At 42.1% G+C, this 144,179-nt stretch overlaps 1 protein-coding gene across 4 annotated transcripts; it reads right to left on the bottom strand.

The window, feature by feature from the left end:
• Positions 1 to 38,588: 38,588 nt before the first annotated feature.
• SEMA6A (semaphorin 6A) lies at positions 38,589 to 131,778 on the bottom strand. Of its 4 annotated transcripts, XM_056847953.1 has the most exons (19): positions 131,642 to 131,778; positions 125,668 to 125,785; positions 118,319 to 118,376; positions 115,211 to 115,273; positions 114,283 to 114,384; positions 109,932 to 110,022; positions 105,547 to 105,666; positions 95,257 to 95,345; positions 94,150 to 94,367; positions 88,943 to 89,074; positions 86,878 to 87,033; positions 85,356 to 85,532; positions 84,282 to 84,422; positions 84,089 to 84,169; positions 81,534 to 81,592; positions 77,121 to 77,141; positions 76,932 to 76,982; positions 68,955 to 69,119; positions 38,589 to 39,858 (listed from the first exon to the last, which is right to left on the bottom strand). In XM_056847953.1, the coding sequence occupies exons 1-19, from the start codon at positions 131,739 to 131,741 to the stop codon at positions 38,669 to 38,671; spliced, it is 3,132 nt and encodes a 1,043-aa protein (XP_056703931.1). In that variant the 5' UTR covers positions 131,742 to 131,778; the 3' UTR covers positions 38,589 to 38,668. The 4 variants fall into 4 exon arrangements, with proteins under 4 accessions (XP_056703931.1, XP_056703932.1, XP_056703933.1 ...); XM_056847954.1 differs by lacking the exon at positions 76,932 to 76,982; XM_056847955.1 differs by lacking the exons at positions 68,955 to 69,119; positions 76,932 to 76,982.
• Between the last annotated feature and the right edge of the window lie 12,401 nt (positions 131,779 to 144,179).

Raw genomic sequence — 144,179 nt, 5'->3', positions numbered from 1 at the left:
TTCTCAAAACTCTATTCATGGAGGCTTTTTGCCCCAAAGAAATTCCAGGAGTACCTTGTGATCAATTATGCACCCCCAACAAAAATGTGGCGCTTCTGAGTCCCTCCCCCATGAAAATGCTGCTTTGTAGTTTGCTGTAGTGAATTTTTTGAAATATGTCATCACCCCTGCCAGCCCTGTAGCAGGATTCTTTCATTTGAAATGGCCCCAGGGGCCATTTTACAGCTAAAGCAAAGAAAGGTCTGGAACCACCCCACCCCCAACCAATTTGTTTCTGCCTATCTCAGTGCAAGGGGCATTAGAACATAAAAACACTTGCATGGGCATTTCCATTTCATCGTTCCATCAGTAATCACCCATAAACAAAAAAAGGCTTTCATGTCTGTAAGAGGATATGTTGTTGGGGTGGGGGGTGGGGGGAAGGATCAGCCTGGCTCTGTTCATTCCCCGAAGTCTGAAAACCCTCACTGTGAAAGTGACAGGGGGGGGGGGATTCTTTTTTAATTGAGCTGAGTAGCCATTTAACAACCAAAGCATAGAATCACATCCAAACACAGGACACAAGCTTGCTTTTTTGTTTGCGAGTTCCATTTTAGCAATAAAATGCTATATATAAAAATAGAAATTAAGACAAGAGCAGCTGAGGGAAAGACCCAGTGCTCCCTTGCCCCCTCCCTTGCATTTGGGTAACTTGGTGGTAAATGAGGTGAGGAAGCGCTTTCCCTCGCCTGCTCTTGTCTTCATTTCTACTGACATATTTAGCATTTTATCACTAAAATGGAACTTGTAAACAAAAAAACAACAACAGGATAGGAGGGCGGCTGGAGAATGGTAATCATCAAGCTGTTGGAGAATTAAGCAGCTGCATGGCTACTTGTATCGCCAATCTCCACTGAGATGGCTTCTGGAAGCTTCAGGGGGCAGGGTTGGCTGAAGGCTGGCTGGAGGAGGAGTGGGAGAGGAAAGTAGAATAGGGGTGTGGGGAGAGAAACCTGAAGCCTGTGCAGGGAAATGGCACCGATTTGTCTCAATTTTGGCTTGATGCAAATTTAAGGATCGCAGCCAAACAGCATCCTGAAACTACAAGGAAAGCATGAGGTGGGAGCAAAATGACTTATGAAGGTTGGAAAAATCATGCACAATTCCAATGAAGCCCTGAAGCACTCCAGCAACGATTGGAGCACTAACTAACCCTGCATAAATGGCCACAGCTTCCTTCTGCTTCTCCCCTCACGTCATCCAGATTCTACTCAAATATTGCACGAAAAGGTATATGACTCGCTGTTAGCTTGAAAAGACTAATAGTTGGTTATGCCCTCCTTTCATTCCTCATACGTATATCCCATCCTTCCTCAGTGCTGCGTGCACATGGCTATCTCCATTTCATTGTCATATCAGCCCTGTCATATAAGCTAGGTGATTGGCTCAAGGTGATGCTTTCCCCTTCTTTTTCCCTCAGGCTGTGGAATTCAAAGCCATGTAGTGGCACCTTGCCCAGCACTCTGGACCACCATGACACCTGGAAATTTCCCCCCCTTGTTCCACCTGCTCACAATAATCCTGCTTCATGCTTGACTTAAGCCAACAAGTCTCTTGTTATCATGCCTACTTGGGATCTTGGTTGCAAAAGCAATTTGCTGTACATCACAGGGGAAGGAGGTAAGAGGAAAAAATAATTTAAAGTACCCCTGGAGTCACTGAACTTGTTTTATGGTTTTTTGGCCTTGGCCTGATAAAAAAGGAGGGTCAGCCTATGTGGTCTTATTAGTTTCATTTATATCCTACCTTTATTCATATTCTTCCTAGAGAGCCAGCGTGGTGTAGTGGTTAACAGCAGTGGTTTGGAGCAGTGGACCCTGATCTGGAGAACAGGGTTTGATTCCCCACTCCTCCACATGAGTGGCGGAAGCTAATCTGGTGAACTGGATTTGTTTCCCCAATCCTACACACGAAGCCAGCTGGGTTTCCTTGAGCAAGTTACAGCTCTGTTAGAGCTCTCTCAGCCCCACCTACTTCACAGGGTGTCTGTTGTGGGGAGGGGAAGAGAAGGTGATTGTAAACCGGTTTGAGTCTCCCATAAGTGGTAGAGAAAGTCAGCATATAAAAACCAACTCTTCTTCTTCTTCTTTTCCCTTGGAGCTCAGGGCAATGTACATTTCCTAACTGTGCCGGCATGCTTTAATCACTAAGACAAACTCCAATGATGAGTTTCACCTTGGGACAAATGAAATATAACATGAACAACAAGAGACAGGTTAATCCCAGCTCTGGAGGACCAGGTTGTTTTTGTCCCATGTAGCTATGTGAGGCACTGGCTTGGGGCAGAGTCTGAACAAAATACCCAGGAAAATAGGTTAAGACAGACTGTAAGGCTGATAAATGGGGAGATATAAGCAGAAAGTAAAAAAGAGTTTTGTTGATCTCTGGGGATGGAGAATCATTTATTTTCTTCTGTGTCGTGGTCTAGAAGGTTATCTACAAATCATATTTGTTTTGTCAGTGACTTTTCATCCTCATATTATTTTCTTCTTATTCAGTAATACCTGCACTGCTTATAATCAAGAGAGAGAGAGCTTGAGAGATGGAGATAACTTTTATGTCATAAAGAATTAGATCAGGGTTGCCAGCATCCATGTGGGGTCTGGAGATCTTCTGGAATTATAACTGATCTCCAGATGAAAGAGTTCAGTTCCCCTAGAGGAAATGGCAGCTTTGGAGGGTGATCTCTATGGCATTATATCATAATGAGGTCCCTTCCCTCCTCAAACCCTGCCCTCCTCAGGCTGCACCCTGCAAATCACAAGGAGCTTCCCAACCCAGAATTGGCAACCCTGAATTGATACAGAAAAATCCCCCCACGGTGGTACATGCCCTAGTTACATCTAAATTAGATTACTGCAATGTACTCTATGTGGGGCTCCCCTTAAAAAATGTTTGGAAACTTAAATTGATGCAGAATGCTGCTGGCCAGGATGTTGACTGGAGTGGGTCATAAGGGCCATTTCACTACACTGGCTCCCAGTTTGTTTCTGGGCACAATTCAAGGAGCTGGTGCTGACAATTAATACCTATATGGTTTGGAACCAACATACCTGAAGGGCTGTCTACTCCTTTATGAAACTACCCACCCACTGCAGTCATTGTTACAGTGCCTCCTTTGGGTGTCCCCACCTTCTGAGATTAGCCAGCTGGAAACCCAAGATAGGTCCTTCTCAGAATTTTTAAAATTTTGTTTAAAAATTATTTAATTTGTTCATACCCATGCTGGGAGCCAGAGTGGTGTAGTGGTTAAGAGCGATGGTTTGGAGCGGTGGACTCTGATCAGGAGAACCAGTTTTGATTCCCCACTCCTTCACATGAGTGGCTGAGGCTAATCTGGTGAACTGGATTTGTTTCCCCACTCCTCCACATGAAGCCAGCTGGGTGACCTTGAGCTAGTCACAGCTCTGTTAGAGCTCTCTCAGCCCCAACTACCTCACAGGGTATCTGTTGTGGGGAGGGGAAGGGAAGGTGATTGTAAGCTGGTTTGATTCTTCCTTAAGTGGTAGAGAAAGTCGGCATATAAAAACCAACTCTCCTTCTCCTTCTCCTTCTCCTCCTCTTCCTTGATGAGGACCCAAAGCAGCTCACATCATTCTCTCCTCCATTTTCCCCCACACAAAAACCCTGTGAGGTAGGTTAGGCCGAGAGAGTGTGACTGGCCCAGGTTACCCAGCAACCTTCCATGGCACAAATAGGTATTCAAATCTGGGTCTTCCAGATACTAGTCCAACACTGTTACAGTGCATTCCTAAGGAGAGTTACTCCAGTCTAAGCCCATTGAATTGATTGGGCTCAGACTGGAGTAACTCTCCTTAGGAATGCACTGTTAACCACTATACTACCAAAACTCTGGAAATCTCACTCCAGGGAAATTTGCCCATCCCCTTCGGCTGCTGTCATCCTTAAGCAGGTGAAGAATTGTTTGTTCCGCTTGGCATTCCCTCAGAAATCCCTCCTTCCTCCCCAATGTTTTAACTGTTATTTTTATCTTTTGTACTTATTTTAAGCTTTGATTTTAACTTGTTTTAATGATGTATTTGTGTGTTGGTTTTAATTACTTTTAAGATATTTTAATTTGTATGTTTTAATTTGTTAGTTGCCTTGGCGGCCCTATGGAGTCAGAAAGACGGGGTAAAAATCTTGTTAATAAATAGTAATAAATGCGGTACTTCTGGGCTTGGGCCAGTTTGGGCAACTCACCAGTAGCTATAGCGTTCCCTTTAATGTCATATAGTTGCAAACACTGCAATGACAGAGTGCTCTGATGCAGTGAGGGAGACAAAAGGGTGCACCTAAACAACTGTATGACACACACTGATAACCAGTATCTTCTGTTTATGAGGCTTTCATTGCTGGAGCATCTAACTACCTGTAGTGATTAATAGTCTAGTCAGGTTGGGGATATTAGTTGCCATTTTGCTTTTGAGAACTAAGATAATAGATAAGTTGGCTGACGGCTTCATGGCTTCTGCAGCTTAGTTGAGAACAGATGGGGGTCCTGCTGAAGAGATCCATTTTCCCATGATTATTTCTCTCCTTTTGTCCTGTGTCTCATTCAGTGAAATCTGTTGTTTAACATGGTCTCTTTGGAAGATCAAACTTGTTTGAGAAATGAACAAAGCCTCAGGAAAAAATGAGTAAAAATACCAGCTTAGGATGAGTTGTAAAAAAAAAAAAATCGTGGTGGAGAGATTGCCTATCTTATTTCTTAACTCTGCCTTAAACCTGATGTTTTCTTTTCTAGTCTGAATGACATGCCAGAAAAGAATTTGGAGGAAATGGGATCTCATCCTATCCATCACTTCTATCAGATGAGGTTAAAGTACGTTGTGCTCATGCTCACATCTTTTTCCTAACACAGTACTAACCAGGGTTAGCTGAAGTGTCACTGCCATTGTCTATGATAGATCCTCTGCCAGTGCCATCTTGCATTACTGCTGCTGCTGCCCAGCAGCTACCCTTTAAGGATTCTTACACCCCTATCACCACTGGAACTGTCTCTTCTGCTGATACTGCCATTGATTCCTGAAGGGGGTGGACGGATCTTAGGCTGATGTCTCAGCTGTGACCATTCTTGTGGCCTTGAATTACTCTGCTAGGAGTTTAGCCTCGTGACAGAGTCTAAACTCCTCACAGTATTGCTCTCAGCTTCGCTGACACACACAAACCCCCTCACCACATTAAAGTGTGTGTCCAAGAGGGGGAATCTGGTATCATTTCATTAACATAGCTATTACACAGTGAAGTTTGTAAAGTTTAGAGATACTTACAATTGGAATACAATCTTCCCTGCAATTAAACCATAGCCTTGACATCAAATTTGGCTGAAGATGCATTTGAAACTTTGGACCTCTGTGACACAGTGCCTTTTTCTGGATGGCTATTTGAAACCTGATTACAACTTGTAACCGAGGAACTAGAGAAGAACTAGAATATGCAACTCAATATCCAAATTCTGAAAACAATATGCCAAGAAATTCTGTACAAGCAACCCTCTTTATAACTTAGATTACAATTAATACAAAAAATATTATTCTCCTCAATTATTGGGCACCTATAATAAATTCCTTAAATTGGGATTATCAAGGCACAACTGATTTATGCCAAGTCTGTAGAGTTTTCAAGGCAACAGTCGTTTAGAGGGGGTTTGCCATTGCCTGCCTCCACGTCATGACCCTGGTAATCCATAGCGGTCTCCCATCCAAATACTAGCCTAGGCCAGGGCTGAGAGTGTATGACTGACCCAAGGTCACCCAAAAAGTTTCCATGGCACTATTGGGGATTTGAACTAGACCTTAACCACTACACCATGCTGACTCTCACACTCAAATAGGTATTGGAAATGTAAACAGTCAAGAGAAAATTTGACACATATGTTATAGGTATGTCCAATTATCTGATTATGGGTATGTCCGATGAGACAAATTAATTTCACACTAGAATTTTCACTGCATCTTAATGCACTTACCACAGTGTTGTGGTGTATTTCCTCTTCCTGAAACCTCTTGAAAGGACAAAGGCTATGGAACTTACAAGCCTTGGTAATAGCTACATGAGTACTTCTTCAAAAATAGCAAGCAGTTATTGAAATATGGACTGAAGCAATGTTAGACTTTGCAGTCAAAGAAAGAGTTGCCTTTAATAGTCAAGAAACAAATGTGAAATATCATACCCATTTACCTCACAAGTAGGGTTGCCAACTGCCAGGTAGTAGCAGGAGATCTCCTGCTAATTCAACTGATCTCCAGCCGATAGAGATCAGATCACCTGGAAAAAAATGGCCGCTTTGGCAATTGAACTCTATGGCATTGAAGTCCCTCCCCTCCCCAAACCCCGCCCTCTTCAGGCTCCGCCCCTGAAATCTTTCGCCGGTTGGGAAGAGGGACCTGGCAACCCTACTCACAAGGTGTCTGTTGTGGGGAGAGGCAGGGAAGGAGATTGTAAACTGGTTTCATTCTTTTTAAAAGGTAGAGAAAATCGGCATATAAAACCAACTCTTCTTATTCTTCATCCTGAATATCTTTCAAGCTGCTTGGAGAATTAAGCAGAAAAATGGGGGGGGGGACACAAAATCCCCAATATGTATATCAGGATTTCGGAATTTCCAGATTATTTCTTAAGTTTCTATCCCCTTTCATTCTGGACATATTAAGGGGGAAAGTTAGGGTTGCCAACTGCCAGGTAGTAGCAGGAGATCTCCTGCTAATTCAACTGATCTCCTGCTAATTCAACTGATAGAGATCAGATCACCTGGAGAAAAATGGCCGCTTTGGCAATTGAACTCTATGGCATTGAAGCTCCTCCCCAAATTCCGCCCTCCTCAGGCTCCGCCCCAAAAATCTCCCGCTGGTGGCGAAGAGGAACCTGGCAACCCTAGGAAAAGTATATCTCTGCAACTAAAGAGGCTACTAGACACTTACTCTAGGACAGATACATTGTTAGAATGTTAGAATGCTATAACAATATTCAGTAGCTGATTAAAAAACCCTTCTAGTGTTGGTGGGGAAAATGGTTACAACGGGGGTGTTGGGACAGGAAAAATGGCTGCCATGGGGGCAGGACCAGGAAAATCTGAACTTTCTGCCCACATGGCAGCCATCCAGACTTTGCTTCAATTTCTCCCGAAACTTCGCAGCAAAGCCACTTTGGGAAAGATCAGAGAAAAGCTGGGGAGAACTCTGGAAAGTGCATGAATGTCCCACAATAATATGGGGAAGTGAGAAAAAACCCACTTCCTAATAACACTGAACCTGGGTGTATATAACGGGTATGGAATGGTTTTTGTGAGACTGAGTTTGAAAAATGCTGAGACTCCTGTTACGGAACCAGATGATCTGTCCTTTTGCGAACCTTATTTTCAGCTTCTCACACAAGCAAACTTGAGAGGTCAATAATGCTTCCCTTGCTATGTTTGAAAGGTATTCCCTTGGTAGAGTTCTTTTAATCATCTGAAGTAGTTGTTCTGCCACGGGTCTGACAGTCAATCTTGGTTCTACCATGGAGACTGTGAGACTTTTTCCCATTTGAGAGCCATGTAATAATGTTCTATGGATAGAGGTATGACAGATGTACCAGAGGAGAGTGTTTGCCTAGGAGCATAATTTATTGTCCTGGGTTTATGTGAAATAGGGAACCCCGGATTTCAGTGAAGTGTATGGAATCAAAGGTTATCAGGATTGTGTAGATTTTAGTTCTTATACTGTTATTTTATAAGACAACATGAATGCTTTTGCTCCCTTGAGTAGGCGAGATATTTTCATACACTTGGCCCTTTTAGCCCAGATGCTCTGATTTCTATTTTGTCACTCTAGTACAGCCTGCCAAGCACCATGTTGAAGATGGATGGGCATGATGGAACTTAAATGAGAATATCATAGGGGTGTCTTACACACGAACATGCTAAATTAAGTCAGAACTAGCACTCTGCCACTTCATTCACAGTTGTGTGGGTGTAGGTGTCTACAGTAAAATGCTCACAAATATTTAAATAACATTATTAACACGCTAGCAGGCTGTCTTGACTTTTGAGTTGTGACAGTCATGGAGGTTTTTCTGTTTAACTAAATATATGTTGCTTAGGTTATTTCTTAGCTGCCTGTTCAGAAACCTCGCCTTTTCCGCTGTGTCTTTCCTTTATCTGTTACAGAAGGCTATAAGCACAGTGTGATCACAGTCTGAAGCAGGATTATTATTCCATCAAGTTCAGAGTCCAAACATGCTCATGGAATCCTGTGAAAAACTGCAAACAGATGTAGAGGAAGGCAAACTGATAATGAGGGAGTTAGAAATTGAGGGGGTTTGGTTGTGGTCCCAAGTATGATCAGGAACCGAAGTAGTTAGGTGGGCAGGGCAGGAAGGGTTCTTTCCACGTAGGCCTTCGTTCCATTTCTCTGCTGTCTATTTTCAAACATTCTACATAGTCTCAGCGGTTTTTAAAATGACGTAACTGGATGCTAGTTTTCTTGAGATGCATTACATCTTCAACAGACCTGGGTTTCTTGGCTATGGCTCTTGTAGTGCAGAAATCCAGACCGCCTTCCCACCCCTTGGATGTTAAAATACTGGCAATTGTGGTAGATAAATATAGCAGATATTCCCTAGATCTTACTTTCCCCGCCCCCACCATACCCACATCAGTGCTGCTACTTCAAAGCTCTGTTGAAGCCATAATCAGGGTACAGTGAGCTTATGGGGGCGGAGGGAATGAGATAGCAGTGACACTGCCAATCTCCATACATTCATTTGAAGGTCACAGTACGGACTATGCGCATACAACCGTACATTCATAAAGCTCTCACTGAGTAAAAAACAAAACAAAAACAGAATTCTGGATCGTATGGCGTGTGCCCTGTGTGTATACAGTTGTACTTGTGTGGGCTGTCCTGCCTTTCACCTCAAGATGTCAGGAGTGAGGAATGCATGCGTAATCCCCTCTCTCTTCCCCCACACATTCAAAGGCGCTCCATCTGCCCATGTGTATGCTTCCATTGCACACTTTAAGGGTTAACATACTTCCCAAAGTATTCGAAGCTTTTCTTAGCTAGAAGGCAGAATTTGGAATTTACTCAGTGTGACACACTCAACCCCAGCGAAAGATTGCTGTGTTTGTTTCAGCCTTGTTTGTGCATGTGTGTGTGTGTGTGTGTGTGTGTGGTCTCTCCATTTATATGAATTGCTTGGATTTAATATTGTGCTGGCCTCACATTTTGAATTTATTAATAAAATGTACAGGCAAGTATAGAGATAAAACAAATGATTGCCGTGGTTAATTGATGCTGCACTTCGGAAGGAAATCACCCACCTTGAATGTCAACATTCTGTAATGCACCCTTATTTATTTAATTAGAGCATGTATATGGCTCTTCTCCAGAGAACCCGCACGAAGCAGCTGACAAAGTATAACACAATGAAATCATAAAATGGCATAAAAGTGTTAAAATTAACAAACCATTAAAATCCAGTAATTAAAAACTATTCCTTTCAACACTGAGAATATTAATAACCATCCTACTATCGCAGCAGATCAGGAAATGGCTGGGTGGAAGAGGATTGTGCAGGTATAAGGAATTAATCTTGAAAGTACACATTCAAATTCCTTCAATCTCATTCAAACAGAGCAAGAGTTTTATGACAATGTAGGCTTACCACATGGATATGTGTCATTGTTGTCATGGTTACAGGAGTGTCAGTCAAAGTAATATAATAACAATGTAGCCATTCAGTGCTGGATAATCCAGGTATTTTATACTCTTGATTTGAATCCAAGGCACAGAAATTATGTACACCTGAGAAGTTAATCCTTGTAAAATAGTGAACAGAATTATTTTCTCTCTGAGGATTGTGAAGCTGTTTCGTTCATTAATTTTTTAATTTTAAGATGGAAACAGGATATTGTTAGTAAATTACAGCTTTTATTCTGTGTGGATCCAACCAGTACCATTTCGGAGTGCCCTTTATTTTTGAAAAGTGGAATAGGGAGTTGTAATAAGGAGCACAGAGACTGCGTCTTCAGTAGCCTTCGGGAAAAAAGTAGTAAAAATTTCATGGTATCTGTTGTCTGCTCTAAAATATATACTTGGAAGTTTGTTTGTTTTTTGAAAAAGAAAAAAATTTGAACGTAAAGGTTGCCAACCTTTCCCCTAGTGTTGGGGCCAGGGATTTACTCTTTAATAAAGCATAAAGCAGTGCAGAAGGAACAAGGTCGAAGGCTGATGCTTGTCACTGGTTAGCAGCCAAGAAGCACAGGAGCTGTCAAACGTGCTCTTTCGGTGGTTTTGGATCCTATAGGAACGTCCTTGAACAGATGGTGGCTCCAGCAACCGTTCATCATGGTCTGCCTCTGCTATGCATGAGGACTCAGGGACTGTTTTAAAAAGCTATCCAAATGACCTTCAGGACTCAAGTGAGGAAGAAGCTCTTCACTGAAGCCTGATATGAGAACATATGTGGCTCCCTTCATAGGCCCAGCTGTCTTGGTACTGACTGCTTGCACTGGCTGCACAAGAAACCCACCTGTTAACATTTGTGCTCGGAGCCTAATAACTGGAATCTCAGAAAGCTGTATTGTATTGACACAGTACAATTGGGGAAAACTCAAGAGTGATAACATAAAACAAACAGCTGTCAGTGTTCTTGCTGGGGAGGCCTCGGGGTTCAGATTCCATGCAGGTTTTTGGTCTTCCTCTCACTGCCAGATTTGCCTCAGGATGAGTGTGGAGGAGGTGCCGATACTGCACCCCGTCCCTTCTCCTCCCCCTGCTCCATTTTCCATCTTTAAAGGATGGGACAACTTCTCCTCAGCCTGACTTGGTTCTCTTGATAAGCAGCTGTGCTTGCCTCCCGCTCTAGCCCTTTCTGGCTTCCTCTTGGTGAACTTCAAGGGACTGCCTGAAAAGGCGTCCTCCTGTGGGCGAGTCACTGCTGGCAAGGATGCACGACAGTTTTCTCCCGTGGTGATCTCTCCAGCCCCGCCTTCTAAAATGTGCAGGCTGTATTTCTCCTGGCTGTCCCAGATGGCTGGTGTTGTATTTCACTAACCTTAATGACTTCTCAAAATCAGGGTCCACCACCACCACCCGCCACACACAAATACTCAAAAATACATGCAGGAGCTACCTAGAAATATAATCCAACATGGGTATAAAATTGCAAACATTTGCTCTATTTGTTATGTTGATCAATATGTAGTTTATTGTCACCACAAAGCTGCTTGGTTACATTCACACACACACACACATATTCAACAGTGAGCCTATTGTGGAAGTTGTATTCACTCTTTTAGTCTGTTGTCTAGTACTTGGATGGGAGACCACCAAAGAAGTCCAGGGTTGCTACGCAGCGGCAGGCAACAGCAAACCACCTTTGAACGTCTCTTGCCTTGAAAACCCCATGGGATTGCCCTAAATCAGCTGCAATTTGACACCAGAAAACAAAACAAACCCCCCAGATGAGATACAGATACTATTTCATTTGGACCTTGGGCCAAAAAAGGTTGCCTACCTGAGCTGCAGGGATTGAGTGAGAGAAGATCATGGAGAGTGACTGCCTTCTGAGTGATGGATCAGGAGAAGGGAGAAGGGAAGCAGGCAGAGGAAGTGGGGAGAGGGGGCAGTAGGCACACAAAGGCTGAGGGAAAGTGAAGAAGGGAAGATGAACTGAAAGAGAGGAAGTAGGTAAAGTAGTAGATATTTTAGGGTAAAGCTATCAGAAAGTGTAGTCGCAAATAGTGCAGGGCATGACTGCATCCTTTCAGGCTTCAAGGGGTGCTGTGGAGAAGGTCAAGTTCTGATGGCAAGTGTTAGTTAGCAGGCAGATAGAGAGGGGAAAGGGCAAAAGACAACGAGAACCAACAGCAGACTCTGCTTGGGTTGTGTGTGTGTGTGCTTGAGTGTGTGGTTAGTAGAAAAAGAAAAAAAAACACAAAGAAAAAGGCCAGCTGCAGAAGCAAGGAATGGAGCAAGTTCTGCAGGGGGCAATGGTGGGGGGGATTTGGAGGGGAAATAGAGTTGCTTAGTTTTCCCACCATGGGCTTAAGGATACAGAGCTTGCTCTCTCAGGTCAGGCCTAGGGGATACCAGGGGTGATCAAAATGATGGAGGAAGGTTAGCAGCAAGCCATAAGCAGTCAGCAGGAGAACCTGCAGGGGAGAGGAGAGGTAGCTACAACAGAAAAAAAAACAGGGGGGAGGGGAGAGAGAAATAGAAATTAAAAAGACCAGCTGCTCAGGCCAGGCCAGGCAGAGATACCTGTGAGTGTGTGTGTGTGTTAAGTGCCGTCAAGTCACTTCCGACTCATGGCAACCCTATGAATGAAAGTCCTCCAAAATGTCCTATCTTTGACAGCCTTGCTCAGATACTGCAAATTGAAGGCTGTGGCTTCCTTTATTGAGTCAATCCATCTCTTGTTGGGTCTTCCTCTTTTCCTGCTGCCCTCAACTTTTCCTAGCATGACTGTCTTTTCCAGTGACTCTTGTCTTATGATGTGACCAAAATACGATAGCCTCAGTTTAGTCATTTTAGGGTCAGTTCAGGCTTGATTTGATCTATAACCCCTGATTTGTTTTTTTGGCAGTCCACGGAATCCGCAACACTCTCCTCCAACACCACATTTCAAAGGAATCTATTTTCTTCCTATCAGCTTTTTTCACTGTCCAGCTTTCACACCCATACATAGTAATAGGGAATATGATGGCATGAATTAATCTAGTCTTGGTGGCCAGTGACACATCCTTACACTTCAAAATCTTTTCTAGCTCCTTCATGGCTGCCCTTCCCAATCTCAATCTCCTTCTGATTTTTTGGCTGCAGTCTCCCTTTTGGTTGATGGTGGAGCCAAGGAATAGAAAGTCTTGAGCACTTTCAATTTCCTCATTGCCAACCTTAAAGTTGTGTAATTCTCCTGTAGTCATTACTTTTGTTTTCTTGATGTTCAGCTGTAGTCCTGCTTTGACACTTTCTCTTTTAACTTTTAGCAGTAGTCGTTTCAAATCTTGACTATTTTCTGCCAATAATGTAACGTCATCGGCATATCTCAAATTATTAATGTTCCTCCCTCCAATTTTCACTCCACCTTTACCTAAATCTAATCCAGCTTTCCTAATTATATGTTCTGCATATAGATTGAAGAGATAGGGAGATAAAACCATTCCGTTTCTCCATATTCTGTTCTAACTGTGGCCTCTTGTCCAGAGTACAGGTTGCCCATCAAAACGATCAGATGTAGTGGCACACCCATTTCCTTTAAAACCAGCCATAGCTTTTCATGATCCACACAGTCTAAAGCTTTGCTGTAATCTATGAAACACAAGCTGATTTTCTTTTGAAATTCTCTCGTATGCTCCAGTAACCAGCGTATATTTGCAATATGATCTCTAGTGCCTCTTCCTTTTCTGAAACCAGCTTGAACATCAGGCATTTCTCGTTCCTTAAATGGTAACAGCCTTTGCTGTAAGATTCTGAGCATCACTTTACTTGCATGAGAAATTAATGTGATGGTCTGATAGTTGCTGCAATCTTTGATGTCTTCTTTCTTGGGAATTTGAATGTAAATGAATCGTCTCCAGTCTGTGGGCCATTGTTTTGTTTTCCATATCTGTTGGCATATTCTTGTCAAGATTTTGATGGACTCTGTTTCTGTGGCTTGGAATAGCTCTATTGATATCCCATCTGCTCCTGGTGATCTGTTTCTCCCGATTGCTCTCAATGCAGCTTTCACTTCACTTTCTAAAACTGTAGGTTCTTCTTCAAAGATTCTTCTTGGAAAGAATCTTTTTTTATAATTTTTTTATTTTTATAACATAAAACAAAACAAACAAATACAATACTAAAAAGAAAATAAGAAGAAAATACAAAAGAGTATCAATTATATGCTCTAATTGTTACATTCAGGATTACAAAGTAATAAAATTGAAAAAAAGAAAATACCCTTTTGACCCAAAAGTCAAAAGTTTTACCTTTCTATTTTTATTGTTAATAATGTAATTTTTAAAACTGTTCAGACACTTCTTCGGAAGTCTGGTGATGGGTCACTTTTTATGGTGGGTGGTGGGTCAAATTGGAAACAATCATTTATCCTTTCATCTCTTCTGTATAGTTCTTCAGTGTATTGTTCCCACCTTTTCTTTATTTTGTCCTGTTCAGTTAATGTATTTCCATGCTGATCTTTCAGCATGCCTAACCGTGCTTTAAATTTCCCTTTGATTTCTTGGATCTTCTGGAACAGATCTCTTGTTCTTCCTTTTTTGTTGTTCTCTTCTATTTCTTTACACTGGTTATTATTATAGGTCTCTTTGTCTCTGCATACGAGTCGCTGGAACGTTGCACTTAGACATTTGATTCTATTTCTGTCACCTTCTACTTTGTCTTCTCGTCTATCTCTGGCAATTTTAAGAGTTTCCTCAGACATCCATTGAGGTTTTTCTTTTCTTTTGGCTACAGGAATAGTCTTTGCACATTCTTCCTTGATAATATCTCTAGTTTCCACCCATAGTTCTTCAGGTTTACATTCACTTGAACTCAGTAATGCAAATCTGTTCCTTACATGGTCTTTAAACTCTTCCGGAATATTGCTTAGATTGTATTTTGGTGCTATGAATGTTTTGGTGTTTTTGTTAAGCTTTATCTTGATTTTTGATATTAACAATTCATGATCTGTACCGCAGTCGGCTCCTGGTCTTGTTTTGGCCAAGAGAATAGAGCTTCTCCATCTTCTGCTTCCAATTATATAATCTATTTGATTTCTATACTGGCCGTCTGGTGATGTCCATGTATACAATCGTCTATTTCAGGGGTCGGCAAACTCATTAGTCAAAAGAGCCAAAAGAGCCAAACAGTACAAAGATTGAGATTTCTTTTGAGAGCCAAATTTCTTAAACTTAAACTATATAGGTAGGTACACTGTTTATTAACTTAATAAACTTTAATTAAAGTTTTAAGTCTTAATTAAACTATAGGTACACTGAATAAAACTTGATATCATACTTAATAGTGATCTTATTTATTGATAAAATTAAATTGTAAGTCCCTGCCATTTCTCCCTCCCCCTCATGGAGGCCTGTTCTACCACCATAAAAGCCTATTGGTAGACCTGGCCTCCGGCTGAGTCCCATTGGGAGGCCAGGTCTACCCATTGGCTTTCTTGGCAGTAGACCTGGCCTCCGGAGGCCCATAGAAGCCAATTGGTAGATCTGGCCTCTGAAGGGGGACTTTTCCCTCTCCTCAGAGCTCAGGTCTACCGCCAAGAAAGCCAGTGGGTAGACATGGCCTTCCAATGGGACTCAGCCGGAGGCCAGGTCTACCAAAGGAAGCCCGCCCCACCCAACAGCTGATAGGCGGGCGGGGGAGGCAGGAACTGCCAAGCCGCCTGCCCAGCAATCGCTCGGCTAGAGGGGAGGGGAGACTTTATCCTCCCAACCATTGAGGGCAAGGGAAAGGGGGACCTGGCCATTCTCCACGGCGGGGGGGGGGGGGCTGCTCGCCTGCTCTCTCTCTCTCTCTCTCTCTCAGGTGCGCCGGCTCCGCAGCCCGGCTGCCAGCGTGACCGGGCGCGAGAGCAGGGGCTCCGAACCAAGTTCGGAGAGCCGCACTCAACGGGCTAAAGTGCCGCATGTGGCTCGGGAGCCGCAGTTTGCAGACCCCCTGTCTATTTGGTTGCCTGAAACATGTGTTTGCAATGAACAGATTGTTGTCTTCACAGAATTCTACGAGGCGTTCTCCTGCTTCATTCCGTGCTCCTAACCCAAATCTGCCAACAACATTTGAGATACAACATTTGAGATACCTACTCTGAAGATAAATGGAGCTCTTTAGTTGGCTGCCTGTGTGCTGCACTGATGTATGTAATCTTCCTCACTGCTTGACGGGATGATACGAGACAAACTCAGTTATGCTGGGTGAATGAGAAGGCCCCCTCACTATACTGGTCATCTGCAAAAGCTCTAGATCATCATTTACCAAGTGGCAAATTCCTGCAGTAACTTTCCTGGTAAGATGTGTATGATACAACGTGTTGTTAAATTGTGGAACTCTCTGCCCAAGGATGTGGTGATGGCTGCCACCTTGGAAGGCTTTAAGAGGGGAGTGGACATGCTCATGGAGGAGAGGGCTATTCATGGCTACTAGTAAAAATGGATACTCATCATGATGCATACATATTCTCTCCAGGATCAGAGGAGCATGTCTATTATATAAGGTGCTTTGGAACACAGGCAGGATAATGCTGCTGCAGTTGTCTTATTTGTGGGCTTCCTTGAGGCATCTGGTTGGCCACTGTGTGAACAGATTGCTGGACTTGATGGGCCAGCGTGGTGTAGAAACAGCATGGTGTAGTGGTTAAGAGTGGTGGTTTGGAGCAGTGGACTCTAATCCGAAGAACTGGGTTTGATTCCCCACTCTTCCACATGAGCTGTGGACACTAATCTGGTGAACCGGGTTGGTTTCCCCATCAACATGAAGGCAGCTGGGTGACCTTGGGCTTGTCTCAGCTCTCTGAGAGCTCTCTCAGCCCCACCTGCCTCACAGGGTTTCTGTTGTGGGGAGAGGAAGGGAAGGTGATTGTAAGCCAGTTTGATTCTTCCTTAAGTGGTAAAGAAAGTCAGCATATAAAAACCAACTCTTCTTCTTCTTCTTCTTCTTCTTCTTCTTCTTCTTCTTCTTCTTCTTCTTCTTCTTCTTCTTCTTCTTCTTCTTCTTCTCTTCCTCCTCCTCATCCTCCTTCGCTGCCACCTCCTCCTCCAGCATGGCTTTTCTTATGTTCTAGACACTAAATGCTAGGTAACCTTACTATTTAACCAGTTTCCACATGCAGATTTCCCCCTTTGAATTATCCAAGGGTAAACAAACAATGTAGAGGTCACTGGGAATAAGGATGAAGTAATTTCAGATGTTCTTATTAGGCTGCCCTCATCCCCATGTACATTGGGTTGCAACTGTCAGACATAACACAAAAAGAAGCATCATTAAGTATATCAACCATCAACGGTAGGCCTGCATGAGCCCGAGTTTTTGAAAGACCAGTTCTAATTTAGCACAGAGTGACCTATGCCAAGCTGCCAATTTGGCAGCTGTAAAGAGAGGGAAAGCTGCTGTTTCTTGGCCCCCTGCTTACTGGCTGACCCTGAGAGTTGCCAACTCTATAAGCTGGGAGAAACAAGCCTAAATTAAAACTGCAGGTTTCTCTCTCCTTGGCACAAGGTGAAGTGAAGTCTATCAGTGCATTTATTTGGAGTGCTATAAATGTTATTGTTTCTTTGGGGAAAGAACATTAATAAGCTCAAGTGCAGGATGAAAAACCAGAAAATGATGTAACTGTTTCAATTTCTTTTGGCTTTCATTTAGATAACAATGCAGGGGAAAAAATCATGTTTACTCAGGTGATTTTATTCTTCTCTTTCCCCCTCAAATCGTGAAAGATTACAGTAATGCACTTTACATGGCATTGCCTTTGAAAACTGTTTGGAAACATCGGTTAGTCCAAAATGTAGAATCCCAAAAAGCTATGGTGGTGGTGGTGGTGGTGGGACTGGGTATAGGGATTCTGTCAAAGATCTGCACTGGCTGCCTGTCTGTTTCTGGGCACAATTCCAATGGCTTGGACCCAGAGAACTTGAAGCACCCATAGTCTCCAGCCCCTGTCCTGGATCAGGTCCTCTTCTGAAGCCCTGCTCTGTGTGCACCCACCTAAGGAAGAGAGGGGGGCTGCAACAAGAGATGAGTCTTTCTCCGTGGTGGCCGTTGCCTTTGGAATTTTCTTCTACTGAGATTTGTCTGGCACCTACTTTAGGCATGAGGCCAACATATTTCTCTTTATGTAGGCTTTTAACTGAAGGGTTCCATCTTTTAATGGTGTTTTTATGGTCTGCTTATAGGCTAATGGCTGTTTGTAGACTGCTTAATGTTTTTTTTTAATGTCCCTGGCTTGTTTTTATGGCTTGTTTTAATATTAATAAGGTGTAACGGACAGGTTAGGTTCGGCCTCTCCCTAAGAGTAACCAATGGGAGCTCAGCTGATGAAAAGTTACTGAGAGGGAGACAGTTGAAAACAGCTGTTAAGAAAGCTGAAGACAGCAGTTTGGGAGTTGGGAGAGAGTCTGGCTGTGTGTGAAGAGTTGCTTAAAGCTGACTGAGAAAGTGTCAGTTTGTAACAAAAGATACCAAATGCTGAAATCAGGAAACAGTTCCAAAGAAACTTCGTAACCTCTTCCTGACTTTCTTCAGAGTTATGTTCAAACCAGAAATAAAAGTTAACTCCTTGTTGTTTAACCCCTTCCCCCTCCCACAAGCTAAGATCTCAGTCTATATATATTTTGTGTGTGTGTGTGTAAAGTGTCGTCAAGTTGCAGCCGACTTATGGCAACCCAGTAAGTTTTTCAAGGCAAGAGACTAACAGAGATGATTTGCCATTGCCTTCCTCTGCATAGCAACCCTGGTATTCCTTGGAGGTCTCCCATCCAAGTACTAGTCAGGACTGACCCTGCTTGGCTTCCGAGATCTGACGAGTTCAGGCTAACCTGGGCCACCCAGGTCAGGGCATATATATCTATATATCAGTATTTGAATAAATGGTGGCAGCGTGTCAATGAAATAGTGTTTGCGTCCGCAGTCCCAATAGCTCTGTGTAGTGTCTGAGTGAGGATAAATTATTAAAGAGGGCTGGGTAGATATGTGACTGGCTGACCTACCTGTAACCCTGAACCTGTGGGAGAGAGGTTATGGAGAGTGGTAGGCACTCTGGATGAGTGAAAAAGGCTGTCATACGATGCTATATTGGTTGCATTGTTTTTATTGTCTGGAGAGGTAGCGTATCCATTTTCTACACAAATGCCTACCTATTGGTTGTTGTGGTTGTTGACTTCATTGCCCTTTTATGACTACTTTACATTTATTTAATGTCTCAATGCCAAATCAACTTTTCAGTGACAAATGAGGTGGGTTGTGCCCCATTGTCTGCTATACATCTTATTACTTTTATTGTTGTTCAGACTTCTGAGTCATCTGTTACTTGGCTATTAGAAGATTTGTTATTACTTTGAAAGTATGTTTTGCCTTTGGGGCTCTTAAGTCATGGGTGTATGAGGTACAGCCCATGAGCTGCCTGTGGCCCAAAGAGGCATCCCATATGGTGTAAAGCCCCATGCCTGCAACCATAATCTGCCTCCTGCCATGAGTCTGGGGGTAGAATGTTGTTTTGGCTTGGTGGAAGTTGGCAATGGGGCTAAAAATACATCCTGGTGTGATTCACAGTTGATTGGTTACATGTGCACTTCGTACTCTGGTATATAGTACACATCTTGTTCCCTCCAGAAGCAATTAAATGGCCCTTGCTCTACAACAACATCAAGGGTGTTCTAAGTCCTGTAGTAGTCAAACTAACAAACTTACTTCTGAGTTGCTTCCCTGAGGTTATACCTTCATTTGAATGGAGTTGGGGGTTGGGAAGGAAAGTGATCATTTAAAAGCAAATTCATTTTGATGTTCACTCCTCAGGAAGGAAGCTGAACTTTTCAAATAAGGGGCCTACCCATGTTCATTCTGTGCTGCTAATGAGAAGACTGTACCATATCAATGGTGCATGTTTGAATTGGCTCTGAGGGAAGTACTAAAATGAGGAAAAAATATTAGTACATGTTTATCCTACTATTCTCTTGAAGCATGCAGGGAGGTGCACACCATTTCCTCCATTTTATTTTAACTTCACAGCAACCCTGTGAGGTTGGTTAGCATGGGAGTGAGTGACTGGCTCAAGGTCACTCACCAAGAGTCAAGGTGTGGAAATTTGAGAGTGGCTCTCAGATACTAGTCTGACTGCTAAATTTCACTAGACTTCTCTTTAAAGAGGAGCGATACCTCAATCTTGTACCGGTGTTTACCCATGTGAAGGTTGCTAGAACAAACCCTTCCCAAATTGCCTTTGACCAATATGTACTTAAGATTGATATCCTTCTCCTCTACTACAGAAGCACTCAATATTGTTTTCAATAAATAAAATAAAGTAGTAGTGTTGCAGTAACAGAATAAGACGGATTAAACCATAAAATTGAGAACAAAAAACAAAAAACAAAATCTAAACTGGAAAACACACTAGAGTCTAGCACACCTGAACAAAACCTTAAAAGAAACAATTGTGGTTACTTGTAGAAATCTCTGGGAGACAGTTCAGTGAATGTGGTACTCTGGAAGGGAAAAAGCAGCTTGCCTCACTCTTTTTTTATCTATGTATTAAGAACAGGAATCAGGATTGCCTTTCTGAATAACCCCTACAAAAGTACCGAAGTTAGCTGAACAGTTAGATTTGATTCCAGTAACACCTTAGAGAGTTGATCTCTAAGGTGCTACAGGACTCGAATCTAACTGTTCTACTGCAGACCGACATGGCTACCCTCTGAAACGATCTTAGTGAAAGTCAGCTGAGCCAGTGTGATAGGCTTACCATGTCTCCTGCTATGCAGGAGATGCCCCATCATCTGTCTGCTACCACCCTGTTGCCACTCAGCAGGGTGGCAAGGGAAGAAAGGGGGGAGAGAAGAGTCACACAAATGGCACAATATCACTTCTGGCAAAAACCTGGATGTGATACCACTGCATCTGTGTGTTGCCCTAGGATCTCCCTCAACTCTATGGTAACCATTCCCCTCATCTCTACCCCTCCTCTCCTACTGGTTTCTAGTGTGGTGCAGTGCTTAGAATGATTGACTAGGATCTGGGAGACCCAGGCTCAAATCCCAGCTGTGCCATGGGAACTCGCTGGGTGAGCTTGGGCCAATCACTCTCTTCTCAGCCTAACGTACCTCACAGGATAAAATGAGGAGGGGAGAATGATCATGTAAGCTAGTTTGGGTTCCACTGGGGAGAAAAGTAGGGTGTGAGCATCTACACAAACAAAGATGAATGCAGCTGATGTTGCCACTCCCAGTCTTGGTTTCATTTGGCAGATGCTTTCGCAATCAGTGCTTGCGATTCATTAACACAGAGGAGGAATGGGGAATGTGTGAGCCAACTGTGGCATAATGACATAGCAATGCAACTTAAATCTTGTTTGTCTACTTATTTTTCATGATTTCCTTTTTAGAAATAATTAGTAAGCCTTATACTTTTGGAAGGAGTTAATTGGGGCTCTGTCATTTGGGCACCCAAGTTCTGTAAGAGATAAACTGGGTGTAGAATCTGCTATATGTGCCTAAGGGTGGGGGGAGCATAGCATGTTGTGGTTTATAGTGCTGTCTTTTTACAGAGAATGGGGAAAGTTAGGAGAAAGCTGGTGCTGCTGTCCCAAATTACTATGTGGTGTTATAACAGTAGGGTTGCCAGGTCCCTCTTTGCCACTGGCAGGAGGTTTTGGGGGCGGAGCCTAAGGAGGGCGGGGTTTGGGGAGGGACTTCAATGCCATAGAATCTAATTGCCAAAGTGGCCATTTTCTCCAGGCAAACTGATCACTATCGGCTGGAGATCAGTTGTAATAGCAGGAGATCTCCAGCCTCCACCTGGAGCTTGGCAACCTTATATAACAGGCACTTGGCAAGTTCATCCCGAGCCCGTTATTAATCTCCTTGCTTTGATTTCTAGCAGCGCAATCCTAAGGGGGGTAGTAGAGGTGGACCCAGGGATGGGACAGCTAGGCAGCCTCCTGAGCAGCTTGCTGCCTCAGCACAGCATGCCGAAAATGTAATTTTATAGAAAACCCTGTGAAACAGCTTCATTGAGTTTCAGGGGCTATGCCTTCCTTTTTGTAGGTGCAAGTTCACACAACAAAAGGGGGTGTTCTCAGGGCGAAAGACTGGGAGCTGACTCAAGTTAGCCCCACCCCTGGGAATGCCCCTTTGGCATAGGCGCGAGCCCTTGCGCCAGGAAAATGCTGCTGTGGTGGCTGCGCCAGCGCCCATGTGTGGCACTGCCATGCGGCTCCCCATCACCAGCGTAAGTGGCCCTGTGTTGGTGTTAATGCTAATTTAGCCAGTGCAAGTGGCACTAAAGCTGGCGCAGGGGTCACACTGATTCCAAAGACCATGAGCTGCCCCCCCTCAGGATTGTTTTGTTAGTTTAAATCTCAGTGCTACTCACAATAGTCTTAAATATTTTGCGTTCTCCAAAGATACTTCTTTCTTTTTTTTGCTGAGACTTGTGAGACTTGAAGTTGTTTTGCTTTATCGAATTGTAAGATATGTTTTTATGCAAACTTTGTGAGTGTTTGACTGGTGCAGTTTCTCCCATCACAGCACAGTAAGGAACAGTGGTACTATTTAGACATTTCTTGTAATATGAGTGTTGGCAATAGATATACAGTGTGCCACTTTTTCTAATTGGTGTGAAATTGCTATAATCATTTTGAGGTATACTTCATATCCCTTATTTCAAGGAATAAACACACAAATGTCCTTTTTTCACTCTTCTGGTACTTAGGCTATATATGTGCCAAATTTCTGTTTTCTGGCTGGCATGAAAGTAATTTAACCATTTGGGTGATCAGTCCCCTTCCCCCATTTGTAAGCAGGGCTTTATAAATATATTTCTTTCATACTTCTCCAGTAATTGGACTGTCTTGCCCAATGAATATGCCAAATTTTAATTTTCTCTATGGCCTAGAACAGCAGTAACCATTTAAAGGTATATGTTGAGTCATCTGTTTTGAAGGAAATGTCCTCTGCCCTTTAGGTTTTTCTATTCTTCAGGGATCTTGGTCATGCATAATTTTCTCAGTGTCTTGGAAATATTTTCACCACTTGGAGGTACACACTTAATCCCCAATTTTAAGGGAAAGAAGTGTGTGTGTGTAATACACATAATCCCGTCCTCACCCCAATTGTGGTGTCTTGAACTACGTGCACACCAAAGTTAAGAGCACTAGGTAATCTGTAAATATCATAACAATTCTGATATCCCCATCAATGAGCGAGGCCCAAACATTTTCATATTTGTATTATATAGCTTTTCTGGAAAGAAGAATATCCTGCTGATAATGCTTCTATCATTTATACATTTGAAAAAATGCTCTCATTTGAAGAAGGGACTATGCTTGTTTTCAAATTCTATGTTAATTTAAATGTAAATCTCTTATATCTACTTTTCTGCTTTTATAAGGGAAACAATTCATCTATGTTAATTTAAATGTAAATCTCTTATATCTACTTTTCTGCTTTTATAAGAGAAACAATTCATCTCTACTTAGCATTAAGATTTTAGAGGCCTCTCCCACAATTTTTAACATCTGGTGTTTTAATTCTCAGATGGGATTTTATTGTTGATTTTATTGAAAGGCAAAAAAATAAAGATGAATGAAGAAACTACCACGTCATATTAGTTATGTACAATGGTGTGTTTGTTATAACAAAAAATACCCAGGAGACCACTTACCACTGCACTGTCACTTAGCTTAATGCATTTTGTGCACAAGCGGTGAACGTTAGAGAAGATCCTGAATTATTTTTGTTTGTGGTTGGGATGTCTACAAAGGAATATGGACACAGAGTCATACTTTAATTTTTTAAATGCAGAAATGAAGTTCTGTAGTTTGTATTCCTGTTCTCTCTTCTGTTTTTAGAGGAGAAATCCAAGGACATTTCCTTAATTTACATAGTCATTTAATTAAGTCGATTCGTTTTGATTACAGTGGGTTAATTAGATCAGAACTCTATTTCTAAACAGACACTTTAAAATTCAAGTTCAAATGGAATACTTAAGAAATATTTGCAATACGTTTAGTTATATATTATTCCTCCCACTTGATTAATCACTACAAATACTCTTTGGGGGGGGGCTATTAAAAATGGACATCTGATCTTTGCTTACTAAACATTAGTGACCTGAAGCTCTGCTCGCTAATTACTATAATGTAGGGCTGTCTGCATGTTTAAGCAACAGCAGCACAGGAACCACTGAAGCAGGTGGGGATGTCGGTGGTGATTTGAGAGCTGTCCTCTGCCACTTTGCAAGGGCTCCTGGGAACTGCCTTTCAGCTTGTGAGGAGCACTAAACGTTCTTATCTGGCACAGCTACTGCTTAATCTTTCTTGGAGTTCCCACAGTGAGCTAGTCGTTTTATGGCCTTGCCCAGAGGGATTCTAACTGACGTTAACTCTTTAATTTGACAAAACAACTCAAGGACTAACTAAGAAGTGCGCAACGAGAATGGAGGAGGGCACTTTTAGGTGGCGCTGGTGAGGTCGGGCACAGAGCAAAAAGCTCTGAATAGAAATTATTTTGGAGCAGGGACTTGATGCCAAGGAAAGAAGTGTTCTGATGAATGAGAGAAAAGGAGGATGTCCCAAGCATCAGCCATGATCCAAAGAAGTCATTTATATGCAAGTAAGTCAGCCACTCAAGCAGTAGAAATTTCCTTTGAAGAGGAGGCAAACTATTTGAAAATGCTCGGTGCCAGGCCTTTTGGTACACAGGGGGCCACTGCCAAGGAAACTTGAAAGAACTCTCATGGTGCACAGGGGGTTCCCTTGCTCACACGTCAATTGCAGCTCTAGGGCACAGCATAGCAGCAGTCTTTGGCGGGGGGGGGATACCTCACCTGACTTTTCTATACTCAGTTACTATACCTGACTGATAGAAGAATATGTGAAGGGACTCCAGTGAAAAGCATTTGGGTTTACAGAGATATGAGGCCAAATGAGAGTTGACTTTGTGATGTCATTTCTCTTGCAGCCATCAAGTAATGGATACCCACATGGGAACCAGCCCTGGATGCCTTCCTGCTTTGTATACGCATGAGAGAAGACACATTTAGGAGATACAAAGTTGTGATAACCTATCATTTATCACAAGTTATCACGTGATACTGCAGTTATCAAGTGATCACACATGAGTGAAATACCCCACAGAAACGAAGTTGAAAGAAGAGATGAGGAAGACAACCAATAGAATGGAAAAGGAGTCTAAGACTAACCTAAAATACATTTTTGCTTATACACATCTTCTGAAAGGGAACTGGACATACATAGAAGAATGGCTTTCTATGTATTGTTAAGACTGAAATCTGCAGCATTCTATACGCGTGGCGTCAAACTGGTACACGAGACCAGAGTGCATGTAACTTTCAATTACAGAGTTGGAAAGAAGCCAGGTCTCTATTTGGAATGAAGCAGAGCTCCTTGCCAGTGATTTCAAGCAGCCAGTATGACAGCTTCACACACCATGAGCCTCACACATAGAATATTTCTTGCTCTGCGTGGCCTGCAGTTACTGCTAGAAAGTTCTTTGAAGTGGAAATAAGATTGCCCCGTCCCATTAGCCCTGTTGCATACTAGCTGGAGAAGTCTGAAGGTACACAACAGGCATCAAAGTCCTGCCTTCCTTCATAGCCTAATGCTAGGCAATTGACCTGGTAGTTTGGTGGACAGATGCTGTCTGCCTATGCTGTCTGCAACCCTGCTGGCCAACAATGTTACAAAGGGATAGGTGTGTGAGAGGAAGCAGAGACCCTGAACAATCTTTCTGAATCTACAATGTTTATATTTATTTTAGTTTTATTTTATTTTATCTATATCCTGCCTTTCTCCCTGACGGGGACCCAAAATGCCTTACAGATGCTCTCCTCTCCTCCATTTTATCCTCACAACATCCCTGTGAGGTAAGTTAGGCTGAGAGTTTGACTGACAAGTCTCAAACCACAGCAAGATTTTCTGGGTGGACTTATTAATTATATTTTTTAAAGCACTGGGCCAGATGACAGGTCAGGTGTCGTGCCATCTCCACTCAAAATGCAGGACAGTTTTTTTTAATAGATTGAAAATTCAAATGGTTGCAGAAAAGATTAATAATTTGCTTCAGTTATTGTGTGCTTTTTTTAAAAAAAAAGCACAATATGCAATGGCTGTGCTGCTTTAGTACAAAATGTGTCCTGTCCTTGTTTGATCTAAAGAGAGAGTTAGCCAGAAATGTGCTGTATCACAAGACAGCAAGAGAGGTCCTTGAGCTACCTCTGAGAGACATCATGTTGCATTTTTTTCTGGTTTCCAAGGAAACCATTTTAGTGTAAAATGAATTCTTTGTCTCCTGCTCTTTACAAAATTGTTTGAACCAACCTATCTCATAAAATGATGCTTCCCAGGTGATTTAAGCAGCATTAAAGGGGGGGGGGTAATCTTCAATTTGATGCACCAATGAAGGTGATTCCTTTATCAGAAGCTTCAACATTTTAGATTATATTTTCTGAAAAATGATAAGATTATGTTCATATTTCTAAAGCATGAATGAAATAAAACCTGTTACCTTTCTATCATTCGTCCCCCCCACCCAATCTAACTACTCTTTTTTGTTCGCAAACCACCGCAGTACTGAGGAAAATAATTTAAATTGTTTCTGAAGGATTTCATCAGCAGGACATAGGCTGAGAAAGAAACACAGTCATTTTTCTCCACTCATCAAAAAGAGATTGAGCAAGAGAATGGAGACATGGTATCTCTCTCATTGTCTTATATGTGTGGAGGTCATGGGTCATGGCTTCTCATCTGCACCAATAAGATTAGTAGGAAGAAATAAGGATTGACCTCTCCTCATTGGAGATATGTATGACCTTACTCTAGCTTCTGCCTGCCTGGTATGGAAAACTTGCCCAGGTCTTTCACAATTTAAAGACTATGAAATCTATTGTGGCATAAATCTTCATTTCCACTTTGTCAGGTGGAACCCTCAGCTGGTCAAGATAAGTATCATGTCACTGCAATTCTGTGTACCTGATATGTGATCGCAAATCTCCTTATAAAAGGGTTCAAAAGAGCAAGCAGAATGACAAGACAGACTCAACCTTCTTGTGAAGCATGGGATATAAATGTAGGATATGGAGTTTTGGGTCCACAGATATATTGTGGATGGATGCAGATTGTCCTCAGAAACCAGCAGTGTTACGAACCCAGATTTATCCCTGGTAGGTCCATTCACAATGGACTGTAGAAGTATCCTGAGATATAGCTCTCAAGATATTCAAAAGTTACATTAAGGAAGAGTGAATGCATATAGATGGGGATGCAATATCCCCCCTCTCCTATGGCCTGTCTCGTGTGAGTGTTGCATAAGTTACAAACAGGCACATGCAACAAAACAGTATGCATGATGAAGGCCCCTGTATTTGATAGGGTTCTCAACCATGTAGATATGCATTTGGGCTCTATTCACATTTTATACCAACTCGTAAATGGGTAAGAGTGGAGCATGATCCTATGGACATGATCCTACTCCTGCATATGTATTTCCTCTACCTTAATGTAACTTCTGGACATTCCTTCAGTGTACATTTCTGCTGCAGCAAATTGCCTCTAGATATAACAGGTTATTTATACTTGTTAGAATTTCCCAGCATGGTTGTCTTGATTATAGGTTCCATCTATTCCAGGGCTGTTTTATTTCTGATGGCCTTTAGCTAAAGAGTGTTATTGATTTTTGTTCCTTTTTAATATTTATGCTTCAGTGGTTCTGGTCAAAAAGCTGACAGATATGTCCTGATGTTGGGGCTTCTAAATGCATCTTGGCCAGCAAAAGAACTTAGTCATCTAATTGAATTAACAGTGTCTTTGTTCTGCTTAATAGAGTTTGTCATGAAACACTAAGCGGATGTGACAATGATCACAGTAAATCATACTTGGTCTCTGCTCTCTGGATAATATTAACTATTAGTTGGCTGTTGAGAGTTTATCCCCTTTTAATAATTAGGATGTACAAGCAGGATAATTGTCTGATGGATAGAATATATCAAAGAGGTAGCTAACCTGAAGTTTTAATATTGGCAATAAACTTACCTAATTAAAAGAGATGCAGATGGCTGTGCTACCTAGCAATTTTCACCTCGCTTACTTCAACTCCAATTATAGTCCTTCCCTACTGACTTACACTGTATAAATTACAAAGTCAGAAGGGCAGATGACTGTTCACCTGTTTCTATTCATAAAGGGAAGTCTAACACTTTCTTCGTTTTCTGCATGAGGCAAGCAAGCAGGGTATTAATGTTTGCATTGGAAATACGATAGAACTTCACTTCTAAAACAAAATCGAAGTCAGGAAGTTGGTGAGCGATATTAAGGAACACATTCATCAGCATAACAATCCCACAGGGAGTGTCCCCTGGCGAAGTCCCATTGAAATGAGAGGGAGTTGTGCAAAAATCCATCGTTCCTGCATGAGTCCAATCCTGTGGTAACTGAGCTGTACAAGTTCCTGTGCCCACTGTGATAGGGGCCGCCACCAGTGCTGGGGGGGGGGGAGAGTGTGGGGGCCAGTCAAAGTAGGCCGGGCAGAGGTCTCTTTTCCATCTCACCCTCTTTCATAGAGTGCAGGGCAGTCAGGCATGCGAACAATCTTCTGCAGTAGCAACATTAACATGTGCAGTGGATCCTCCTTCAGGGCTCTCTCTAGGGAAGTTACCCACTTTCCCTTGAACCCAGGCTAGGGTTGCCAACTTCCAGTATCCAATCAGGATACTGATTGTATCCTGTTTGGGAACGTTGTAACTGGTTGAAATTGTCTGTGCAACCATGTATCAGTGAATTATTATCCTGTTGGAAGAATTACTATATGAAAAAGAATACATGGGTTGCTTCTGCTAATCCCTATGGGAAACAGAAATCTACAGCTCTCGAAGCCTTTGTTTAAAGACAAGTGCGCATATTGCTGTTTTGATTGAACAGGACTGTGGAAGATTTGAGACTTGAAATGATCGTATCCCTTTTCACCCCTTCTTTTTCAAGACCTCAACCTTGGATTGAAAGTTACTGTATATGTTTTTATACACTTATATAACATATATATGAATTACACTTTTGTCACTTTGTTATAGCATTGCCTGTGTTCTGTACTTTCTTCCTAATCATAGATATTAGTACAGAGGTGTTAACTTTTGGTTGCTCAACTTCCAGGTAATAGCTGGAGATCTCCTGCAATTACAACTGATGTCTAGCTGATAGAGATCAGTTCACCTGGAGAAAATGGCTACTTTGACAATTGGACTCTATGGCATTGAAGTCCCTCCCTTCCCCAAGCCCCCCCTCTTCAGGCTCTGCCCCAAAAATCTCCCGCCGGTGGCAAAGAGGGACCTGGCAACCCTAACCCAGGCCCAGAGGAAGCGGTGTCACTCCTTCCTGTCTGGCTCCAGTCCCAGCTCCCAGTGGGCTGCTTATTTCAGATTTTGCCCATCCCCCCATTCTACTGCTCCAACATGGTACCCCCCCCAGGCCAAATGGGCATCTTAGCATCCCTGGAGTTACTCCCCAGGCTAGCTGGAGTTACTCCCCAGGCTAGATGCCTGGTGCATACCCAGACTACAGCTACAGCGATGCCCCTCATCTTTCCCTGCCTTCTGTCAATCTGGACCTCTGCCAGGGTGGCCTCCACCTGCCCTCGTCCTCTGGGCCCCCGGGGTTTCTGGCTGGGTGTGGGTAGGGGAAGTAAATTTTTCCCTCCAAGGGAAACTGAAAAATCTCTCCAGACAGAACTGCCATAGACAGCAAAGGGAGATAGGCAGGATCCCATGGTTTCCTACTCCTAAACAGTTGGACAGATAAATAAACCAATCTGCAATGTTTCTGCATCTGTTTTCTTAATGTGAATCAGTTCCATTGTACAGACAACTGGAGACCTCCGTTCCAAGAGTGTCATGTATGCTATTAGAGCAATAGACATATCTGTGCACACTGAACCCTGGTACTTGCCATATTAACGTCCCTGTTTAGCCTCTCATTTCAATAGCATTTTTCTAGCACCAGAAGGCCCTGGAAAGAAGACTGAATTGATCCACCTTTTACTGACATCTTCCAGTTTTCTGGGTCACTGCCTGTCCCTAAGCTAACTAAAACAAGAAAGGCAGGTTTGTTGCATCATCAGCATTCATGGACCTCAGTCCACTTTGTCAGATGCATGAAATGCCATCCTTAACCTGCAGATGTATACATGGACACAGGAGAAAACAGTAAACAGGGAGGTCAAATGCCCTGAGGTGGAAGAGGTCCAATAGGTCTCTGATATCTCCATGCCAAGTTCAAAGGAGTATTAGAGGAGAACACTGACCATTCATGCCAGCAGTCCTTAGTGATCTTCCTAGCTTTTTAATGCTGATTTTAATTTCTTTCATGGGACAGAAATTCAGGTTCCTGATCATGTCCTAAATAAACAGAATCATTTTTTGAGCAGGTGTAATGCTCTGGAGCTAAATCTTTGAAGGGTTTTGTGTTGCTTTATTGTTGGAATGCTGTAATGAACCTTTTTTGTGTAATGGAGATTTGGCCTTGTTATTTACAAACCGGTTCCTCTGTGCTCACGTGTGGAGAGTAGATCTCTCATGGCTGAACATAATGCTTCATGCATTTGATGATGTGGGCTCTAGTCCACAAAAGCATATCTCATAATAAACCTGTTTGCTTTTAAGGTGACACAATACTAGCTGTTTTTGTTGCAATAGATTCATCTGTCAAGTCCTCTGGAGTCAAGTGAACCAAACTACTTTTTCTGTTGTAGCACTTTACTGCTGTCCAATTCTGTTCTCTCATGCTGAAATGTACTGCACTACAAATCTACTATAGACTAAAACAAATACCCTATCCTGCAACACATTGAAATGTTTGTTCATTATTCTGGTAAATGCTTATAACTGCAAGGATTTCAGAAAAGAACCCAATAGATTCCTGTTACATAAAAGAGGTTTGGTCTGCTAATAGCTCAGTGGATTATGCAAACGAATGCTGGTTTGCAATGAACTTTCATATTTCATAGTAGCATACTAAATGAGGATATCATGATGTACATTAATACAATGTATCTTATGTCATTACATTGATTAAAAAGCTCAGAACTCTGATGCTTTCCTCCTGTCAGCTTCTTTCCCCACCAACCTTGAAGAATTAATCCTACACAGTCCTGAATAATTCATTTCTTGCAGTGACATCTTTCTGGCTTTTAACAAGAGCAAATATGCTTCATATTCCATCATACTTCCTCATTTATCCTTCCACTAACTGGATACTCCTATGGACCATTGGCAGGATTAATGAAAGCCTCTGTAGGCAATGTCTCTCTATAGAGAATGTTTTCAGAGCAGAATCAGGAAAGGCAGGCTGGCTCTGACAATAAAGTTGGCATCTTCTCTCCAAAAGCAGTGCAGTGGATTAGACAGGCATTTGTAATGAGTAGCTGCAGCGGATTTCTTAATTTCCACTCTGTTTTGCTTGACGTGCTGTATTGGGACCCAGTGAAATCTGCTGGGAGCATTTGCCAGGTTGCGTCATATGCTACAAATTTAGGACGCTCAAGCAGATGTGTGAGAGGAGAGGTTGGTGCACTTTGGGCTGCAGACTGCAGAACCTTTTGACTGGGATCCTTTCCTCACGCCTTCTAGCTCCACAAACACCTGCTACAGCTCTTTCTTGCCAAGAAGTCAGAAAGTGTTCCTGCCTTCCTGGGGTTCTAGACTTCTCCCTTCCTTCTGGCACTGGCAGGAAAGAAGCTGGCTCCTGGCTGCCTAGCCTCCAGCTGCCCGGCAGCAGGGACAGTTCATGTAAAACAGGTGCTCATATTTATTTCCCCATCAGTGCACTGCAGTTGCATGTGATAGCACAAGGTACAGCTGCACTTCTCTGCAATATGTACATGTAGTGAAATAATCATGGCATATTATGAGGCGATGTATTTGTGAAGTAGGTCCGAAAGTTTCTACTCAGACTCCTACTCTGGCCTATTCAACAGTGCTTACTCCCAGGCAAGTGTTTTAGGGTGGCACTGTTAAAGTCATGACTAAGCTGGTCCCTCTGGGGCTTTCAGTGATGCCCCCTCTTTATTATACACTGAAACTGTTACAGCTATTTGTTTGGAAATCAAGGTCTTTCCAGTTCTAAAACCGAAGGCATCATTCCCACTTCTGAAAAAGCTCAGAAATGGTCTGCATCAACAAAATATGTAACTTTCCTCTCCATCTATTACAAAGGGGACAATATGTTCAGTACAGTCATACTAGCTGAGAAAGTAATCTAAAACTTAGATGAACAGTATACTTGCATGCCACTGGATTGTGAAATAAAAGACACACAGATGATACCGTTCAGTATTTGTCTAAACAGGATCACAATATGCCTCTAGCAAAAACAGGTCTCTGCCAGAAATTCTCACCTTGAGGAGGGTCACTTGAAGATCTCAGGCCTGCTTTTCCTGCCAAAGCTGTTGTGTGGCCTCTGCCAAGGACCTTGCAGGAGGAGGTATTATTTGGAAGTCTTTCACAAGTCAGCATCTGAGTTCTACCAGTAGTTTTTCCTTAATACCTATACGTTACAACAGGCAATATCTGGACAACATTCACTGAATACTGAACATAGTATTACATATAAAGGAGGCTGAAATAAAATAATTGTTTTGTATAAATCAGGAAACCTTAAATGCAACACGCACCATACAGAATATAATACAATGCAATTATGCAGTTATGCCTTTCGCTAGCCACTTAAAGCAATCCTCTGGAAACAGTTGTGCAGCATTTGGATATCATATCATACTTTTTTTTTTTTTTTAGTGATAGGCTCTGATTTTGGGAAACTGCATGCAATTTGGAATTCTGGGAAACAGAAATACTAGCTAAAACTAGACTGCACCTACCATTGTAAAAAACAACACACAACTAGATTACACTTGCTATTTTTGGCATCTATGGTTCTCCTAAACATACAGGCCTAGAATCACCATTAAGTCCCATTGTAGAGCATAATCAATGAGCTATCTTGGTATATGTCTTCACAGGCAAATTTCACATGTCATAAACTAGCCCAAGATTGGGCCAGCACAAAGGTTCTTGTCAGTATCATTGGCATGACAAGCCAATTCATTCATTTTTGAGGCAAAATAGTGCTTGTGTGGTGGACAACCAATGCAATGAAATACCTTCTTTATATTTATTACATTAATGCACTTTATGCCAGCCTAAGCCTGCGCAATACCAAATTTCAGCAGGAGAACTTGTATGTACAGAGCATTATGCTTTTGTGAACATTTCCATATCGCTTTGTGTGTATATCAGTGCTTTCAGGGATCTTTGAATCAGGCCAATACCATGAGATGATGAAAATAGTAAAAGTGTTGTTTTGTTTAAGAGGTCTTATTTAAATCATGGTTCATGTGTAAGGAACATTTTTAGTGTACTTAAAAGTGTTCATTGGAAAAATGATCAATTCTATTTATTCACCTATTCAATCTTTTTTCTCAGTTGTTTACTAACATTTTTGTGTGCAAAATCATAGTTTCCGGTTGGATTACACAGCCATCTATTAAGTCTGAGCAGTTTGATAGGCTTATACCAGGCACATGAAAATCTTACAGGCTCTCCGAATTTAAAATAAAATCCTTCCCAATTACATTTATATCATGATCCATTTTGAGTCCCATAAATTGGTACAAACAAACCAGAGCCTTGTCCCCCTATCCTTAAATAACCTATTGAGAGGATGAAATCCATAAAAAGGGCATGCAGGGTATAACTAGAGTGAGTGGACAAGCAAATGTATAATAAAAGTTTGTAATAACTAGTACTGGGTGAAGGCTGGGTTCTTGTTATGCATCATTTCTGTATCATGTCTCAAATGCACTGCACTTTGCAATCATATCAGATCTTCAGCTCTCTCTTTCAAAGCAGAAGACTCCATTCCCATTTTACAGGATCTTCTTCAACCTGTGGGCAAGCATGAATTTGAACCAAGGTCTCCTGGGTCAACAAGCTATCATAAGGGTGGACCATTGCAGTGAGCTTGCTAACTGGCCAACATTGGAAGCTGGAACCAATGAATCTTTGAGGAAGACATCTGCGGGACCTCTACGTGCCCTGATGCAAGCTAATTGGCAATGTATTTTTTCATCAGCTTGTGGGCTGGCATTGACTATATAAGCCTTTCTTTGTTCACTCACCTTTGTGCTTCATGGCATGCAGTCAAGGTTCTGTGATGGTTTACAGTTCTGTCAATGTCATGTATGGTCCCTACGTAAGGATTATCACTCTGGGCTCATGTTCTGTATTTAAAGGAGCTGCTGAAGATCCCTGTTCCTGTCTACGCAATTGGGAAGAAAATAAGGCTGCACCAGTAGGGAGGAGAAAAAAAGAACAAGCAGAAACCTCTGTGGCTACCACTTTGGACAATTTTTTTTAAATTCTTTTTTTTATTGCATTGGAGGTCATTTTACATCTCCATACCTTTATAATTACAATTTACTTTCCTTCTTCCAATACAAATTTTCCCCCTTTCCCTCCCCCCACAGATCAATCCATAATATCATATTTTCAGCCATGAGCATAGCCTTTTTAGTTTTACTAAAGTCTCTTCGTTGGCTTCTCCACTTTTCACCCAATTAATGTATGGGTTCCACTTAGTCTTCAACTCAATTTCTTGTTTCTCCCATCGTCTGTTGTTTTAAGTATCCCAGCAAATCTGTTTGCACATATTCGAACACAGTTATTCCACCTGTCCATAGTCCACTTTGTTTTATCTTTCTATCCAAAAGCTATAACTGCGTGAGCCGCTAATATCATTGCTTTAAACATCTCGTTTATTCTTTTCTACCTTCTCACACCCCATAATTCCCATAAACATCAGGTCTACAGTTACTTGAAGTCTAATCTTAAACAATTCTCTAATTTTACTAAGTATTTTATTCCAAAATTCTATTACCCTTGGGCACTCCCACCACAAGTGTGAGAGCCACCCCTCTTTTGCGTTACAATGCCAACAATTCAGTCTCATTCCTTTGATCATATGTGCTATTTGGGATGGTGTCCCATACCACTTCAGCATTATTTTCCTTTCCAACTCTTTATATCTATCCATCTTCAACATTTTAATACCCTTCATTTGTGTCGGTATTGTAGTCTCCTTTGCCCATTTTGCCTGTATTATTCTAATCATGAATTCTTTATCTCTTATCATCATTCTGTATATTTTCCCTGCTAATCCCTTTCTAGTATTTGCTTCGCTCTTTATTAACTCTTCCAATTCATTGTCCTTTCTTTTCATGCATTCTCCCCATTTTCCTTGTTTTACTGCTTCATATAGTCCCCTCAGACCCAGCCAATGTCTTTGGCCCACTTCATCTAATACTCTCTGAAAAGGTTTCAAATTTCCTTGGTGATCAAATATGTCCTTCACTCTATAATAACTCTTGTTTTTCATCTTTATCCCTAAGTTACTATCTATGGCCCTTTCTTTCACGCAAGCTATTGGGGTCCATCTTGATTGTTTGTTCATCCACTTCATTTTCCATTTTTTCCAAACACTCAATATTGCCCATCTCGGGCACCACTTTGGACAAATGAGTCAAGCAGAAACTTCTCTGGCTCCCACACTGTCTAAGGTGGGAGCCAGAGAAGTTTCTACTAGAGATCCCCTGGTGAGGATGATCACGAAACATGTTGGAATCTGAAAGGTCAAATAAACTTCTTTCCCTTGCACTTTGTTCTTTTTTCCTTCTGTCGGTGCAGGCAGGATTTTACTTAGGGACTTTATTACCTGTGCTTCCCACTCTGGCTGTGCCTCTCACATCTGGTCTTTGCACAGTATGGTTGCCCTACCCCAGGGTAATGTCACTACTTGTGAAACTGCACTTGTGACACAGTCCTTGCATCAGCAAACCCTCCCTGCCTTTCTGTGGTCCACAGGATCTTACCATAAGCTGTGCTTTTGCAACTCAAACCCAACAATTATATTAATTACTGCTACCTACTATTAAAATGTTCTACATCCTCTTCACCAGTAATAAAGAAAGAAGAACCCGGAGACAAAATATAAGGTAGAACAGTCTGGTTTTATTACTTTATGTCATCAAGAGACTTTTTTTCTTCCCTTGCCATTTTTTTTTCTTTTTCTAATATTTAAATCTTTTTTTCTTTCTTTTTTTAAAAAACAACATACATTAAGTTGTGAATCAGATGTTAGGGGGACGTGGAGATGAAGGGAAATTTGGTGACATCACAATATTTTACAACTTTACAACAAATGAGAGATTGAATTTGTTTTGTCTACCAGTGTATAGCAAGGGTGGAAAGCAAAGGCACACGTAGGTCTAAGAACCTCTTCACATAAAGGGGTGAAAAGAGGTGGGTGGGAGGAGAAAGGGAAGAATTTGAACAGAAAACACACTGAGTACAAAATGGGTATCTCAAGGTCAACCCGGTTGTTGGCGTGATGTATATTACAAAGGCAGATCTCTGTACAAAGCTGCAGTGATTATTCATTTCCACATTATGACAGAATGCTTTGCTATGATGTAGCAAGGGGCGCTGTGCCCTTTGGAACTCCAGGGGGTTGAGCTAGGGAAGAAAAAGCTGGGTTGCTCTTTTATTTTTCCCCCTGATGAATTCCCTGCTACCTGCAGCTTAGGAAGAAATTAGAACAACAAAACAAAACACCTCAGCAGAAGCACAACTTTGATTTCAGGATGCCTCATTCATGGAAGATGAACAAACCAGCTCAGTTAAAGGGCAGAGAGGAGAGGCAAGAATCTGCCAAACACCCTTGTTAACAAACTTTGATTTTGACTCTCCCAGTTTTCAAAACAGCCACCTATGTCTACCCAATTTAAAAACTTTCTTTCTCTTGAACATTCAAAAACAAAACACCCCTCCTCCCTCGGTCCAGCAAACAAAATCCAAAGGAAGTATAAAAATTATTTTCTTAAAAATGAATTCAAACTGAAACACTACCCTCCCTCTCACACGTTCTGTCCACATGATATAAAAACACGCACACCTTTTTCTTTCTTTTTTTTTTTTTGCTACGGCATGTTGACACAGTTAAAGTAACGTTAAAAACAAAATCTATGCTTGTGCACAAGTGACTGGGAAAGTATCAAAACATACACACACACACACACACACACTCCATGCACCCACACGCTCCCCCATCCCAATAAATGAACCCAATGAAATGAAAACTGGATTTCCCCTGCATTTGTGTCGCTGTAGCTGTTACTGAGAAACAGCAGGAAGCCCTCTGCTTTATACGGTTTTCCCATTTCCTACGTGGTATCTGTGCTACAATTTTGTGCCTGAGTTTTTTTTCTTGCCGGATGACAGTCAGTTGCGCACGGTGCTCATCTCCAACGGACACCCCAGAATACTCTGCTGATTAGCAATAATTATATGAAAATATTCAGGCAGAGAGAAACGCTTCCCACAATATAGCATCTATATTGCCAACATCGCCCAAGGGTGGTTTGAAAACCAAATTGGCACAACTAGAAAGTCAAAACGGAGCCATGCCTATTGCTACTGCCCTGTCTCCACACGAGCCAGCATGTTATTACAGTAACCACAACATTCTTCTTTGAGCTGTAGTCCTAAATCTCTAGGGGAGCAAGTGAGGATGGAGATAAATAAATATTGGATTTATTCTAAAGGGGGAGGGGACGAGGTTGTACATACTAGAGCTCACAAGATACACAACTGAGGGTATAAGGCACAAATTTACATGTGGAAGAAAACAGGCTATTCACAGATATATTTCCACCAAAGATAAAAACAAAACAAAACAAAATAAAAACTCGTGCAGTAAGACCATCAACTTTGCATGGCTCATGCCAGCATATGAATGAGTTCGCGCTGTTTGTGGATTTCTGTATGCCATCTCACATGCAAGGGTGAAATGAGATGGCGGACAACAAGCTGGTGCCTTTACAGAAAATATTAGATACTGACAAGACCATGTTCACAGCAATGGGGCATAGATTGCAGCTTTTAAGAGCTTCTACTGCAGTTAACTCTAGAAAGATAGGAAGTGGGGAGGGGATTTTGGTTTCTCTGTTTGCTGCCTGACATGGAGGCAGGAAAGCCAGCCAGCAAAATAAGCCTACGTTTAAATAAATAGTCCCCTTTTCATTTCCAGAGAAGAGATCAAACAGTCCAAACACAAAAGTTCAGAATTCCAGCTCCAACTTATTTAACTCAGTGAATTTATTGGAAAAATAAAAAGAGTTTTAATTACTCCAGTTAATGGGTTTCACGTTAAATAGGCATAATTTCCAATGTATTTCCCCCCCTTTCTGGAGAGCTGCTCATACGATGATATGTAGAAGTAATTTCCTTAGGAATTAAAAAAAGACAAAAGGATGAACAATAAATAATAGGAGTTACTTGCGTTAACAGTCACATGTTACTCATTAAAAGAGAGGAGTAGCAGAAACCTATGACATAGCTGTTGCCCAACATGGCAATCTGCTTTAACCAAATGGCTGTAACACTGATGGGCGTTTCACAGTACCTGCACATAGTAAACGTCTGCCATAGTCCTGTTAGAGTTAGCTTAATCAATTAATTTCTTGTTTGTTGCTTACTCCCCCCACCCCCAACTTTTTTTTCGCTTTCAAAGCAGTCATTTCCCAGTTCCAGATGCTCCGTGCAGTTGGAAGTGAAGAATCACAGTCATCGTTCATGTGTGTGCTTTTGGCTCAATGTTTGTGGTTAGTCTTTTGAGTAAAAGAACGGTTGTATCGTGGGGTGGGTCCTACAGTTGCAAACTGTGGATGGCATGACCCGATTGTTAAAAAATATTCCACTTTCCCCAGAGAGCAAGACATCCCCTCAGCTTAGCAACAGCACTTGTGTCAGTTGAAACGAGCAATGTGGTTGCTGCACACTGGCTTTTTAAGGGCAAACTCTGGTCACCTGTTGTCCCTCCCCCACGGTGATTATGTACATGCATCGTTAGGCTTCATGGACGTGGAAAGAGGGGAAAAGGAGGGTTTGGGGGGTACATCTGGTTTTAATGATGGTGTGCGTTTCAACCCTGATCTTGTCAGCGAGTTGTATGTGGTGAGACTGGGCTGCCTAGATACAGTCACAGTCTGACCCTGAGCAGCATGGACTTGTATAGAGTCCACTCTTTGTGGGGCAGGAGGGGGGTTGTCTCCCCTGCCAAAGCTCTGATTTCTGGAAAGATGGGAGGAATTAGAAGAATTAGTATTATTTCTTTTGAGAGTCGATGTCTGATGATTTCTCGTAAGTGAGTTCGTAGGGTAGTTTCTCTTGTAGTCCACATTGTAAGCAGAAGAATGCATTTCCAATCGCTTGCCCAGGCCACTCTGAGATAGAGAGGAGCCAGGAGGACCCAGGGAGGCTTCCCTCTGGGGTACCTTTGGTGGCATGCTATCCAGGTTTTCTACCAGGTTCACCCCATGGTTGGGGCTCTTTCCGCTGAGATGCTCCTTTATGGTTTTGTACTCAAGCGTGGCATTTTGGTCCTCCATAGCCATCTGTGCTACATCGCTCATTTTGGGCTGATCAACATATTCATGCTGATAGCCTTGCTGAGAAATGGGCAGGACAACAACACTTGGGATGTGGCTGGGTGAAGCCCTTAGTGGAAGGTCAGTGGGGATCACAGGCGATGCCATAGGGGGGATATCTTTTGTACAGGCATTGATGAGGTTCTGGTTTCTTTCCCAATCTCTGCTACCTCGGCTGGGCTTCCTCTTCTGCTGAAGGGTTGGGGTGGACTCTGGGGTTGGTAGAGCAGCCAGGTCCAGGTGGTGTTGGTCAGCTTTGATGAGCATCTTGGTAGTGCTACCTGGGGTAGCGAGTTTGCCATTGTGCATCAGGGGTGTGAGAACAGCTTCAGGCTTTGGCTCTTTGGACTGAGTGTCCCCAAAGAGGCTGCTAAGCTTGGTGACACTGCTCATGGAGCCTCGTCGTGAATGGGCCAATTCTTTCTCCTTTCTCTGCACAATGGTCACATCTCTGCGTCGATGGTCACAGATGCAGTATACTATGATTCCTGAGAAGACAGCTCCCATGACAAAGGCAAGAATGACTGCAATGGCCAGGAGGGTGACAGGCACCAGCTGATCATGACCTTTGAGATAACTCTCACGAATCACTCCTGAAACAAATATCACAAAGTGGTAAGCAAACCAGTACAGAGAAAATTGTCATGCTCAGAGATAATGAATTTACAAAATTAACTCCATGTACTTGAACTCCTCCATTTTGAAAACAATTCAGTTCGATTGTGAACATTTCAAAGGTATTTTCACATAGTCAGATGACCTTGGATTGGCCCAATATGGAATGATAATTTAAGTCTGCAACCTGGCTGCGATCCAAAGAACTACTAGGACATGCTTAGAGGGAATGCTGACTCTCCTTTGAACAGGAGACCTTCCTGGAGCCATACCACAAGAATTTTAGACATTCTTCTCAGTTTCAAAAGCCTGAAGCTCCTGATGCCTACAGAACAAGTAGTGTGCCTCCTTGGATTCTGGCTGTAATTTATGCCCCTTATTGTAAGTCTTATTCTCTACTGCAAACAGGAACAGCTCCCTGCCTTTCAATATAATTCACTGTATTGGTGACTTTAGACCTCAGTTTGAGCACAATTTGCAAGTATATAAGTTCCTGTGCTACCAAGAAAACTGTTATCTAACCTCTTCATTTATAGAAGAGAGCATGATTTCAATACCAGTTCCTGAATGTTTGGTTTTGATTTAGGCTTGCTCTTACTTTTTTTTTTTAGCACATGCCTTCTTTTATCCCTCCCTTAAATTTCTCCTATACGCAAACATGCTGTTTGTGGAAAGGATGAACTGGCAAAGAGATGTGATGAATGCTACACATATATAGTCTCCAGTCCTCTTTCAGGAATAAGCAAGGCTTGCACGTGTGTGGAGTGCTTTCTATCTCAACTTTCTTTCCGAACAGCAGCTCCCCGTGCTGCATCACAAATGGCTTTTGAAGCATGCCTGAGTTTAAACACAGTTTGTCATGCAGTATAGGTGGCTGCTGTTTGGGAAGAAAATGGAGACAAAAACTTTCTCCGTGCATGGAAGCCTTGTGTGCTCCTCAAAGAGTATTGGGGGCCACATCAGCGGCACTCACTGCCTCTCTTTGCCAGTTCATCATTTCCTGCCAAATATTTATCTTCATGGCTCCCATCTCCTTTTAAAGTTTCCTACCCTAGTTTTTCTACCACTTCCTGCATCTGGATTTAAAAGTAGGTGCCATGTGCACAATGAACGCACAATGAATATTCTGTGCTCAATGAGACAGAAGCATGACACCTTAACCTGCACCGAGGTTTTGCTTCTTTTAAAGGACAAAAAACTCTTGCCCCAATTTCAAGTGTTTTTTGCAGACAAATCATTTAAAATGAAAAGAGGGAAAAACCTATTCCTTTTAGACTAGCAAGGGATAACTTCATTGTTGAGATTTTTAATACTTCAGCAAAAAACCTCACTAAGTAAGACCCAGCAAATCCATGGTATTGTTCTGTTCTGTTCTTAGAACTGGTGTTGAGTGTTGCTTGTGTTTTTAGGAAATCTCCCTGCTTCAGCTGGACTTTTCTACTACAGTTATGGTGTCATCCTACGTAGAGCTATACCCTTCTAAATCCACTGATTTGGGACTGTCCATCTCCATCCAGAAGATTATTCAAATGTGCTCATTAACATCATTAAGAACATTTGCGAAGAGGCTACATTTCTAATTTTTCTTTAACCATTTTTTCAAAAATTCTGCATGCCATATTCTGAATGGATAATACTTAATACTCAACAAGACAATACTCAACAAGATCAAGAGACAAAGAAGGATGTTAACAAAGAAAAACACGTATAAATATATATGTTTGAATCTTATCTACCCTCAGCCATTCCTTCTCTCTCTTATAACAGAGAGTTCTGAACAATCTCACCCGAATTTCAGCCCTCCGTACCTCAGGGTACAATTTATAGCCCTGTACACACAGGGCCTTTTTAGTATAAAGAAAAAAAAATCTGAAGACAGGATGCCTTCTTGCAAGAATGGAAGGTTTTCTTACTTATAGAAAAGGATGTAGAAGCTCCTGTTTGCATGGGTTGCCATATGTGCATCAGAATCACAATTAGCAGCCCAGGTCAATAGATTATGCATGACGCATGGAAGCTCTAAAAGGTTTTCCAGGTTCCTTCAGCTGGCCTCTGGCTAGAAGTTATTAACCAATAAGGAAGTTTCTTGCTGTCTCCATCTCAAAGTCTCTTTCAATCAAGGGGTGACATTGATTAGAATATGGGTCAGGTCTTCTGAGTGGCCTTTTTGAGTTGTGGCCCTATAGAATCAACTACACTCTGAGAGCTGACCTTGTAGGACATGTACAGGCAATAGAAATGTTTTACTTTTATTTGTCTTTAAAGTACAGTTGATGTGATTATCTCTGAATTGTTCTGAGACCACTATAGGATGAATTTCTCAGTGGGGTAAGTGGGGCTGTCTGGTATAAGGTGGATGAAGGCTTGAAGTGTCTGAAAAACATGGGGCTCATGGGTTACTAAAGTTTGAGAACTGGTCTTTTTGCACAACCAGACAGAAAAAGATAAAAACATGTCTGTCCGTCCATCCAGCCTCCTTCACATCAACTGTTGTTCTTTATGTGCCTAAAAACAGATTTTGAATGACTTTTGAAGAAATGGTTTAGTTTTAAAACAATTCATGAGCCAATTCATTTTGTATATCTTTTTAACGGCTGGCTTCTAGTAGTTGCACTGAAGTAAGGTGACTTGTTTGTAATCAGGCTTCTGTGAATGGATCCTTCTGGATCACAGCCTGCATGATCAGCATAAATCAGATGATGGGAACTGTCCCCTTTGACAGAACCAGTCATCTGTGTTTATTTTTTGGGTGATAGTGGTGGATATTTCTAAAAAGGTATTGGAATTGCCATACTGGATACTGGCACAGTCAGAGCTGATTGGTCTGTATGTGGCAGTACATGTACAGCCCAATCCTAGATGATGACCCAAATGCATATCTGAGGATTTCTCTTATACCATACCTTCCCCTTTCCTAGTTAAACACAATGCTCCATTTCATACTTTAGTGTAATGGTGAAATTACATGGTGGGAAGGGTGGTATGAGCCTCTACTCAATGCAGATTGCCTCCAGCATGAACGTCCGGGCCTCTACATGAATGCCCAATAATGCAGCAGTAATGCCCCCTAGTCTAGTGGGGATAGGGTTTATACAACTTGAGCTTTGCAAAACCAAGTACTCACACAGAAGGTCTAATTCACAGTGAAGGCCATCTGTGTGGTTGTGGGCCTGATGGCACACCTCTAGAATGCTATGTCTGTGCTTTAAGCACACCTTCAATTTCTATCGTTTTAAAAAACTTATATGAACGCAAGCATATAAAAAACTGCACATATGCCACAATCAGATGTGACATCATTATTGCAGCAGTGATACAATAAGGCTAGTTATGGTATATATGAAAATTTATGAATATATGGCTTATTCATAGAATAATTTGGAATAATATTTTGCACATCAACTACCTCCCAGTGTTACTGAAACACAGCTTCAGCTTCATGGAATGCTTAGATAAGCTGATCTCTAAAAACACTGTTTTAATGTGATAGATATACTGTTCTTTTATAAAAAATAGTATGAATGTATACATGGTATACTTGCTTACAAAGTAGGCACTTTAGAATTTCTAAAAGCTTGAAATCATAATACTTCATTTTGAAATTACAGTTGGCTTTCTATGGAAATTATTGTACTGTGATGAGTGGCTTATAATTTCATACAAGGAATGAAAGGCAAGATTTTCTCTTTGGGGCATAAAAAATTGTCCATTTCCTCAGTCAATGGAAACAAAAATGGTTTCAAAAATGCTGTTTTTGACACAGTACAGCCATCTAATAGGTCTCTCTATCACTCCAAATACACATGAAGGATTGCTGGTCTGAAGATGCTTCCATGTAGGGTTGGCAGCTCTGGCTTGGGAAATTCCTGGATATTTGGGAGTGCAGCCTGGGGAGAGGGCGGTTTTGGTATAATGCATAATGCCGTAGTGTCCACCCTCCAATGCAGCCATCTTCTGCAAAGGATCTGATCTCTCCCGTTTGGAGACCAGTGGTAATGCCAGAGATCTCCTGGCCCCACCTGGAGGTTGGCCACTTACTTCCGTGCAAAAAAAAAAAGTCTTCATATGTGAAATGTTTACAGGTCAGGATTAAATCTCCTCTGTGATGTGGCGACTTTCACCATGCAGGGAGGTTCTGACATGGAGGCACTCCCATATAAACAATTATCCCATGTATGAAGTGAGCTGGTATAGGCCCTGTGACTGTGCCACATGTCTGTCTAAATGTTTGAATTTCCTCAGAGAGGGAAAAACAAGTTCCTGACAAACTCTTCTATAATCAAGTCAGTTCAGATACTAGGGGGCATATCAAGGAAGTGGACTACATTACACATTTATACCCTGCCTTTCTCCACAATGGGGACCCAAAGCTGCTCACATTATTCCCTTGGATTTTATTTCACAGCAACCCTGTAAAGTAGATTAGGCTGAGTCTGTGTGACTGGTACAAAGTCAGCCATCAAGCTTCCCTGGCAAAGTGAGGATTCAAACCTGAGTATCCTGGATCCTGGGTCAACACTCTGACCACTACACAACACTTTGTCTCATCCTTGTCTGGGAAGCAGGATTAAGAACTGTACACGTCTGCTCCAGTATGTAAGGAAATTACAGGTAAGCCAGTTGCCAGCATGTACACCTGTACGTAAGATCTGCATGATTTGCAGAATTCCAAATTCTATTCCATCGCTCAAGTCTGAACTGGCCTTATGTAGCCTGATTCTAAGTAGTGAGTATTTAACAATCCCAAGGATACAACTGGTGCCAGAAACCAATCTCAGACAGTGAAGGAAGAAGGCCCAAGATGTGTTCTATGACATGACAGCTCTTCTAATTGCCACAATCTTGTACACATTTACTTGACAGTCAAATCCACAGGGTTGTTCCACTTGCCAAGTTTCTCCATCCCCCCCCCCTCAAAAAGCCAGGACACCTGTGTCTCTTATATGACACATTGAGAATACATTTATTCAGAAATCTTGGATTCTCTGATAGATCAAATGTGCCTTTATTAAGATCTTTCACTGGGGGATCAATGTCATAGGTTTGTGCGTTTAAAATGGAAACTGTTTGGGTGAAATTTTGATTCAAGTCTTAGTGGCTTAGTGAGTGGCAGCACTGATGCTATTGTGCAGTTTTAATATTGCACACATTTTATGGTGATTGCTAGTACCATAATGCTTTATGTATATAAGGCCATGAGATACTATGAAACTGTCTCCCTGGTACAGTTATTCACATGTGTCTGCAGAAGAGATCCAAGGACTTACAGTAGCTTCTGTTCTTTTTCTTGTGTTCAATCTGTGAGCCCCAAATAGTTGAAACTTGTTAGAAGCCTGAGTTTGTCTTATTTGTATTCTCAGACAGAGATGGCAAAAAATGAACAGAAGCCCTAGAGTATGAGTTCTCTAATATCTATATATCTATACATATAGAGTGTATGAGCTCTCTAAAAATGTATTCTCTCTAAAAATATATTCTATAGATAGACAGATAGACAGAGTAGGTAAGTATGTAACCCTAGTGAAATCACTGCTATGGCTGTGGTGAAGGAAAACAACAACAAGCTGGTATTTATGGTATACTTCTGTCCCCTCCAGCATTTCATCCACATTTCCACATCAAAGGTCATTGCTTGAGCACCTTCTACCTAATACACTGGAGTGCTTTTCTCTTCCTGCTGTATTGTGAATTCATTTTATTAAAGTGATGTGTAGCTTGTTTTTCCAAGAGGTTTATTTAAAGCATCCAATTTATCAGAAGCAGCATTCCAGTAACTGGATAACTGCAACTCAAACCATTTTGAAATATTTACTATCTAGCCAGTAGATACGGATGTTGAAAGCTACTAGCAAAAGTTTTAAAGAGACACCTCCAAAAGCTCCAGTGCAGGCAAAATGATGATTTGTAGGGATGAGCGCCAAAAAATAACAGAGGCTGTTCCTGACAAATAACAGTGGAGCCTCTGTAACTCTAGTCAATAAAATTTGGACCACTGTGGACACTGAATTTGATTCTCCATGTTTCAATCTCAGCAGAATATTGTAATTGTAATACTTAGTAAAAGTTTGATAACTGCCACCATGTTAGCAATAAGTTTGATAACTGCCACCAAATTTCCACTTAAGAGTGCCTGTTCCCCCCATAAAAGCACTCTTTCCCTAAAAGTTAACTTTTTAAATTGTCTTCAGAGCAACAGCAATCCAGTGGCCACAGCCAATGGGAAAACTGAGAGCACAATGTGGTTTCCTCAATGGGAATCTGTCGTCTTCTTGTTTTCTAATGTAATGTGGACCAGATGGCAGTGCAATAAACCCACAAACACTGACATACATGGAGATGGGAGAGAGGCTTGGTAAATGAAATATGATGTGATTTTGGAAGGGATGAAGAGGAAACTGCTAATTGGGATATAAAATTTCAATGACTAAATGTGCTGTGGTGAGGAGACAGGCCATAAGTTGTAAATGCTGTGAGCATGGCAACTATTTTGAGCCTTGCATATTGAAACGATGCCCGTTGTGGTCGGATGGGAAGCTGCCCACTTCCATTTTCACAGCTTTGGAATCAGCAGCGCTGGGCTCAGGATACCAGTCTTTTTTCTCCCCAGAAGGGTGACTTTAATCTAGTTTTACAGCCATGATTTATTTTTAAGGGGAAAACATTGGAGTTCATATGTGTTAAGAACCAGTGATAGGAAGTGAACAGGGCAATCCTACAAGTTAAAAAGGTAAAGGTCCCCTGTGCAAGCACTGGGTCATTTCTGACCCATGGGGGTGACGTCACATCCCGACGTTTACGAGGTAGACTTTTGTTTTGCGGGGTGGTTTGCCAGTGCCTTCCCCAGTCATCTTCCCTTTACCCCCAACAAGCCGGATACTCATTTTACCGACCTCAGAAGGATGGAAGGCTGAGTCGACATTGAGCAGGCTACCTGAAACTGACTTCCGTTGGGATCAAACTCAGGTCGTGAGCAGAGCTTGGACTGCAGTACTGCAGCTTACCACTCTGCGCCACGAGGCTCCCTAATCCTACAAGTTACTTCAGTTTAACCCAACAGTTTAGAATGGAGCAACTCTACGTAGGATTGTACGTAGCCCCTGTGCTATGTGCTTATTGCTAACATTCAGCACTGTAGATATCGTAACTTCATTTCTCATTGAGTACATTCAACAAATAAGAACAGTGTTTCTACCACCATGAGCTTCTATCGTAATTTCAGATCATGAAAACTGCACATAATTTTAAGTTTCTCTGCCCCTGTCCTCCTTCCAAGGTTATTCTTCACTTCAGAGGCTTTCTAAATGTGTGTATTTAAAGTGGTGTTGAACCTTATTGTGGAAAGAAGGGAAGTGGAGTTGGACATTGTATGCTGCTGCATAATAAAAGGTAAGCACAAAATGCTTAAATAACGTAGTCTCAAAACATATTTATCAAAATATAAGCATTAAAATCTGAACCAATAGAGAATATTTAAGACAAATTATAACCTGTACCTGATGAAGTGAGCTTCGACTGATGAAAATGTATACTTTGGAAAATGTGGTTGGTTTCTGAGGTGTTAGCAGCTGAATAGCCCCACTTAGCCCAAGCTTGTCAGGGCTTGAGAGCTAAGCACGGTCAGCCACGATCAGATGAAGCTTTTTACAGTATAGTGATAAATGTTATAATCTGCTAAATTAGGCACTGTTAAAGGCACAGGTATATGCCACAGTATATTAAAGATCCAGGATTTACACTACTGAATATGAAAATCCAGCATTTAAATTAGTTGTTCACTTCCAGCTTTTGCATCAAAGTTTAGGGGTACATTAGTAAAAAGATTTGGTTACCAGAAAGGTCAGTGAGCAGAATTTTCCCTTACAATCTGTTCTCTTGGAATCCTGAATTTTCTTTAAACTTTCCCCACACGTGGAAAGGTGCAACTAACTCTGTGCATCCCACAAGTTTTGGACCACAACTCCAGCCCCTATAGCAAAGTACTTCTGAAATGTAAAGGGATTTCAAAAACAATTGAGGCACGGTGCACTCTGTTCCAATGGGGAAGGGGACTTCCACCAGATGCATGAAAGCCCTTGGCGGGGTATCTAACTGGATGAAAGCCCTGGGATTCCCATCTGAACTAGATGTCACAGGCAAATGTGTGCAACATAGTCTTTCCCTGGAAAAAAATGTGTTGGGAAGGAACAACCTAAAGCAGAGGAACAGTGGGAAGAATAAGTAATATTTTTGCTTTTAAACCTCATATTATACATATTAATTTTTTAGCACACACCCCAAAAAGGTAAGAGAAATGGAAGAGAGGGGGTATTCATGGCTGTTAGTTAGAATGGATACTAGTCATGCTGCATACCAATTCTCTCTAGTATCAGAGGAGCAGGCCTATTATTTTGGGTGCGGTGGAACACAGGCAGGATGGTGCTGCTGCACTCGTCTTGTTAGTGTCTTCCTAGAGGCACCTGGTTGGCCACTGTGTGAACAGACTGCTGGACTTGATGGGCCTTGGTCTGATCCAGCAGGGCCTTTCTTATGTTCTTAGAATACTTACTTCTGATAATCAACAAAAATATAGAGGACCTTCTCAGAGCACTTTGGCTTCTGAAGGGAGGTGGGTGACTTCCAGGGGTGGGTCCGTGTCTGTTGTGGTTCCTCCCTATTTATTTATTTAATTTATTTTCATATTTGTAGCCCTCCCTCCCCAGCAAGCTGGCTCAGGGCGGGTAACATCAGTTTAAAATCCAACAATCACATAAATACTACTACTACTACTACTACTACTACTACTACTAATAAAATCAGCATTAAAATTTTAACTTAAAACCAATAATCAAAGATGGCACCTGAACTCCCCTTTGCTGTAAGAGCCCCAGCAGGCGGCTGCCCCTCCACTATTCCATTTCATACATATGAGTTGGAGGGGTGGGGGAGGCCAGCAAAGATAGTATTCATGGCTGCCTTCAATTGTAGGCTTGGTGGGAAAGCTCTGTCTTGCAGGCCCTGTGGGACTTTTTAAGGCCCGCAGGGCCTTGATGTTCCTTGGCAGAGCATTCCACCAGGCCAGAGCCAGGGCCGAAAAAGCCCTGGCTCTTGTTGAGGACAGACACACATTCTTAGGGCTAGGGACCACCAGTAAATTATCATCAGGTGATCTCAGTGTCCTAGAGTCTCTTGTGCCCAGCCTGCTTACTTAGGAGTCCAGTCAAAATGTTTTTCTTTTCTCAGGCTTTTTGTTGAGTATTTTTTTGTCTTCCTACTCCCATCTTTGAGTCATGCTCTACTGTTTTACTGTCCCTTTTATTATTTGGGCATTAATTTCTGATTGTTACTGCTGCTTTAAATCGCTGTTTTTATTCCAATTGGCTTTACTGCTGGGTTATCTTTTGATTGTTTTTAACAGTAACAGTTTTATATTATTTTATGTCTTTCTGGAAGCTGCATCAGTAGCAGGATACCAACTGATTTAAATTAAACAAATAAAGAGTTAAAGCAGCATGAATGTAATTTGATAAATGCCAAGGAAAATGAATTCCTTTATAGCTTCCTCTTTGTAGAACCACATTTGAGGATGTTTTGCTTTTTTAAGATATAGATCTTTCAACTCTTAATCCTGTGCTGTAGTTCTGTTCAAGCACTGTACATGTTTTAGGGCCTTTCTACTATGCCTCAGATGAGCTAAAACACATCCATCTGTTTGCAGCTGGAAGAAGCTCAAATTATATATGCTTACATGAATATGGCTTACTGCAGGGATGCAGATTAACCGTGCGATCCTAAAGGGGGGGGGCAGAGTCGCACAGGAACTAGTGTGACCCCTATGCCGGTGTCTGTGCTACTTGCTCCGTGCAAACTGGCATGCATGCTGGCATAGCAGTGACTTGTGCCAGCCAAGGGGGAGCGGCATAGCAGCTTGGGTGCCAGTGCTGTCTCCTGGCAGAGTTCCAATGGCGCAACTCCCCACGCCCGTGCCCAGGGTGGTGTTCCCGGGGGCAGAACCACCTCTATGTCACTGCTTAAGCCATTTTGGGCCAGGAATGCCCCCTCTGCCCTTACTTGTTCAAGCCACCGAAAAAAGTGGTGTAGCACCGTGGAACGCTATGCAGAGGTTCCATGGGGCTTGCAGGTAAGGGCAGCATTTTTGCTTCAGCGGTGGTGGGGGCTAGAATCTGCTCTGAAGGTGGTGCAGCTGTGCTTCCTCTGGGCGCCACCTAACCCCCCCTCAGGAATAGGCTGTAATTGTTCTGCATACTCATCATCATGAGCCCAATTGCATTGCATGTGATCTCTCTCATGGCAGAAAAGAAGCAAGACGATGCATTTCTCCACGCCTCACTTTCCTGGGTATTGCCATTATGAATTCTAGGGAAATCTTACTTTTTTCCTAATCAGGCCTCTGTGTTCCTTCACAATGTTATGAAAAGGGAACCCAAATTCTCTGGTGCTGCTTTGTTCTCATCCTACCCTGTCTATGACTCACCTGCTCAGGGTGGGGATGTCACAGAAACTGAATGTCAAAAAGATCAGCTTTGTTAGCTGCAGGTTGCTGGAATCATCTCAGACCAACAAACCAGGGTAAAAAACAAAACAAAACAAAACAGGAGTCCCAGAATACATTTCTATAACACTAATAGCCTTATAAAGTCAGAAATGTATTTTAGCAGATATTGTGATTAATTACAAGATAATGTCTTTTTCCTTAAAGCAGGCCCCAGCTTGTAAAAGGATGGAAGGAAGGTGAGAACTGGGTGGAAAACGGATGTGCAGCACTACGAGATCAGAGGCAGATTTCCTGGCCAGGTTAATTCCTGCCTATTTCTATTGCCTGTTCACCAGGTTGCACGTACAGGATTATTTTATTTTATTTTACAAAATGTATACTCCATCTTTCTGCCCTCATAAGGGCCACCAAGGTGGCTAAAAATTTAAAAACATACATAATAAAATCACGCTTTAAAAACTATTAAAACCATTAAAAACACATAATTAAAACCAGAGCTAAAATACTCATGAGTACCCAGCTTGCTGGGGGTAAAGGGAAGATGACTGGGGAAGGCACTGGCAAACCACCCCGCAAAACAAAGTCTGCCTAGAAAACGTCGGGATGTGACGTCGCCCCATGGGTCAGGAATGACCCGGTGCTTGCACAGGGGACCTTTACCTTTACCTTTTTTAAAACACACATACAAAAACATTTTATAAAACCCAATTAAAACATTGGCAGGAAGAAGGCATCACTGAGAGAACATCAAATGAAATAAAAAAAGTTTTCACATGCTGGTGGAGCTGGCAACAGATGAGTCTCCCTGGGGAGAAATTTCCTGAGTTTTGGTGCCGTGGCCGAGAAAACTCTCTCCTCGGTTGCCACCTGCCTAATCTCAGAGGGTGGGGGCACCTGAAGATGACCATGATTTTTTGCTTAGGTTCATTCAGGAATGCTGACCCCATAGGACTTTAACTGTCAACACCAGTACCTTGAACAGTGCCTGGCTCGGGGGAAAAGGAGCAGAAAGAGGGGTAGCTCTGACTGGTTGTGTGGCAGAGTGGTTCACCTCTATCTCTGGGAAGGAATAGACTACCCCATTTATTAGGCCTGTCTCTGAGGATAAGCAGACCTTGTACCATTAGTCTAAATCTTTACCTTCTTTTTCATTTCACCAGAAGTACAGTGAGAACAAGCTGAACTGCTTAAGCAGCCCTTGATTAAATCGTCCAGATAATTAACAGTCATATGCCTTCTATAGTATATCCTCTGAGATTCTTGAAAAGCTCTAATAAGCTGTCAGAAAGCAAACCAAACCAAACAGACCAAGAAGGGTAGCTCCTGGCTCCCAGAATTAATCCTCTCATTTTAGAATTTGTGATTGATAAGGGTTAATGCTGAGAACTTGATGAAGTCTAGCTTGCTGGAAAATCAAACACACAGAATATGGCACTTAAGGTATGTATTGTCTTGTGTACCTGGAGACCGACAGCAACAGGGCTGTTGAGAAGCTAACTTGCTTTTCAGACAGATGTATGATAAAAAGAGCCACTGTCTTGTTGTATTAATGTATCTTTGAGAAAGAATCAGAAGACTAAAGAAACTCCAAGGGAAGATGGCGGGGAGGTATAGAGTTTATGCTGAAAGGATGTGGTGCCCCCCCCACCTCCACTCATCTGGTTTCTTTAATACACTCCAGGTCCTTGAATAAATTTAGTGAACATGAAATAATTTCAACTGGAGGCGATGCCTCTCACAGCAACCTGAAGTACAGAGTAAGCAGTGATATCTACTCTTCCTTTTCATGTTGTCTTGACATGAGCGTTTATCTAGAGATAACAAGCCTCTTCAGTTTCTAATGTGTTTATAGGCTCAGAAGGTTTTAACCAAAGGCAGAGGCGAGGGGGTGGGGAGCCCTGGGATAACCAGGGAGACTAACCTGCCTGGGCAAGAAAGCTGCTCTTGGATGAAAATCCAAGGGTTACCACTGACACTGCTAAATTTTGTATTCCATGTTCAAAATTAGGTGCAAATTGCTGGGATGACATCTCTTACTACCTATGTACACAGTAACGCCCTCTTAGGATTTTATGTATTTTATACTTTTATTTATGTATTTTATACTTTTATATTTGGAATTTCTGGTTTTAATATTGATGGGACTTTAGTCAACTGCTGACGATTGTATTTCTTCTATATATGACTAGCTATGTGCCGTATTAATAAATGACTGAGTGACTAACCTGCCTCTATATATGTAACTATGTAAACAAGATAAGAGAAAATGAGCAAGGCAGGGGTGTGCATATCAATATGTCAAATTAAAAAATTCCCCCCAAAATACCTTTTTGGTGTTTTTTGGTTATTTTTTTAAACTGGCAAAAAAATGGCAACAATAAATGGGGGCTGAAAAAGAGGACCCCGAAAAATACTGATTTTATTTGGCATTATTTTGGGCTGCTATGGCACCACCGCCATTTTTTGGCCTCCCCACTCCATTACTTACCTGCACTTAGCTTTGGCGTGGCAGCAGAGCTGTTACCAGGCTATAAGACTAAAGGCTGGGCTGGCTAAGAGCTCTGCCAAAGGAGACAGAAGAAAAGTGGGGGCGGGGCTGGCTGGAAGCTTCCAGCCAGCTCCACCCCGTTTCCTTTGGTGCAGCAGCACAGCTGCTCCGAAGCTAAGTGCAGTTAAGTAAGGGAGGGGCGAGGGAGGAGCCCCGTGGGGGGAGGAGGGAAAAATCCACTCTGCGCCACTTCTCTGAAGTACAGAGAAGCAGTGTAGTGAGGATTGCTTTCAGATCCCACCCCCAGCCTTCTCTGGACCACGGAGAAGGCCTGCTGGGCACATCTGAAAAATCTGGGGGGTTTGGGGAATTTTTTGAGTTTAGGTTTATTAAACCAAACTTTTTTTTTGGAAAAATCCAGGTTTTCCAGATTTTTGCAAGTTTGATTAACGCGAACCTGAAAAATACCAGGAAAATTTTTTTGCACACCCCTAGAGATTGTTTCTGAAACACATGGAGCTGTATTCCTTTGCATACCTACCTAGAGCTAAGCACTGTTACACAGTGGGACTTTTGAATAAATATGGTTAAAAAGGCACTGTTGGACACCTTGCCCTGTGTCTACAAAGGCTGTTGATTCTAGATAAATCTCGCAGTTAAGATCTTTACAAAAGATCCAAGTGCAAGCATCTGCTTAGTCAACTTGAACATGGGAAAGTGGAAAGACAAGTTTAATTAAGCCAAAATCTATGCAGCGTGCTTTGAGGTGGGGCGGCAATGAACGGAAAATAGATTATAAACGTTTATACCATAACTTTATTTCATCATTTATATATCTTCACTATGTGCCCAACTGATGAACAGATTGCCTGAAAGGGCTGTTGAGGCTTCTGATCCTTTTACTAATTCATGTTGCACATAACAGTTCATGCCTATAACAGCCATGGCACGTGGGGATAGTTTGGCTTTTATTTTCCTTGAGCTTAAATTGGCTTAACCACAGCACATATGTTGACCCTTTTAACCGTTGACAAACTATGTTGAATGCCTTATACATTCTCTGTTTCATGCATATGATGCACTGCGCCCTAGTGGGGATAAATCCCTTAAACTTTGCGATGGGTGAAACACTGGGGAGGGTCTGCATACTCTCTCCTCCCAGTGCAGGGTATCTTGCCTTAGGGCAGGGAAGTGAACTAGTCTTCTTTGATTCTGAACAGGCTGTTAAGTCATTTTTGCAAGTCAATCAAAGCCAAACACAATAACAGGTAGTAAAAAATGATCATGTCACTCTTTGAAGATGTCAGCATAAGTTACTTGAAAGCATTTTCCGATCCAGTGTTGTAGGCTTTTATTAAACTGGGTAAAATCTCTACTCGGGGCTGTGTGACTCTAAGAGGACCACTAGCATGAAAAATTAATCATAGAGTCCCGCTGAGAAACTGCCTAAGGCATCACTTCTGACTTGTCCATATTTAAGCAAACCCAGAGAACATCCTCTGAGAGTTTTGCAATATGGACATGAATGTTTTATGGAGGAAAAGCTGGATGTCATCTCAGTAGCGTGCCTTTTGGTATGAATTTAATTTGAGCAGTGATCCCCTAAATCTCAGAAGACTTTTTCGAACAATTGAGTGGACAGGCCATATTAACAGGCTGGCAAAGAATACAATTGCTTTGTGCCACTCAGAGAAAGTCCGCATGCGTAGAACAACAGTGCAATGGCAGCTAGACAATACAGCCAGAAATTAAATGGGTACAGTTTTGCTAGCAAATTGCTCAAATGTCTTTCCTGCATTTGAGCAATTTGTCAATAACGCTGCTGCTGGCTTGCTTAATGAGATGTTTGTGTTTGGCAAACTCTTTGCAATGATTGGTTGGTATACATGAGTTGGAATAGGGCTAGAGGGGGAAAAACTAGTCAGTGCTTTTATTAGTACTGTGCTAGTGGAGCAGCTAATGACACTAATATGCACAAACTTCTTTATTTTAGATATTTGTCTTGCTGTCCTTTTGGTTTGAAGTAGTTAAGAATGCTTGCAAACAGTAACATTCTCATAGCAGTTTTACAGCTTGGTTCTGAAGTAGCCCCCAGAGTACAAGCAGGAGAATCATGCGTTCATTTTTTTTGGTTCATTGTTTTGCTGAGCAGCATTGCATCTTTAAATGCCCTTGACTTGGGATCTGAGCATTATGTTTAACGAGTAAAAGATCATACATGGGTAGAGCATACTTAAGTAAGTCAGTTCTTCACCCTGACTTTGGGAGATGAAAAATCCTTTACTGTTCTGGAATGAAAAATAGTTCCTCATTTTGTAAGATAGACGTTTCCAAGTCCCTCCCCCCATCCTTGCCAGTAGTGCCGTTACAATACTGCTGTGATGTTATGGGTTGCTGGCATGAAAGCCCTTGGGGTGGATCACAGATGGGAAGTGAATACACACAGCTTTTTGCTGAATGAAACTTACCACTTTGTCCATATAACCACCAGGTAAACTATACATCACTGTTATGCTCCCAAGTGCTAAGGAAAATCTTACTGCAATGTATCACCTGAACGGAAATCCAAGAAAACCCAGGAATGGTAAGGTTCTCCTCATCACTTGGCAGGGCAATAGAGATGCCAGGCTTACCAAGCGGTTACATGCGTGCTGTGATGTGATCATCAGTATATATCCATACATTCACGTTTTCAGATTTCAAAGGAACTATTCATACTATTGAAACCAGCAGCATTTCTCTTATACTTGATCTATACTACAGAAGACAGAATGACTCAAGCAGCCTGTTCTAACCTTAACCTAGGAATCCTTACTTAGTTTATTTAAGCGTCTCTAAACTATAGGGTTGTCAGGTCCCTCTTCGCCACCATTGGGAGATTTTTGGGGCAGGGGTTTGGAGTCCAATTGAGTCCAATTGCCAAGTAGCCATTTTCTCCAGGTGAACTGATCTCTATCGGCTGGAGATCAGTTGTAATAGCAGGAGATCTCCAGCTAATACCTGGAGTTTGGTAACCCTACTAAACTAAGAAAAAAGACTGCCTACCCAGGATTGAAAGGGTGCCAACAGTCAACAGCCTGTCAGGGAAGGCAGAAAGTGTTTGTTATGTAAGTTCCAGCCACTGCTCCAGGGCCCTTGAGGTGGGGTGTCTGATCCTGTGACACTGCAGGAAACTAGTTTGGCACCTCTCCATATCCTGGGGAGACTGGTGTCTTAGGGAATGGCCTAGATACACCTAGTGGGTGGGCTGCCCCTGTTTTCCTTATGTGTCACAGGGGCAAGAGTGAGAGTGTCCCTTACCTCCATGCCCGCTTGGTGCAGCTTCCACACTTCCAACGAAACTGGTGTTTATCCAAGGACATAATACATTCATACAACCCAATGCTTGTTAACCACATGAAATTTTTTCAGATAAAAATCCAGGAATCAAATCAAACTAGGCCTATGATCATTAGTTATATACTTTTATTGGAGACAGTGTAGTATAGCGGTTAGAATGGAGGGCTGGGATTGGGGAGACTTGGGTTCAAATCCATCATAAAGCTTTTGGGGGGACTGTGATGAATGAGAGGCAGGGGGCAAGAGATGCTGTGACAGTTATGGTGATGGAAAGGGACCCTGGCATCTCTGTGGTTGGGAAGAGGGGAGGAAGGGGCTCTCGCCGGATGGAGAGCATCCGTTCCCAACTGAGAGGGAAACACACTAGCCATTTTATGTGTTGAGTCCCAAGACCTGGCCCCCAGATAGGCTGAAGGCCCGGCTGGAGCACACATGGAGTGGGGTCTATAAAGGGGAGCTGTTCCTTTAACTGGAGGTTGGTTGGAATTGGGTTTCGGAGAGAGAGGGGCTGGATTTTACCCAAGGTGGTGGCAGCAACAGTAAAAAGGAGGGCAAGTCAGTGCCCTATAAGGTGACAAAGACGACAGTGACCTTGGGTCAGACATACTCTCTCAGTCTAATGTAACTCACTGGATTACTGTGAAGATAAATCAGCGGAGAGGAGAACCATGAAGTAATGGAGTGTAAGTTTTTCTCTTCTCCTTTCCCACTGCAGTATGAAGTGCCCCTGAAAATACTATTCCTGGGGAATAGCATTTCAGGGCATTTGGGCCTGCAGTGGGAGAGAAAAATGTCATGGGGGAGCAGAATCCATATGTCTGCATAAAATTCTCTACAGGATCTATCTACCTCTTGGGAGTGAAATAAAAATATGATAGTGTTACTGAAAACACAAAAACCCCTGATAATTGCTTTTGTAGCTTACTTTGGTGGCAGGGGTAAACAAAAGAATTGGAGAAGAAACCCAAGTTTTACTGCTCAGAGCATCTTAATCAGGTAAAGCCCTGGCAATTTCAGATACACTGTGACATGCCAATTCTAAGATATTGTATTGCCTGTAGAATTTATAGATGTGTTTTACAGAACACATCTCTGAATTAGGAGACTATCAAAATTTAGTTCTCCTAAAATTATTACAAGCTCTGATTAAGTAATGCAATCATTAAGGCTAAACACATACCATAAAAAACTAATATGAAGAAATGAATTATTCAAATATCCTTAAGAATATTGCCATTTAAAGTATAAACCACAGTACTTTAGCTTCATAAATATGTTCTAAGGTTCTTTTTATGCTAATTTTACTTTCCTGATTTTATAGCCCTTGAGCAGTTTTAAATGAAGAAGCAGCACATTTTTTCCTCTCTTTGTGGTGTACCTGTAGCAAGACTTGTGACGTCCAAAGAGCCCAAGATATTTTCAGCTAGGCAAATGGCTTGACAGGGTTACTATTAATGCATGCATACAATCCAGCCAAAGATAAGCATACTTAAGCCTTTCTCTCTCACACACAAGCCTTTCAATTTAAAATGGGTGAGCTAAGCACAGGCTTTACACATTCTTAACTGAAATACATAGCACTATGTTGAAGCACAGAACCAAACCATTAAATGTGAAGTCAGCTGTGATTTAGGCCTAATTTAAACGTGAGGCTGGTGAGGCAAACTGCTTCCTTGTGAGACTTTGAACAGACTCAGGCTCGAGTTTCTACTGTACTGCAACATGTACAAAGTAGGTGTGCATACTCAGGTAGCACATCAGCACTGTATCTGCAAGGGATCTTAATCTTCTGCATGCAAACTAAGCACATGTAGCAGCTTTGCACGGTTTGCATAACAGTTAGACAAACACCCCAAATGTGTGCAAAGATCCTTGGAGGCACTATTTGCTTCTGGTTCAAGGTAATAAAAGGCTGGTAACTTGTTTGGGATACCTGAGATGGTTCAATTTGGGATCATGTTTGAATATGAGAATGGTTGTTGCTGTCTTTGAATCTTGGTCTTTGTCCAAGGTGTTTAAATAATTTTTTAGAAGACTCACATAAACTCTATGTCTTGTGATTGAGTTTAAAGGTGAACTAGAGTGAATTGTTCAAGGACACACACATATATTTGGCCACCTAACGGTCTCCATTATTATGTGGCCCAGGAGCAGCCTTAAAATCCTAGGAAGGAAATAGGTAGCCATGTTAGAGCTTCTAAAAGCTGGAAGATGTTTGGCTCCAAGAGGCTCTTAGAATTAGAGTGGAACATGCTATATGAAAGCAAGTTTTACTGAAACTTAGTTCAACGTAACTACTGCAATCGACTAGAGGACATACACATGCAGAAGCAGATTTTGTTGTGCAGTTCCCTAACTGTTCAAGTGTCTGTCTTCATAACATGAAAATCTGAAGGATAACACAATGCCTAAGTGCTCAAGGAACTACACGTGCAATAATAACTGTCCGGAACAATTCCACTCTTCCTATTATCTGCTTGGCACCACTGTTGATCATCTGATTTGCACTAAATACACACATGGACAGAGCTTTTCTACACCTCTGGATGGAGCTTTTCCATATTGGGAACCATACTTGCAGCAGCCCAGAATCTGATTTGACTGGGACTCACGTATTTGGTGCCATGAGACAGCAGATATATTTTTCTTTCCAATGGGCAGACAGTGAGTTTGCATCTGAGAGAGAGCTTCAGTTTTGGTGCTTTCCATAGGCAGCAGACAGACTTTGGAAGTGCTTGAGCAGGAAGGAAGCTCCTTGCCTAGGAAAATTCATGTTCCCTTTGACTCAAATAACAGATGGCTCTGCATGACCTTGACCAGTTACTATGCTAGGCTAAACAACTCCAGTGTTTGCCTGCCTTTCTGAAGTCTCTTCAGTGTTTTGAGCTGCCTCCCTTGAAGCTCAGAGGACATTTGCCAGGTCCCTTCTCTAGGAAAGCACCACACCCAGGCTCATTGCTGCTGCTTGATCAGGGCTCATGCAACTATTTCTTTCCATGCATTCCCTACGGAATGCTTTCACAATTTGTCAAATTAATACAAAAGATACGAGGCTGATTTGTAAATCTGAGAAGCTGGGGCTATTTCAATTTGAGGCGTCTATAGACCTAGCCACTGATAGTGCTTTCCTGCATCACAAAGACATCTTACCCTTTGTTTTATAAAAAAACTGTTGATGGATGTGTCTTTATGCAGTTTTATATATTATGAAATCAGTCGTGGATCGGTGGACAAATCTGATCCTTGGGGCTCAGGTGTGTGACATCAAAAATCCATTTAAGATAGGGCAAGATGAAGATTGAATTATTGTTCAATGGATCTTATTTTTATCAGCAGTAAACTGCCCAAGACCGTTTCAGCAATTTCCCCCATTTTTTTACTGGTTTATACATTCTGAAGTCCCCCCCAAGTATCCCTGATGGAATGATCTGTGGGCGATTATTTGATATTTCTACTACTTTTTGGCCGCTGATCTGGAATCTTTGCCACTACTATTCAGTTTGCAGGGGTCTATTCTCCTACATCCTTGCTTTCTCAGTCTGAATAAAACATTGTCCACAACTATGCATACTCCATGGAAGAACATGCCTTTAGCCTTAATCTCCATCAGTTTCCTATGATCTCTCTTTAATCCATTTTCTGCTATCTTGTTTAAACTCTACCTCTGTTTAGATTTTCAATTAAAAAGAAACTTTTCGTGGTCTGTGTGCATACATCCATTTTACCAAGGCAGTTTACAATAATTTGACTGTCAAAGACTATTTTAAGGGAAACAAATCTAGATGGTTTTATATAGGACAGAGTAATTAGAACATACCTAGATTTTAACTAAAATTATGACAGAGAAGTTTAAATGTGTTCAAATACTGAGGTTGCTGATTCAACCCTACTAAAGTACATTATATAAAATATTACTTAGATTACAATTACAAAATTTCTTACTTCTAATTACAGACTTCTGCCAGATGTTGGGAAAACAACGGAAATGGAGACAGACAGGACTAATTCTGCCCTGTTATGCTATTTGGAAACCCTAGTTTCCAAGCATGGGAAATACACTTATGTAAAACGAGTGCAACAAAGGAGAGAATCTGCCTTTTTCTTTAATGTTGAATTCTCAAGGGTTTGCTTTTGATGTTGGTTGTCAAAATGGTTTACTAACATGAGAGTGACTCCAGCCACATGTGTCTTAGGAACAGATTTCCTTCTTGGCCCCCAAAGATGGAACTGATTATGCAATTGCTACTAAGACTGACACAGTTTTAAACATAATTTAGTCCTTTATCATCCTTTGGGCTGAAGGGTATTTAGTTGCCTTTGGAGATGATACTTTTTGGCAGAAATCTGCAGTAATGCATTTTTTAAAATGGCAAGAAATATAGCGAGTTTTTGTTCTCAGGTATTGCACTGACTTTCTTTTAACGTCCCTGAATTTATTATTAAAGTCAGGGGTGCACTAATCTACATATTCAGTAGCCACCGGTGCTATAAATATTGCACCCACTGCTGGTACCTAGAGTACAGAAGAGGGAAGAAAGTAAGTTTCTCCTCCTCTCAAGAGACCTCCTGTTCATATGACCACGCCACTGCCTATTCTAAGTTCCTACCGTTCCAATTCTGTCTCACTTTCAGTGCTGCTTGGCTTGCAGCAGGCTCTAATGGAAATGAAGGTGGGATAGTGGCAGAAACTGGGACCTGGGAAAGCACCAATAAGAAACTGGTCTTTCCTCTCAATGAGAGGTGTTCCCTCTTTCCATTAAACGCCACAGAATATCTCGGTTGTTCCTTAAATTTTGCCAAATTATGGCTCCCATTATTAAAGTACAGGTCTTTATTATGGAGTCCTAAGATAGACTCTTCTTATCAAATGGAGTCTGTGTACAGTTCCAAATAGTGCAGTGCCGTATCAAAAAAGCATACCCTTTGTAACAAAAGAATACATCTTGACACATACATACAGCTCAAATTAGGATAGGGAGGAATTCCAAATATTCTCAGAATGGCAACCAATTTTGTAACTTCCTTAGAAGATAGTTATAAATAAATAATAAGAGCTCTCAGGTTCTATGTGTCCAATTTGCATGGGCCCAATTTGCATTCACCAGAATATTTTATCCCATTTCAGAAATTGCAACCGACAGAATTAGCTTTCAAGCAGTCTTTGATCTTTTGAAATCAGCCCTATATAACTTAAGATAGCTAATACTGAAACATCTGATGTTTATGTTTCAGCGAAACTAACTTAATGCATACATCATACTTCATTCCATATTTATGACAAGGGAATCTCATAGCGCATTAACAAAGCCTCTGAAGATCCTGGAAAACAATATCCTAGTACAACTCACTGGGAGTTTCGTATGGTGCGTCAGGAAGTGGCAGAAGCATGTTTAAAATCTTCAGCAACAGACAATGGGGCAGGTATTGATGCTGGGTACAAGTCACATGTTGCAGAGAGTATTGCTCACACACACGCCTGCTCTTTGGAGAGGAAATTGAGCATGATATATTCAAAATGATGGTCAAAAGGCACAGGAAAGGCACCTCACTGTTCCGCTCTATAATTTGTGTCAGAGTTCTGGAAACCACACCACCACCAGCAGATCATGCCATTTGCTAAAGGCTTTAGTGTGCAGAAAATCTGTTTAGTCTGGTGGTATAGATTTGATGGTTGAGAACTACCTCTACATCCTTCAACTGTAGAAGCGAGCAAGTTCACTCAGCTTGAAGATCTGTTCCATGGTTCAGTCTTCTCATGTCCTCAACGTTTGTCACAAGCTCAGCAACTGCAATCTTTACTGTGGGGTGTTCAGTTTTGTTTCCACCAATCGCATGTGTTCCTTCTGCCCTTCCAACAATTGTTCAAATAATAGTAAACACTTACTATTTTGCCACGAGGGCAAACATTTCTCCTTAACAGAGTTTTGCATGTTGGCTGTTTTCCAGAAGTGCCGCAACAGATCGAACATACTGATCAATGCCAAATGTGGAGACCCGATGTAGCGTATCCGTTTCCACAAAGAAAAATAAAATAAATCTGCACCATTTGTATATGCAGATTATCAAAGCAAAGGCTTTGATAATCGAGATGTGGCTGTTCTAGGCATAACTAGCTGTACTTTCTTCAACAAAAGCTTCACATGCCCTTTCCTGTCCTTGTTGAAACATCTTGTTAAACTTGAGGCTACGTGTTTTAAGCCATTTTGTGATGAAGCAAATCAATGTAGCCTCTGCTGCTTCACCTTCATCAAGTCTACTGAGCGTCAGTATTGCTGGCAGCTCATTGATGGCAGCGGATTCTTGAAGGTTATCCACAGAAGCTGCGCATCAAAAGCTGCCCCTCTGCCTGTTGCTGGGCATTGTGAATGTTCAGCTGCCACTTCCTGACACACCACACAAAATTTCCAGTCAGTTTTAGACGGAGCTTGACTTCCAGGATCTTCAGAAGCATCTGTCAATGTAAACCACTTAGCAATGGGTGTCCTGCTACTAGAAGTCCCTTGTCATAAATCTGAAAAAAGGAAGATATATGTGGCTAGTTGAGTGTGCTGAAACATAAACGTCGACTATTCCAGTATGAAGCATTGTTAATTCAGTGGAGGTGACTTCAAAACTTTAAAACTAATTCTATGGATGAAAATTTCTGAAAGAGGATAATGTTGTGAAAACCTTACTGTTTTTAAGATAATTATAGAAAACCTCCAAAAATTCTATTACATTCTGTTACAATAATGCTAAACGTTTCATTTCAAGGACAATAGATAAAAAACTAATGAATAATTTCAGATAAATTACTGCTTGGTTGGTTCTTTTGTTGTTGTTGCTGGTATAAAGAACATTCAAACCAGACATAAAGAACCGGAGACACTATTTATAACAACCTATAGGTGTGAAGGCCTTGAACCCCCTCTCCTAGATTTGCCATCTCTGGAGATTTGCAGGCAGAGTCTGAGGTGGGTGGAGTTTGAGGAGAGAGCTCAGGAGAGATGTAATGCCACAGAGTGGCAGATGCTATTTGAGGCGAACATCAGTTCCAGTCTACTAATAGTTCTCCTGAACCCAGAGTAAAAACCAGTGTCTGAGCATTTCAGCTACAGAAACTAACAAATGAGCAAGATGGACAGGAGGACAACTGTATGTGCTTACATACTTCCCATTCATTTCAGTGGGGCTTGCCCTGGAGTGGTCACTTGTGGATTATGTCATTGGATTTTGCTCTATACAATGGTGGACCTACAATTTTGGGACCCTGAAGCTTGAACTGTTGTGGGGGGCCCTTCGCAACCAGCAACAATAGGGAACATCCAACAAGGTCCAAAGGGCCTTGCTGCCCTAGCAAGGACCTTTGGGCCAAAATGGCAGAGAATAGGGTGGTGGGGTAGAGTCCTTGAAAATGGCCCATACAGTGAGCCCCTTCTCACCAGCAACGAGGTCTGGGTAACCCCTGTTATCGTCTTCAGTGAGGTTGTTCTATTGCAGATGTATTGGTTTATTCTCTATAGAGTGGTAGAAGGCCATCAGAAAGGGTTCGTTAGGATAAAGAGGTGAAAATCTGATTTTTCATGTTAAAATGCACAAGCGAGACGAGTGCAGCCTGAATTGAGAATTTAGATGTATTTTATGGTTCCAGTTGTCTCTAGCCTAAGGGCTGAGCTATAGAACTATTAAGCCATGCACCAATGAAGGAATTGAGGACCCAGCTACCAAAATGTAGGCTATGAATAGATTCTGGCGAGCTCAGCAAACCCATACAGCTGGGGGTTTGGGCAGGGACATTTTGAGGCCATATGAAATGGGCATTATAGCATATTCTAAGGTCAATATTAAGCACTTCAACCCACTAGCTTATGATTCTATCACTAAAATAGCCTTATTTTAATGCAAACGCTTTAAAAAAACTCCATTGATTTTTGCTGAAAATTCCACTCATTAAAAAAAAAGTTGCTAATCCCTCTGGGATTAGGGGCCCTGAAGTGTAAGCTTCATTAGTTTCATAGTAGATCCGCTACTGGCTCTATTCTTTAGTAGTTGCAATAATAGTGCAATATAATGCCAAATAGTTATATTATTTTCTGCTCATGTGTAAGGGTGGGGCTTTATTTCTTTTTGAGTAATATTTTCAATCTCAATAAACATAGTAAAAGAAAAACACAACTGCAATTTTTTTGGATAGTTATCTGAACTATGTGCCATTGCTATAGCGATCCTTAGAGGAGAAGTTCCGAAAACTGTAAAATGATTATTTACCGAGAAAGACACAGTGACAAAATATATAGCAAGATGTGGGTCTGACTAAATTATGAGGACAGAAGCAAACTTTTCTTATGAAATTATCTTCTGAGTGCCATCTAGCATTCTGTTGACACTTATTAAATGATAAATAGAACTAAGAGAACAACATCTCACATTTCCAGGAGTCTCTTGCTCCTACAACAAGGCCTCATGGAACTCAGGGCTGATAAAAACATTAAACTACAACACAGTGGTAGCCACAGATAAGTGGTTCTGTGCAGAGGGATTGCCACTTTGACACTCCAGTTATTGGTGGTTGCTAGTGCTGGTGTGGACACTCTCTGTGGGATCAGTGCAATATGTAGGCACCTTGACTACAACTATTGCTTGGAGGGGCTGCTGCAAAAAAGCATTCTGGTTGGGTTCCATGTGAGGGGCATAACATTTGAATCTGCCCTTAGTGTTTTGTATTTGCATGCATTAAGAGTCCACTGAAGTTCACAATCTCGATAGTAGTCACCGTATCCCTCTGTGAGATGCAATTAAGCTAGCTGTTTGTCATGAACAGTGCAAATGTTTATGCCTATTGAAAGAGGTGTGGTTGTAATTTACCTTTGATGCCCTTTGATACCTTTGATGTTATTAAAACAAACTGAAAAAGTTATTCCCATTTTTTAGCTTTCTGAACCTGATGAAGGCTATAATTTTTATATTTATTTGCAAGTTTATAATTCAATTTTGGCTTACTGGGCCCTCAAGGGAGCTCACAATGTAAAAGTGGTCAGAAACAGAGAGTCAATTTTCGTGTTCAGCTGCTAGCTCACTTCTAGGAATCACTATTCATGTGAATAAACGAGATGTGTGAGTTGTGTCATACCAGGACCATGAATTCACGTGAGATCATGGTTTCTTTTCTGTGAACATTTTTCTCTTAACAGAACTGGAGCCACAATCTCGCATCACTTTGTGCCTCCAATGCTACACTGTTGATATGATCACTGGTTTCAGGAAGTAAGCCAGCAGATGCACGCATGAACTGCCTCAGAGTGTATCACTTGTTCTGAAACAGCCTTATTGCATTGTTTTTAAGGAGCTGTAATTAAGGACAAATTAACAACATGTCCTAAGTAACGATGTTAGGGTCATCTTACCAGAAATAAATTTTCCTTATCTAATATCTGAGGGAAATGAAAAGTGATATGAAATCTGTTTTTTTAAAACAAACAATAAGTTTGTACATTTAAATGGAACAACAAACATTTGGCCCAATTTTTGAATAACTGAAGCAATACTACAACACAAACCCAATGGAGTTGAGCCACATCTGGATTCCATTTCCAACACTTTTACTAAAAGGGACAGCTTGGGAGACTCTAGACATCTAAGGACCAAGACTGAAAACAGAACTGTTGGCTGCAGATTTACTAATGAACATAAGGATAATATATAGTACAGTTTCTAAGGAAGGGAACAGGCAGCAGACAAGGGACAGTAGCGTAATGAAGGGCAAGGGCATGTCATTGATAAGAGAAGATGACTTTACGGTCTTCATTTCCAGTCTTTGGTTAGTAGGAGATCTAAACACAGCACTGTAGTACTACTATAGTAAAGGGGGGTAAAGCCTTGGAGCATTCCACACAAAGGGTTTTCTATCATGGGAAATGGCAGGGGAGAGACTATGTACAATGGCAGCAGAAGGGAGGGTTAGATTGCAATGTGAGAGAAATATTGGTGTTCATAAAGGTGAAAAACAGATAATTAAATTAATGTTGCAAACACAGCAAGAAACAAAAAGCAGAACAAACCAACATACTCCGGAAATGAATCTGCATTTTCATTTCTGCAGAAGGATAAAGAAGTCATCAACAGGAAAATGGAACATTTTGCCAAGCAAAACTGGAGAGAAGAATTGTGGGTTGTTACAGAGTCCTTCCCTCTACACCGCTTGCATTGGCAGAAGGTGTATTTCAGTGGCCCAAATGCAAAAGCCAGAAAGAATGTGATGCATAGCTTTGATGCTACTAGCTGTGCACCGCACTCCACATTTTCATCTTGGCAAGAATTGTGAGGGTTCTTCCAATCATCAGTTCCGGAGTATATTTAGCTACTGAAGCTGTGGTGCACACAAATGTCACATTCCCATGAGTCAACCCATTTAATTATCCCCCTCCCCATTTCTCGCATATCCCCTCCAGATATTCCCTGGGATGCTTGTGTTGAATTAAAAGCTGAACATATGGATGTGACATCATCAAGGCATCAGTGGCATTGAAAGTGAAGCAGCAAGTGGCTTAAGAATTAGTGCAATTAGAGGCAAGTCATTTTTTGGTAGGGGGGAAAGACAGACAAAAGCACCTCCACAGAAGTAACACAACCACAAAATAACACCAACAAAGTACTCTGCAAAACAAAACCAAAAAAAGTAAAGGAAGAAAACAAAATTGTGAAAGAAAATAAAATCCACATCCAAAATGAACACAAAGAAGATTGAGCGCAACACTGGTCTTCTATTAAAAAAAAAAGAAAAAGAAGAAGAAGTTTGCATAACATCTCTTTCCTTTGCCCTTGAACAATAATTTACAGTATCAAGAGAGTCTGATCTGAATTCCATCTGGGCATGGGGTGGGCAAGGGAAGGAGAGGACAGCACACAGATATGTGATAATGATAAAGAACCATGCGGTCACCTCTGCCACCATTGTTTGTTTGCTTTAATGTGTACAGACTGCTTCCAGCTTTGGTAAGGATTTGGTAATTAATTAGGTCCCGAAGAATGCACGAGTCAAGCGCTAATAAAGCCTCTATTGGAACTTCATCATGAGGTGAAGTCAAGTGAAAACTATCATGGCCCCATCCGCTTTCCACTTATGAGAGTAATCTCATTGGGGACTGTTTTGAAAGTGGAAGGAGAATGCAGTATGGCTTGAAAAACAGCTGGTTTGCCTGTCAAGGCAGCTGCTGGGCAAAGGAGTGGTGAAGCCTAGAAACCAGGAAGAACAAATCATCTGAACTAAATCTAAAAGGTCTGTTCTCTGCCTATTGAAAGTGGAGGCAATTGTGGATTCATAATAATCAATCAACTTTAAATAAATTTGCGACACCCAATGAAATTAATGGAAGCTTCACAACTTTGGTTTGAAAGGACTGTGTCCTGAGGTTCGCCTTGGATAAACGACTTGTTTCTGACTGCTTTGTAATTCACTTACAGCGCCATGCTAAGCACACTTACACCCTTCTAAGCTCACTGACTTCAGTGAATTTAGAAGGGTATAACTGTAATTTGGATATCACGGTTAAATTGCAAGCTCAAGCCACTTACACAGGAGCAGTACACGGAAGCCTTATTGAACCATAGGGCACAAACTGTGGTAAAATGTAGACAGAATATATGAAGCTGGTGCTTCTTGGTGTGTAGCATAAAAGGAACAGGTTGAGACCAAATTACTTCCCAGGCTCCAGTATTTTTATTGGAGCCACTGTCCATGTAAAAGATTCAATCGCTCCTCAAATAGTCTACTAAAGAAAGGCTGCTGCCGGCAGCACTGTCACATTACCACAGAACGCATTAACATGCCTCTTTTCTCTGGTTTTGAGGATGAGTTGTCCCCTTTCAGTTTAGGAGGCTGCAAATTGGAATCATGCTTCCCCTGCTTCAAGGATTAATTTAAAACAATAAATACTGGTGCCTAACCACTCGTGGCCTGGGTGTGTGTATATAGGAGGGGGAGGGGGAGGCTTCTAACAGGATCCAATAACTTGAAAAAACACAGCCGTACCATAAAGTGTCAGTATTCAAACAAAGCATGCACGTAAGAGTCTGCAGCTGGGTTCTACTGCGTGAAACAGCAAAATCCACTTGCAAATAATTGCTAAAGTGAATTGAAAGGGGATTGAAAGTGCATTATTCAGCATGTGCGAAAGTGTTTGAAAATGGGCCGACTTTTTTCAAGAAGAAAACCCACATAAGCCAACCAAAATGGCAATAGCCATTTTGCAATAGCTCTGTTCATGTACTTAATACCCCAGTGAAATGAATGGGGGTAGCTCAAGCTTCTGTTTGTTTCAGTTGGATTTACAAGGGGAGACTTCCTGATGGATTGTGCCCTTAATTTCAATGGGATTTTCATCACACTAGTAAATGGCTTGAGCATGCAGCTTAAATGAATTAAACATCAAAAATACTTTCATACACTCGGCTGGAAGTGCAAAATGGTGAATAATGTAAAGCTGAGGTTCATCTTCTATCATCGTCATTTGAACTAACTTAAACTTTCCAAGCTTGTCCTCAAACACGTTAAACTTTATATCTTGCATTTGTTCCACATGGTTTTCTTCATCACTGAACAACCAGAACCGAATTTAAATTTTGCTTTGGCCCTCTTTTTTTTTTTTTTTTTTGAGATAAGCTTTTAATTATATGGTAAGACTTTTATTATATGTTGCCATGCTCCAGCTGGAAGCAGTTACACTGCAGTCACTCCTCCTCCCTCCCCACCACAGGAAGAATGATCTCCAAGGCCTTACCCTTCTTGTCTTGGTGATTATGGGATGAAACAGCCACATATGGATTTGTGTTTTCAGATGAGCCAACGGGATCCTTCCAGTCTAGCATGCGCCCCCTAGCATCATAGCCCTGTTGGGCTGGAGAGTCGGAAGTGGTGGTGCTGGGAACTAGGGAACTGGAGTGCCCTGTTGCATCATAAATACAGTTAGGCAAGGTGAAAACAAACAGCCTGGCAACAAACAACATTTCCAAAAGAAGGGAGTATATTTGGTATATTCAGTGAAGGTGCTCTCAAAAGCCAAGTCAAGGATTTATACTCCTGTTTACAGCAGGAAGAGACACAGCACCCAAGAAAATAGTTACACAGAACAGCAATTAAAACATTGATTCCAAATACTGATTATTATTATTTTGGCAAAAGAAAAGGGGATTGAATGGACGTTCTAAATGAGGGAGTTCTTGAACCTTCAACGAACAAGCTCCTCGTTCCAACTTGCCTCACTTCAGATCGTAAGAGAAGGCCTGTCCCAAAGATCTCAGACAACATGAGAGGGGAGATCATAAGGGTGAAGGTGCTTATGAAGGAACAGCCGGTCTAGGTCAAGGTATTCCCATCATTTAGGACTATACAGAAAATCAGGAGCCTACTGAATCACACCCAGAAGACAACAGAAAGCTAGGGCAAATTCTAAAGTACAAATGTTAAACGATTCTATTAGGTAGAGTGTACCACTGCATGCACACAATGGCCAGGTCCTTATTTTACAGGTTGACACAGGCATATCAGAGTTAACTGATAAAAGGCTCGCCCAACCAACAGTGCTACCTGGAACTTCTGGAACAAACACAGGTCTTGAAACACCCTTGAGGCTGTGAAATCACTCTTTTGGGGACGATCTTGCCCAGAATGAGCAAAATCAAACCCTCTCAGCTCACATGGAGCAGGAGAACCTGCCTTCAACAATGCTTTGGAGGGGCAGGGAATGGCAGAATAGATGGTAGCATCATTGGATTGAGGAAAGCATAGTAGGCTATTTACCATATGGGGAGGCTGGGGTTGCTTCAGTGAAAAGGACAGAGAAGTATCTGTGAAGCTACTGTTGGGAGTGGAGTGAAGGAGAACCAGCAGAATTTGGAGGACAGGTGTGTGTGGGTGGGTGTGAACCAATGCAGTGACAGAAGTGGAAGCTGTTGCTGTCAGCCACATGAAGATTTCAGTATGGTGTAGGAACTTTAGCCAGCCCTGATATATTGCCATTTCCATGTATGTAACTCGTTTGCAGGAAAGCAGGTCAGATTCACACTGTTTTACTGGGGCTTCAGCCATCAGATACTACAGCTAATCATTAACATGATTAATTTATCGGACTGTACCCCAGGCTGAAGAATTACACTGACAAGGGCACTGTATTATGCTTTATCTGTCCTGACAGGGAGTGCAATTCCACCAGTGCCCATTAATAATGAAACTTGGAAGCTGCCAATCGGGGTTTCTGAAATAATTCCTTAAATTGGGGCTGGGAAGAGAACAAAATGGGCAAACACTTCCAGAGAGGTCTACAAAGCAAAGAAAACTGCTAGAGATCTTGGTTTCAGCCTCAGGACACATTCTGATGCCCTTGTTGCCTAGCACTGGAAGCATTTTCAAAAAGGGTTGCTGATGATAACATCAGTAAAAAAATGTGGCTTCTTTAACTTGTCCTGCTCTGAAAAGGAAAACATTCTGTGGAATGGCACGCCTGTCAGTTTCTTGGTTCTCTCACAACCATACCTTCTAAGTGCTAAGGCAGCAAACAACAATGGAAATACGTATAAATCTCCGAGTTTACTTTGGAATATCACAAAAGCATCTTTGTAAGCAATGCAACTCTCTGCACAAGAAAGCAATTAATTATTTCTAAAAGCATTAGATGAAGCCATGACCAGATAGCAGTTATGTTTTAGATCTGGATTTAATATGCATTTTGCAGCCACATCCCAGTATAGATACTTTCCGTTTAGCTATGTTCAAGGGGGCATTTTATGGTTAAATTGTACATATGGTTAAGGAAAATCTTTTTCTTAATACGGTAATCTCAGGGAAATATTTGCCCAGGGGACACATTCTCTGCACTATGAGTTCCCAAACCATATGCTACAACTATGTGGAGATCTCACTGGTAATGGAAAGCTATTGCTATGTAAAGAAATTAATGAGTACCAGATGGTAGTAGGACAAGAAAGGGTTTCACACAAACGTGAAAAAATCAGTCTATTCCCTCCGTTACTAATGTGTTCGTCTACTGCACATTGAGAAATGATTTCTACATAGAATCAGGATACAGTCTGCTTCTTTCTACTATACAGAGACTGAGACGAGGCTGAATCACACTAATCTTTTCCACTTCATTCAGATCTAGTCCTGAAAACACTAACTGGACACTCTTTTCTTTTACTGAGCTGTGCCAGCAATGAACTGCTTTTGGCAATGTTCACCCTTGTGATTTTGTGCTAGCACAAAGATGTGAACTGTTCATATTTTATATGCACACTTAATACAGCACATATTAAGTATTTTATACAGCTAGACCAATGGTCCATTTAGCTCAGACAGAAGGATCTCAGACAGAGGTCCTTCCTAGAACTGCTTTATGAATTCTTTTAACAGGCTGTATTAATACAGACTAACTCCAAAGATTTCTAAAATACAAATCCTCCGAAGGAATTACATTAGATTCTTCACAAATAATTATACAGAAAATACCTTTTAAATGGTACAGTAGTCTTTTTGAATTAGCATCAGTATACTAATAGTTTTCAATCACTGCTTTGTTCAATTTCAAAGAAAAAAACCTAAATCTTTATAGACTTGAATCTGAGTTCGATTTAGAATTTGGCATCATGTGTGAAAGTACCGTATTTATGACACTAGAAACCCACAGCTGTAACAATATAATGAGAAGAAGTTGGATGCAGCTCGATCACTTCACGTCAAGGATCTTGAAAACTTTGAGACAGGTTATCAATACATGCTTGACATTGGTTTTAATAAACCACAGTGATTAAGGTGTGCTACATACTATTCTGTTAAAAGAAGCTAGAGCAACCGAGAGAGACAATGAATTGGGAAAGTTAAATCAACACTACAGAGGGAGATGGGAGAAGGTGTTGGCAGAACAAGGGCCTGATTCACTAAAATGGATGCTTAAAGTAAAAAAACGGCAGGGAGAAATTGCCACCACTGCTCCAACATCTGCTTCTGACAAAACAGGTGCCATGCATATATAATTATTTTGGATATGGGAAATGATTGTGCATGAAAGGTCAGCTGGACAGGCATTTCACTTTTATCACCTGTTTTGTAAATGATTACAGGATTTATTTGCCAGTGCTAATGCCAAATAACTCAGAGACTGAATAAAGAAGGGGTATATACGATGATAGTTACTGTCTTCTGTTCACTGATGTATTCATAAATAAGCCAAACACATCATTAAAAATAACCTGAAATATATAATTTCCTTCTCATGCTAAACTGACTCTTTTTGCATGATTATAATGAATACCAAAAAGGGAGAGTTAATAAATTGTTGCCTAAGAGACAACAAAAAGAAACGAATCTTATTTTATTAGGTGTTTTGAGCAAACACATGAAAAATAGGAATGTTATTATGCCACAGAATGGTCAATATCATGGGGTTTCACTTCACAATCAGTATTAGAAAAGATCTTCCTCAGTGACCATACCAGGAGCTGACTTGGCAGAAATGCTGGTGTGACATGAAAGGCTGAAGTAGGAAATCTTTTCTGCAGTGCTTTCTACAACTGGAAAGGAAATACTTAGAAACCCTGTTCACACATTACAGTGAATGCAGATACATCTCACATGTACATGCGTACATCTTTTTGTAAGAAAGAGCCAACATGCATTCAGTTTACAAATGAAACAAGGATAAATATGCAGGTTCAATCACACATTCAGCTGTGCACGTAACATGAGAATTACTCAACGCATGTGTAAAAAACAATCAAGCGTACACAGTAAATGGACTGTACATACATTCACTGTAACATGTGAACAGGGCTAATGGTTGCCAGTGGTTGTCTCAAAGTATTGTCATTGAAACAATAAAAGCCAGTGTGGTGCTGAGGCAAAAGTTTTAAAATAAGGCAGGGGTTCAAGTCCAGTTCAAGTCCAGCTCTGGCATGTTCACCGTGCAACTGGTGTCTCTTATTCTAACTTAGGGTTGTTGTGAGGATGAGGATCTACTGCCTGAACTTCTTGGAGGAAAGGTAAGATACAAGTGTAATAAATATGAATCTGATGAAAGATTATGTTGCCCATTGACCCTTAAGAAGCCATGATTGTAACGCCCACCCTTTTAATGGTTTAAAAGAAGTCATTTTCCAGCAGTCAACACTGCTGTATAATTCAAAGCAATATTTGCCAGGCCACAAGAACCAATGTTTATTACCCATACTTTTGTGGTCAAAGAATTTTAAAATGGAGAGATGCTTTTATGCCATGGCCTATTTTTATTGGCATGGTTTTATTAACTTGTTTTTATTTTTTAATTTTATTGGCTTGACTTGTTCCATCAGCATTTTTATAGGTGCAATTTTTTTAAAGTGTGTTTTTATTGTCTTGGTTGGCTTTGTTTTATTGTTTTAATTGTTAAACCCCTTGAACAGGCCTGGAGAGGTGACATACACATTTTCCAAACAAATAAATAATAAGCTTCTTGCTGGACAAAATTATGAAAGAAACATGATCACAACCCCCACCTCACTTTCAAGACCCAATGCTGCTTCGACAGTGTTTCATTTTTGCTGTATGTTCAGAAGCATAACACAGAAAACCTTTTTCACCACTTATGGAATAGATGCTCGATGTGAAAATGAAATACTGTCCCCCATGCAAAGCAAAGGTCAGACATCTCCCCATTGGTCTTCCTGTGTTTTCATTACTATACTTGCAAACAAATGTCACTTGCAAATTTTACAACACCCGATGGAAAACAAGGCTTTTAAAAAATCTGTTTGCTTTACTGTTATTGCTATGGCACAATCATTTATGTGTCTTTCATTGTGAGAAAAGTATTTGATTTCGTCATGTACGTGTGAATTTTGAATGCTAAATTCTATTGGACTGTCCCATATCTGCTACACTGTAAAGATGGGACTAGAATTTAAAGACAAAAAGTGCATGAGATTTAAAAAAAAATGATTTTGATCAGAGTTTTCTAGACATGACTAGCTTTCACTGCAGACATAGAAAGCCTGCAGGAAAAGTTTTTTAAAAGCTGCAGAGTCCTGATTCACCTTGGGACTATGGTACGAGGGAAAGACAAGAGCCTAATTGCCACACACCCCCAGACTTTTATAATAACGTTCCACATACTGTCTGTTTACAGCCTGACTGTGGGGAAAGAGAGTCGGTGCTCCCCAGACCTGACTCATGAAAAAACACATGTAGTTTGCCCCTAAGAAGGAAGTACAGGGCTCCTACAGGTCTGTGCATGTGTTAGACCTCACCTAGAGTATTATGTTTAGTTTTGGGCACCACAATTTAAGAAGGATATAGACAAGCTGGAACGTGCCCAAAGGAGGGCAATGAAGATAGAGAGGGGTCTGGAGACCAAGTCCTATGAGGAAAGGTTGAAGGAGCTTGGTATGTTTAGACTGAAGAGGAGAAAACTGAGAGGAGATATGATAACCATCTTCAAGTACTTGAAGGGCTGTCATCTAGAGGATGGTGCAGAGTTGTTTTCTGCACCCCCAGAACGTCAGACCAGAACCAATGGGTTGAAATTAAATCAAAAGAGTTTTTGGCTAAACATTAGGAAGGACTTTCTGACAGAGTGGTTCCTCAGTGGAACAGGGTTTCTCAAGAGGAGGGTTCTTCTTCTCTGGAGGTTTTTAAGCAGAGGCTAGATGGCCATCTGTCAGCAATGCTGATTCTGTGAACTTAGGCAGATCATGAGAGGGATGGCAGGAAGGGTTGCGTCAGTGTTTGGCTCTCGTGGCCCTTTCTTACATGCCCAGGGAAATGCGGATTGCCACTTTGGGGTCAGTAAGTAATTTTCTTCCAGGCCAATTAGCCAGGGATCCTGGAGGATTATTTTTGGCCATCTTCTGGGCATGGAGAAGGGGTCACTGGGGGTGTGTGGGGAGAAAGTTGTGAATTTCCTGCAGTGTGCAGGGGGTTGGACTAGATGACCCTGGTGGTCCCTTCCAACTCTATGATTCTGTGTGTATGTGTGTGCATGCACTCCTAACCCTCTTCCACTTGCTGTGCTAATTGTCTCTTGTGAATGCCCATCAAAGCTGTTTCCCCCCAAGCTAGGCTGTCTTCTGATTTCAGAATGGCAGGCGGAAAAACAGTTGTCCGTATACAGGGGTATTTATAATGGAGAATCACTGGATGGACGAAGGGTAATGCACCTCCTCCAGCTTTAAGGTCACCTTCCCTTCCATTATTTTAGCAGACCTGGGTTGGAACCACACATTTGCTAATATAACGTCTAGTTTTACCTAGGCCATCTATTCCTGCATTCAGCAGTCCATATGTCTCTTCGTTGCAGAATGTTGATATTGTACAAACATTATGAATGGTATACACTCTATACATATGGAAGGGAGCGGGATCATGACTGTTGGCCCTGCCCTTGCCTCATATTCATGTCTGTCATATAGTTGCCAACCTCCAGGTAGGGCTTGAAGATCTCCCAGAATTACAACAAATCTCCAGGTGACAAGGATCAGTTCACCTGGAGAAAAAGGATGCTTTGGAGGGTGGACTCGGTGGCATTATACCCACACTAAGGTCTCTCCCCAAGGCCCAAGATCCAACCCTAAAACACCAGGAACTTCCCAATCTGGAGTAGGCAACCTTAGTTCATAATAATTTGTGAAAGAAGGAACTGTACGTGTGTAGGCCTCATAGATGTGCTTGAGAATCTCGCCTTCTGCAAGGTTCCCAATTGTTTGGAGAGAACCTGTTTGCAAATAGTTTTTAGGCTCTTTGACAGTTATTATGAGCATATGTAAAAAGCAGGGCTGGGCCAGCAAATACAATCCTGCTCCTCCTACACATGTAGAACGTACGCAGTCCATAATGCATCTATACTCCTATTAAACCACATGATACTTGATACAAATTTGTACATGATACAAATCTGACCACTATGGCTCCAATCTTACCTTGCAGAGAGCTGAGAAAAGATGAAAAGATGGATGATCAGGGATCATTTTTCTACAACAAGAGGACTTTCAGCTTTGTGATTTCCTCGTGCACAGGACGGAAAGCCTGTTCACAGGAAGAGGTGGCAAAATTCTGTCTTCGATTGCCTGAAAACTGCTCTATAATCAAACTGTTTCTCCTCCATTGTAAGTACACTGAATTCAGTGGGACTTGCTTCCAAGTCAATGTGTCCTACATCAGGTGGGCCAACTGATGGCTTATAAACTAGATCCATCCCTCAAAACAATTTTATTCTTGCCCTCTCCAAACTTAGTTAGGCTGTAATAACAACAACAAAAAGGTTTCCCCATATTTTCATTTATAAAGAAAATGTTTACAATGGTAAGAAATAAATATATTTATATGAAGCATATAAATGGTCCTATCTATGTCATTTGCAGCTTCATACAGGTGAAGTCTTTAATGGCAAATGACACCAACTTTATTATATTAACTGACTCTTGAACTGGTCAAAATGAGGTCCAGTCTCCAGACCACTGTATTCTCATAGGCCATTCCTCCCCTAGATTCTTGTCTTTAAAAGCTGCATATTTCAAGCGTGCAAATTATACAAGGTATTTGGCTCTAACTTAAATTCTCAAAGGAGAATGTCCTCTTGGGAAACACGACTAAAATAATTGCACTTCAGGGAAGAGAATGATGAATTTAGTGAACCAGGCCCCAGAATGAAAATGATTCAATCTATTTTGGGAATGAATCTATCAGCTAATACAAAGATTTGAAGAAGAATTTTGAAAAAAATCTGGACACTGACCATACACTGGAGTGTAAGACATTTCATGATCTGATGAAATAGTTGAAATGTCTATGAAAAAAAATCAGGGCACAACATTAAAAAAAATAAAAAAGCATGGAAGTATTTGACAGGACTGTAAAACATGATTCTTCCAAAATTGACCTGTACAGACAAACATTACAATGATATGACTAGGAACTTCCTTACCATTCAGGGCTACGAACGAATCTGGAAAAAAAAAGAGAAAGGAGGGGAGGAGGGGAAAAGGATTATTTCTAACATTGCTCTAAGTGCTGTATCCACAAAACCTTGCACATGTCCTTGCTACTATTCATACAGTGGAAGTGTTAGATCTTGAGCATCTCATACAAGTTTATAATATTTGCTGCATCTTCTCTTAAATAAAACCTTAAAGAGGCGCATAGGCAGGAAGGAGGCACAGGATCCAAGCCAGTGCTCACAGTCATGAAAGTCTTCTGCATAACTGAAGTTTAGTTGAAGAGAAAAGGCAACAAATGACTCGATAAACCATACCAGTGAATCATAAAAGAACAGAGGGGGGATCACAAGGCTGGCAAAAATACTGAAGACAGGGTGGTATAAATTTTTTTGGTCAAGGCCAGCGGGCCATATAGGCCTTCAGAACAAATTACACATATGGCTAATAACTAGCTCTGTGCATTGGGATTAATCCCACTCACTTCGTAGGATTGATGACCTTAAAATTTCCTTTAGGCTGTAGGTAAACTAAGTCGATCAATCTGGCTAACTCCTTTGAGTCAGCATAAGAAAATGGGATCCTGCAGTGGAGTGGGAAGACAGCCATCTTCAAGATGACGAACTGTTAAATGGTTACTTGTCAAAAACAGTCCTCTTACACAAAGAACATACTTATCTTAGTAAATGAGGCCACGGCCTTTGGTAGTATCATGTCTCACATTCAGTTTTGGTGGAATTCATAAAAAAGAATTAAGTCTGAAGTGAAATCTTTGCTCAAACTTATGTGCCAATGAGAGTGAGGAATGCGATGAAGGATGTTATGGGCTCTAATCCCAACATATAATACTGAGAACAACTCTGAATACCAGTCATTTATCAAATTCCTGTTATAGATGGTGGAATAAAAGCCATGTTGGTACAGAGATGGCAGAATCAAACTTCAATACAGTAACAGTCATCTTATGGACAGAACTGCAGCACTGAACCACCTCAATGCATGAAAATAAGCCTTTCCGAAACTTTTCAAATGGTCCCAGACTTCTTGCTCTAGAACAGGCTGATGTAGGAGATAATCTGATGCTAAGAACGAAAGCAAAATGGACTTCAGTTATAAACATAGTGGCATATTTAAAACGTGCTTGTGCTATGCACAGTGAAGTCAGCTTTCTCAGAGGGTCAGGAAATGTGAATTCCTAAACTTTATCAGTTGTATTTTATTCATTGCAAACAATATAAAGAGCAAAGCAAGACTTGTGATTGTTGGGGCTATTTTACAAAGCTTAAAACAATATTCAGCTGACAACATGCAGATTGGTTCTCTAGGTTTTAATTCATTCAGAACATCATAATCTCAGAACTCTATGTGATGTCTTCTTTGAATTTATTAGGTAGTAAGTAATGTTTCCCCAAGGTTTTGGAAAAATTGCATTCAGCCATTCAAAAGTCTTCATTTTGGTTGTAATAGCTGGTATCCTCAAGGTATTTCCAGGAGCATTCCTATTGACTTCAGTAGACCTACCTGCACAAGCATTACAGATTAACTGCTTTACAGTTTAGCAGCTCTGGACTCATTTATTCTTACTGATATCAGTGAAATTTGCTTCTAGGTTTATATGCTCAGGGTTTGTGTCTAAGGCTTCGTCCTTAAGAAAGGTCCCTGAATGCAGTGAAATGTACTTCACAGTACATGTACTTAGGATCAGGCCAGAAGTGTTTCATAATGCATACCAACCATCTTTTTTTGTCTTTTTAATCATGCACCGTCCTGCCTCCCCCACATCCTTTAACCAATTAAAATAAATTAAACTTATGAGGATAAGGATATTTAAGACAAGTTGAAGATGCACCTTGAATTATTCTTAAGCACTACTGAAGGAATCAGAATATGGCTGTTCCGTGTCAAGTCCCAGCACAGGGGCAGTAATATAAATGACTTCTGGCATATGAGCTTCTCAATGTTTCTCCTGAGGTTAACAAAGAGAGGCTGGTTTTAAAGAGTTAGGAAAGAAGGTTACTTCTACAGTGCAGCTCCCGAGTTCTGAAATTAGATAATTGGCCATGTGTGTGTTTTTCATCTCAAGGGGTAGATTTGATTCTCACAGCTTTATGTTACCTTGAACTGCTTTTTCCTCAACAAGAATGACACTGCTCTTTGTGTGGCTTTTTTGAGGAGCAGAAAACGTTCAGGGCTGGCTAAAGAGACCAAAATAAAGAGCAGTGTCCTAGAGGCTAGGACTTGGGAGGCCCAGTTTCACCACTCCATTCCCACCACACCACGGTAGGTCACAGGGTGACCATGGACCACTCCCTCTCTCAGCCTCACCTACTTCATAGGATCTGTGAGCAGGAGAAAACAATGTTGCAAGCAGATTTGGGTACCCAGTGGAGAGAAAAGCAGGGTATATATATCTACATAAATAAATAATGCAAAATTAAACATGTGTTTCAAACCCTGTGAGAGGGAATTTAGAACAGGACTATGTGTTCCCCCTCTTCTGTGTGCGTGTAAAGTGCCTTTAAGTCGCAGCTGACTTATGGCGACCCCTTTTTGGGGTTTTCATGGCAAGAGACTAACAGAGGTAGTTTACCAGTGCCTTCCTCTACACAGCAACCCTGGACTTCCTCGGTAGTCTCCCATCCAATACTAACCAGGGCTGACCCTGCTTAGCTTCTGAGATCTGACAAGGTCAGGTTAGCCTGGGCCATCCAGGTCAGGGCTCCCCCTTTTCTACTCTAACTCTAATACATACATGAAGAAGAACCAAGTGATAAATTCTTTTCCTGGGCAGTACCAGGGGAATTACATATGTGAATGTTCATCTAACCCCCTTTCCATGCATGTAGGAGACTACTGTCTCAGAAAGAAGGGTTTGCTTTGTGTTCTTAGTGGCATGTTACTTTTCTGCAAGGTATTTTTAGTTCTGTCTTCTATTTCCCATTCCTTCTTAATTGTCTCTCCTGGACGAATCTGTTCTACCATCAATGTAATGGTTTAGACTAGGGCTTCTTAAACTTTTCCCACTCGCAACCCCTTTTTCCCCAAGAAATTTTTACACGACCTCGGGTATATAGGTATACAAAATAGGTATACAAATCAAACATTTACTGATCATAAATCAGAAACCTTTTGCTGTTGCCAAATTTTTCGCGACCCCCACATTCAGTTACGCGACCCCATACGGGGTGAAGACCCACAGTTTAAGAAGCCTTGGTTTAGACAACCTATAGAACGCTAAAATGCGCCTTGCCCTCCTATCTCATTTCCTTTCACCTGGCTAGTAGAACTATACCTAGCTACATACACTTCAGGACACCTGGAACCAAAACCTGGCTTGCTTGGGTTGTGGTTATTTCCCTTAGCAGATATGTCGCCTAAACCAAAACCTAGACTTATATTTGTAAAGCAAACACATATTTGTTTAAAGTGACTTTGTACAAATGTACATTTGCATTTAAAGTTTCTAGCAGGATTCTGACTCACTGCTTCCTCATGGGTTGAGGTGAATGTTTGGAAGTGAATATTTTTGGCATGGATAAGGGCCTCTGAGAGGGAACAATGTGTAAGAACCTCAAAACTACAACTATTTGTCCCAATTCACAACTAGGTTGCCAGGTACATCACTTCCAGAAGTGACATCATCACAAGGGAGATGCTCTGGTATTTGGGCAAATACTTTGTGATAGAACTTGATGTCATCATGCCAGCAATGAGGCCTATGCCTCATTTTAGGCCTGGTAAGACCCCTCCCCCCGCCAGCTAGACTGCACCAGGGGGAGGGGGTCCAAAGTGGGGAAAACCCTATTCACAACCCTGATTGGCTACAGTACCATACTTTGTTTGCAAATAGGAATTTTCCCTCCTACTAACAGTGATGTCATTTAGGCAAGGTCAATTATTGTCACATTTAAAAAGGGCTCACATCAGAACTGCAAAGAACTCTCTCTGTGATGTGATTATTGGGCACTGGGTAGAAACTACTGTGTGGAGAAGGTATATGATTCCACTATCCAGATATCTCCCTTCATGAAAAATCACAAAATTCAACCCTTCTAATTGGTTCAGCTAAACTGTACTCCCTAATTCAGAGATGGCACAAGATATTAAAAAAATACTCACTATTATTAACCGAGTTCTGACGCACAACCTAGGTGTGATCTATAATTAAATCTCCATCAGAGCTAGATTTTAATTCCAATGTAATTGCCATTTAAACAGGTGATATTTTTATACCACCCGTTTCCTTGAATATTTCTTTCACCTTTTTAAAGGTCTGTTGTGCTAAGGGCTGTTTCTCCTATTATTATGACTATTTTTGCTGATCCTGATCTGGCGGCATTCAAGCAATTATAGAAATTGTCTAGTATAAAATACATGGAAGAGTAAAAGCATGTTTTACTTACTTTGGCAGTCACCCAGTCCATCTGTATTGCCGTGCTCTATGTCCTGCTCAAACTCCAAGCTATACAACAGAAAGAAACATAATGGTGTGAATTACTGCACTCACAGGCCTCGCTATAGACAAGTCATAACGATGGTGAGTGAAAAGCAGGTAACAGAAACCAATTATTCCTCTTACACTTGCACAATGCATTCATAAAATAATCCATGTTGCATTACTCTCCAGGTGTTTTTTGGGGGGATAAACAATACTTTGCAAACATTTTCCCCCTGTAAATACTACCACTGACATCTAGATACTTGAAACAATACAAAATCATCCAGTTAACCAAATATTCCTCTCATAGGGTTTTCAGATGACATTGAAAATGGCTGCTGTAACAAGCACAGCCCAGGGCTGATGCACAGATTAACTACAGCATGTATAATGGATGCACAGTAGGGTAGAGGGTTTGGGTGTCTGGGCTGCCACTGCCAGTATGACATAATGTTTAAATATGAATTAACAAATACACATTCCTATGTATATTGGCTGAAAATGTGCGCTCGAAAACTGGAAGGTTTGAAGCTCATTCTATGGCATATTAAGAACTGGTTATTAGTGAGTCAAACACATGGGTAGGTATGCCCTGATAAATGTGGAACAAATTTACGATCTGTCCATGAGAGAATGTGGTATAAATGCATTCACATGCTTCTGAACTAGTCTGGAGCAGCTACTTTTTTGGGTTGACAGAGCACTAGCTTCACAACAGCAGTACTGCAGTGAGGGAAAAGTATTACATAATCTGCAGCTGTGGAATTTCTACAATAAACTCCTTAACTTACGAATTTGAAAGATGTTCCCTTACCAAGGAGGTAAGACCAATAACAATTATTTATTTAATGAATACCTATAAAGAAGGAATAATGAGGGCAGAGCAATGCAGTGAAGAAGTTAAATGAAATCAACATTTGAACCAGCCAAAGGAATAGGTATGAGCTGGTGAGATTGGGGGGGGGGGTGGTTGGTGGGGGTGGAAGATGCAGGTTATCAGTTACAGAGCAAAACTTGTTTGTACAGTTTTCAGCCTTAAAATATTGCTACAACATAATGAAATTCCATACTCAGGTTATCAGAGGCCTAGCACTTTCTGATTCCCCTTATTAATGCACATTAAATTAGAACAAGTTGCTATATTTTCAGTGGTCAGCGGCTTTTGTCATTTTTAAATGAATGTAATCAGCCGTAACTGCAGAGCAAACTGGTTCCGACACTTTAATCCAGTTCTACTTTATACATAGTTCTTTTCTCCCCCCTCCATGTGTTAACAGTGATGTACTGTAGGGGTCAGTGCCCTGGAGGTGCCCTTGGCTACAAATTCCTATTCAGCCATAGTGCTCTCAGACAGGTCTTGAAAAATCAGTTATCTGAGTCTAACAATCTTATTGATAGAGATGGGCAGAAGCATGCTGAACTACTTGTGTGTGTTATGTGCTGCCACTATGAATTAATGGCCCTGACCTGGATAGCCCAGGATAGCCTGATCTCAGAAGCTAAGCAGGGTTGGTCCTGGCTAGTACTTGGATGGGAGACCACCAAGGAATAGCAGGGTTGTTATGCAGAGGAAGGCAATGGCAAACCACCTCTGTTAGTCTCTTGCTTTGAAAACCCTATGGGGGCTGTGACTTGACAAACACACACGCATGAATTAATGACCTCCTCATTAACAGCTTTGCTCAAGTCTTGTAAACTGAAGGCTGTAGCTTCCTTTATTTATCCATCTCATGTTGGGTCTTCTTCTTTTCCTAATGCCTCAACTTTTTGCAGCATTATTGTCTTTTCCAGTGAATCTTATTTTCTCATGATGTGGCCAAAGTATGATAGCATCAGTTTAATCATTTTAGCTTCTAGGGAGAATTCAGACTTGGTTTAAACGAGAACCTACTTATTTGTCCTTTTGGTGGTCCCTGGTATCTTTGAAACCATATCCAATATGTTGGAAAACTAATTGTACCTTGAATTGTCTTTTTTTTTTCAGAAGGGCAAAGGCAGTTTTTGGGAAAGTAACATGGGAGAATGCCCCCCACCAGCAAAATGGTTTTTAAATAAAGTCAAAGATGTTGGGAGACCACCCATCTCCCATCTAATTGCGTCCTGATAATCACCCTGTAAGTGACATCACTATGATGTGAGTTTCCATTCCCTGGAAGAAGAAATTAATATTGCTATGCAGATTAGGGGAAATGCACAACCTGATAACATCGCAACATAAGCTCAGTTATCTGAAGCATTGGGAGTAGAGTGGGAGAAATGGAATCTCCACTGTTAGTGGCACCCCTGTGTTGCATGTAATGTATATTTCTGGCCTTACTTAGAATTTTTTTTTTTTGCATAAAATAATAATGTGGAAACAAGAAGAATGCCAATGGACAAACCCAACATTTATTCCTGTTCTTAATCAAAAGTGCTAGGGTTTATTGCCTGTTGGTTTTCACTATAGCTGTATCCAAAGGCATATTTGAGTAATACTATTTTAGAAACCCACAATATCCTCCAATGCCAATTACAACTTACCTATCTCCAGGTACGAGCTGCATGCATGCTTCACTTTCCTTCATCCATCCACAATATGGGTCTCTAGAAGCTTTGCAGGCCCTTAACAGAGGAGATATACATGGGTCATTCTAGAGCTCTTTGCTGTCAGTATTTTGTTATGATTTTGAGAAAGGGGTTGTCAGTGAAAAAAAGGATGCCAAGAAATACCTACTTCTTGCACTTGCCATGACGTTCACACCTTCCCAGGGGAACCCTTATTAAGCAAGTTGAGAATGCTACATAGAGGGCACTGCTCTGTTTGTCTAATTGCATGCCGATAATTCGCTTGTCTTCCACCCCATCATAGCTACACCTGGTTGGAAAAAGAAAAGGATGCTAGTCACATAATCCTTAGACAATTGGTTTGGAACAGTAATATTTCTAAGCAACAATAAAACCAGAAGAGCAGAAATTTTCAGTTTAGGAAAGAGGTATATAATTATGCTGATTACTTTAGGCAACATTAAACCAGCATATTATGTATACCCAATATCCTGGCTTGCTGGAGCACGGGCAAGAGGTGGGGAGGCAGTGTAGGTTTGGTTTTGAGTTCAGAGGGCAAAGACATGCTCTGCCTTCCTTTTCCTGTCCAGATCTCTGGTGTGTGCCATGGAGCTTGTGGGCAAGAGAATGCACCCCATTCCTTTTCCTGTCATACACATTACTAGCCTTGCCATGGATCACTATTAATGTATTTAAATGGAACATTGGGTGGTGAATTGGGGTGTAAAGAGCCTCTAAGTAGGATCATTTTCTCACCTTCATGGCCGATTTTTCATGGTGAAATTAAAATGTATAAAACACAGATCATGAGAGGGAGGGCAGGAGGGCTGCATCAGTGCTTGGCTCTCGTGCCCAGGATAATGTTGACTGCCACTTTGGGGTCAGGAAGCAATTTTCCTCCAGGCTAGATAGGCTAGGGATCATGGAGGTTTTTTGCCATCTTTTGGACATGGACCTGGGCACACTGTGTGTGTGTGTGTGTGTGTGTGATAGCTGTGAATTTCCTGCATTGTGCAGCGGGTTGGACTAGATGAGCCAGGAGGTCCCTTCCAACTCTATGTTTCTATGAGTCTATGAAACAAAATAATGAACATTTAGAGTTCAATTAAAAACAGAACCAAACCCAGCCCCAAAGTTTGTTTGGTTTCTATGAGAGCAGCACTGTACTTGAGAATTCAGAACCAATTTTGTTTTTCAAACAACAAACAAACAAACCCTGAGAGATATAACCAATTATACACACTTTTCAGGATTGTAAATGCTCATCTCCTCCAGGAAAAGGCTATCACTTAGAAAACCACTCTTTCCTATCCTGGCCAAGAACTTCAAAACGATTCCCTTCTCTGACCCAAGGAATACCACAGTGTGATCCTGATACGGTCCAGCAGCAGCATCTATAGCAATTTTGGTCAGGCGGTATCTGAAATGAGAACAGCACAGTTTTAGCCTCCGCGTTAGCCAGTCATTTGCTTTGCTATCTTTCTAGTTCTTAGATAAATATTTAGCAATTTTCCTAGCACAATTTATATTCATACCCCCCCCAATTTTCCATTTAAGCCAACCAAAAAAATCCATACAATGCATATTCACTGAAAAAATTATGCCTAGGCTGGACGGAAATGAAGTTTTTATTTTTATATCTGTTCAATATTTTGAGGAAAGGCGGTTCTTGCTCTTTTTAGAGTGCTTCCTGAGTAGATTACCTTGTAATATTTTTCTGTATTGGCCCAAATTTACATAGTAAGCTGCATTTTATACTGTGGGAATGGTTACATAATGTGTTTTTTTAATGTATGTTTTCAGAAGCTGATATAGAAATCTGATTCCTGTAGTGAGACACAAATAAATATACTAACAACATATAAATGTTGTCATACATGCCAGTTGACATGTGGAAAAAATAATGTACAAATCTTCCCTTAACACAAAACACATCAATCACTCAAAGTATTTTCCACAGACTGGAAGTTACTTATGTATCCTTGTGGAGGAGGGGAAAGTCTCTATTACTATTTCCTTTTACACTGAGACACAGGATTGTTTGGATGAAAATACTTCTTTGAACACTTGTGTAAACATTGGAACTATCCACAACATATCCTGACCAGCACTATCATTTCCTGAAAACATCCTAGCACACAAACTTTACATCCGGTGGATGTACCCTTAAGGTTCATGCTAATTTTACTCGGAATTTTCTATTGTGGTGCCAAATGTTAACCCATAAGCAAACACACATGCAGGCGTTTTGTCTGGGATCTAGGCTGACGGCAGCCTGGTTGGACTGAATGGCATCTTTCCATACTCTAGAGCTGTTTTGGTAGTACTGTGGTACTCGTAATCTGTGGCAAAATTCCTTATCCCTACAATAACATGTCTGAACATAAGAATTAGGGTTAGGAATGGTCTCAAATGGAGATGACAGGCCCATTAGTCCAGCGTTCTCTTTTGATGACATCTACAAATTTAGCTCTCACTGATCACCTTGATTTCCGCATTATTTAAGCAGATTTTAAATGCCATTAGTCCCAGTATTGCTTCAATGTGGTCTCAATATAAATAGCACAGGTCATGTAACTGTAAACTTTTCTGAAGTATTCTTTCAAAAATTTTAATTAGTTTCCAATCAGGCTGAGAGTCAGATTCATGGCAACCACGGCAGATGTGTCTGCGGAACTTTAGAACAGCAAATCAAAGTATATCTGAAAATTTGGGATATTGGGGGGAGGGAACACAGGGAAGGAATCTGAAGGAAAGCTATTTACCTGACCATCGTCCGCAAAAACCATGGCTTGTTGCCAATTGATGGTACTGCTTCGTCCATGAGAGGATGTGTTTTGATAAAGTTTAAAGTGTCATCTGGAAATTCATTGGAAGATGCATATTTTTCCAGGAAATCAGAGCCTGCACAAGAACCTGGTCTAAATAAAACACAGAGAGGGAAGGAATGTAATTACTTAATGCTTTTGTGTAAATATTTTACATAAACTCTCTTTCTAAGCATCTGTTATTAGGTGAGACTGTGCTAGAGGCCTTGTAGAAGTATCCAAACAATGCATAATACCACCAACTGACACACTCTTAGATTTCCTCAGGGCCTAGTGAGAGTTTTAGCATTCGGTTTTGCGTATCAGGGGAATTACTGATTTATGACCATTCGGGCACATAAATTTCCTAAGCAGATTATGAAGTTTGTAAAATGCAAGTTCACAGTTCATCCATCTACATGGAGCCCAATAAACACATGCACAGTTTGGCAAGATTCTGCCAATTCTTTTTTTTATAAAAGATTCTGCCAATTCTTTAGGCACACTCCAGATTTACTTCTGCAAGGCTCTTGTTCTTGAACTTAAAAGCACTGTATTTAATTTACAAGGGAAATGTTATGTTTTTCTGAAAGTGTGAAATAAAGATGCATAAAAACATAGCCTGTAGAGTGAACCCAGCCAGCATCTGAGTAAACATCCTCTTTTCTATGGCTCCTAAGAACATTTTATTTTTGACAAGTATGAAAACCCTAGCCTTTTAAGCATGAGTCTGCAGAGTCCTCTAATAAGACACAGTGTTATCTGTCTTGGATAACTGGAATACAAATGTGCTCAGTTCATTCCTGGAATCTCCCCAGTATTCTCACAGAAGCTGAGCCAAACCAATCATATGCCGCCAGCAGAAAAATCTACTTTCTTTTGCTGACTGTGCCCTAACTCATGCCTCCTCCTCCTTATAGTTCCTTCTTTCCACAGTTGCTATCTTGTCCACTTGTTGAACTGCAGAAGGGCACAATACAAGTTTACATAGAGTAATTATGGATATGCATAGACTGAACAACTCTCGTATTGCAATTAAAGTTTCATTATGAGAAAATTACAAACATGTGTGGGTAAAGGAATGCGACTGTGCAAATTCAGCAAGATTTGTACTAGGGTGGAGGGGAGGGGGATAAATAAGAACAAGCCCATGGTGCTTGGTAGAGACAGTGTTTATGCATGATACTTGTGTAAAGATTACTTTCAGGACAACAGAAAACGAAATGAAGTGTGACAAAAATATTCTGGACACACAGAAGAAGCAAAAGGGGAGCCAGAACCTGGAAAAGCATCTCCTATAAGTCAGAGAAAACACATACTGTTTTTCACCTAACATCTGTCTGTGGACTGCTTTTATTTCTACATCACATTTCCCTTCCTTATTATCAAAAGAGGAAATTAGACTTATTGAGAGGTTCTCTTCTGTGGAAGAGCAGCAAACAATTGGTTAACTCCCATAGACATCAAGGCCACCCAACTCTTAATGTCCCATCTGGAGAGACAGAAAAAGCAGCCCCAGGAACTTGGCCCTGTTTGTTCAGGCAACAACCTCTAGAGGCAGTCAGGAAGGGAGGGTTAGACCAAGCTCCTGCTGCTTAAGTGTATGTGGAGCTTCCTTTGTGCAACCCCCCCCCAATGTTTAACAGTGAATCTGTCTCCCATATCACAGCCTAAATGTATTCTGCCCGTAAGAATGGTACAGACTAGTTGACTAGAAGCACCGCTTTTTTCCTTTTGTCTGAGCAAACTCTTTTTAATTGAGGCTATAAACCCATTTGGCTGCACTCAAATCACACTTTCGCCTGTTCTACATTTGGTTTTGCATCTTATTTAATGTTGCAATTATTATTATTTTCATTTGTTGTCCGCCTTTCTCACTGGATGGATTACAAGCATGATAGAAAAAACTTTTCAGTCAATCAGTAAGCGGATTACAAAATATGATAACATCAGGCCGTCAGTGAGTGGATTGCTATAAAAACTCTCAGACCTGCTCTGCAGCACACTCAGCAGATAAAAGTACCTGGGCTTGGGCACTCGCTCGTCAGGAACTGGTGTCCATATCGAATCTGGAGACTTCTGTTCTTTGAATCTCCCAGTAAATACATTGGCAATGTCAAGCATATCATAAGCGCAGACAGCAGAGCCAGGGATGCTGCAATATGACATTTCCAGAAATAGTTAGTCATTCAGAAGTTATGCATAATTTTTTGTCTGAGAAACATGCTGCACAGAAGTCTTCCTGTCAATGGAGGCCACTCAATTCTGAACCTTTTAACCTCGGGGTATTAAAAGTAAAAGCCTATTCCCATGCAGACATTTGAGATGCACCAATGCACAGTCAGTTCCTGTCAGTTTTGCTTGCTTCCAAAAGATACAAACAACAGTACATTACAGTAATTTTGAAGATTCTGAGATATAGTTCTGACAACTCGTGGTACCAAGAAATTACTGCATTACAAAAAATTCACAGCCTGTTCTCTAGATGGAAAGATATGCTGTAAATTCAACACATTCTCGACATTAAATTTCACAGCCCCTGCTGTATGTCTACTTGCATTCTAGAAACCATTGGGAAGTTTGAATAGATACAATTTGCATACTGATGCACCTCACTCAACCTGAAAGTTTAGCAAAATACCACTATCCATCCGCTGAGGTTCTGAACATCATTCAATTTTCCTGTAAGTTTCTGGCTGAGTTCCTCTCAGTAGGAATTTGCTTAACTCAGTCAACTGTAAACAGTTTGCAAAAGCAAAGATAGATTTGCCTTATACTGACTAAAATTCAAATCTGGACTTTCTGATTATTTGCATGTAATTTAATAGTAGCAATTGCTAAACATAATTACAGTCTTACACAAACACTTTTGGAAGAGCTTAGATGTATCTTTTAGTCAATGGCTTTCAGGTATGGTTTATTCATTGATCCGCCTTTGTTGTTTACACATGATCTACTGTGCTGCATTTGTGTCTGACTTTTGCTACATGAATTTGATCAGATAGTAAGCACCATCTGGTTGAGAATTTTAATCCTGAGTTAAGGTTAATCCTGATATTAAGGCTATAATATGTCCAATCACTGGAATTTGGAATTCGGAAGTGGGGATAACACTAAGGTGAGGATCAAATGAGACATGGTTAGAGAACAAACTAAATGGAATGCTAACTAGGAGGTTTAATTATCCAAAGGGATAATAAATTAAATACCACTGATCATGAATAAAAGTATTTGAAGGTAGGTGTTTGCTCAGCAGAAGAACTAGAAACTACATATTCTACTAGATTATGCTTGTAGCAGTGGTTCTTGTTTCTGTTGGGGTAAGCAGAGCAATACTGGAAAGGGGCGTTGTCATTAGGGCCTAGTGACATGGGGACTGGGCCCTCAGGTAAGTTTCATATTCAGCTGGTAGAATGGAGGCACCTCAAGAGCTCCTACCACAACTTGTGTTACAATGATAAGGGAAGGGATGAAAAAGAGTGCCAGCTATCGTCTGTGCTGATAATGTCAGCCCTAATGGCCTTGGGCTGCATCATATTACATTAGAAGTAGGTTCATATTGGACATTTACCATGTACCTGCTTCCGTCTTGTAACAGATGAGGCAGTTTACACATTCTGCTTTGTTTACAGCATGAATATATGCATCATGGAGCTAGGGAATACTGAAGGATGTCTGTACTAACAAGCAGCAGAACTTGCTGGATCTACCCTGACACTCAAGCAACTGTTTGTTCTATGAGAGGCTTGACAGAGTTAGGCCTTTAGGCACCAGGAACCCAGCTACATAAAGTATCATCTCACACTTTGGTAAGAGTTAGTATATGCATTCTAGTATTTACATTAGTGTTGCCATCTGTTCGACTCTTGCCTGCTTTGCTGCTGTGCTTTCTAATCTTTGTTGGATCCTACTGAAGACCCCTGCCATTGCAGCTCAGAAAAGATGAATGGGTATTTGACATAGCCCTACCTTTAGTTTCTTAGTCATGCTAGAGTGCGACAGAGAGAAAGAACTCACAAACTAGCTTTTATATGCATGATGATGATCAGGAGCTTGCTCCATCAATACTCTGGTCTATAGTGTTTCCAGGAGGAAAACACTGTTTCTTTCCTAGCCAACAGCACAATTTGAGGGAGAAGAACAGTGATTGATGGACTGCCCTGAAGGAGTAATATTGCTAATTAATGTTAAATCTTTGATTATGTTAAGAAAAGTTAGAGAAGTCACAGTAACAAAAAACAGTGAAAAAAGTCAGCATCTTATTGACTCTTTCTAGCACTATTGGCAAAAGAAAATATTATACTTGATTTTCTTTCACATAAAATGTGTTTACTACTTGTGTTTGGCTGTATTTTCATTTCATGGCTTAATCATTCCCAAAGCAGCTGCTCTAATTTTGTTGTCAATGCTAGTTATTATGCAATGTACCCTGGACTTTCTCTCCATTTCACAGCAGTGGGAGGTCTGCCTTTGACCTTTTGGAGGTCACTCTTTGACATCAGGTAGCCAATACGCAGTTTGAATATGTGAAGCAAAGCATTCCTTCCTTCTTCTCTCAAATGTCCCTTCTAATATAAAACATGGGAAAGGAAACAGGCCCTGCTCGTTACTGCAGTAATTTTTCTTTAATTAGCATATTTACCAAAGTTTTCCTGGAGACCTTAGCACGTTTCCATAAATTACTGGGAAGTGTATGGTAATATATAAGCACTTATAAATTCTTAACAGATGAGGTGATGCTGTAAATGTTTTTTATTAGCTGACCTAAAAACTGTGAATGTCAAAGTAATGGTCCCCATTACTTTTATTTATTACTTGAATAACAACAGTAACCAAAGGACATCACCATGAACAGGCTTCTGTTGTACTGGGTGCTGTACAGAGAAAGAGGAAGATATATCTGTTCACATAAAGGAAGTTCAATCTGTGATAAGGGAGAATTATTCCTACTGGGCATACAACAGTTATTGGTTCTTGTAGGTTATCCGGGCTGTGTGACCGTGGTCTTGGTATTTTCTTTCCTGACGTTTCGCCAGCAGCTGTGGCAGGCATCTTCAGAGCAGTAACACTGAAGGATGGTGTCTCTCAGTGTCAAGTGTGTAGGAAGAGTAATATATAGTCAGAAAGGGGTTGGGTTTGAGCTGAATCATTGTCCTGCAAAAAGTATCAAAGGCAATGTGCTAATCATTGTCCTGTAAGTATCAAGATAATGTGCTAATGAGGGTGTGGTATGTTAATATAGAACCATTGTATCCTGAAGTGATCTGTTAACATGTGAAATCCAAAGCTAATCTGCATGGCTATTGTGGACTGTAGTCTTTGTTAGTCTGGAGGTTGTCAGGACAGGAAGCCAAGCCTTATTCATTCTTAAACTCTCTTCTTTTCTGTTAAAGTTGTGCTGATGTTTATGAATTTCAATGGCTTCTCTGTGTAATCTGACAAAATAGTTGGTAGACTTGTCCAGTCTTTCAGTGTCTTGGACTAAGACCCTGTGCCCTGTTTGTGTCAGTCCACGTTCAGCCACTGCTGATTTCTCAGGTTTGCCAAGTCTGCAGTATCTTTCATGTTCTTTTATCCTTGTTTGTATGCTGCGTTTTGTGGTCCTGATGTAAACTTGTCCACAACTGCGAGGTATACGATATACTCCTGCAGAGATGAGGGGGTCTCTTTTGTCTTTTGCTGATCGTAGCATCTGTTGTATTTTCTTGGTGGGTTTAAACACTGTTTGTAGGTTATGTTTTTTCAAAGGTTTCTCCATCCTATCAGTGACTCCTTTAATAAATGGCAAGAATACCTTTCCTATGGGAGACTATTTTTCCTGAGTTTTCTGATTTTGTTTGGTTTAATGGCCCTTCTGATTTCATTTCTGGAATAGCTGTTTGCTAGCAGTGCGTGATTTAGATGATTAATTTCTTCCTTGAGAAACTGTCTATCGGAAGGTCTACCGGAAACCAACTCACACAGATCGCTACTTACACAAAAACTCCAACCACCACCCCCAACAGAAAAGAGGAATAATCAAAACATTAATGGACCGTGCAAGACGGATCTGTGAACAATACAGTGTGAGGTGTTGCTTGAGGGGCTGTGGCTTAGTGGGAGAACATCTGCTTGGCATGCAGAAGGTCCCAGGTTTAATCCCCGGCATCTCCAGTTAAAAGAGCTAGGCAAGTAGGTGATGTGAAAGACCCCTGCCTGAGACCCTGGACAGCCGCTGCTGGTCTGAGTAGACAATATTGACTTTGATGGACCAAGGGTCTGATTCAGTATAAGGCAACTTCATGTGTTCAAACAAATAAATGCACTGGGCTTGCTCCAGGATGCTCTGTTTCGTTTCACAAGTCCCATGCATCTCAATACAGTTGAGCAGCAGACATTCTAAATAAATTGCATTCAGAACCTTTGAGCGTCTTCTTTACCATGTTACACAGAAATATCAACAGTGGAACCACAAATAGCTTATGGATTCTCTGACCACTCTTCCAAAGGGTAAACTTATACTTCTCTCTGACGGCGAGATTTTCACAGTACAAATGCTCATGCAGAGCCCCATTTTACACACTGGGAAGCATACGTATACTGAGGATTTTGCAACTGACGTGGGCTTCATCACTTTTACATTACACACTGAGCAGCTAAGCAACAACTGGTGGGAGGTTCATGCCAATATGCACGAAGGCAGTTTGGAGCAATCCAGTTAATGCTGTTCCACAAGCCACTGGCTGAAGAATCATACTGTGGTTGAGCACTGCACAGAATACTGATCGACTTTGCCTGTGAACATCCTATGATGTCCAGCTACACCACGCTGCTGTTAACAATGGGCATATAAGATGGGTCACTGTAGGCCCAATACAGCTGGTCACTTTCCCATGACCTTTTCCCAAAACATTATGTACACACACAAAAATATGATGCCGAGGAAGAAGTAAAAATTCCCAGTGAGAGGAAGGAAAGGAAGTTTTCCATGGCAAAAACTAGAGTCACATGGGGTTTATTACTTTCCACAGGTTATTTTACTACAAAAACATTGTAAGGTTTCTTGTGTGTGGTTGCTGATTATGTTTCAGTACAAATTTTGTCACCCACACAGGTTAGTACGTTACAGCACTTTATCCATGTATAATGTTGTAAGAATAATTAAACACTTTAAAAATGTATTGCAATATTGTCAAGCAGGCAGCAACCCCCCTCCCTAGTACTAAAACAGGAGAAAAGATACAGGTTTACCTGTTATAAGGAGTGGAGAAAGTGGCCAAGACGATATCTCGGCCATTGATATGGATAACATGTGTAACCGCCTGCAATATGTTGAAATAGAAGTGTGAATCGCCTGGAACTGAACAGTTTAGTCGTGCCTTCAGGAAGGAAGTCCACTGTTTTTCCAGGACTCGCTGAGATCCACCCATATCATTTTTGCAGACCCGAGCGACTCTTGGGAGAACAACCTGCAGTTAGGGATGGAAGGAAAAAAACAGAAACTGAAATGACAGGTTATCCAAAAGACTTCTCTGGAACTCTGTCCCCGCCCCACCTTTAAAAAGGTAAAATGACAGTCTCGCATGCTTAATAAGATGCCATGTTTCCTATAATCTATGGCAAATAGCAAACAGGAGAAAATTCAGCTTTAGAACTGTGTGCTATGAAAGATAAACCAGTGACATTTCATACACAGCTAAAAATCCTTTAGGAGATTCAGTTCTCAGTCACATATCAAGCTCATTTTCATGCAGACCACTCAGCCCTCTATTTCCGCAAACAAAAGCACATTCTATATTTGCCATCCATGCGGCCTACACCGCTGGCCTCTGAGGCACGCAGTAGCCTCAGCATTTTTTAAAAACTATGCAAGCATCATCTGGCTTTTTATTTATGTCATTCTTTTTAACCTTGTAAGCTTTTAAAATAAATTTATTGTGCGAATAGTTTTTTTTAAAAAATGCTTTCAGTAAGGGCATTCATTGTTCTTTATGATATGGCCTGACTGAAATTTCTTTCCATTTACTTCTGTTGCTCTGATGAAGGACTTCCAAATACAGCTGCTTCCTTCCTTCAAAGTCAGACTTGTAATGATTATTTGGAGCTCTGAATTAAATCAATTTGCCATATGCTTTCCAGTTTAATGGAGAGAAGAAAAAAATAATAATTTCCCATCTTGTCACCATCACAAGCCAGAATGTTTTATATCAAAGCAGTGTAATACCGCATACCAACCAAACCCTTGCCATGAGCAGCAGGATCCTCTCAAAACAATGACCTTGTCATTGTGATTTATGGCTCTCATTTCAAGGTCATTTCTAACCCACCCTGGTCTAAGAGGAGTTTTCACTCCCTTACCTTTCCCATGCTGTGGTACTCCACTGAGATTTCTCGAAAGAAGAAATAGATGTAGTTGCCATAATCCAATGCCTGGACAAAGTAAGGCTCTGAAAACAAGTCAAAAAGTTCTGATCATTCGCATATAAATATGAAAGCTAGCCAAGGGAACACAGCCTAACATAAATATAGCAAAATGTTAGCTTCTTTTTCTTCAGGAAGACTTGTAGCATGGGTTATGATACTAACTACAGATTACTGTAGAGTGAAAATTAGAAGATTACAAAATGGGAACCCACATGGACTTGCAGAGGGCATCTCATTTCCCCCTTCCTATTTCCTTTTTCCGTTATCTGAAAGCACCAACAGACCCTCCTCTTTTCCTGCTTCCTTCCTTCCTTCCCACCCTCCCTGGCATCTTCTAAATAGAAAAACTATTGCTCATTTGCTCAGTGGCTGGTGCGCCCAGCTGCACTGTGGGGGACCTGCAGGAGGCACATGACTTTCTCCTGTATCCCCTCTTCACACTATTTCCTATTTCCCTCCTCCTTGCAGCCCCCATATTCTCACCTTTCCTGCTTCTTCTCTCCTTCCCATTCACTCACCAACCCACTTAGCCCCCATTTTTGGCTATATTGATATATATAAAGTGTTTTGAACCTGAATCTGCCAGGTCCTATTCTGAAACTCATGACACCACAATGGCTTTCATGGGGTGGCTGCTTTTGAACAGTAGCTGCTTACTGGAAGCAGTAGCTGCAAGCAGCCAGGCCTGGGTGAGTTATGTTTAGTTGGGTGGTAGCAAGTCGTCCAGTGATGGCTGGCAAACCTGGCCACAATGAGTTCTCCCTCAAATGACAAAACAACTCTGGAAAGGGATCTTTCCCTTTCCTTTTACAGACAGACGCCAAGGCTTGAAGGCTGGCAATACAGTTGTGGTTGCCTAGCAATGGCCACTGAAGACATTCATTTCTTAAAGCTACAGGCACCACTTATTTTATTTGGGAGGCTAACCCCCAATCTAATTTTTTAAAAAATATTTTAGATTATTTTGCAAATCTGGGGTATTTTTCATGTTTGCAGAAAGATCTGTCTTGTCTGTTCATGGGTCCAATCTCCGGATTTAAGTATCCACAGATTTGGCCTCATTGAGAATTAGATATATTGTTTGACAGCCTCGTTCACGAAGATTTGTGAAGAAGAAATTACTCATGATGCTGCTGCAGCAGTAATCAATTAAGAATGCAGCAGAACGGTGGCCTACCAACTCAGCAAATGCACATTTGGGGTTTTCTTCTTGAATCATTTTCAGCTTGCTGTAGAAGATTACAAACAGTGCTCTCTGCAGGATCAAGCAGTTCTTGTATGAATGAATGCACAGAGATCATGAAGAATAAGAACTGGTTTCACCCACAAATGGAGGACTGGTCATGAAAGAACTAATTTAAACAAACATGTTATTTGTGGACCAGAAACACTTCAAACTTTTCAGAAGACCCTACTGCTTACTGCTTGGTTTTAAAAAAAAAAAATCAAAGTAGCAAAGAGTTTCTGTTGTTAATTTTAGACTAAAACTGAATTGGATTTGAAAGATTTCTAGCTGACGACACCACATCCACCAAGAATTGTAAAACCTGCACTATTTGTGTGTTGACATTGAGATATGAAAGCCATGTTTTCTTTTTGAAATTGGATGTGGGTTTTAAGTTTTTATACTGGTGACCACTGAAGAAGGCCCAAATGGCCAAAACAAGTCTGGCCTTTTGTGGTTTATTGTGTAATTCATGTTTCATCTACTTGTATGATATGGTTTTTATCTCAGCAAGACTCATGTCTGCAGTTATCTTAATGAAGTCCAATTCTCAGGCCCTTTGTTTTTAATCATCAATCGATGCACACTGAATAAATATATTCCTTTTATTATCTAATTCTGTTGCCTTTAGCTCAACCCCTTTGACTTACAGTGGTGGATGAAAAGCCTATCAGATGAAATATAGAATTAAAACTGGGTGATATCTACATACTGGTGACAATACTGCACTCCAAACTGCCAAATGAGCTCACTCAGTGGATTCATGCAGAAGTTGAAAAGCGTGGGGATAGGACAGAAAAACAGAGTTTCACTTACCTGTAACTGTTGTTCATCTGATGGTACTTCTATGCAGTAACACATTGGGACTGCGCAGGCCAGCCACGGATAAGATTTGTTAGCTTCTAGCAAATTCTAAAGAGAGTGCTCCCCCTCCCCTTGGGGCATGCAATCTCCCCGCCCCTCGGTCACATGTCCCAAGGGGGAGGGGGCACTCTTCCCTCCAGTTCTCCAATCCGGCTGCCACGGAACCATAACCAGGACTAGCCTAACGGTCCCACAGCGGGGAAGGAGGGAGGGAATGTGTTACTGCATAGAAGTACCATCAGATGAACAACAGTTACAGCTAAGTGAAACTCTGTTTTTCATCTGAATGGCTTCTATGCAGTCCCACATTGGGAGAGTAGCGAGCTCGCTTACCAGGAGACAATCACCGGAATAATGAGTGCAACACAGCACGTCCCACAGCTGCCTCTCTCGCTGCATCCACATCCACAGCGTAGTGTCTCATGAACGTCGAGGGAGTGGACCAGGAGGCAGCTCTGCAGATGTCCCGGAGATTATCCTCGATGCGAAGACTGCGGAAGTTGCATATGCCCTAGTAGAATGTGCTTTAATCATGGGAGGACATTCCTGACGAGCAAGCTCATAAGATAGTTTGATGGTAGCCGTGATCCACCTTGAGAGAGTTTGCGGGGATGCCCGGTGACCTACTCTATGCCCTCCAAAACAAACAAACAGGTTGTCATCTTTACGGAAAGGTTGGGACCTCCTGATGTAAAAAAGGAGGGCTCTCCTAACGTCTAGGGAGTGTAAGGCCCTCTCCGCCTCCGAAGAGGGTTTGGGGAAGAAAACAGGAAGGACAATGTCCTGGGCAAGGTGGAAGGCTGAGACGACTTTAGGCAAAAAGGAGATTTGAGGTCTAAGCACCACTCTATCCGTATGAAATTTAGTGTAGGGAGGTGAGCAAGATAGTGCTGACAAGTCACTCACTCTTCTTGCTGACGTAATTGCTACTAAAAAGGCAGCTTTAAACGACAACAATGACAAATGGCAGGTGGCCATTGGTTCAAAGGGAGGTTTCATGAGTTGTGTTAGAACCAGAGAGAGACTCCACTGAGGGACCGGATGAGCAACCGGAAGGTATAAATTAGTGAGGCCTCTCAAAAACCTTTTAGAAAGGGGATGGGAAAAAACTGAGAAGGAGTCAATATTAGGATGAAAAGCCGAAATTGCGGCTAAATAAACTTTAATAGAAGAGTTTGATAAACCCTCATCCTTAAGTGACAGCAAAAACTCAAACACCACTGACAGGGGGCAGGAAACAGGAGAAACATTTTTGGTCTGAGCCCAGACTGAAAAGCGGCCCCATTTTGCATCATATGAGCGTCTGGTGGATCCTTTCAATGAGTGTAACAAAACCTTGGCTACTCTGTCAGACCACTGACCCTGGGATGTACCCTCCAAGTCGCCAGTTGTAGGTCTGGGGGGAAGTGGGAGGGATCTTTCGGTAGAAGGACGTAGTTCTGTTGCGCAAGTGACATTAGCACTGTGAACCACGACCTCCTGGGCCAGAATGGAGCGCTCACAATAGCATCTGATTTGTCTGCGGTCAATTTGGCTATGGTCTTGTGAAGAAGGGGGAATGGGGGAAAGAGATAAAAAAGGGCTCAGTTCCAAATCAACTGGAACGCATCCCCCATGGATCCTGGTCCGACTCCTGCCCTCGAGCAGAACTTGCGGCACACTGTGTTGAGGTGAGTCACAAAAAGATCCACTTGTGGATGTCCCCATAAATGGAGAATGTGATCTAGACAGGGCCCCGATAAGGTGAGCTCGTGATTCTGGTTGGGGAGACGGCTCAGTGTGTCTGCTAGAGTGTTGGACACCCCTGCGATATGAATCGCTACTAGTGTAGCCTGGTGAGCTATAGCCCATTCCCATATTTTGCTGGCTTCCCTGGAGAGCGAAACGGACCCTGTGCCGCCCTGTTTGTTCACATAATACTGGGCAGTGGAGCTGTCCGTAGCGATCTGGATGCGTTGTCCGTCCAGGTGCCCTGTAAATGAAAATAGAGCGAGACGGATGGCACGAAGCTCTAAAAGGTTTATATGTAACCAGGACTCTAGGGGTGACCATATTCCCCTTGCCGTGAGATGATCACAGTGGGCCCCCCACCCTGAGAGAGAGGCATCTGTAAATAGGTGTTTGTTAGGAGAAGGGCGAAGGAACGGAACTCCCAAGATGTTGGTATCGTCCAGCCACCACTGGAGGGAGGCGATGACATACCGGGGGATGGAGAATTGTTTAAATTGGGAGTCCACATTTAGCCGAAATGCGCGCAGAAACCAATTTTGCATTGGGCGCATACGGAGTCTAGCGAACTCAACTACGGCCGTAGTGGAGGCCATAAGGCCTAACAACTGCTGGATACGGTATGCTGTCTGGAGGTGCTTTCTTGCAAATCTGGACACCAACGTTTGGATGGCATGGCCCCTGTCGACTGGGAGGAACGCTTTAGTCTGGACAGCTTCCAGGCGTGCTCCTATAAAGGTCTGAGTTTGTGCTGGTTCCAATCTAGATTTTTTGAAATTAACCACCAGACCCAAACTATGAAGAACTCAGAGAGCTAAATCAACTTGAGCAGACAACTGGGAGTGGGAGGAACCCACCAGAAGCCAGTCGTCTAGGTAAGGGAAAATTAAATATCCCTTAAGCGCCAGATGAGCTACTACCACCGCCAGACACTTCGTGAAGGTTCTGGGGGCTGTGGACAACCCGAAGGGCAATACATTATATTGGTAGAATCTACCTCCACATTCAAACCTCAAAAACCGGCGACACTCTTCATGAATGGCAATGTGGAAATAGGCATCGCACAGGTCTAAAACCGCAAACCACATATGACCAGTCAAGAGAGGGAGGACCTCTGGAATTGATAACATTCGAAATTTCATAGTCTTAATAAACTTATTAAGGTCCTGAAGGTCCAAAATGGGGCGTTTGCCCCCTCCCTCCCGTTTTAACCTCACTACATGGGACTTCTGAGATGGCCCCTTTAGAGAGAAGGCATTCAACCTCCTGCAATAGCAGGGTAAGAGTCTGCGAACTAGAATGACCCAGAGGCCTATATGGAGGCAAATTACTAAATTCGATAAACTAACCGACGTTTATTATTTTCAACACCCAGGCATCAGAGGTAATGGAATACCACGCATGGAAAAATTGCGACAACCGATCTCTGAAATCTACAGACACATCTAGTCATGCTTGTTTGTTCTTTGAAAACTGCCCTGGGGACCCGCTAGGGCTTTTCTTACTCTGGGTCTACCCTGAAATTTCCTCTCATTCTGGGAATGGGGGAATGAAGGGCGGAAGGAGGGCCTTGGAAACTGGCCTTGGAAACAGTATGGGCGGGGCGCTTGGGCCGATTGTCGGCCAAAGTACCGTCTTCTGACGTCTGGTGCCTGTGGGGCTATCCCAAGTGACTTAGCATTGGTCTTATTCTTTTTAAGACGATCCAGAAACGTGTCTGTCTGGTCGCTAAATAATGAAGTACCTTTGAACGGAAGGTCTTCAATCCGCACTTTAGTATCGTGTGGAAGTGCAGACTGCCGTAGCCACGCATGTCTACGGAGGACTACTGATGACGCAATTACTTTGCTAGTAGCATCCGCTACATGTCTTGCTGCCGTCAGCTGTTGTTTCGCTAAGGACATACCCTCAGATTGTATAGCGACCGCTGAGGGGCGCTGATCCTCAGGTATCAATAGGATAGATGTTGACATATGATCCCAAAGGCAATATTGGTATCATGCCATGATGGCGAGGAAATTAGAGATGCGGATGTTCACCGCACTAGAGGAATACATTTTCCTAGCGAGGATGTCGAGCTTACGACCCTCTTTATCTTGTGGAGAGGAATGTGACCCCGACCTATACTTCCCTGGTAGGGCTTCCACTATAACTGAGTTTGGGGAAGGGTGCTGAAAGAGGAATTCTCCTCCCTCTTTACGTATTTTGTACATATTCTCCACTCTTTTGGAGGAGGAGGAGACTGAAGCGGGTCTAGCCCAGTTGGATTGAAGTATGTCCCCTATGCTCTTAATAATGGGAAAAGCTATGGGGCCCAGATCTGGATTATGAAAGATATCCATGATATCATCAATGGGACCTGAGTCCTCGGGTTTACACTCAATCTTAAGGGATTTAGCCATGCGGATTAGCTGCTCCGCGTACAGGCGAGTGTCCCCCACAGGGGAACCCGGTTTGGAGTCTCCCACAGCGTCCCCTGGCGAAAGGGCCGAAGTACGAGATTCTCCGTCCTCATCCGGAGAATATGACTCGTCATATTCGTATGAATCACCGTCTCTCGTTTGCGGGGAAAGTTCTTGCCTTGGACGACTGATGCCTTCTGTTGCAATGGGTGATTGAGACGCTGCATGTCTACGTAGATGGGGGCTCCTCAATAATGAACGGGAGTGGGTCCGTCTACGGCGATGATCTGTGGACGAGGCAGAATATGTTGGAGTGGGGTAACGGCGTCGAGATATCTCCTGGCTCCGACGAGAGGGAGATCGACTCCTGGAAGAAAGGTGGCGCCCTTGACCCATAGTGGAACAGCGGGGAGGACGAGTAACATCACGGCTCCGATGGTTGTCCCGGCTCCGACGGCTGTCTCGGGATCGACGGTCGTCACGGGTTCGACGGTTGTCTCGACTCCGACGGCTGTCTCGGCTCCGACGGCTTGAACGACTACGATGGGTGTCACGGCTTCGATGGCTCGAACGGGTCCGAGGGCTGTGTCGACTTGCACGGCTCGAACGGCTCCGGCTAGCTGATCGACTTCGATGGCTCGACCTACTGTGGCGTGTGCGACGCCCCGAGGACGACCTGCTCTGCGAAGCCGAATGGTGTCGAACGCCTCTGGACCGAGCCAGGGATAGGGATCGACGGCGAGAGAGCGACCGGAGTCGAGGTCGTTGGCCAGGCTCCAACTGCGAAGGGTGTGAAGGCGTCTCCAAATGCTCTGCAGAAGCTTGGGGTTGCTGCTGAACGCCCTTCCACGTCCGCTGGTTGCTCGATATCAAGCTGCGAGGCGGACAGGTCTACCCTAGGCTCTGCCTCAGCAGGCCGTGGGGACTTCGCACAGACCTGAGGGACGTCTGAGTACAGATTCAGAAGGTGCTGCTTAAACCCGTCAGGGTCATCCTGGCTACTGCTCGGCCGCACCGGCACAGCAGCCAGGGAGCGATGATGAGGAGTCTCTAAAAGAATGGGCTGGTTAGCCACTTCGGCGAGTCTCGCCGCTGCGGGTCGACATCGTGGAGAGGTCGACGGTGATCGGGGTCGAGAAGACGCTGCTACTGATCGACGACGAGGAGACATCGATGATGATTGGCGTTGAGAAGGCTCGGGGGATCCCGACGACGGTTGATGCCGAGGAGACTTTGGGCGGGAAGATTGGCGCGAAGAACCCCTGCCGAAGCCATCTTGGGACGACGGGACAAACAGCTTGACTTGGCGGCCATCTTTGGACGACGGGGCAATAAACTTCGCTGGGCTGATTAACCCAGAGGGACCACCCCGCTTAGATTTTCTCGAGGGGGGACCTTGACCCGAGTGAGTCTTACCCGCCGAAGTACTCGGTTCAGCCGATTGGCCTCTTGGTCGAAGAGATTCCTTGTAGAGATGAGATAGAAGACGAGTAGACCTCATCCTCAAGGCGTTCTGGGTGAACTTAGCACAGCTCTTGCAAGTTGAGGGAATATGTCTCTCACCAAGGCAAAGAAGACACTCAGCGTGAGTATCATTCTTTGCCATTTTAGAGCCACAAGAGGTGCAGTTCTTGAAAAGAGGAATTTTCTTGGATTCCATGGCTAGAGCACTAGCTAACATGTTCTCTCTCCGTGGCGGCAGAAAGAGAACTGGAGGAAAGAGTGCCCCCTCCCCCTTGGGACATGTGACCGAGGGGCGGGGAGATTGCATGCCCCAAGGGGAGGGGGAGCACTCTCTTTAGAATTTGCTAGAAGCTAACAAATCTTATCCGTGGCTGGCCTGCGCAGTCCCAATGTGGGACTGCATAGAAGCCATTCAGATGAACTCTGCAATACCCTGCAGAAGAAGTTCCATGGGCTCAAGTGGTCATCCCCCAGCACCATCTTCCCATCTGAGTAGTACATTTCTATCTCGCTCTTCCTCCAGGGAGCTCAGAGCTGTGTACATTTACTGAATTGCATGGACCATAATAGAACCGGGGACCACCAAGAGACAGAGACAGGCATCATAATGGGGAGACTTACTTAGCTCTATTTAAGATCCTCTATTGGCCAACTAACTTTTTGAGTTGTGTACTCCTCATCGAAACAATCCAACAAAAAAGCATAGAGATGTTGCTTGAGCATCTTGCCCAAGAATGGAATGTTAGCAACAGGATGGCAATTATGAAGATCTTTAGTTGCAAGAAAGGGCTTGTTTTTTTTGCAGGAGGGTCCTCACCATTACCTCTTTCAAAAAAGATGGAACTACTCCTTCCTGAAATGATGTATCTTTCATCTCTTACCTCCAATGTATTAGCACTGCCTGGCTAGCTTTTAAAAGCCAAGAAGGACAAGGATTCAACCACTGAAGATGTCAGATACACTCCCCCAAGCAACTTGTCCATAGGTTTGTAGAACTGCAGGCAATGGAGCACGTATGTGTGTGTTGTGTGACAGCAAATATGTAATCCTAACTCATGTATTTATTCTGCATGCTATCCCTCAATTTACATAGGTATCAATAACATCTTGAAAAAAAAAGCAGACAGCTCAGATATCAAAGAACAATACAGGCAAACCTTTTCTTGATATACATTCAGGATTCAGTGTTCTGCACAGGTCCCTATACATTCATCATGGCTCCTTTTCTCTATATATTGTTCTAACTGGCCTATTATCAAATATATATATATATATGTATATTATATATATATATATATATATATATATATATATATATATATATATATATATATATATATATATATATTACACACACACACACACACACACAGACAGGCAGATAGATATTCTTGTATCCTGCTTTGCTCCTTGTCTGTGGGGGGCGGGGAAGGGACTGGAACCCTTAATACAGGATAAATTATGCAAGACAATGAGTCAGAGAGAAAAGTATTTAATTTGCATAGTTTTCTCTGGGTATTAATTTTTTTAAAAAATTGTCAGATCAGGGTTAATTTCCCCCACAAACAATTAACAGCATGGACTATAATCACATGCAGAAGTAGTAAACTCTTGCTTAACTGTAAAACAATCACTATTTTAAAGAAAAAATTGAGGCTCAAGGCATAATTTCCAAACATTTGGTTGCATATCTGTCAACAAACAAAACTCTTTCCAGAACTTGGGAATGCTATGTATCATCCGTTCAAAACACTGTTGCTAAAGAATCTTAACAATGAGGTTATTTGCATGTGTGTTCAAAGTACCATCAAGTCACAGCTGACTTCTGATGACCCCAGCAAGGGGCTTTCCGGGCAACTGAGAAGCAGAGGTGGTTTGCCAGTGCCTTCCTCTACAGAGTCTTCCCTGCTTAGCTTCTGAGATCTGCTGCTGTCCCTCCCTCAATGAGGTTATTTAGAACACACAAATTGTCTAATTCAGCAGCACCTATATACTACTATATGACAGTCAAATGGCAGTTTGGTTATTTTATTTTTATTGATGGATCTTAATGTTGCAGAACAAATTCTCTACACCTCATAAAGCTTTGATAGCTACCTAGCATAATCAGAGGGAAGGCCTGATGGTTCCATCACTGCTCCCTCTCTGTTCCCAATACGCCATCTTTTCCATACTATAACAAAATTTATAGGATTTAAAAACAACAACTGGATGTAACACATTCTATTATGGTGCCTCTTGTGGCTTTCTGTCAATATCTAGTGACTCAGGAGGAACAAAACACACTGAAATAAATGTCCAAGTAAAGAAGGTAATTTAGTCTGCTCCACCTGATAGAAGGCATTGCTGAAATGAAGTATGGCTGCCAAGTGCTTTAAACATCCTTTCTGTGTAAAGATCACTAAAGGGGGTAAGAGAGGACTGGACTGTAAAGCAGCACAGGAAAGATAAGTAAAATAACCTGGCAAGGTTTGTCAGGAATCCAAGTCTCTAATCAAAAGTGCTGCCCTTCCCCTCTCCTCCTCTCTTTTGTTTACTCACCTTTCAACCATTTTGAATCATGCTTGACTGTCCGCAGAGTTGGGCTGTCTCCAAGGCTCCGGTAAATGACTGCATCTATTGCAAGGAAGTCTGTCACAGTGGCCGAATACAGCTTTCCCTCTTCCAGGATGGGAGTGGAGAAAGAGATAGGCACAGAAGGAAGGGACACAATTAAATTAAATGTCCTCTTTAATCAGTGAGATAGGTCATCAAAATAGTTCCAGAAAACTTTGGAAGGAAAATTCTGTTCAGTATCGTAGTGAGTACTCAATATTTGTACTTTGTTGATTAGATATATTTGGACTCAAATGTATGGCACTGCTCCATTTTGAATTATTCTCTTCTACAGTATAGTGTGACCCACCCAGAACTACTTTGTTGCATGGGACAGTAATTATGCATATATTTTTATGAATACACACAGACCAGATAAATTATGTGGGACTAGGGGCAAATTAATGTCTGCATTCACTTCAAAAACCATCATATACTCAGGTAACAAGTGTATTATGTATATCTTTTTATCTGCTGGTCTTGGACCATATTAAAATTATTGATTGATTGAAAAACAAGTGGATAGTCCATCTACCTGCTTAGTATTCTGAGGGAAGAACAGGCTCGTTTCGACTAATATTTAGAGATGTTAACCATGGCAAGAAGAACTCAGAAAATGATGTTGTTGTCTGGCCTCAAACACTTAGAGAAGCAAAAGGAGCAGCAGGAGCTGTTGACACCACTCCATACCAACCCATCCTCCTTAGCAGCTCTGGAGATTGCTTTCAAGCAACTAAGCTGTTCTGGCTGAACAATGACAATTGCTGTTGATGCAAATGAAGAACAACTGCTTTAAGATAAATCAACAAAGCTTCAGAGAAATGTGGTTTGGTGTGGGAATGCAATGCTGATGGCTTCTTTTTCTTCTCCAACTGCAAAAGCGGAGAAGGAGCCTGTCACTTCCTTCTGAAATTTCCTCACCCAAAACAAGAGAAATGTGTAAGCACAATCCTGTGAATTCCTGACAGATTACAGTCACATCACCTCAAGATCATTGGGACCAGTAGTTTAGAAAGCCTGTTAATCAACTGCAGCCTCAATTTCACATTAATGTAATAATGTGTTCATTGTTCTTCCTGTCAAGTTAAAGTCTTATGACCAAGATTCCTAGACACTGAGTTGGATCCTGTGGGGTGGATGCACAAGAGGGTGTGTGTGTCATTTTTGCCAATGTCCCTCTTCTTGTGGCAACCCTCCAATTCTCCCATGTTTCTTCTGGGGGGGGTCCCCTCACTCTCCAGGAGCAGTTTATTGGGGGGCATTTCATGCTGCAGCAGGAGAAGGGAGGCAAGGGAGTCACACTTTTGTGAACAGAATTAAATGGGATCCAACTCATCATCCATGTGTGTGTGTGTGTTAAGTGCCGTCAAGTCGCTTTCTACTCATGCCGGCCCTATGAATCAATGTCCTCCAAACTGTCCTATCTTTGACAGCCTTGCTCAGGTCTTGCAAATTAAGGGCTGTGGCTTCCTTTATTGAGTCAATCCATCTCTTGTTGGGTCTTCTTCTTTTCTTGTTGCCCTCTACTTTTCCTAGCATGACCGTCTTTTCTAGCGACTCTTGCTTTCTCATAATGTGATCAAAATACGATAGCCTCAGCTTCTAGGGTCAGTTCAGGCTTGATTTTATCTTTAACCCACTGATTTGTTTTTTGGCAGTCCATGGTATCCGTAACACTCTCCTCCAACACATTTCAAAGGAGTCTACTTTCTTCCTGTCAGCTTTCACACCCATACATAGTAATAGGGAACACGATGGCATGAATTAACCTAATCTTGGTGGCCAGTGTCACATCCTTACACTTCTGAATCTTTTCTAGCTCCTTCATGGCTGCCCTTCCCATTCTCAATCTCCTTCTGATTTCTTGGCAGCAGTCTCCCTTTTGGTTGATGATGGAGCCAAGGAATAGAAAGTCTTGAGCACTTTCAATTTCCTCATTGCCAACCTTAAAGTTGTGTAATTCTCCTGTAGTCATTACTTTTGTCTTCTTGATGTTCAGCTGTAGTCCTGCTTTAGCACTTTCTCTTTTAACTTTCAGCAGTCGTCGTTTCAAATCTTTGCTATTTTCTGCCATTAATGTAGTATCATCGTCATATCTCAAATTGTTAATGTTCGTCCCTCCAATTTTCACTCCAGCTTCATCTAAATCTAATCCAGTTTTCCTAATTATATGTTCTGCATATAGATTGAAGAGATAGGGAGATAAAATACATCCTTGTCTAACACCTTTGCCAATTGGAAACCATTCTGTTTCTCCATATTCTGTTCTAACTGTGGCCTCTTGTCCAGAGTACAGGTTGCCCATCAAAATGATCAGATGTAGTGGCACACCCATTTCCTTTAAAACCAGCCATAGCTTTTCGTGATCTACACAGTCAAAAGCTTTGCTGTAATCTATGAAATACAAGCTGATTTTCTTCGGAAATCCATACCCTTGGGAAAAAAGTGTACTTAGAGAAACTGTTGTACAATTGGCTGCTGATATCTTTTGTGGGGGATATGGAGCCCGCACCATTCCTGGGATTTGTTGCTATTTGCATTCCTCTCCTTATTTTAAAAGTGCAAAACATTTGTATCTCACTCAAGCTTAAGAGGTATACATTTTTGCATGACTTCTCAATCAGTTTACCTTTCTGACCAATATTCCTCTCTTCTATATTAAACATTTTTAAATCAAAGGTGACTATTGCATTGATTCTTCTAAACACTTTGCAGATCTCGTTTGCTAATGTATTTTATCAAAAACTAAACATGGCCACTTCGTAAGTTTCTGTACAATCTTAAGAAGAGCTGCACCCTTCTAAAGCAATGACCTTAGGGTTTATCTCTGCTCAACATTGCACTATTTGTCACAAAACCACCTTCAGCTTATGTTAAGAAAAAAAAGGAAGGCCACAGTTCTAATAGAAGGAAGCACATATATACTAAACCAAGGGTTTAAATTACATTGAAGTGTGATCAAAGTTCTGATCTGAACAAAGACTGAGGCTGCAATCCTGAAGGGGGGAGCAAAGCTCCTTAGGAGCCAGCGTGACCCTGTGCCATAGTAAGTGCCCATTTAACCCACGCCGCCTCCACAGGAGCATTCCCAGGGCATTCCTGGGGGTGGAAATGCCTTTAGGCATCTTCCTAACCCCTTTTGCCCCTGGAACGCCTCATGCTGTGGCGTTCCTACGCCACCTTTTTTGGTGGGGCAGCCTTGCTGCAATCAATGGGGACATTTTCTTTTAAATTTTTTTTTTTTTAAATGTTGTACATTTCTTTTTGGCGGCTGGGAAGCCTCTGTGGAGGCAGCATTGCTGCCCTGCTCCTGGCCGCAGCCTAACTGCCCCCCCTTCAGGAATGGGCTGTAAGTAGTCAGTAGAAATGAGATTGATCAAAAAAATCAGGAAAATTCTACAAAGTATTACGACACCAGCAACACCAATGTTGCACGCAGATAAACAAATCAAGTTTCTAGGATTGGATGGATTCAAATGCTGTGAGCCCATCTCAAAAAAGAAAACGAACAACTATTTATCTTATGGATGATAGCCTGTTACACAATCAAGTGCATTTTTCATAGCTGTGGGTGGTGATGGGAGAGAGGGAAGGTAGTCAGTTTTTGCTATGCTATACTTTCTGGAAGTGCCTGAGAAGTTATTCCCACATGGTCTCCACAATACTACTGAATATTTTGCAGCTAAATCTGAAATGGGATCATTGGGGTTCAAGATAACATAATTTCAGTAATGAGACAATTTAATCATAAACCTATAAAGAGCAAAATTCAAAAATGCCATTCTATAATCAATGGCCCAAATTAACCCCACTAATAAGCACTCAATTTTTTAACTACTGCAAAAAGAATTAAGAGTTAATTGCATTTCATTGCATACATAATAAATCATGATTAAACCCAGAGACTTCATTTCACTAGCCTTCCCTGCTACAGCTGGTAACAAACATCAAGAAGCTTAATCACACCAGGTTTGTCCTTTATTCTTCTTCTATTTTAACCCAGATCTATGCATAATCACTTATTATCACTACGGTCTCTGTGTGTATGTTTTTAACCAGAGCAGGATCTGATATGATTTTCCACATCACATTGTCACAGTGTTATATCAGCATACTGACTGTTGTACATACAACTGCAAATAGAGATGTGCAAAATAGAGAGACTTTATTTCTTTGGCATCAACTACTTAGTTCCCAGTCACATCATGCACTAATACTTTTCTTGTGCCCCCACTTGATGTCCCTGTTCCTGTGATACATCATCTTCTGGATGTGAGAAAAATTGTACTGAGCTAAGGCATAACTACATTATTTTTTCTCTTTCTTATTACCTGCAAACAATGCAACATTTGCATGCTTTGCATCGTAAGGGCACCTGGCCATGCCGCTGAACTCATCTCCCAGAAACTCCAGAGTATCCTTCTGTAAAACAAACAAACAACTCTTTAGGAAGAGAGTTGGTGGTCCCTACTAGGACCTCTGATGCTTTTCATTTTGAAGCAGTAAAGTTCATGTTTTTCTTTTCTTTTCAACAGTTTTTACTCTATATTAAGAACACTGCAATATTATCATATTACACTCCATCTGTCAAGAAAGGAAGCCCTTTAGTGTAGCTCCTGAATATCTTCTTTATTCTGTCCCGTATTTATCTGTATGTGGGTTTTTTTGTCTAACTGTAGCTCAGACTAAATGGTTTTTGACTTCTGCTGAATAATTAAGCTCTATTTTAAATGACGAGAAGTGTTATACAGAACAACTGTTAGCCTTGCCCTTGAAAGAGAAAGCACTAGGATAATGCTTGATGTGTGTGCTCATGTTTTCACATCCCGGGATTCTTCCCCATACTATTTATAATTGGAATCACACTTTCTACATGTCAATTCCCCTTTCAGAAGGACACTGGCAATGCTGGTTTCTACCACTGTCATACACAAAGCTCCTTTTTGTCTGTCAAGAATTAATCTGTGTAGTACTTGTAAATCTGAGCCTTAAATGCAACCCCTGGGAAATTAATTCTCCATGTGGTACCAGTAATTATACAAATAACCAACTCAGTACAAAGCAGGTTCAGCAGGTTTATAGTAAAGCTGGGGGGCGGGGGAGACTGTAGCACCTACAGGAGTAAGATTCATGTGCCTCAAGATTACTCAGCAGTGATTTCTCTTTTGTTTGGATTCAGATCCACAAGCATATTCAATTTATTTCCACAGAGGTAAGCTTAAGATACAGAGCATGAAAAACTAGTTGGGGATAATAAGCCATCTAAACACCATTAGTCTGATCCAATCGACTTTCAGTCCCATGTGCTGGAGAGACCAAATTCAAGCAATGGATGATTTGTCATCATTTGTTTCCTGTCATGTATTCTGTCTCTCTAGGCCCTCTGTAGGGAATCAGTTGTGGCTTTACTAGTATGGAAAAGTATTTAAAAGCAATGGTAAAAGGAAAAAGGTTTTGCTTGAAGCAGAACTTTCCAGGCTCGCCTGCACTTTTGCCTCAAGACAGCATCAAGAGATGACAGTAGTGCTGGAAAGGTTCATCTCAAGTACCCTGACACCAGTTAGGCCAGGTGTTCCACTGGAAGCCCTTGAGATGTCATTGTGCAGGCTTTCTGACAGAATAGCAACAGGTGAGGAAATCAACATGGATCTATATATTATGGGGAATTAAACATCTGCAGAAGTAATAAAGATTTATATCCCTCCAATTATGATGTCTCACACACACACAAATGATATATTTGCACAGAAAATACAGCTTCCAATCTGTAAAGCTCTGTGAAATATGGCCATCGTATTAACTGGAGTAAACGTTAACACATCTTCCCAAATTATATCACTGCGAAACTTCTCACAAGTTAAAAAAATTGACTAGTGCAAAACAAAGCCTTCAGCTTATATCCTTCTACTTTGGCTAGTGGTTTGATGAAAGAAAAGAGAGGGAATAAGGTTATACACGTCCATAAAGCACTTGAGGCAATGAAAAAAAAAGCTGACACTAATCAATAACACCGGCCATCAGCACACAGGGTCAAGCCAGATGCATATTTTGAAAGGGTGTTCGAAAAAGCTTGCACCTCCCTACAGAGGCTTGTTTCACACTTCAAGGACTACCTGAGCAGAAAAGCGTCAAACTGTACGAGCTCAACATACCTGACTTAAAAAAACCAAGAATATTAGCAATATGTTGGGTCATATTTAGAATGGAAAATGGGGAGTTAACAACAAAATGAGGTGTAATGTAGGTTATGCTAGAATGGACAATATAAATTACAGCATGGCATGTATCAGCCATTTGGAGAGCATATTCAACAAGTAATATGGCTGCCTTCAATGATGGAAGCCTCCTATGATATACATTTCAGAGGGCAAGACAAAGTGCGATACCTAAGTGTGGATGCTGTTTCCTAGATGAAATCAATTATACTTATTTCTTTTGCTTGTTTCGGTCATTTTTATCTCATTGTTCTGCTCTTGCAGGCTCTGAAGGCAACTAATCTAAAAATGCACCACCAAATATAACATCAAACCAAATCACATCAATTAACCAAAAACGTCATTAAAATCAGAACAGACTCAAGGATCAGTTATGTGTCAGGTAGCAGAACAGGCACTCCATAGTCAAAATGAATACAGTTCTTTTAATTCCACCAAAGTCTGTATTTCCATCAAAGAAGTTGCTCTACTAAATGCAAACAATTTTATTCATTTATGAAATTTATATCCAGCCTTTCCCCTTTTGTAAAGCACTCAAGGTGGCTTAAAACAACTACATAAAGACAATAATATCAGCTTTAAAATCTGCTCTTCAGCCATCCTGTAGGTGGAAAGTTGGTGAGGGAAGGGAGATACCTACACTAGAATCACTAGGTGTTAGGTGGTTTTTGAAGTTGGTTTAAAAAATCATTGTGCATAAATGGTAGAATCTCAGAAATCAGGAAAGGAACGCTGAACAAAGCCTTTCATGGGGCACAAAGATGGCTTTGGAATTACAAGTATGTCACCTGTTACTACTATGATCCTATTTATAGCTTCCTTCTCTATTGCCCCTTCCTTTTAGCAAAGTTCTTTTCAAAATAGTCCAGCTAGTATCCCATCCTACCTAAGCCTACAAATCTTGGAAGTGAAATCCATTAAGCAAGAAAAATACATATATTTATACATGCCCTTCAGAGGGCAGCCATGTTGGTTTGCAGTAGAACAGTTAGATTTGAGTCCAATAGCATCTCATAGACCAACAGGATTTTGGGGGTATAAGCTTTCAAGAGTCATAGCTCCCTTTGTCAGATATCTGACGAAGGGGCTTTGACTCTTGAAAGCTACTGGTCTCGAATCTAACTGTCCATGAAAACCTGAGTTTTTCTAAAAGTTCCTTTTCTTCATTTCCTGTATCCATTCTCCATGTACCTCTGAACTGTGGCCATAATTCAGGATTTTATGGGGCAGAGTTTAGAATCCGTGAAAGCTTTCACAGATGCTGAGTTAACATGGCTGATGCCATGATATTTAACATCCGACTATAAATCCCAATGTGGCAGTTGCTTTTATGGCTGCTTTTCTCTTTCATTTGTAGCATTCTTTATAGGAGTCACAATCCTGGAGTGGTTCCTGGGTTTTTTTGATCTTACCTTCAATGTCAGTAGGAGTGAGTGTTGTAATAGCAGTTAATTAAATCTTCCCTGCTCCCAAGAGAAGGCCTACAGAGGTTCCTCGGGAATCAGAGAGATTATAAACAGTGTACTCTTCAGTTTGTCTCAGTTTCTACGAGCCTGATCTAACTCCTGTTGATATAACTAGAGATCTTGCAATGATTGCAGGTGGGTTTAGTACAGGATTTAAACAGACCGAATGGATAAGGTTTTATTCATATCCAGAATATAGTGACAATGTCACCGGAGTAGGAAGGGGATTTAACTGCTGGTGCCAAAGGCTGTTTCAGTCAGAGGAAATCTGGGGAGATGAACAGTTGCAGTGGATCAGTGCCGACTACTTCACTTTTCAATAAGCCAGTCTTCTGTTGCTCTGAACTCATTACTGGCTACATTTGTGACTGCTGGGCTGGGTACAACTCCACAGCCAGCCTCTTTCTTCCATATGTTTGAGTAGCTGAAAATCCTTTGCTTCAGGCATCTACTTTCAGGTCTGTCAGGTTGAACATTTTAATTAACATCAAACAGGGGGGAATAACTTGAACGTACCAAGCTGTAAGATACACTTCATACTGTGAAGTATGAAGAGACTTACGCAGTAACAAATGCGTATTTTTGAAAGATCCCTAAATTGCTTCAGGCACACCTTTCCACCCCAGATTATGGTTAAATGTGTCTGTTGCAATCCAAAAAACTGCAGAAGTCTGATGTACTCATGAAGTTCCAGAAGCTTCCACTGGAGTGCCGTTCACTTCAGTGTCAGGGAATTCACAGTGGAACCACATGAGCCTAGCATTCCCCAGTATTTTAGTGCGCAAACACTTCAAACTTGAACAGATACATTGGTTAGTCTTACATGACAGTCTTGTCTTGCATTTCCTCACAGTAGCTAATGTCAGAAAAAGTGTGAGTGAATTTCTGATCATTTAAACACAGTCAATTTAAACTAGTGCTTCTTGGATTTCAGTATACCATGGCAATTTATGGCAATAGTACTCAGATGGCATATGCTTTTGTACAAATGCCATACATACCTTATAAGTTCTGCAGGAGGGACTGAAGGCATTTGTCCCACAAACAAATAACGTATCATCATTTTTTTTAAGGAGAACCTTAATAAAGTTATGACATTCATCCTGGAAAAAAAAGAAACACTTTTTGAGCAATTGTGAAACAAACGTTCTCATTTACACTTGTACTAGGTAATTTCATTGCCAGGATTACAATGGAACTCTGTACATAAAAAGGATCTACTGTGGGCATTACTTCAGCAATCCTTCTGAAAAAGGCCACAAATTGTCTTCCATCAGCATTAAAACAAACTGGCTATTAGAAACCATGGATGTTGTACCTGTTTCGGTCTTCACTGTTGTTGATTAGATGAATGCTTTTAAATGGTGCTCCTTTTTTCATAATGGGGTACTCTACTTTCTTACCCTAGCACAAAATGCTAATAAATATCAGCTTAGTGAAAAGAGCTTTGGTGAGATAAAATGGATGTTACAGAAAAAAGCATTTTAAAAAACCCTTCTAATTGTTCTAGGTTTATCCAGAATGAATAACATTTTGCATTACTGCAACATTTGTCTAAGAGCACTCTTGTGACTAGAAAAAGAAGCCCACACATACAGACAGAACATTATGCCAGCTCCCAATGGGAAATGGACAGTGGTGTTTAGCTCCTCAAAATAGCATCGAACAACGTCAGTATACCTCGCAGTCCCCAATCCCCAGTATGCCTGCGTATTTCTTGATGTTGCTGTGTCTGCTGTCATAATGTTTCATCACATTAGAGGCAAACTATTTTTTGCAAATTAAAGCCTTCAATAAGCTGATGGAAAAAGCAATCACTAGCTAAGAAGTAAACGGCGTGATCCATTCCGCATCACAGAGAGCGGTCTGAGATAACAGTCAAGGAACTAAACAAGAGTGGCAGCTGCAAGAGAAATGAAAATTGCCTACCTTATGTTTTCCCTTCATTCTGCATGTGTCTACATCAGGCTGTCTGGATTTCCACGTCAATTTCTGCCAGGATCAAGAAAGAAATCAATTAGAGCCCAGAGGTTGTTGTGTTTGATTTCAAAAGTAAGAGTCCCCTAGGGGAACTCGCTGCTGAATATATACTTATTGAAAGCTTTCTGCACTCTTTTGCCATGATTAATTCACCACAATAGTGGAAGACCACAGATGCAGAACACCCAGCTTAATTTTTGACCACTATCTAATAAAGCATAAAAATACAGTACACTGCAAAGCAAACGTACTAAGAGACAGACATTCTAAAAAGGGATACACAAGTGAGAAGTACTTCCTCTATCTTCTCATTGCCACTGTTTAGTCAAACTAGTACTTCTAATGCTATGAAGCCTATTTTTTGAAATCAAAGCTGCGCCTGGCACATTACCTGGATCCATTTGTTGAACAAGCAGCATACTGAACTCAAGTTAGCTGCCTTTCTGAAAGCATCTCACAGACTGTGAGCATCCCCTCCTATCTATCAGACTTCCATCAACTTGATTTGTGAAAACAGTTCTGTTTGAAATTTTGGCTGAAAACAAATTCCAGATTGGCTTATCTGTTGCTCTATAAACTGGATTTAGCTAATAGCAGCCCAATTTTGAATTACTCATACTTAAGTGGGAAGGAAACATTGAAAGCTGGAGCCATTACCATCTGAGTAGCTGGGTGTAATAGCAATGAGCAAGGAAAGTAAAACATAATTGAAGCGCATTATCGCGACCTTAATACACTAAAAGCTGTGTTTAAGATTTTGTACTATTTTTGTTCAACAAATCGACCCAGTTCTTAGTTATTAAGCATCTCTAGCAATGGAAATATTTGTCACTGATGCAGCCATTACCACTGCTCAGGTCCATCAATTTGCCCTAAGTTTTGCTTAGCATCACTTGTGTCTATGATGTTATCCATTGTTTCCACAAACAATGACTCAAAGACATGAGGTGTGCTTTCCTTCCAACTTTGGTACCTTTAAAGTTTTCCCTGTCAGAAGATCACATAATGAGTATTTCATGTAAAGACTTGTCTACATGGGGGGGGGGGGGAGAGAGAGAGGCTGTAACTTCGTGGTAGTGCACCTGCTTGGCATGCAGAAGGCCCCTGATTCAATTCCTCGCATCTCCGGCTAAAGAATCTTGGTTGGAACAAGCAAGGTTGGAACAACTATCTGGTTTAATTCTAAGGTAAAAATTTCACATTCAAAATTTCAGTGAAAAATTTGAATTTGGAGCGGGTCTTCTAATATTTCTCTGACTATCCACCAGGAATCACTGCTTTAAGGCGAGGTCTCATCCACTGCTTGGGCAATGGAGTTTGGCTTACACCGCATTCCTGAGCCTCGAGGGTGAAAGCCCTTAGGAGGCCAGGAAGGTGCTGCACCGGTGTTTGGGCCTCCCGTGCTGGCGCCCAGGCTACTTACGTCAGCGTTAGTGGCCCCAGCGCCAGTGTGGAGGCCTGTACACCAGGCAGCGCTGCCCCAGAACGCTGGCGGGGCCTTCCGCTGGCGTACCACCAGCGTAAAGGCCCGCGACGGTGTCCCGAGAGGCGTTCTGGCATCCCGGAAGGCTTTCCCGGGGGTATTCTGAAGGTAGGAGCTGCTGTTAGGCAGCCTCCTGTCCCCGTTCACCCTGGGTACGCCAGCGGCGAGAAGAGCGAGGCTGCGCCTGCTTTTCTTTATGGGGCGAAAAATCCCATTTAAAAATTTAAAAGCCGCAAAAAAGCTTTTTTCAGTTTTTGGCATTGGGGGAATGGGTTAGGAGGTGCTGCAGCCACATCTGCTCCCCGCTGTTCTCTGGCGCCGAAATCTCAGGAATGCGCTGTTAGAATCACAGAATCATAGAGTTGGAAGAGGCCATACAGGCCACCTAGCCCAACCCCGTGCTCAATGCAGGATCAGCCTAGAGCATTCCTCACAAGTGTTTGTCCAGCTGCTGCTTGAAGACTACCAGTTGAGGAGGAGCTTACCATCTTCCTAGGCAGCTGATTCCACTGTTGAGATACTCCCCGTGTAAAAAATATTTTCCCTAATATCCTGATGGTACTTTTCCACCCATAATTTAAACCCATTATTGCGAGTCCTATCCTCTGCTGCCAACAGGAACAGCTCCCTGCCCTCCTTCAAATACAGTCCTTCAAATACTTAAAGAGAGCAATCATGTCCCCACTCAACCTCCTCTTCTCCAGAAGAATTGTGCTTCTGAATGCACAAGACGTGAGTGGAGGGTTTTTGTCTCACTTCCCCATCTGAATGAGTGGCTGTATTCAGCACTCCAAATCGGCACAACACAGTGATAATAATCTGCATCTTCCCACTAGGACCCCTGTGATTATCAAGAACATTGTGTTCCCTGGTCTCGACCCACTGAAACAGCCTGGGATGTCAGATAGTCTGATCTTGGTGTTGTATATAAGAGCTCTTGGGACTTTATCTAGGCTCTCTTGGACCCACTGAGGATAGCTGCCACCAGAGATGGCTACACTGCTAAATCCGCAAGACAAGGTGATGGTCCTCCCTACAGGCACAGCTTGGTGGACCTGTGCTCTGACACAGTATAAGGCAGCTGCATATGTTTTAAAAACCAACACCAAAAAGTATTTCCATTTCCATTTTGCTTTTAGTTTATTATGGTTAGAATATGGATATTCTTACAGGTCATTCAGTGCAACCTGAAGAGGATTTTGTTTAGTATATATTTGCTTGATGGTACTCAATAAAATATTGGTAGGGTTTACCTATTAACAGGCTTATATTGTAGACAATTAACAGAATAATAATGAAGCTGCAGAATACAAATGAATAAATATTTGATGAATTATCTGCCCACATTTCACTACAGATGGCTTTTGGAGAAGTCATTTATCAGTGATAGTCAACAATTGGAAATCCACAGTAGACTGGCAGCTCTTCCAGCTTTCCCCAATGTGATTTATGTGAGCCATCCTCCTTGATCATTGCAATTTCAAGAGCATTGTTGGAAAGCTGCGAGGAACAAAGTCTTTCCTCTATTTTCCTCCCTAGTGTCACTAATTTCCAAATGACAGAAAGCTACTCACTTTGCTAAAATGAATTTCTTCTGTATTCATGTCCATATCAACAGTATAAATATGGTCCCTGTAAACAAAAGGAAAATATTGACTACCAAGATAAACTCAAGTCAGTTTTTTTTTCTTGCAGAAAGAGATTGTTGTAATCAGATAAATCAGCCCCCATAGTGGGGAAAAAGCAGGAAAAATACAATACCAAAGAAAGCTTAGAGGTGTACCTTCTGTTTCCCTTGCTTTACAAAAAAAGACCAACAAAGTCATAATTCAACATACACTTTTTCCAATGATATATTTTGTAAATTAACAAGGGCTGAGGACAAGCATTTAATGGATCCACAATCCAAACCACGAAGAGGGTGGTTTTCCTGAAGTCTGTATTTAAACAAAATGCTCTGTATGTACCCTGTGCAAGTGCAGAGTTCCCTATCTATCCAGTTTCATGTAGGCAGCCATGTTGGCCTGTGGTAGAAGAACATGATTCGAGTCCAGTAGACAAAGTATCTGACAAAGGGAGCTTTAACTCTCAAAAGCCTATACCCTGGAAATCTTGTCTTCAAAGGTGCCAGTGGACTTGGGTCTTGCTTCCCTATCTAGCTAGATGACCTATAAGATTGCACTCCTCAGGGTTTTGGACGATGGCTATGATCCAATGACTGCATAGCACATGTGGAGGTTTTACTGCACATGAGGAGCGGGAGTTTTCTTGCTGTCCTCTATGAGCAGATGCTGTTTGTGCAGAATAGGGGATCTCTGTGCAACGTCGGAGTCTTTTCCCTGTGCACGAAGGGCTTTGGACTATGTGCCATGCCCCTATTCCAGCAGAAATAGCGTACAAAGGTGTATGTTTCCTTTATAAGCTTGCTTAGATAACGTTTTATCAGGATCTTGAGATGGTATTCAGTGTGTCATTGTTAGTTATCCAAGGTTACAGAAAGGTTAAGGCTTTATTCATTCTTTTTAAAGGCTATTTCCCCAATCTCAGCCGAGATGTTTTGACTGACAATGTGAAGGAGAAAGGCTGACAGCAACCAAATTGTTTCCAGAAGTCATTCTTCTTTTGCTACATTGATGGCCAAATTAAGCTTGAAAATTTGCCTGGAAAAATGAATGTTTAACATGAGTTGCTCGAGTTCTCTTCCTTGTTTAGTGAAGAATTGGGCTCTATTTAAAATTATCTGCCCTTTCCCTTTGGAAATACAAAACAGAACCCAGAAGCTCAGGTCCAACGATATTTCTTCTATGAGGAGCAGAATACAAAGGTGTTTTTGTTTTAAAGATCAAAATACAAAATACTTAATCCAATTAAAATTTGATGGAACCCCACTGAACTGAAAGGAAATAATAGGGCTGGTTTTTTTTTAAATACATGCCATCTCTTTCATTCTTCTTGAAAGTAATATTTTCCCTCATAATATAGCTGCAGTAAACGATCTAATGCTTTGAAAGGGTCTGCAGAATTCTGCTGAGAGCCGAATGCAGACTGTTTCCATTTTAGAAGGCTCTGCTGTCAAAATTAGCTATGTTTTATCAGGCATGGGGAAACAGGGTTAGACTTTCTAACTAAAGCAGACCCAAAACATTCCTTGCTGCAAGATGAATAATAAGCAACACTCTTCCCCCGTGGAGAACAGGAGCAGTGCTGTTAACAGAATGCAGCTTTCAAGATTCTACTGCCAGCCACCACTCTGGAGGCCGTTTGCTTTGTATGATGCCAAGGTTTGGAAGTTGTGTGCATGCGTGTTTCTTTCATTTCTGTATGTCCACAATCTACGGAAGAAATTGTCATTTACTGCCAAGACAGGTTTAATATGCTGATTATTTGTTGGAACAGTTTTGTTGGTGGAACAGTGATCAGAGAGTAATACTAGAACAGAACAGAACTACCCATTAATTAGATTCCAGCTTTATAGGTGACTCACAGCGCAATCCTAACCACAGCTATACCCTTCCAAGTCCATGGAAGTCAAGATTGCACTGAGTGTTGTTCTCCCCCTCCATAATATATTTTCCACTATTGTTCTGCTGCTGAAAAGTGGACCCAAAAAAATCTGAATTGTAAATGAAGAAGTGATTATTATTCACTGGCAATGCCTCAAAAATGTTCCAGTTGCCCTCTTTTAGCACAGCTCTGAATATGTTAATTGCCGTTAAAAATGAAAGCAGTAAGATTTCAAAATAGGCTTGGGTTGCTAAGCTCCATTCTAACTGTGCCGCCTTGTAATGACTTAGTGACTGGTTTGCCAATCAACCCAGAAGGAAGGAGAGGCTGGTTCCTGGGCTTATCTGAATGAAATTTAATTTCTAGATAACTAGAAACCATTTCCACATGCGTTATTTAAACCACAGCTGCTTACACAATGGCAAACATCAGAAGGACTGTCAAGTACTAGTTACGCTTTCCTAAACTAATAACAATAAGGTACTGTGCTATTCTGTGTTCCCTGCTGCTGCTTAGCCCCCACTACCTCCTGCCTGGAGGATCTGTACAGCTCTTGCTAATTAATTTATTCTTACACAATTAAGACAATCCTCGCACTTCTATTTTCCCCACCTCCAGTCAGCAGAACTGCAGATTGTTGCCATGGCATAATCATGTAGAGGAAGGAAATTTGAAGAATGCTGGCTCCATTTTGACCCGCTGGCCACCCACCGCAGCCCTTGGCTGTGAACAACTGCATGGGATTTGGGTGGGGGCGCACCAAAGCATTCTGTAAGCGTCTACAGAGAATGACAGGTTATTCAAAAGTACTGTGGGAGAGGAAGGCACAGTGCACGTCTGCAAAGTCGTGTATGTTTGTGAAGCTGCCGGGAGGAGGGCAGTTGAGAGAACACTACAGTTTTGGGGGAAGCCATAAATGGAAAAGCTTGCTTGTCCTTCTCGTCTGTCCCTAACCAGGGGGTTGCCCGATGGTGTCAGGCTAGTTAAACTCCCCTGATTCGGTGATTTGAGAAAGTATACAGAGCATAGTGAACCCAGTGAGCACTAACCAGCCAGGGTCCTTTGCAGCTTACAATTTAATGACATGAAGGAATAACTGCCTCCCTTGAAGATTCCACGTGGGAACTATTAGTACATGTTACCAGCTCCGTGAAAGACACTTTACTGAGGTTTCTTCAAACTTGCTACCAGAATATGAGCCTTTCCACACTTTCCTCTTATTGCTGTATTTGTGCTAGGCCGGATGAAGCTGTGGCTTTCCAACAAAGGGCAATATCTCATTCCAAAATAATGGACTCAGACTGTAGTCCTGCTGTGGTGGAAAAGCCGCACTCCTGCTTTTGAAATAGAGGCAATGAATATTCCAGTTGTGGTGACAGAAGTGCACAATTTACAATGAAATAAAATAAACATTGCTTTCCATTGCAGGTGGTGGGGGTGGCTGGGAGGACAAATGGTGCTGGATGTGGGCGAAGAGATGTGGAAATCTCCCCTTCAGTCCATAATATGTGCAAACCTGCTTTGGATAAGATCTTTCAGGAAGGTTTGAGAAATTGCACAGTGGAGCCAGGGTAAACCCAGAAGTTGAACAACTACACGATAGTGCCATGTTGAAACTCCAAATTCCCCCTGGCTTCAGTGCAACATAGTGGAAAACCTCCAGATAGAAGCAAAGCAAGGTCACTAGTTGAAAAGTAAAAGGTACATGAAATAGTGAGGCCTCACCGGAGGAGACTGCAGCAGCCTTGCTAATACTGGCCACGTTTGTTTTAAAGGCCAAATCGGCAGTTTCCAGTTATTGTTTTCAAGGAACGTTTTTTGCATAAATTGTCCGCTCAGCAATGTCTGCACATTGCAAAGGACTCTGGGATACGTTTTAGAATGCAGAGCAATAACTGGACCTGGTGCTTCACACAGGGCCCAAACTACAAATGTTGATGCGTGTGTGTGAGGAATCCATGTATTCAAGAAGTGAATGGGATCTATTTTTAATAAAAAGTGGACTGCACTGATGAGGAGTACTGATCCCTATCTTTCCCCAACAACTTCACTGGGCTGCATTGTCTGAAGCAACTATCTTGTAGTTAGGATTGCCAACCTCCAGGCTAGGGGGTGGGAGGGCAGCAGAGATCTCCCGGAATTACAACTAATCTCCAGACTACAGAGATTGGTTCTCCTGGAGAAAGTTGCTGAGTTGGAGGGTGGACTCCACAGAATTATACCCAACTGAGATTCCTCCCCTCCCCAAACCCCACCTTCCTCAGGATCTACCCCCAAATCTCCAGGAATTTCCCAACCTGGAGCTTGCAGTTCAGTTTAGTTCTGGTATTGGAACCAGACTGGAAAAAAACACTTTGAAAAACAGAGTGTAGCAATGTGAAAAAAAGGAAAGCTCAACCTTCATTCCCCTCACCTCCCCAATCAGTTTCCTATAAAGACTGTATGTGCCATCCCCTCACAGACATTATCCAATAGCTTGTTACATTCACACATGCACAGTTTGCACAGTATTCCTGTGTATTTAGGATTGATATGTCTGCTAAACCCTGTGTGTGCTATAGGGAGCCCATGACATTGAGGCTAGGACCCTACGCAGTGCAAAGAATGGCAACTTTCTTGACTCCTGATAGTCTTCTATGATCCCCAAAATCACGCCCCCGTGGGTCAGTGGACCCACTGTGGTCAAAGTGAAAGCAGACTCAGCAAAAGTTGCCTTCTCCCTCTTCCATGAGCAGAAGTAGCTAGTGTGAGCAAAACGGGAGGTTAAAATCCAGGCCTGTATTTTCACAAAAACACAATATCATGGTTTGAGTCCTGGAGAAATGTCACCTCCTGCAATCCTTGAGGGCAACAGATGGATAACAGCCACAGAGGTACATTTGTTACACCATGAATATACCAGTATAATCGGAAAGATCCCCTTTTGTTTTCACATGATGCTCCAGACAAAGGAGCATTACATTCAGAGGCATTTTCAAAAAGTTAAATTAGAAGAGTGGAAGTGGTCCTCAGTTGCTTTTGGTGTAGCAGGTATTGGGTAACTGACTCACATGAAACTATGCAGGTTGGCTGTGAGAGCAATCCACCTCACACTGGAATCAAAGCCAACATCTCACTTGATAATCATGGATGGATTCCAACTCTGGAATCTCTAATGTTTATTGGGCTTTTTCAAAAAACCAAATATAATTTTATAACAGTCTGTGGAAACTCTTCCAGTTATATTTCCTCCCTTCCTGAGACAAGAAGGGACATCATGTAACTGATTTTAAAAAATCCCAGATGTTTTTCTTTGAAATCCAAGAAAATTCTAGAGAATTAATTCCCAAGCAGAGACTAGATTTTCTGAGTTGCATCAACAACTGTTAGTCATTTGTTTTTTTATTATTTTTATAATTGGGTACAAATGTTTACTTAACATCACTACATTGAGACAACTAAAAAAAACCCAGCAACACAGAAAGGAACATCTGATATCGCAGCTTAGGGATTTATGCCAAGAATGGTTTCAATTAATGCCTTTACAAGCCTGTTTGATAAACACCTCTGATTAGATTCATATTTGCCACTGTGTCTGGGTTTATACTGGTGCTACCAAAGGAGAAGCAGTGTTATTTGTACGTTTTCATTCACGCTAATCATGAGAAGATGACTCAGTTTCTACAGTTTAAAAGCAACCTTTGCATTTCCACTGGTCCCATAGGATCTCAGCCCAGCAAGGTTTTTTTACTGTCATTTGGAAAAAAACAGTTTTTGTACAATTTCAGTGCAGGGAACCACAATAACCTTTTGTACTTGAGAAAGTAAATATGCATTTCATATTAATTTTTCATCATACATGAAACCAATTACAATTCTTTCAGATGCATGACCAATATTTTCATTTTCATACAGTAAAGTCATGTGTTAAGTTTCAGCCAATCAATGTTCATATCTCCCATGTCTTGAGACGTTCTTGCAGCAATTTACAGTTTATCTTTTCTAATCTTGACCAATTTTAAATCAGCCAAACTAGTTATTAAATTAATAGGTTTTCCCAATCTTTTAAGATAATGTTTTTACGAACAAGAACATTGTCTTCCACTGTGACTTTTCTTAGAAGGTTCCTTGCATGGCCTGGACAGAAAGTCACATGTGGGGACTGCAAAGAGAGCACAAGGCATACAATTTGTTGAAGCATTAGTCTCCGTAATACTAATTAAATTCAACCCAGCCAAATACTTGAAATGAAATGTACACATGATTTCTCATTCTCACTGTCACTTTGCTTTACTGTAAAATATGCATAGTACTGAAACAACATTAAAGTTTAATTCCTCTTCAAATATATACTCATGCAATGCGGATTATTCTTGTTTATTCTCCAAAACAGTTAGTTGTGTATTTAAAATTAAAAACTCTTTCTGAAAAAGAAAGAAAAAGAAAAACACCTAGTATTAAGCTCTAGCTGGTCAAATAATACAACTCTTGTAATACAAATGCTTTCTAAAAGCCCTTGGGGAAAGGGAGTTTAAAACAGCTCCAAGCTAAACAAAGGGGGAGTGCAGCCCAATCCCATCATCCAAGGACATTGTTTTGAGGGAATTTTCCTTCCCCAAGTGTGACCATCACTCACTGCCATGTCCCTTATTGATACTGAGGTACAGTACAGTTCCGTGTAGATTCAGTTTAACAGAAAGGCCTTTTTCTCTGTCTCCCCACCACAAAAGACTGACTTCTAACCCAGATTTAAAACACCCATAAAAAAAAACTGCACAAACTTGATATCTTGTTTTTAATCAAGCAGGATCTGTGGTTAACTCACAAAAATGACTGTATCTAGGATCTCAGTGAAGCCATTCTCAAGATATATAACTCTTTAGAGCTACAGTTTTTAATGCTTAACGTCTGTTGAACGTTATATGACACCTTTTAATGCTGTGAATATCTGCCCCATCCCTAACAATAAGGATGTGCTGGAGCTTTGCAAAGCTAGCCTAGTTCCCCTCTGATTATGGCTGGAGAGGGAGGAGTAGAAAAGAGCTGTGGAGAGCAGCAGCAGCCAAGTTAAGAGAGAAAAAAACCCTAAACGTTTTTTAAATGCTAATTCTTCTTCTCTTAGTATGGCTTGTTGCTGCTCCCAATAGCTCTTTTCTCCCCTTCCTCTCCTCCTTGGCTATAATCACAGGAACCTGGCTAGCTTTAAAAAGTTTGACCCCAGCGTCATTGTTAGGGACAGGGCAGCGCTTTCTGGAACCAACTGAGTCTCTCTGTTAGGGCCAGGGAGAGAGAGAAGGGGGAATGAACAAGAGCTGTCGAGAACAGAGACCGTAAGAGACAATTTGTCAAACTGACTAGGTGAAAGTATGATATTCTAGGCGCCATGATGACTTGGCAGCTGGGATTTTTTGAACTCTGGAGTAAGGAACAGTTTACTGACCTAGCAGCAATGTAGAGAGTTCTGTCCATGATCATGACCAGCTGGATGTCCAGTCTGTGCCTTTGTGCAGCGTCGTGTCCTGGCTTGTGACCCAGAAACACCGGATATTGTTTTGTATCTGTGAAAAGAGGAACAAGATGTGGGCAGGAAAAAATAAGTCTCTTTCACGTCTTGCTTCTGCTACTCTTTCTCTCTCAATATGTAGGCTAAAGCACCAAAACTTAACAAGTTACACAATTTTTCTTCTCCTCAGTTGCACAAAAGATACTATTCTTATTAAGAAAGAACATGCCTCTCCCACCCAGGGCTGGTGCTACCATTAGGTGAACTAGGCGGCCGCCTAGGGCGCAGACCTCAAAGGGGCGCAGAACTGACCTGAGGGGCATTTTTTTTTTAAATTAGCAGTTTCAAGTTTTGTGTTTTAATTTTTTCTACAAGACATTTGTTTTTTAAAACTGGTTTGCAATCGGGGGGGGGCACAAGTAGTTAGCCTTGCCTAGGGCGCAAAAAAGCCTCGCACCGGCCCTGCTTCCACCTCCACAAGAGCATGAATCTCCACAACAGCATGAGGCTGCTTGAACGTCTGGGCCCTGCAGATACTTCACATATATATCTGGCTGTCTTTTCAATTTATGCAGATTTCTAAATAGCTGGGTTTTGCCTGCTAGTGATGATCCAATATCACAAAGATGTTTGACAGGAGGCAGCAAATGCTGCACTAGCCCTGCTATCTAGTGGTTAGAACAAAAGTACAAAAGTGGCAGCCCTACAGGTTGCCTGCATTATTAGAGTAACGTTCTAAAGGTAGCATTAGACGATACTGCATTGCTGAGCCTATCGTGGAGACTCTAGGGCAGTGGCTCCCAACCTTTTTCGAGTCGCGATCCCCTTTTACAATTGCCAAGTAACCTGCGACCCCTGCCACATTTGCATAAAGCCATGCGGGGGAGCATCTGCTTGGCATGCAGGAGGTCCCAGGTTCAGTCCCCGGCATCTCCAGTTAAACTTTAAGGGACCAGGCAGGGCTAGTGCTACCAGGCGAACTAGGCGAGGGCGCAGACCTCAGAGGGGCGAAGATCTGACCTGAGGGGCACCGTTTTCAACAGATTAGTTTCTTAAAAAGATGCAGCTGACAACTTATATATTTTTTATTTTAAGGTAAGTGCCACAACGGTGCGATGGAATAGAATTAATTATTACGCCTTATAAAAAGGTTTTGTAGGAATGCATCAGGCTTGTATTTTTTTCTACAAATCTGTTTTTGAAAACTGGTTAGCAATTGGGGGGGCACAAGTAGTTAGCCTTGCCTAGGGCGCAAAGAAGACTGGCCCTGGGGACTGGGCAAGTAGGTGATGTGAAAAGACCTCTGCCTGAGACCCTGGAGAGCCGCTGCCAGTCTGAGTAGGCAATATTGACTTTGATGGACCAAGGGTGTGTGGACCAAGGGCCGGCCGGTGCCCGCAGTCCTCAGACGTGCGGGAGGTATCTAGCCCCTTTCGGAGCAGGTGACGAAGGTTATGCTGTCTACCGAGGTCAGAAGTCAGAGGTGTCGTCAAAGCCGGCAGGAGTCAACGGCCGGAGAGATTAATCATGAGCGGTAGCTGGAACACAGAGAAACTGCACGGTTGCTTCCGCGAAGTGAAAGCACACCTGCACTGCCTTTATCAGACAGTGCACTTCCAGGCTAGGCTTCATCCTGAAACGACTCAGCACCAGTTCTCTGTCTGCTAGGCTCTCCAAGCGAGCACTTCTCCTTCTACCTTGCAGAACCACACGCAGCCAAGTCCTGATACGCCTATCAGGTTCAGGTGAGCTTGGAGGGCTGCCATTCTCAGCTTCCACTGCAGGGGTTGGGGGAAGAGTAGCTTCTGTCTGCCCTTGTCCCATCTCCCTACCTAGCTGTGGTTCCTGCTGAGTTGTTTCAGGCTCCTGTGCTACTGGCTGCAATGGAGGTACTGAGGGCCCAGAGGAAACCTGTTCCTCCACTTCAGCTTCAGAGTCCTCCGAGTCCTCAGCTCCCAAGGCAGGGCCTATGACAAAGGGTCTGATTCAGTAGAATTCGTAGTTTGGGACGTCAGAGGGGAGGAACACACATGAAGCTGTCTTCTACTGCCACCCAGCCGCTTCAGTTCTCCGCCGGTCGCTCCCCCGCTGACAGATCGGCTTCTCTCGTTTCTTCTCCTCCCTTCTGTAATTTTCCTTTTTTTGTCCGGTTCTTATTCGTGCATAAAGCCGGCGGGGTGACTCAGGGCGCCGCTCTCCTCCTCGCCCGTCTTGCCAGCGCCTCTCTGCTCCCAGGGAGGCTGGTGTGTCGCCATGCACTCGGCCGAGTCAGTGGGGGCCGCTGCAAACTCGGGGCTACCGCCCCATAGCAGCAGCGGCAAAGGGTGTGCTCGAGCCGCTTCTCTTCCTTTTCCCCCTCCCTTCAGAGCTCGCCCTCCAGCCAGCCACACTTCGGCACTGCAGGAGCCGCCGTCGAAGCGCGCAGTTTATATATGCTCCCCGCCACGCGCCGCTTGCCCCCGTCCATTGAATTAAGTGGGAGGGGCCAACTCCCGTTCAGAACGGCCCCGGCGCCTTCCGCCAGCCCGCCCGTTGATTCTGGCGGCGACCCCCCAGAAAACACGTCGTGACCCCTTTGGGGGTTGCAACCCACAGGTTGGGAAGCAGTGCTCTAGGGGAAGCAGGACCTCAGAACAATGCTGCTCTGATCAACTGCAAGCTTCGGTGTCCACACATGTTCCACGTGTTAAAAATAAAAAAAGCTTTTTTTGGGGGGGGGTAGTAATAAAGGAGAGTTTTGGACAATGCTACTAGCTAAAGAGTAACTGTGATGTAATCCAAAGATAAATTGGTGAAGGCAATGCAGTTCAAATGCTGGAATATTGATAAATGCTGCGTGCAAATTGGTAGTTCTTTTTTTAAAAAATTGTTTTGTTTCTTTTCCTTACACTGTAGTGCTGAAGTTCAGATTCTGGAGCCCAAGAAATGGCCAACTGGATGTACTCCTATGTACCTGTCCTCTCCAGTCATCTTTGGAGATCCTGCTTTGCTTGCCCCTGCCAGCTGAGTCTAGATGGGTAACCCAAGAATTCTAGATATGGGTAACCCAAGTATTCTTGACTGTGGCAGCAAACCTTTGTAACTCCCTCCTCAGGGAGATTAGTCTGTCTCCTTCTAGTGTTGTCTTTCACCAGTGGGCGAAGATTTTTTTTATTTTCTTTGGCATACCCCCAGTAATAGTTATTGGCCCTCTTCCCAGTTTGTGTGTTTTTACAACTTCATATGCTTACATTATGTTTTATTTAAATGTTTTATTTAAATACAATATATTTGTATTTTAAATGCTCTTTAATGTCTGAAATGTTTTAACATCCGCTGTCTTGGGGACTCTGAATTCGGTGGAAGAATTTTTTAAACAAACAAACAAACAAACAAACACCCTATGGTCATCTGTAACAGAGGTTTTCAAATTGTACTATAAAGTTCACTTCACACACTTACCAATCTAATCATATCCTTTATGTGAAGCAAATGTACACTCCTCCCCTCTACTACCCTCATAATGTAGTATGTGATGTAGGGCCCCCTGTACAGAGCTCAGTTACTTTATTCCCCTTGACTCTGTGAAAGAACCATACAAACTGGGCCTTCACACTGAGGGCCTTCCTCACACACTACATTGTGCGTGTGACAAAAAGGACAGATTGACATGTGGTGTAGCAGCTAGAGTGTCAGACTAGGATCTGGGAAACCCAGAATCAAATCTCCCCTTTGCCATAGAAGCCTGTTAGGTAATCTTGGCCAGTCACTCTCTCAGATTAACCTACCTCAGAGGCTATAGCGAGCATAAAATTTAGGAGAGGGGAAAGATGCTTTGGGAGAAAGCTGCTAGGGAGAAAGGCGGAGTATACTGTTTTAATGATGTATTTGTGAGCTGGTTTTAATGGCTTTCAAAGTGAGATTATAATTTGTATGTGTTAATTTGTTAGCCTCCTTAGTGGCCCCTATGAGGGCAGAAAGGTGGGGTAAAAATCTTGTTAATAAATAATAAATAAAATATAAATGAAATAAATAAATACATATCATATAAAAACATCACTGGCCTGGTATGTATGTGAACGGGGTCTAGGACGCACTCGGCATATGATAAGGTATCAGCAAACAGGTAGCTCAAGCACATAAGCACGTAGGTTTTATTACACAATGGTGAGGTGAAGGATGACCAGACAATGTGACCTGATGACAATTGCTTCTCCTCCTAGATAGTCCAGCAGTTTGCCTAATTCTTTCCATCATGGGCCAAGCTAAATAAGCAGCAAATCAACTTATCTCTAATTCTGACAAACCATGAGAGTATACACACATGGTACTCTGACTGCCTAGAATGCTCAAATTCATTGTGCAATTATAGGGATGGCAATATGCACTGTGTATACATGGTAAGGTAAAGGTAGTCCCTTGTGCAAGCACCAGGTCATTACTGACCCATGGGGTGATGTCACATCACAACGTTTACTAGGCAGACTATGTTTACGGGGTGGTTTGCCATTGCCTTCCTCGGTCTTTTGAGGTACATGAAGAAATACTGCAGAAAATAAAGTAAGTGATAAGTAGGCCTAGTTCCAGATGGCAGAATTACTTGCCATGCAGATATTCCAGAGCTGACTTGTATTTGGCCAAACATTAGCTTAACACATTTTGTCTATGGAGGTTTGTAATTCTGGCTCTTTGCATTCTGAGACTGCCAATTGTTTCTTCATAACTGACTGAATGTATGGAATGTATGCATGAAACATAAAGAAACAGATGGAGGCTTCCAACACTTTCATTATTCTCCCTGATCCCTTTCCTATATTAGTTTATGCTTACCAAAGCAACTAAGATATTTGATCTGCCATTTGTTATCCCACTTGGATGGAGTTGATTCTGATATGGACTACATACTACTGAACCCTGAAAGGCCACTGAAGGCACTTCAGTTTGTTGTAGCAACTATGAAAACGAAGGTTTTTATGAAGCATTTTACAACTGTTGTGCACAGCCAGATATTGTGCAAGCTTCCCCAATCAACACGTCTCAGTCCTAATGGGCAGCAGAACAGAACCTTGTGCTAATCGTCTTCCAGGCAGATTGTCACATCTAGCTGGTCTAAAATGGAAACTATTTGTTTTCTAAAGTTCTACTTTACATTACAATTGCAAAGGCTGTACTTGTGTGTGTATATACTATATTAACACACATACTAAATGAGTAACTCATCTTGGTATTGAACTGTGATTCCTCCAAAGAATTGTGCAATTAAATTATTCTTATTAGAGTTTTATCTAAAGTACATTTAATTCCTTTTATTAGGGAATGGCTCTTATTTTGGCAGTCATGGAAGAATCTAATCTTCCAAGTTATGGAAAGGACCTGAGCCATTTGAAAGTGACATTTTTGGAGAACATCAGTTTGAAGTAGGTTTGCCAGGTCCCTCTTTGTCACCGGTGGGAAGTTTTTGGGGAGGAGCCTGAGGAGAGTGGGATTGGGGAGGGGAGGGACTTCAAAGCCATAGAGTCCAATGGCCAAAGTGGCCATTTTCTCCAGGTGATCTGATCTCTATTGGGTGGAGATCAGTTGTAATAGCAGGAGATCTCCAGCTATTACTTGGAGGTTGGCAACCCTAGTCTGAAGTGAGACGAACAAGGAAAGAACAAAGAGATTATTTCTTATTCAGAATTACTCCAGTCTATTAATTTCTGAGAAGACCTGATAGGATAAAAACATAGTTTCTGGCTCACTAAAATCTGAGACTTTAGCAATGAAATCCTGACCAGAGTTATACCTTTCAAAGCTTCATTGTCTTCAATAGACTTAGAAGGATTTAACTCTGCTTAGGAGTGCACTGAAAATCTCACTGACCAATAAGGCGTGATTTGGAGCTTGGGGGGAAAAGAAATCTTAGCACAATTTCCCTGCCTTTCATACTCACGGTTGCCATGCGAAATACTGATTGGCTCAGAATCTTCTGGGAAAACAGCTTCAGCAAAGTGTAGCAGTGTGAAATATAGCAGCAAGGCTTCTGACCTCATAGTAGTTCAGCTGGGAGACTTTATTTCTTCACTTCACCCTGTGAAAGACAAATGAGGGCATAAGAGCTTTCTATTAACTCAGCCACTATCAACAAAAACAGTCCACAAATAGCCAACAACTAACAAAGGTGATCTCTTTTGCCCTTCAGGCATTCACTATAAAATAATGTTCATTTTAAAAAAAGAAAACTAGCCCGACAACAAGACTCAATGGGTTCTAACATATAGTGGTACCAACACCTTGCTTTTCAATACTGTTAAAGATTCTTTAAGTAGGGTTGCCAACTCCAGGTTGGGATATTCCTGGAGATCTGGAAGCAGAGCATGGGGAGGGGAGAGGAGAGACCTCAGTAGGGTATAATGGCCTTTTCTCCAGGGGAACTGATCTCTGTCATTTGAAGATCACTTGAAATTATTCATTTATTCATTTGAATTCCAAGAGATCTCCAGGTCCCACCTGAAGGTTGGCAACCTTAGCTTCAAGGTACCAGTGAATTCTTCTCTTTGCTGCTGCTTTTTGCCCTGATGAAAAAACCTCTATCTACAGAGATGGTAAATCCATGTCTGGAATGTAGACATAGACTTCAAACTGCAGATAGGGGGGGTCGCGCGCGCGTGCACACACACACACAAATTCTCTCCACATAGAAAACTAGAAGAAAGATTTTTACCTAACTTTCTTTCTGACACACTTGTCATCTTAGGTGAAGGTCATTGTTTTTAAATGGAGCATTCAAATCTTGTGAGCTCACATCTGTACTCTGAATAACTACAGGCCATATACAAATGCCTAAGCAGGTCTACTCAGAATCCTACTCAGGTGTATTCAGTGGTCATACTCCCATATGTTCTTAGGAATGCTCTGTAAGTCTACCAACAGCTGAAACAGGTTATAGGGAAACATTCTGTCTTCTAGGGTTGGGATTGGGTGGACATTTGCATAATTACATGATGGTTCACCCCATAAATTAAAAACACTCTAAATTATTTAGATTTAACTAGGGATTAAGGCAGTTTCTAGGAAACTGATTCATTCTCTAAAGAGTTATAAATCAAGTACAGCAACATGGGGGAGGTGGTAGAGGGGATGGTTGATGGAGCAGTGAATGTGTCATGAGACTTTACCACAAAAATATGGGCTCATAAATTTAGATATCATAAAAAACTGCTCCAATTGCAGTGAAAATAAAAAAAATGAAATGGTCTAAAAGCAAAAGCTTCACCCCCACTTCCCACCTAATGCATTCCAGGTATGCTTTCTTTTATTCACCATTTTTTAAATAAAAAAAGCTAAATCTTAAAAATTCTGAATTGAGAAAACCCTCTGTACATTACAGCACCTAGATCATAATTTCCAGGCAAATTTCATGGAGGTGCTGATCTGCAGGATAAATCAGTGTAAAAAGTGGGGATGTCTTTCAATCCATTCGATGCAGCCTGCCAAAGATTATCTTTCTGAACAAAGCTATTTCATTGTAGCCTGTCATTCATTCTAGACTTATGCACAGAAAGTCAGACTTTGCAACCAAGAGAGCTTTTGAATGTTCATTTGGCAAACAAAGGGCTAAGTTGCCCTTTTGAAAAACCATTTAATATTAGATACCTATGAGTCCGTTCTTCATGCCAAAAAAAGCATTAACAAGTCCTGAGTATTTCATTCCAGCATTTAATTTCATAGTCACAGCTGGTTCTTAATCATTTATCCAGTTGGAAATACTGCAGAAATTAATTTATATATATAAATAAAATAATAAACCCCCATGTCCTACAATTAGAGAGAGCTTCACAGGAGGTAACTGCAGTCCTTTGAATAAGGCAAGCCGAATAGCTGTTTCTCTATTTGCGTATTTTGCTCACATTAATTTTGACTAGTTTTATCACTTCTTCCCAAATAAAACATGAGTTATTTATTACATTCATATCCCAACTTTTCCCCTTGGAATCTAAAGTGCCCTTAATACTGTTCCCAGCAGTCTCCCATCCAGGCACAGATCAGCCTACATCTACTTTGCTTCAGGAATGTTCTCACATTGCATTTCATTTCATATTGAGAAAATAAATGTTGATGAAAGTATCCTTGGGATTAATGTTTTCCACGACAGCAAGGGGATACGGCTAACAGTGCCATGCTAAGCAGGTCTACTCAGAATCCTATTCACATCTATTCAATGGTGCTTACTCCCAGGAAAGTATTATAAGGATTGCACTGTAAGCCTCCTATAGGTGGCTATCTTGCCTGCAGTGAGGACCAACCAATGTGGGGTGAGTGGGCTTGCAAGCTGGTGAGCTCTGTTGCCCACTGCCACTCCAACAGCAGCAGGAGAAAAACTGATAACGCAGAAGTGACGTAGCAACACTGGCAATGTTGCTGACATTATGCCCCCTATGTCCCCACCCTCAACCCTCCTGCTGACTGCTAGGCCTGGGAACCCTAGGGGGTAGGGTTGCCAGATCTCTCTTGGAAACCAGTGGGAGGTTTTAGGGGTGGAGCCTCAGGAGGGTGGGATTTGGGGAGGGGAGGGACTTTAATGCCATAGATTCCAATTGCCATAGCGGCCTTTTTCTCCAGGTGAACTGATCTCTATCGGCTGGAGATCAGTTGTAATAGTAGGAGATCAGCTAGTACCTGGAGGTTAGCAACCCTACTAGGGGGAGAGAAGGACGACATGGACATACTGTACTGGGAAGAACTAGGCCACAGAGCACTGAGGCCCTTTCCTTTTAAACATGAGCTGCAGACCAAATTGGAGCCTGCAGCAATCACGTCTGCTGGCCCCACCCTCCCCCAGGCATGCGGGTGGCCAAAGGGCTGCAGAAAGCTGCCTGAGAACCACCTGGCTTAGATCCAATGCTGGGGACAGTTGCCCAGAGTCACCCTATCCGCCCCCCCTCTGCATCCGGCACAAATGGTTCTCTAGCTTAAGGCTCAGGGCTAAACTTTCTGTCTTAAACTGGTGAATCAACGGTCACAGATGAGACAGAAGAAGCTGAAACAAAACACAGAAACACAAGACACAGCAATGTTGATTGAGATGATGTTGTAGAGGCAGGGTTGCCAGGTCCCTCTTCACCACCAGTGGGAGGTTTTGGGGTAGAGACTGAGAAGGGTGGGGTTTGGGAAGGGGAGGGACTTCAGCACCATAGAGTCCAATTGCCAAAGCGGCCATTTTCTCCAGGGGAACTGATCTCTGTTGGCTGGAGATCAGTTGAAATAGCAGGAGATCTCCTGCAGGAAGTTGGCAACCCTATGTAGAGGGGCCAGGCCTTCCTGTTTTAGACGGGGACGTTATCCCTGTCTGATCAGATAAAGTCATGGGGTGTTTTGGGGTTTCTTCAGTTTTTTGAGAAAAAGGTTCACACAATGGCAAAGGGTACTGTTTGATTAAAAAACTGTTGCACTTCCCTCTAGAGTCAGCCAATCTGCCCACATCCAACAATGCTAGTTTAACTTCTGAATAGGGCAGGGTTTGGGAAAGGAAGAGGCCTCAGACAAATACAATGCCATAGAGTCCCCCTCCAAAGCAGCCATTTTCTCCAGGGGGACAGATCTCTGTTGTCTGGGGGTGAGGGCTCCCCCAGAATTACAACTGACCTTTATATGGCAGAGATAAGTTCCCTGGTGAAAATGGCTGCTTTGAAGGGTGGATTCTACGGTATTATACCCTTGCCTCCCCAAACCTCACCCTCCCAAGGCTCCACCCCCAAATCTTTAGGAATTTCCCAACCTGGAGCTGGCAACCCCCAGAGAAACTGATCTCTGTAGTTGGGAGATCCGTTGTGATTCCAGGAGAGCCACTGCCACCACTGCTGCTGGGGAGGGGGAGGAAACAGGTAGGAGGCCAGGAGGGTGATGGGGGGCAGAAAGAGAGTGATGGGGTGTGGGGGGCAGAAAGAGAGAGTGATGGGGTGGGGGAAAAACGAGATAAAGTGACAAGTATGGAGGAGACATCTGGCCTCTTCTAGAAACTGGACCTTCTTTTGTGTTGTCACAGAGGCTCACACACTGCTCACTTTTAGGAGGGTTTGTATGTCTTCTTTTTCTAAGTGCTGGCAATAGTGAAGGTGATAATAATTGTTGTTTTTGAATAGAGCTAGTTTTTAAAATTATTGTAGCATTGTAGAGAGTGGAAAGTATTTGGGGACTTTAAACATGGTAGGGTTGGGCAGGTTGACTTGGCTTTTTATAGCCGATAAAATGTTTTTAGACAATAATTTGTTTCTGTTAGCTACCTTGAGACTTTTGGGAATAGGCAACATATAAATATATCAAAACAAATATAATAGCACCAAGAAAAAACAAAAAGTAGGGAAACTGTCAGGTTATTATATTACATGTCTGAAATAGAATCCAATTTCTAACTCATCTTCCTGCCCAATAAGTAGCCTAAACGATATGAGCGAAAAGATCGAGATGTTCAGTTCTCAATCAATTTCAGTTTGTTGCTGGTTTGACTGAGAAAGTGTAACTACTGTGTAAACAACTGTAACTGATTTTGTATACTTGAGAACTAGTGTCATTGTACATTTTTAAATATTTTCCATTTGCTGTTCCATGTACATTAACCCCTGAAGTGCGGATACAAGGAAGATAGCAACTATATCTGCAACTAAGAAAAAAAACCCCACCTTCTGATTTTTCTAATCACAGAAGTAACCACAGCAAACTTCTGAATGCTTCCACTTCCAAAATTATATTGCTTATATAAATAGAACACTTGTGCAGGCAGAGGATTAACCAGTGGCAATAACTAATGCACCATCTCTTTGTTTCACCTGTGCTGCATCTATCCGCTTGTTCAGCATGTGACAGCTGTAATCTGTTCGACTCCATCAAATAATCTTATTTCTAAATAATTTAATTCTGTACACAGGAAAGCAGCCCAAACACACAAATCATGTTCCCCCCCCCCAATTTGTGACCTTTTTTTCTAGATAACCTTCATTGCTGAAATGCATGAAGAGGGGTGATGTGTCTAGCTCCATCCATTTTGTTTAACCCATACAATTTATTTGGTCTTGTTTGCATGAGCATGAACTGGCCATTGTATCGTATATTTCACATTATTATATAATATCTTTTCTCCAAGGGGCAATGGACTATCTTTTCGCCAAGGGGGAGCGGGGGCAGAGATCCTTTGACAGCAGGTACCATTGCCTGCTGCTGCTCTTAGCAGCAACAGGAGAAAAATTAAACAACAAAAAACAACACAACACCAGACGTTTTCGCCAGAAGTAACAAAGGGTAGATCTAGAAACTCTATGGTTTTACCTGTGTCATTTCCATTTTTTTACGGAATGTGACATGATGTCACAGCTGGCGTTACAGCCCCCCCCCCCCAATGGCCCTGCACATAACCATCCTGCCTGTTGTCAGGCACTGCCTGGCAACTGCTACTCCATTTAGCTTCACAACAGTTATGTGAAATAGGTTTATTTATTTATTTATTTATTTCAATTTGTTACCCCACTCTCCCTGGCCAAAGCTGGACTCAGAGTGGCTTACAGAATATAAAAGTTGCTCAAGGTCAACTGGTAAGATTTACAGTTATTTAAGCATTTGAATCTAAATCTCCCAGTCCAAGTCCTGCAATCTACCACTTCACTCTAACAGAAAGAAAGGGGCTAGGGTTGCCAACCTCCAGGTGGAGGCTGGAGATCCCCTGGAATCACAACTGATAGATAGCTTATTTAATATTTATAACATTTATTTCAATTCTCCTGGAAAAAATGGCTACTTTGGAAGGTGGGCTATATGGCATTATAACCTACTGAAGTCCCTCCCCTTCCTAAAGCCCACTCTCCCAAGCTCCACTGTCAAATCTCCAGGTATTTCCAAACCTGGAGCTAGCACCCTAGAAGGGCCTGTAATGCTTCCATCAAAGTACCTCACAGGTCACATTCATTCTTGGCTTGGAATACAGCCTGCGAAAAAGCAAGCGAGGCCCAGCTTTGCTCAGAAGCTGAGAGAAGTAGTTTTGGTTGAGGAAAATCCATGCTTCCTAGCAGGGTTCCCTTGCTGCTCCCTAACCCGCTCTTAAGCAGGGTTTAAAGCCTTTCCCTTTTGAGCTGCCACCCAATTCTGCTCTTTGCCCCTTTAGCATTTTGGTGCCTGGAGGAGCATCAGACAGGGCTGTCTCGGTAATGTTAGCCACAGGGAGACAATCAAGACAATCACTTATCTCTTAAAACAAATACAGTCTTTATTCTACTGGCATAACTCTAGAGATGATACAGGTTACAGAACTATAGTGCAGACTAATAACAGAAACAGAGAACATCCGATCCTCTCTCCCCATTGGAAGATACAAACAGGTGTATGTGTACAGAGGATGTTGTCCTTTGCCATTATCACAGTCCCCCCCCCATCCCCGTCTGAGAGAGAGAGAGAGAGGGAGAGGGAGAGGGAGAGGGAGAGGGAGGAGGAACAGCTGCTTTTCAGTTCTCCCTCCCACATGTATATAAAGGTCTTCGCCAATCTGGAACTTGGGTTCTGGCAGCAAAAGTCAGCCAGAACCTACGCAGCCAATAGAGAGATGCTAGGATATCAGAGAGGTCGCCTATCTGGCACGAGGAGGTTTCCCCCAGGCCCAGTGTCACCACAAAAACTGGTCAGTCTCAATAAAAGTCAGCCCCTCCTGCTCTCATCCGTGACAGGTCCAATTCACACTTATCCAATTGAGAATCATGTGTAATTGAACAATCTAGAAAGTAACCTCCGATCAAAAGCACCCTTGGTATAAACAATTTCTTGTTCCACAAATTCAGGTCAAGCACACTTCAAGGCACAGAACTAAGTGTGATTCTTTCGGGCATCAACACATTTCATTTCTTTTATTTTTTCAGTCTCTTTGGACAAATGCAGAGAAATTCTGAATGATGCTGTAGATGGGCATTTTTTCTAGACGAAAGGTATCAAGCAATTTAGGCTTTCTTTATAATGCATTTTCATCTAGCCCAGTGGTTCTCCAAGTGGGCAGTACCACGCCCTGGGGGATGGTGAGATTACCTAGGAGGTGTTACGAGGCAAGGGGGAGATGGGGGGGGCAATGGAGGTGGGCTCCTTATATCGCATTCTTCACTTAGGCCATTTTTGCATGATAATTAGCAGAGCGTTCCAGGCTGAAGTGCCCCGCATATTTTTTTAAAATTTTGCACGCTGAACCGTCATTCCGGAAGTGACTGCAAAGCCTGCTTTGCATTACAAAAGAGCCCATTTAACGCGACCTTTGGTGTTTGCCGCAAAGAATCTCCCTCAAGGAACAATGCAAAACAACAGAGGTGCGTTAGCTATGCATATGCTAATGGATATACAAACAGGAATGAAGGAGCAGGCGAGTGGGGGGGAGTGGAACTTCTCCTTTTGCGTCGGGACCGTGAAAGGGAATTTTTAAAGTCGCATTTAAAAAAGTGCTTTGAGCGAGCATCAAAATTGATCATGCAAAAATGGCTTTATTTACCATTGACCAGGCTGTGGCACCATGCTAACAAAGGCATTCCACGTTTCTGCCTCTGCATAGTGCTGGAATCTGGTGGGAAAACTATCGGAATTTTTTGGTAAATACGGCAACAGAGTTGTACGCAGACCAGTATGCCACGTTTTGAGACACTGTCATCACCTCATGTGTTTTTGTATCTGTTTTTGTCTCTGTCATTTTTCAAGTTTTTGCTGGTAGGTCCTTAACATAATAATATTGAGCGTGGTATTTATTTCCCTGTGTTCTCAGTTACTGAACACGTTGATTATGAAGCACGCTTTTAAGCTATGTGTTATTTTTGTCACAGCCCACCCAATATTAATATTTCTAGGTTATATGTGGTCCTAAAATTTCTCAATAACTGTTTTCAAAAATGAAAAAAAAAGGAAACGTTTAATGGTAGAAGGAAAAATTTGGGTAACTGAGTGGAAATTTAGGGTCTAAATCATAAAAATTCTGGTAATAAGGGGAAATTATGGTAAATTCATGTGTTCGTTATAAAGTATTTTTATTTAGTGGATTAGGCTGATCATTCAAATTCAGCTCATGGCTCTTGGTGAGGTTCTATAGCACAAGAATAGGTGCCTTCTGGCGCCCTCTGTCATCATCAACTAGCTAATGGTGTGCGGTATACAAAGAAGAAAGGTACATTGTTTACTCACTGAGAAGGTCCTTTCCGCTCTGAAATAGAAGGTCATCTTGAGCTTTGGGTGTTTCTCGTCCCGTTGCTTGGAGAGGCAGGACTTAATTTTAAACTACTTCCTGTCTCGGGGCGAGGAACGCCCACACTTCCAGTTTTTCTACTAAAAGCTCACGAGACAATTAAAACAAATAAACCAACATAACAGCTAACACATCGTAACTGTCTAAACTCTGTAACAGGATTGTGACAATAACCCTTATAACATAGGAACACAACTCAGTGGTTAACCACAGACATTAACAAGGACTCTGTACATTAGTATCATTTATCTTTGTATACTAGTAACTGCTTGGCTGAGTCCCGTTGGTCAGCCACCTTGGAAGATGATGATCCATCTCCGGGTGGGCAAGATGACCTTCTACTTCAGAGCGGAAAGGACCTTCTCGGTGAGTAAACAATGTACCTTTCCCGCTCTGAAGGAAGGTCATCTTGAGCTTTGGGATGTCCAAGAGCAATTATATCGGGTGGGAATTAGTCGACATCATCTTCCACCACGAGTTGTAAAAACCGTCTCCCGAAGGCTACTTCTGCCGATGCCATTGTATTGATACGGTAATGCCTGATGAAGTGGAGACATTGGACCCCGTAGCCGCCTTACAGATTTCTTTTATGGAGGCTTGCTTAAAGAAGGCCGCTGAGGTAGTAGTACATCGCAGGGAGTGTGTAGTGATGCCGGATGGTACGTGCAGGCCACTGGCCAGGTATGCTTCTCTGATACAGCTGTGAATGGTCGAAAGTATCGCTTGGCGTGACATGTGTATGCCTTTGTTGGGAGCTGATAATGAGCTAAATGGAACTCCGTTTTTCTGTAACTGTTTGTAACTGATTGTAAGTATTCTTGAAATGTATATGTACAATGCCCGACATAGATCTAAGGTATGCCAGTTACGTACTTGGGATTGGTTGGATTGGGGCAGAAGGAAGGGAGATGATTCTCCTGAGCATGGTGGTAATGTGTGTTCACTTTGTGAGTGAAGGAGGGGTCGGATCGAAGGACCACCTTGTCTATGTGGAATATGCATAGATCCTTGCGTATGGAAAGTGCTCCCAACTCCAGCACGCGGCTGGCCAAGGTGACCACCGTTAGGAACAACGTTTTCAGTTTGAGGAGACGTCGTTCTGAGGAAACATAAGGGAACTTCCCTCATTGGGTCGAATGGTTTCTAGGTGAGAGCTAAAGGAATCGCGTTAAGCCTCCGAGTTGGAAAATGATGCGCCAACATGGGGAGTGGATTGCGCTGCTCCCTGATAAGGCTTTCACCTCCAGATGAGAAGACAGCAGAATCCCGGCAAGCTTTGGACATATTGAGGCAATAGCTGAGATTGCTTCCGGAGAGTGGATGCTCTGAGATTTTGACGTACTCTGCCCTGGAAGAATACCAACAGTTGTGGCAAGGAAGAAGATCTGGGGTTGGCGGACTTTCGTCCACACCACCTGGAGAAGGTCTCCCAAGTATACTCATATATCCTTTTAGTGGAAGGTTGACTGGTTTGTAAAATGGTTGAGACTACATCTTGTGACAGGCCCGGATCTAGAAGCCTAGCCTTCTCAACCTCCACGCGTTCCACTGGGGCCATCCTCGGCCATCAGACTCTGAGGCCAGGGGAACAAAAGAGCGTCCGCTTGCTCCGCGTTCGGGTGGAAGAACCGGGAGAAGAATCTGCGAACTTGTCGATTCTGCGCAGAGGTGAACAGGCCCACATCGGGATACCAAATCGGTTGGTTATTAAGAGGAGGATATGAGGGTCTAATAACCACTCCCCTTCCTGGATGGACTGGCGGCTGAGTCAATCCGCTTCTAGGTTGTGTATGCCTCTGACGTGTTCCGCTCTCAAGGAAAGTAGATGTTTCTCCGCCCAGATCATGATGATGGAGGCTTCCTGATGCAAGTGTGAGGACCTGGATCCGCCCTGTTTGTTGATATGGGCCTTGGAGGCCGCATTGTCAGTCCGTATGAGGACACGATTGTTCTACAGGATGTGATGGAACTCCAGCAGAGCGACCTCACCGTTCTTAACTCCGAGAGATTGATGTGGAGTGTGTTTCTGAGAGGCCCGAACGCCCTGAGCAGAAGACTGGATGGGAGGTCTCATGTAGGTAAGTCTGGCCCGCTGTCAGATTGGTCTGGCCTATCCACCGTCTTAGGCTGGATCTGGCTGTTGGCAGCAGGCGGATGTGCGAAATGAGCAGCTTGAAGGGTCGTAGAGCTACCTGAAGGGGCCTGGTGTGGAACCAGGACCAGGACACTAAGCCGATGCAGGATGTCATTAATCCTAGAAGTCTTGTGAGAGCCATGAGTCGATGTTGTGGAGCTTTGGCTGTGGACTTGGGCAGTAAGGCTATCTTGAGTGCCTTGGCCTTGGGTAGAAAGACCTTGGAGTCTATGAAGGCCCCCAGGTGAAGGATGCGCTGGGCTGGAATCAGGTAACTTTTGGCTCTGTTGATTAGGTAACCAAGACCTTGTAAGGTCTGAACAATTCGGTTGGTGTGTCTGGTGGCTAGCTGCTTGGAAGTTGCGCATACGAGGAGGTCATTGAAGCATGGATGCAGCTGGATCCCTTTCTCCTCAATAGGGCGACAGCAGTCACTAGGACCTTTGAGGTGGATGTAAGACCGAAGGGCAAGGCTATGAATTGCATGTGGGGGTTCAGGTAATTGAACCTGAGAAGGCGCCGAAGGGCAGTGCGTGTAGGCTTCAGTTTTAGATCTATGGAAATCATGTAGGTGCCAGGTCGCAGGGCTTCGACAATGGTTCTCAGTGTCTCCATAAGGAAACGTCTTGGGATGAAGCGAATGAAAAATTTGAGATCTAAAATCGCCCTCCAGACCCCGTTCTTTTCCTATTTGAAGGAATACAGAACGGCCTCCATAGTTCTGTTGTGTTTGTCTTTGGTTCGATATTGTGGGAACTCCACACTTCGATCTGGTAATTTCCCTTAAAACTCTATTGCATATCCCTGTAGGATTAATTGCAGAAACCCAGGCATTTGCCTGGGCTCCGCCCCACTGTGGGAAGGGCATTTGCAGTCTTCCCCCCACTGCTGTGACGTTGGCGTCACTGTTTGTACCTTCTTGGAAATTTGTCCGATTTGTCCCCTCTGAAGGTTGGGAAGGGGGGGGGGCGGTTGAATCTATCGAACCTTCGAAAGGAGCCTCTCTGGGAGAGCCGGGAGGAAAGCCTTTGATCCTGTCTAAACCTAGACAGCATATGGGAGGAATAAAAGGACTGTTGGTATTGATTTGGCCTATAATCCTTCCTATGGTTATTTAACGTGTATCTGTTCTTGTCCTTGGTGTCGAACAGCATCTTATCTAATCTCTCTCCAAGAGTTTACCCCCCTTAAAAGATGAGCCAGCAAAATTGGCTTTAGATCTAAAGTGAACGTGCGAGTTCATAGCCACAAGGCCCTTCTAATAGCTGTGTTAGAAGCCACAGCTCTGGGGTCAAAGACTAGGGCATCTAGGGATGCGTCTGCCATGAAGGAAAACGCCTTTAGAACTCTAGAAGGCCTTCAGCCGCCCTTTTATCGGCTGTGGGCAGAAGCTTAATAAGCTTTTTTGGTTTAAACATTACTGACCTGGGTGGCCCAGGCTAGCCCGACCTCATCAGAACCCACAAGCCAAGCAGGGCCAGCCCTGGCCAGCATCCGGATGGGAGACCACCAAGGAACACCAGGGTCGCCGTGCAGAGGAAGGCACCAGCAAACCACCTCTGCCAGTGTCTCGCCATTAAAAACCCAAAAGGGGTCACCACAAGTCGGCTGCGACTTGAAGGCACTTTACACACACACATTAGTGGCTCTGGTTATGGGTGCTATGGTTGCGTTAGCCTGGATCGCCAAGGCTGAGGCCCTGAGCGCCTTTCTAGACAGGAGGTCCATTTTTCTGTCCACATGTCCTTAATAAATCCTCCCCCATAGTCAGTAAAAAATCCAGAAAACTGCAGGGCTGTAACTGGGGCATCTACAACAGGTAATACTAGCATACCCATGGCCCCAGGATCCATCTAATACAGTTTCTTGGCATCGCCAGAGAACTGTTAGTTGTGGAGAGGCTTTACCCACTCGGACCTTATTAGGTTCTGAAAGGGCAATGGAACCTTAATAATGTGTGAGACACCTTGAGGGAAATCATCCTTGGATCCTCTGCTCCTGGCTTTTGGTTTGGGGCTCGTCAGAAGCCTCTGGCTTGCTTAATAGATCCAGGGCAAATAAGGCTTAGGCTAGCAGGGATTGAAAAATCATCAGGGCTAAGCAGCC

The sequence above is a fragment of the Euleptes europaea genome, chromosome 4 (genome assembly GCF_029931775.1).
Source record: "Euleptes europaea isolate rEulEur1 chromosome 4, rEulEur1.hap1, whole genome shotgun sequence".
In the NCBI taxonomy this organism is placed as follows: domain Eukaryota; kingdom Metazoa; phylum Chordata; class Lepidosauria; order Squamata; family Sphaerodactylidae; genus Euleptes; species Euleptes europaea.
This window is presented reverse-complemented; position numbering and strand designations above follow the sequence as displayed.

Bases quoted from the DNA above. Each gene is read 5' to 3' on its own strand.
- SEMA6A (XM_056847953.1), bottom strand. From the start codon at position 131,741: ATGAGGTCAGAAGCCTTGCTGCTATATTTCACACTGCTACACTTTGCT. The intron at 95,346-105,546 runs GTGAGTAAACAA...ACTTGTTTTCAG, and splicing joins TGATTCAAAATGGTTGAAAG to AGCCTTACTTTGTCCAGGCA. The intron at 77,142-81,533 runs GTAAGTAAAACA...TTTTTTTTCCAG, and splicing joins TGGACTGGGTGACTGCCAAA to ATTCGTTCGTAGCCCTGAAT.